Below are 140,007 nucleotides of genomic sequence, written 5' to 3' on the forward strand. Positions count from 1 at the left end.
GCTGATCTGGACTGGGCGAGATGGGCCAGACACGCCCTGGAGCCCTCCCGCAGTCCCTCCCTGGCCTCTAAAATATTTCTTCTAGTTAATTTTCTTTCAATGTGCACAAATTCGTGCACCAGGCCTCTAGTTATCTCATAAGAAGCCTTGGAGCTTCCACTGAGATACTTTGCTCTGTGGGAAGCCAGACACTATGTAAAAAGTCTATCTATTCTGAGACTAACTACCATGCTATTAGGAAGCCCAAGCCAGCTGCATTGAGAGAGAAGAAAACAAGAAAGAGAGAGAGAAGCCCTGCTAACTTCTACTTATTCAGTCATTTCAGCTTAGGTATTAGACAAGTGAGTGATGAAACCATCTTAGATATCCAGCCCAGTTGAGCTTTTAGAGGACTCCATCTGATTGCAACCATATTAGAGATTCTGTGGGGGAACCACCCAACAGAGCCAGCCCATTCTACCCACAGAACCATCAAAAATAATAAGTTATTGTTTTAAGCCACTTAATATTTGGTTGGTTGGTTATACTGCAATAGGTAACCAGTCTTTTCTGAGTGAAAGGAGAGAATTACAAGAAGAGGAAGATGGCCTCTAATGTCAGATATATATATATTTTTAATATACTTTATTGATTTTTTACAGAGAGGAAGAGAGAGGGATAGAGAGTTAGAAACATCAATGAGAGAGAAACATCGATCAGCTGCCTCTTGCACACCCTCCACTGGGGATGTGCCCACAACCAAGGTACATGCCCTTGACCGGAATCGAACCTGGGACCCTTGAGTCCGCAAGCCAACGCTCTATCCACTGAGCCAAACCAGTTTCAGCTAATGTCAGATATTATAAAGGGATCATGAAGGGTGAGAAAAAGCCATTGTATTTCTCAGTTGAGAAGCCACTATTGTCCTTCAAACATTGCAGTTTCAATTGAACGGTGGGAACAGAAGGCAAATTGGAAGTGTTCACAGGGCAAGTAAGTGGTAGGAAATAGATACAATGGTAGATTGGCAATTTTTCTTTCTTTCTTTTTTGAATAGTTTAACATTCACTGATGATCCTTGCTTGAATTAGTTTATTTCATTGGAGATTGCAAAATGGTGATTTTTCTATTAGTCCTTCTACATTTATTAGCTGACGGTCTTCTGTAAAGAAGAGTATCCCCTTGTCAATTGGGGCTGAACCTAATTTCTTCCTAAAATGGGCAGGCTAAATGCTTCATTCTTTCTCTTTAATAACCAATTTCCTGACAAAAAAAAAAAAAAGTCAGCATCATAGTATTTCCATTGGTGGCAAATGAGTTTTTTCTCCTTTCTCTCTCTGAGTATCATTATGGACTCATGTGTGGACCTATGTATCACCTTTATTCAATGTGTTACAATCAATTACAGACTAAATTAGTCTTTAAAGAAACAATGGGGGGTAGGGATAAAGACGTGATCAGAAAATTCCTGGAAGAATACAGTAGTTAAAGAAACACACACACATTTATCCTTGTTAGTAATAAAAAAAATGAAAACCAAAACTATATAAAAGAGAAAAAAAACCTATAAAACATCCAATTCTGCTACTGGATATATAACCCAAAGAAAGTCTCACACAGGTCCCATGAAAGGGGTCTTTGGAGATAGTCACAGCAGTGTTGTTTTGGTTATGGGGAGTTGGAGATAATTTGGGTACCTATAATTGAAGAAGTCAAAATGTGGTGGATGCCCAAAGTAATCTATAGATTCAATGCAATCTCCATTAAATTACTAACGGCATAGCCCCAGCTGATTTGGCTCAGTGGATGGGGCATCGGCCTGCGGACTGAAGGGTCCTGGATTTGATTCCAGTTGGCACATGCCCAGGTTGCAGGCTTGATCCCTGGTGCAGGGTGTGCAGGAGGCCGCCAGTCAATAATTCTCTCTCATCATTGATGTTTCTGTCTCTTCTGTGTTTAATAAAAATACATTAAACAACAACAACAACAACAAAAACTAACTGCATATTTCACAGACCTAGAGCAAACTCTCCAAAAATTTATATGGAATAAAAAAAGACCTCAAATAGCCACAGCAATCCTGAGAAAGAAGAACAAAGTTGGAGGGATCACAATACCAAATATTAAGCTATATTACAAACCCACTTTTCTCAAAACTGCCTGGTACTGGCACAAGAATAGACATATAGACCAATGGAACAGAACAGAGAACCCAGAAATCGACCCAAGCCATTATGCTCAGTTAATATTTGACAAAGGAGGCAAGAGCATACAATGGGGTCAAAATAGTCTCTTTAATAAATGGTGTTGGGAAAATTGGACAGATACATACAAAAAATGAAACTAGTCCACCAATACACAAAATTAAACTCAAAATGGATAAAAAACTTAGGCACAAGACGGGAAACCATAAAAATCTTAGAACCCATAGACAGCAAAATATCAGACATATCTCATAGCAATATGTTTATTGATACATCTCCTAGGACAATGGAAATTAAGGAGAAAATAAACAAATGGGACTACATCAAAATAAAAGGCTTCTGCACAGCAAAAGAAGCCATCAACAAAACAACAAGAGAGCAAACTGAATAGGAGAACATATTTGCCAATGTTACATCCAATAAGGGTTTAATCTCCAAAATTTATAGAGAACTCATACAGCTTAATAAAAGGAAGATAAATGGTCTCATTATAAAATGGGCAAAGGACCTGAATAGACACTTTTGAAAGTGGACATAGAGAAGGCCAAGAGATATATGAAAAAAAATGCTCAAAATCACTAATCATTGGAGAAATGCAAATCAAAACAACAATGAGGTACCATCTCACACCTGTCAGAATGGCTATCATCAACAAATGACAAGTGCTGGTGAGGATATGGAGAAAAAGGAACCCTTGTGCACTGCTGGTGGGAATGTAGACTGGCGCAGCCCCTGTGGAAAACAGTATGGAGTTTCCTTAAAAATTTAAAAATGGAACTCCCATTTGACCCAGTAATCCTAGTGATCTAGTAATATATCCCAAGAAATCAGCATCACCAATCAGAAAGGACATATGCACCTCTATGTTCATAGCAGCACAATTTACCATAGCTAAGATTTAGAAACAGCCTAAGTGCCCATCAGCAAATGAATGGATTAAAAAACTGTGCTACATCTACATAATGGAATACTACGCTGCTATAAAAAAGAAGGAACTCTTACCATTCGCAACAGCATGGATGGACCTGGAGAGCATTATGCTAAAGGGATAAGCCAGTCAGAGAAATATAAATATCACATGATCTCACTCATTTGTGGAATGTAATGAACAACATAAACTGATGAACAAAAATAGATCCAGAGACATACTAGTAGAAGCACTGAACAGACTGTCAAACCTCACAGGGAAGGCAGGGGAGGGTAAGGAAGGGGGTGTAAGAGATCAACCAAAGGACTTGTATGCATGCATATAAGCATAACCAATGGACACAGACAATAGGGGGGTTAGGGCCAGTGCTGGGGGGTGGGAGAGGGTTGGGAAAGGTCAATGGGGTGGGGGGGGGGGGAAGGAGACTTTCAACAATAAAGAATTTAAATAAAAAATAATGTGGTGGCCCTGGCTGATTTGGCTCAGTGGATAGAGCGTCGGCCTGCGGACTGAAGGGTCCCAGGTTTGATTCTGGTCAAGAGCATGTACCTTGGTTGCGGGCACATTCCCAATAGGGAGTGTGCAGGAGGCAGTTGATCGATGTTTCTCTCTCATTGATGTTTCTAACTCTCTATCCCTCTCCCTTCCTCTCTGTAAAAAATCAATAAAGTATATTAAAAAAACAACATTGACCTAGTAATCCTATTTTTAGAATAGAAACTGGTGTTAATTAGCATTATAACAGTGAGAAAAACCGCCAGCATGTGTTCTTTTGCCCTCATCCATACCCTACAATATACATTGACAGTTGTTTCAGGGAAGTCTCAGAGGTGTTTCACAGGTACTTGTGATGTCCTTGTGAACAAGTGTAGACATGTGGTTTTTGTGGTTAAATTCATCTTCTGCTCTAGCCCCTTCCATTTGGCCCTATTTCCACTGCCTTTGCTGAGCATGGTTACGGCTGTCATTGAGTTCTACTTTATCTGGAGTTCTTCAGTTGCTAAGGCTGCAGGGTGTTATTCTGTGGCATAGCAGAGACTTGCTCTTTTTTTGGTTTTACATCATAACTATTTGAAGTCTATCATCTTTTTACAATTTTCCAGGAAATAACTGTTTCAGTATTTTCTTTTTTTTTTAATTTTTAAAATTAATTTGGGAGAGAGAGCTGAAGCAAAGGGAGTTGGGGGTAGAGAATCACCAATTTGTTGTTCCACCCATTTATGAATTTACTGGTTGATTTTCTGACCAGGGATCGAAACTGCAACCTTGGCGAATCAGGACTACACTCTAACCAACTGAGCTTACTTGGCCAGGGCTTCAGTATTTCCTTATACTCTCTCTTCTCTACTCCCACCCCAACAAATTGCAAACCAAGCTGGAATGCAAACACATGAGCTTGAAAATGAAATGAGAAATGGAAATCAAAACCACAATGTGATACCACTTCACACCCATTAGGTTTGCTAATATAAAAAAAGAAAAAGAAGTTGATGAGGATGTGGAGAAATTGAAACCCTTGTGATTGATGATAGGAATGGAAAATGGTGCATCCACTATGGAAAATTGGTGGTTCCTCAAAAAGTTAAGCACAAAATTACCATATGATACAGCAATTCCACTTGTTGGTGGAATTCAAAAGAATTGAAAGCAGGGACTCAAAAAGATACCAATGTTCATAGCAGTATTATTCACAATAACTAAAAGGTGGAAACAACATAAAAGTCCATTGATGGAGGGATGGATGGATAAACAAAGTGTGGTATATACATACAATGGAATGTTATTCAGCTTTAAAAAGGAATGAAATTCAAACACATGGTTAAATCATGAAAACATTACCCTAGGTGAAGTAAAACAGACAACTATTGTATGATTCCATTTGTATGAGTTACCTATAATAGGCAAATACATAGAGATGGAAAGTGGAATAGAGGTACCAGGGGATGGGGGGGGGGGGGGCGGAGAATGAGAGTTATTTAATAGGTACACAGTTTTTGTCTGGGATGATGAAAAAGTTCTGGAAATGAATGGTGGTGATGGTTGAATAACATTGTAAATGTGGTTGCTATGAAGTCAATTGTGTGTCCCGTCCCCTCCCCCCACTCACATGTTTAAGTCCTTCCCCCTAATGTGACATTTGGAGATGAAGTCTTTGGAAAATAATTAGGTTTTGAGGTCATGAAGTTGGGGGCCTCAAGATGAGATTAGTAGTCTTATAAGAAGAGAAACCATAGAGTTTGCTCTCTTCCCTCCCTATCATGTGAGCACACAGAATTCCACCATTTACAAGCCAGGAAGAGACCTCTCACCAGAAACCAAATATCTTGGCACCTTGATCTTGAATTTCAGGCCTCCAGAACTGTGAGAAAATAAATTTCTGTTGTTTCAGCCAGCAGCCTATGGTATTTTGTTATGGCAGCCTGAGCTAAGGACAGTAGTTAATGCCACTGAATTGCATACTTGCAAATGGTTAAAATGGTTAAATTGTGTTATGTATATTTTAGCCACAATTAGAATGGAAACAAAATGTGAAATGGGCAATTCTGCTATCTTGCCTCTCCTTTGCAAAACTCTGGATGCCAATCTTAGAAGGACATCAGTAACTGTGCTAGTATACTAGTGACTCTAGTCCAATTCCCTCAGCTCTTCTGCCTTACATGGATGAGGAGAGTGAGGGTCATAGAAATGAACTGATTGAACTAGGATCCTCGTTCTCTGTTCCTCATCCTGTAATTCCCTATCTTTAGGGATGGTACCACTGTCACCCAGTTGCCTGAGTCCAGAATCTTTGTTATCCTCGATTCTCGCTCATTGTCCTCAACAGCTACATGTCTTGGTGATTCTACCACCTTCATATTTCTCTATTCCTACTATCTTTGCGTCAGTTTGGGTCCCTTTCATCCCTTGCCTAATAGCTTTTTAACCAATTTTATTGCTTCTCTTCTTGTTCCCCTCCAATCCATTTTCTGCACCGCAGCCAGAGTCTTCCCAAAATCCAATCTGATCATGTCATTCTCTCCCTAAACCCTGTAACAGCTTCCTTTAGTTTCTGGTGGTAAGTTCAAATGTCTCAACATGGCATTCAAGACTTTTCATGGTCATCTGGTCTCCTCTCAACTCTCCACTCTGATCTCTCCACTCATTGCCCAGGCTATATACTTAAGCCCGACTGAACGTGTGGTGTCCTGAACACACCATGCCCATCTCTCTTCCTGACCCTGCTGGATGGTAAGAATTTTCAGAGCTAACGGTAACAGCCCACATGGATATGGTCCATTCTTTCTTTTGTCCCCCTTAATTGGCAAGATGAGGTGGCTCTCTCCTTTTTTTTTCTTCCTGTCCTGCAAGGCAGCTTCAGATGGATCCTTTGGTTACTGAATACAATTGCTTGCTTGCCCCTTTTCTTCTAGGGCTGGTGGGCAAGGCATCTGACTAAATTAGAGTTGTTCAGAGCTGAAACTGGGGTTTGAGCTTTGGGGTGGAAATAGAGCTGATTTTGTTCAATGCTGCTGAGAGCTATCAAAGAAGATAAAAATGCCACAGTCTATGGGCATTCTACAGTGGGCACTGGGACCGAAGCCCCGAGTAGTAATATGATGTTACCTGCCTCTTCTGTGACCAGAAAGTCAAGAATGGGATTCAGGAACTATTAAGTTCCTTGACCAATAATAATAATATTAAAGTCTTCCCAGCCCACTGTCTCCCAACCTGCTCTACCTGGTAAACTCTTATTCATCCTTAAGTTCTTATCTTCTAAGAATCTATCTCACCATCCTCCTCCAAGGAGATTTGCGAAGTCTTTGAATGCTTGGACTATATATCTTCATCATTGTATCTCCCACTGCGTAGCATTGCTGCTGACCCTATGAGTGAAAGATCACCCACCTAGTTAAGTGTCAGGGTGGACTTGGAAATGTTTGTTGCTAAAGATTCATCTACACGTCTCTCTCATGGGTCAGCCTACTACTGTAGCACTTTGCCTTGTCCATTTGTAGCTCACTCTCTCTCTCTGCTCAGTCCCCAGCTGGTGGCTGCATGTAGGGAAAGGCTGAGGATAATACTTTATTGAAATGATCTAGTCAGCAGTTTAGCTGCACCCTCACCCACGTGGCTGTACTTACAGGCACTCCTAGCACATGGCTGAGTTTTTGTTTTGTTTTTGTGTGTGTGTGTGTTGTTGTTTTTTTTCTCCTCTCCTCTATGGCTTTGATTTGAGAGTCAGAGAAACACGAAAAGGAAATGGGTTCAGTGACCAACATCGCATCCAAGAGCAGGAGGCTGCCAAGGGGGCCATGAATCTGCAGAATTCTCTCGGAGGAAAACTGTCAGCACAGCTCCAAAGGCTTTCCTCACCTCACGGCCTCTCCCTGCTGGAGAGCAGGCCCAGCCGGGCTGGATGGTTTCCTGGAAGTCTTTACAAGGGCGTTTAAAGTTAAGAAAAAGGGAAGAGAAAGTCAGAGAATGGGGCGAGGGGCCAGGGCTGAGCCACGCTGGCTTATGTTCATAATTCAGGATGGTTTCTAGCCTGGGAGAAGGCAAGGCATCTCCCCTCGGCCGGTTCTGCCTCGGCTCTCCTCTCTGGGTCCGCAGGGACGGACTGATTCTGAGACGGAGCCTACGAAGGGAAGAGAGTTTCGCTCCTAAGTGTGTGAAAGGGAAAAACTTGGAGGAAACAGTCCAGAGACGGAGAGGAGACGGTGCCTACGGGGTGGGGAAGAGGAGGAGGAGGGAGGCCAAGGGGGCACAATCGTGGAGTGGGAGGCCGGCGAGCGGGGGTGGGGGGGGCCGGCGAACAGCAACCACCCGCCGCCCCAAACCCGGCAAACTCGCGGCGCGGACCCCGGCGTCGGGTCAGCAGGGCCGCGGAGCCCCAGGCAGAGCCCGGCCGGGGTCGCCCGACGCCTGGCTCGGGAGGCCCGCGGCCGCGCCCCGGGGGAGGAGCGGCCGCGAGAGGCGGCTCTCGGGCCGGCGGACCCCAGCTCCCCCGCCTCCGCCCGCGGCCGAGAACACCCCTCGGCCCCGCCGGCCCGGCCCGGGAGCCGCCGCCGCGGAGCACGCCGCCCATTGGCGCGGCGGCGCGGCGTCCCCGCCCCCTCCGTGTCCCCGCCCCCTCCTCCGCCGCCGCTTCCCGGCTCCGCCTCCTCCCCCTCCGGGAGCCGCCTCCGTCGCCGCCGCCGCCGTCGCTGCCGCCGCCGGCCGGGGCCCAGCCAGCGCCCGCCGCGCCGGAGTCGAGTCGCAGCCGCCGGAGCCGCTGCCCGCGGCCCCGCCATGAGCGGAAGCGCCGCCGCCGCGGTCGCCGCCACCTCAGCAGCCGCGGCCGCCGCGCACTTCCAGCCTCAGTCGTCGTCTCCCAGGCCGGGCCCCGCGGAGCTCGGGCCCCCGCGCCGCCCGCGCCCCCCGCCGCCGCCGCCGCCGCCCCGGCCCGAGCCCGCCGCCGCCGGCCGCCTCAGCCCTCCGGGCCACGGGCCTCTGCGGGCGGGCGCCCAGGGTGGCGGCGCCTGCGGCCGAGCGCTGGGAGCAGGTACGGGTCCAGGGGCGGGCCGGGCGGGGAGGGGTGTGGGCTGGCCCCGGGGTGGGGGGCCCACAGGCGGCGGTCCCGCCGGGCGGCCCCGCGGGGTGGGCGGAGCGCGGTCCGGGTCAGCTTTGTCCGGCCCCCGAGCCCAGTGAGCCGTGTCCCCGCCGCGCGGCTCACAAAGCGTCCCCCGGCGGCCGGGCAGCCCCCTCCCCCTGGCGGCCGGGCCGGACTCTCCGGGTCTCCGCTAGGCGGGGGAGGAAACTGAGGCTCGCCGCGGGAAGCGACTTGCCCAAGGTCACGTCGCTGCTGGGTGTCGGTCCTGGCTGGGACCAGGGCCACCCTGGGCGGCGCGGGCCGTGACGGGGAGAGGGGTGGGGGGCGGGAAGAGGAAGAGCCCCCCGCTCCCGAGAACGGAGGGAGATGGGTCCGGCGGAGGGGGCCCTGGCCCCTGTCCCCAGGCACGCCCACCCCGCGCTTTGGGGCTGGCTGAGGAGAATGGGGCTTTTGCGGGGTGGGAGCGGGCCGCAGGGGCCGCCCTGGGGGCTTGGCGGTGCCCTGGGGAGCGGGGCTGGGGAGCCGCGGAGGAAGAGGCTCGGTGGTGGGTGTGCTGGGGGCGGGGGGAGGGCTTCTCGAGTGCGTGGGTCAGCGCTCGGAAACTTCTCGTGGGGACCGTTTGGTCTCTGCCAGGCCACCTTCCCACCACTGCCCGGACTGAGCCGACCCAGCTGGAACGACCGGGAAGGAGGTGTGCCTCCCTTTGTGGGGACTCCCGTAAGGTGTCTTTTCCACTAAATGGCCCGAGTTCCGTTCATGCCCCTAGCCGTGCCTATATGGCCTCCGTAAAGGCATTTCTGACACAGAAGGCGAACGAGTCCGTGTCCCCCCCCCCCCCCCCCCCCCCCGCCCCCGTGTGATCTGAATTGTCAAACTTGCAGAACCCCCAGGGAAAGAGTCACTCCCAGGCCTGAAGGGGAAAGGAAGCTGGGAGGATTGGACCAGTCACCGGCTTGCCCGGCCTGTAGTAACGCAGGACCATGTCTGGCATGGGAGTCCCATTTTTCCTTGGGTTGGTGATTAGTTGGGTTGTTTTTACTATGGGTGCATCTTGGAAAGGGAAGGAGAAGACTTGGAGTTCTGGAGGAAAGGGGGAGAGAGCGAACGTGCTACGTGTTGAAGGCAATGAAAAAGCGTCCCGAGGAGCTAGAAAAGAGTAGCTGTAGCATGGGGGGAAAGGAGAGGGGCTTTAGTCATTGTGGGGGAGGGGAGGTGAAAGGGTGGATAAAGGGAGGGGACAGTGTCTAGTCTAGAGAAAAAGATTGGGATGTTTCAAAGAGGGAACCGAATGTGATGAGTTTGAAAGCTGTCTGTTAGAGGTGAGTGGTATCCTACGAGGTTGAGTAATAGGCATTTCATTTCTTTAAGTAAAGACAGTTCTAGTACTTTCACATAAAAGTTTTAGCTTTCACACACCCCACCTCCATTCTCTCTCCTGTTCTAAGGCTGCGGGCCCAGAGTAGTGTCTTGGAAGTAAGGCTTGACAAAAGAGAGGAGGGAAGACTAATAAGCAAATGCATTAATTAGGGCCCTTTGTCCAAGATGATGCCTTGTTTAAGTCCGCTGTTTTCTTGCTGCCCTCCTGTACCTCAGCTTTCCAGCTGTGGGGGCTGTTGGGAAGAACTGCCCGATTCAGACAAGATGAGTTGGATTTTTCTAAAAAAAAAAATGTGAGAAACACATATTTGGCAGATATATATAAAAGCATGAAAATTTATTTATCAAAGACTTGCAATCAGGGAAATGCAAATAGAAACAACAGTGAGATGCCATATTACAGCCATCAGATTGGCAAAACTTAAATGCTGTGATAATAAAGTGTTAGTAAGGTTGTGGGGAAATCAACTTTTAATACTGCTAGTGGGAATGTAAATGGGTTCAACCACCTTGGAGAGTAATATAGTGAAGTTTAGTTGAAGGAAGGCAAAGGTACCTATTTACTCAAAGTGTCCATTTCATTTCTGGTATATACTCTAAGAAGTCCTTGCACACTTGTCCAAGGAAATAAGTACAAAAGAAGTACAAGAATACCCATTGCAGCTTAACTATCCACCAACAGGCGAACGCATAAATTGTTAGATTGTCCCACACAATTATAGCATTGTGAAAAAGAAACTATAGCCACATACATTAAAATGGTTGAATCTCACAAACTTAACATCAGGTGGGGGAGCAAGTAACAAAATTGTTAGAGAATATTTCCATTTGCATAAAATCTGAAAATATGCAAAATCATATTGTTTGTGGCTACTGTGTACTACATAGTAAAATTATAAAAACATACATGGTATGCACCGAGAGGTCTCTGGTTCAATTCCTGGTCATTGTACATGCCTGGGTTGTGGGCTCGATCCCTGGTGAGAGAGTGTGGGAGGTGGCCCATCAATGTTTCACTCTCATTGATGTTTCTGTCTCACTCTCTAAAAATCAATAAAATATTTTTTTAAAATGCATGGTAATTAACACCAAATTCAGAGTAGTGATTATTTCTGGGAAGAAAAGATGATGAATGGGATTGGAGGGGGTACACAGAGAGCTTTATACTGTAATGTTCTATTATTTTAAAAAATCTAAATCAGATAATTGCAAATTCAGATTTGCTTATCTTGGGTGTAGGGTATAGAGGTATTCATTGTATTATTTTAAATATTTTAAGGTGTTGGAAATATTTCTCACATGCAAAAAGTGTTCTTGTTTATAGAGCACATGGATTTTTGTCCCATATTAATGAAACTAGCCACAGGCTCTATTCCTGTACAGCCTATTAGACATGCAGGCAGGTGATTCTTTTCTCACCCGCTTCTGACCTGTAAAGCCAAGTTTTGTGATGGATGCCTTTTATTTTGGGATTGCTGATAGGTGTGGAGGATTTCCCAGTGGTTCTAAACTTTCTAGTGTAGCTAGGTCAGCAGTTTGAGCTTTATCAAAATATAAATGCTCCAGGACATTTTGACTTATCAGATGTAGGGGGGGGTCCCGGGAATCTAATGCCCACTAAAAATTGAGATCCACTGCCTTATGCTCCTGATTCTGGGTTGTACTCCATCTCAGCTTTGCCCCTGTCTAGCTCCCTCCTCCTGCATGACTGGGACTAATTTGGATCCATGTGATACTTAGCTCTTTTGTAGGGCATAAAATAAGGATAGGGATGGAAACCATTGAGTGTTAAACCTTTCATAATCCAGTTTGTCTTTTCCTCTTATTTTCATGCAGGTAGCTGAGGGGCCCACTACCCACTATTTAGCAGGTTTTACAAACTTTAACCAATGTGTCACAATATGTGGTTTTATAGTTAGGATAGGAGAAGCCAAAAAGGGTCTAACAGAAGGAAAACTAGTAGATTTGGTGAAAGTATCATTCAGATCCCAAAGGTAAAGTGTATGTCCTCATGCCTTTCTCTGCAGGTGGCAGTGATGGTTTGAGTGGTTTATTATCTGACTTGCAGCTGAATTTCAGCTATTTGAACCTATAGTCAAAGATTAGGGGCTTTAGGAAACAACTGATTATCCCTCAAGATGGAAGTTTCCTTCCTCCCAAATTTGCTAGTTTTCCTTCTCTGCTAGACCCATTTGCTCTAGTCCTAATATGTTTAGGAATTAATTTCTTTAACAAATGTGAGGATTTCTGGTAATGAAATCTGGGAAATGCCTATTTGTCTTTGATGAGGTTCTTTTTTCTGAAAATCTACTTTGGAGGTGCAGTGTTGCCCCAGGTACACTTTTGCAGGGCTGCTGTGCAGGGTTTTATGGATTGTGCCGAGCACAAGGGCACCTGTTTTGAGTGGAAATCCATTCTATGCTCCACTTACCAATATGAAGACCTCGTATGCAACTGTGTCCCCTCAGAGAGGAAATGTCCTTTTCTAATTCTCACAAACTGCTTTATGATGTAGTATGGCCTGTAGTTTTGGAACTATTGGTCCAACTGTAACTAATTGTGCCATCCATACTCATCGTGGGCTCTGTAAAGAGAGCTGGTTGGTGTGGGCCTGGGGCTCCAAGAGTTTTCTTTGTGTGAACTTTTCATCACCATGCTCAGTTGAACCAAAGAGTTTAGTTTAACATTGTAAAATTTGTTATGGGGCTGGAGAAATAGTACAGAATAAATTATTTAGAAAATACTATAATGTATGGCAAGACAGAATGAGAGAGAAATCGTTAAAGAGACAAAGCATCTGGTAAGTGAAGGAAAGTAGTTATGCACCACATTTGCTCTTGCATTCTTACAGTGCTCACTTTGAGGAGGAAATACAATTTTATTTTCCTCTTCCTATTCCCCCCTACATAGCATTTCTGAATTTAAGACCTGAGGCTTTTTAGCCAATTTAAAAAATATTTACCCATTTGTATTTTCCATTAAGTGGTTGTTTATACGTCCTGCTGCCTCATTTTTTTTCTTGGAAAGAGAGAGAAGGGGGGAGTGCTGAACCAAGGACAAGACTGGACTTTCTACTGCTTTTCAAATAATAGCAGTGTGTTTTTCAGAACAGTTGTCATGCAAGAGTGCTGTTCTGCAGGCTCAAGGGAGAGGTACATTTGAAGTGGTTTCTGTTATCTTTTTTATTATTTTAAAACATGATTGAGGGTGATTGATTGAGAGTTCCTTTGTGGTTTTGCTGCTATTTTGAAGGAAATTTTTAAAGAAAATGTATGTAAATAAAACAAAAAAGGCTTAAAATAGTCTTATCCTCACACAAGGAGAATAAACAGTTCTCACCTATAGGCCGTATCTAAAGCAGTTTCAGTTTTTTGTTTTTTTTCCTGTTCTGCTTAAATGAATATTAGTGCTATTCTAGCAACTACTTAGAATAGTTAATTGGAGTGATGTTGGGCAGGTGAGGAGGAGAATGATGGGATTATACTAGGGTTTCTCATATTCCCTCCAGTCATTATATGGAAAGCTTCATCTGCTTTTGTGGGGGAAAATGGGGGGTGGGGGTGGGGGAAAAGGGAGAGATTGTGAGTTTTGATATATATAACCATTTGACCTTGAAAGAAAATAAAAAGAGGGAAGAAGTGGTAAGAGGAAGATATATATACATGGAAGAGAGAGTAGCAAGTAATTAAGCAGAAGATGTTTTGTAGTGCTTTAGGGATGTTCCTTGAGTTGAAAGTTGCCTGTCTGTATCAGTTCTGCTTCAGCACTTTTGATTTCACCTTCTGCAGATGGTGCTCACTGGTCTTCAGTCGAAACCGGTTTTATCAAAAGCTAGAAAGTGAGCAGTTTTGAAAACTAGACTGGAAGTAGTAGGATAGGCTAAGTAAAACAAATTTCATAATCACGTTTGCAAATAGAAGTTGGGACTGTCATAATTAACAAACAAGTATTTTTTATAACTTTGTCTTCCTATGTAGATTTTTGTTGTCACCTTAATACATATTTGAGTACCTACTGTATAGCAGTACTACCAATACTAACTACTGATTCACTGGAGTGATGGCCTTCATTGTCAGAGACTCAGAGACTTCACTACCTGAGTTCCTCAGAACAGTATAGAGCTGTGCCTTTTCTCCCTTTTAAAAAAATATGTTTTTACTGATTTAACAGAGAGGAAGGGAGAGGGAGAGAATCATCAATCAGCTGCCTCCTGCATGCCCTCTCCTGGGGATCGAGCCCACAACCCGGGCATGTGCCCTGACCGGAATCCAACTACGATCTCCTGGTTCATGGGTTGACACTCAGTCACTGAGCCACACCAGCTGGGCTTCTCCCTTTTTAAATGCTTCCTTCTGCTCCTTGGCCTTCTGGTCTTGGTGGTGATCTACCCATCTGTCAGGACAGGCCCCATCCCCTGTTTCCCCCATGGGCGGGGTTCAGAAACTTGACAGAATCTCTTGGCTGGACACCCAACAAATAAAACCCCTCAAACAATATTGAGTCAGACCCAAGGGCCACCATAGTGGTTCCAGCTCCCCTTCCTTCATTGCTGCCTGTGTTGCCACCACCCACCCTTTGCTGTGGAGCCTGGAAGGCGCCCCCCTCACCCCCAATCATACAAAGAGGCTTTGTGCTCTGAGGATGTTCTAAAGGCAAGATCATTGTAATTATAATTCCCTAAGCACAACCAAGTAATGGGGGCAGGCAGGGTAAAGATGGTATCCAAGTACTTGTTGGTAGGGAGAAGTCAGGCGGGGATTAAAAATCATCTGGAGGCAGTACCAAAATGGATAATGGAGTGTTGTTGGTAATGCTGATGGGAACGTGTCTAAGTGAATACATTTCAGGTTTTTAAAGTCTAATACTTGCAAATTTAAAAAAGCACAAGACAGCTGGAACTTATTTTTTTCTTTTCTTTTTTAGTCTAAATTATACAGTTACTTTAAAAGTACATTAGAAGAAGGTGTGTAGAAGTCCCAATCTACTTTGCTTTATGATTCTGTTGCCAGAATGATTGATTGCTCAAGAAAACCACATAAATAACTTGCTTATTATCCAAGGGTGCTCTTACTAATCTGTGTGTTTGTGTGTTTTAAGTTTCTAAAAATAAGCACTAACTGACATATTTGGGAAGCTGATTTTCCTCTACTACCACCAGCAAAAAATCAATCTGGGGATGTAAACTCTTATATCAATCATCCTATGTCATGATGTGCTTCTAAGTTCTCTTGGTATTCTTTAAGTGAACATTTTTTTTTCTTACTGTGTTAAAATTGACTATTACTATATTACTCTTACTAGTGTCTCAAACTTTTTTTTTTTTTTAAAGAAACGCACCAAATAATTGACTGCAGTTAGGATATTGGACTCCAGTACCCCTTACTCAAGGTGAAGGGAAAGGGGTCCTTTTTGTTGTAATTAGCACTGACATCTGTGGTGAGTGAAGCAGCCAGGTAGAGAATGTGTACTCCATGGAAACCTACAGCTACTGTGAGTTGGCCTTTCTTCTAATTACTTGTTGGAATTAGAATCATGCTACATGGTAAAAATAAAGTTGGAACTTTATTTTTACCATGTAGCATGATTTTGAGGAAATCTACTCTTTTTATTGACAAGTAAAACTGTATATATTTAAAGTGATTATATGTATGTGTGTGTGTGTGTGTATATGTGTGTATATACACATATATATATATACACACACTGAGTAGCCAGATTATTATGATCTCTGAACGCATAATAATCTGGCCACTCAGTGTATATCCTATATAATAAAAGGCTAATATGCAAATTGTCCCCTCTACCAGAAGTTCGACCAGCAGGCAGGCCAGCCAACCGCCCATGTCCCCTCCCCCTGGCCAGGCTGGCCTGACCCCACCCATGCACGAATTCATGCACCGGGCCTCATATATATATGTATATGTATATGTATATGTATATGTATATGTATATGTATATGTATATGTACTGAGTGGCCAGGTTATTATGCGTTCAGAGATCATAATAATCTGGCCACTCAGTGTATATACACATTGTGAAATGATGTTAATACATCCATCACCTCACATAGTTACCTTTTTTTTTTTTTTTTTGGTTAGAATGCTTAAGATCTATTCTCTTATAGCAAATTTCAAGTATACTAGACAGTATTAACTGCAGTCACCGTGCTATACATTAGATCCCCAGAACTTATTCATCTTATAACTGAAGGTTTGTGCCCTTTGATCAACATGTCCTCATTTCCCCCATTCTCCAGCCCCTGGTAACCACCATTCTACTATTTCTATGAGTTTTACTTTTTAAATAAAAAAAATATATATTTTTTCAGATTCCACATTTAAGTGGGGTCATACAGTATTTGTCTTTCTATTTTCCTTAGCATTATGTCCTCCAATTTCATCCATGTTGTTGCAAATGGCAAGATTTTCTTATTTCTCCTGGCTGAATAATATTTCATTGTATGTATGTACCACATCTTTATTCATTAATCTGTCAGATACTTAGGTGTTTACCTGTCTTAGTTATTATGAATAATCCTGCTATGAACATGGGAGTTCAGATATCTTGAGAAAATCTACCTTAAATTTATCTTAACATGATACTCCTGGATCGTCCATTATAAAGACATCGCCCAAGTAATCCTTTGAAAAGACTACCAATTTGACAGCTAAATTTTATGAGGTTTAAAAATATACAAGAATCAGCTTTAGAAATTGACCTGGCCAGTTTTTAATATTTTTCATTTATTAGAGCAAGTTGACCTATCATGAATAAATTGTTATATGAAAAAAATACACAAGGATTCATTTTTACCTACTTTAAATAAAAAGTAAAGTTGATCCCCACCCTCACTGTTTTAGGCAAGTATATTGATCAATAGAGACTTATATTTTAGCTTAATAATAAACTGTTATTTGGCTACTTCATTTGCTTCATCTATAATATATATTTCCTTTGGGGATTAACCTCTGACTCTTTTTACTTCACTGCTCTCTGGTGGCCACTAAATGATAAAACATTGAGTGCCTACTATGTACCATACACAGTGAGGATTTCAGGTATGATTTACATATGCAACAGTTCAGTGAGAGATTCTGACAGTGTGTTAGCAGAGCAAATGCATTTTGGGGTCTGTTAACCCTTCATTGGAGGACAGAGAATGTCACAATTGCATTAATAGTGATATGATTTAACTTTGATAATTAACATCGCTAAAGCACAGATCTAATCAGCTCAAAAATTATGTGGCTGTCTTCTAAGTATTTTTCAGACCTTATTTTTTAGAGAGGGGGAGGAAGGGAGAAGAGGGAAGAGAGAGAGAGAGAGAAACATTAATTTGTTGTTCCACTTATTTATGCATTCATGTTGATTCTTGTATGTGCCCTGATGGGATTGAACCCGAAACCTTGGCATATGAGGATGATGCTCCAAACTGAGATATCTGGCCAGGGCCATAATTATTATTATTATCATCATCCTCACCCAAGGATAAGTCTTTATTGATTTTTAGAGAGAAAAAGAAAGAAAGAAACAGAGAAACAGAAACATCATTGTGATAGAGAAACATCGACCGATTGCCTCTGGAAGGTGCCTCCAATCGGGGATCAAACCCAAAACCTAGATAAGTGCCTTGACTGGAATTTGAACCCAAAACCTTTTGGTATATGGGATGACATTCCAACCAACTGAACCACCTAGCCAGGGCAAATATGTCAATACAGTAGGTCCTCGGGTTACGTGGGAGATTCATTCCTAGGGCACGATGTAATGCGATTTTCGCCGTAAGTGGGAACCCATCTACATAAGCACCTACGTCACTCACATGGAGCATATATGTAGCAGTAATGAAATGAAACAGTAAAAAAAAATTAAAAGAATAACAATTCCTGACCTTTACTTGTGGTAAATAAATAATCTTATATAATAAAGAGGGAATATGCTAATTTGTCCTTACGGGGTCTGAGTCACGACCAGTCAAAGGTGCGTGCGCACAGGAGCTGGGGGGCGGGGGTGGGGACTTGCACCTCCAGGACGTGAGGCTGCCGCTGGGGGGGTGGTCCCCCAGCGGAAGTGCACGCAGGCCCACGGTGCCACCCGGCCCAGAGGGGGGCATCAGGATAGGAGCGGGGCCTCCGCGGAGAACTCTCAGCACTCCTGAGCTGGGGTCTGAAGGCGCAGAGAGGAAGGGAGAGTGCATAGGCAGTTAGGTGGTTTAGGCCAGGAGGGGAGCACAGATAGGAAGTTAGGGGAATCAGACCAGGAGGGGAGAGCAGATAGGCAGTTAGGGAGATCAAACAAGGAGGGGAGAGCAGTTAGAACCATCAGGTTGGCAGGGGAGCAGTTAGGGGCATCAGGCAGGCAGGCAGGTGAGCGCTTAGGAGCCAGTGGTTCTGGATAATGAGAGGGACCCCAGATTGGAGAAGGTGCAGACCAGGCTGAGGGACCGCCCCCCCCCATGCATAAATTTCATGCACTGAGCCACTAGTAAAAAACATAAAGCACATATATACATACGTCGAAATGACGGAACTTTTTTTTATTTTTAATAAATAAATGGGAGATGGCGAGTAACCACGAAACAATGTACGTCGAGTCTGAGGTAACCTGAGGACTGCCTGTAATAGTGGTCATTTATTCTGTGCTTGTTCTAGGTGCTTTATCTGGATTAATTCATTTAATTTTCACCACAATACTCTTTGATGCCATCATTATCCTTATTGTGCAGATGAAGAAACTGGAGCACAGAGAGGTTAAATAACTTGCTAGAGATGATGCAGTTAAGAGTGTTATCTGGGATATGAACCCAAGCCGTCTTGTTCCAGAATGTGTATTTTTAACCATCATGCTTTACTACATCTCACTTTAGATAGTCCAAGCAAAATTAGCCATTAATTTTGGTAACAAAAGATTGAAAATAAATAGTGATCACTGTTTTAGCCACTGAAGAGGATTTCTGTCTTTAGTGTACCTTTGCTCTTCCTGATATTTATTTCTGATATTTATTTTCCTTTTTTTAAGTTCTGAATTATTTTATTAGGATTACTTAATTGATTTTTAAAAAGTCATTCATTACTTTTTCACAAAGGGAGTAGGAGTACCTGTATTGTTGTTTGTTTTTTTTTTTAAATATATTTTATTGATTTTTTTACAGAAAGGAAGGGAGAGGGATAGAGAGCTAGAAACATCGACCAGCTGCCTCCTGCACACCCCCTACCGGGGATGTGCCCGCAACCAATGTACATGTCCTTGACCGGAATTGAACCTGGGACCTTTCAGTCCGCAGACCGACGCTCTATCCACTGAGCCAAACCGGTTTCGGCAAGTACCTGTATTGTTTACTTCAGATCAGGCATATTTAAATTCCTTCTTAGAAAATCTCCTATGTACTATGATTCTGAACTTAACTGAGTGCTTGTTTGAGTACTTACACAGAGACAGAACTTTTCAAGAAAAAATTTGACCCTACCTAGAGGAACTTCTGAATCCCACCTTCTTGTGGATATGGGTACTTCCCCACCCCTCCAAAATCAGCATACGAGTGGATGTTAGACTTCTTTTTGGCCTTAATTTCCACACTAAACTGATTTGTCACAAGCTAAAGCATAAATGTATTCGTAGCATAGAATATGAACATTTCAGGCTTCAGTTGGAGAACATGGAGTTGGGTTGATGCTGTCTGAAACAGTGAATCATTTGAGGAAATAATACAGTATAGTAGTTCCCAAATGAACTACTTCAAAATTGATCGGAATTCTCTATCTTTAAATAGCCTAAAGTTGGAATCATGAGATTGAGTATATTTTCTCATAAGCAATTATAAATGGTGTTTCTAATATTATTTCATCTATATTATGGGCTTCATAGGCATTGGTGGGCCATCCATTTAGAAAATGTTCTATGGCAAAATGGGATGCTAAGGTCAAAACAGTATTTATAGACTTTTGGAACATAGCCTGTCTTTGAGTCAAGTCTGCCAATTCAATCTTTTTCTCCTATTTTGCTTATGGATACCTAGAAAGGAAAAACGAATGCTCTGTTTTTTCAAATTACTAAGCAATATGGAATTAATTCATAGGAAGGATATATTCTTTTTATTCAGGTGGGATAAAAACTGGTTAATTTAGATAATTGAGGAATTTTGGCCCATGTATTTGTTTTGAGTTTGTTTAGGAACCTTAGCCTTGGAACATATCTAGAGTTATAATATATTTTGGGGCTCTAATGGGAGACATTATTGTTAACTGTTTTTCCTTTATATCAAGAATATGAATCATAATCTTTTGTGATCTAATGATTTAATGTTTCTGTTAAAAAGTATGTGTGCATATATTGTTGAAAACAAATTATTACTATTGCATGATATTTTTTAGCTTTAACTTTATATAAATGCTAACATTGTGTGCTTACAAAAATTAACCCAAAACACCAATAAAGGCAACAAATCAAAAGATTTGCCTTATTAAAATTAATTTGTGTGCAACTCATGAAGTAAATTTCTATGTTGAAATCCAAGCTAAAGTCAGAATTTGATTCTAGAAGGTATAGATAATATTGTACATAATTGTGAGTCTAACTTTTTTTTTTTAACATTTAAAAAAATTGACTTTATAGAGAGAGGAAGGGACTGGGAGAGAGAAAGAGATACATCAATGTGAGATATCAGTTGTCTTTCATATGCAGCCTGATGAAACCCAAACTTGCAACCTGGAGATGACGCTCCAACCAACTGAGCCACACTGGCCAGGGCTGAGTCTAACTTTTTGGTAGAACAAAATCTTTTAAAAAAGTGAACTGTCTCAATTGACAAGTGCTTTTAATATAAACAATTCTATGAAGTAAGGATAGAAATCAAATGAGTTTTACCTTACCAAAATCTTTTGTTTCCTTTCAAAATAAAATTGTTTGCTGAAATAGTTATATTATTTTTCCTGATGCTATGTTATTAAAAACCCAGGGCCCAAATTTAAGGCTTGATTAAAGTACTCTTTGTTTCTATGGAAGAAAAGTTACCAAATTGAAAAGGGACTTTGATTCCAACATTGTTTTAGGAAAGGAGAGGCAAGTCAAATTGGGTATGGGACCCTTAGACTAGACCGTCCTACTTCCTGGGTCAGGAAAGCTCAGAGACAGGGGGGCTGTGTTGCTTTGGGGCAGGATGTAAGCCTGGTAGCAACTAGAAGTGAAACTGGAAGTGCCTTAAAAAGCAGATCGTTGTATGAGGCTAAGTCAGGCTGGATTGAGCAGTGATACTGTATGGTTCTCAGGCACAAATGTGTATGCTGTTCCCATGGCAGATTTCCTGAGAAAGTCAACATGTTTGCAGTTGACTCAGGACAGACCTGAGACTTTGTGGAGGAAAATAAGAGAAGAGCAAAAGGGAGAGGCAGAGGCAGGCGCCTTAGGTTGCTGGTTTTGAAAGAAAATTTTTGAGCCTTTGAGGGAAGGAACAGGAAGTTAAAGGTGGAATTCTGGTGGCATTTTTCCATCCCTACAAGCTGTGTGGAGGCTGAGGCTACAGCATGGAAGTGGAGGGTAGATACACTTGTAGGTGTTGGTAAAGGTATTCTTGAACAAAAGGTATATCCCGCAGTTTGTTTTAAAATGATGGTGATTGCCTGAGGGAAAGGGGCGGGGGAGGGGAGGTGGAAGAGGGCAAAGGGGTGATAAATAGGGGTGGAAAGAGACTTGACTTTGGTGGTGAGTGCATGATGCAATGTGAAGATGATGTGTTAAGGAGTTGTGTACTTGAAACCTATATGGTTTTATTAACCAACTAGAGGCCTGGTGCACAAATTTGTGCACGGGTGGGGCCCCTTGGGGTGGCCTGCAGGGATCAGGCCCCAGTTTGCGCCCCCAGCCTCACAGCCTCAGCCCACGGCCCGCAGCCCTGCCTGGCCACCCTGCCGTGGCCTGGTGCCGCCCCCTCATATGCTCTACCATCCCGCCACAGTCTTGCTCTCATTGGAGCCCATCGGGGCCAGCAGCGCCTCCACTGCCGCCCGCCAGAGCCACGTCACCGACGCCTGCCATGTTCCATGCTGCCCCCTGGTGGTCAGTGCACGTCATAGCAAGCAGTTGGACAACTGCTGAGGGGACAATTTGCATATTAGGATTTTATTATATACTAGAGGCCCGGTGCACGAAATTCGTGCACGGAGGGGGGTTGTCCCTCAGCCCAGCCTGTACCCTCTCCAATCTGGGACCCCTCGAGGGATGTCCACCGGGATCGGGCCTAAACGGGCAGTCGGACATCCCTCTCACAATCCAGGACTGCTGGCTCCCAACTGCTTGCCTGCCTGCCTTCCTGATTGCCCCTAACCGCTTCTGCCTGCAAGCCTGATCACCCCCTAACCACTCTGCTGCCAGCCTGTTTGCCCCCAACTTCCCTCCTCTGCCGGCCTGGTCACCCCGAACTGCCCTTTCCTGCAGGGTTGATCACCTCCAACTGCCCTCTTGCAGGCCTGGTCCTTCTCAACTGCCCTCCCTTGCAGGCCGGGTGCCTCCCAACTGCCCTCTCCTGCTGGCCATCTTGTGGTGGCCATCTTGTGTCCACATGGGGCAGGATCTTTGACCACATGCGGGCAGCTATATTGTGTGTTGCAGTGATGATCAATCTGCATAGTACTCTTTTATTAGATAGGATAGAGGCCTGGTACAGGGGAGGGGGCCAGCTGGTTTGCCCTGAAGGGCGTCCCGGATCAGGTGGGGATTCCTTGGGGCATGGGGCAGCCTGAGCGAGGGGCCTGTGGTGGTTTGCAGGTGGGCCACGCCCCCTGGCAACGCAAGCGGAGGCCCTGGTATCTGGAATTTATTTTCCTTCTACAATTGAAACTTTGTAGCCTGGAGCGGAGCCAAGCCTGGGGCTCCCTCGGAGGCCCGTAGCCATTTGTGTTGGGGTTATAATTGAAACTTTGTTGCCTTAAGCAGGTGGGCCCGGCCAGGGTGTGCCGAAAGCTTTGCTTCCCCTGTTGCCGGCGGCAACCCTGGCCTGCTCTCTCAAGCTCCATTCTGCTGCCATTTGTTTGAATTTGTTTACCTTCAATAGTTGAAACTTTGTAGCTTGAGTGGAGGCTTAGGCCTGGCAAGGGCAGGCAGAAAGCTTGGCTTCCTCTGTTACCTAGGAAACCTTCCTCTCTGTGGCTGTAGCCATCTTGGTTTGGGTTAATTTGCATACTTGCTATGATTGGATGGTGGGCGTGGCTTGTGGGTGTGTTGGAGGTATGGTCAATTTGCATATTTGTCTATTATTAAATAGGACTAGAGGCCCGGTGCATGAAATTCGTGCACGGGAGTGAGGTGTCCCTCAGCCCACCCTGCACCCTCTCCAATCTGGGACCCCTTGAGGGATGTCCCACCAGGATCGGGCCTAAACGGGCAGTTGGACATCCCTCTCACAATCCAGGACTGCTGGCTCCCAACTGCTCGTCTGCCTGCCTTCCTGATTGCCCCTAACCGCTTCTGCCTGCCAGCCTGATCACCCCCTAATCACTCCCCTGCCAGCCTGATTGATGCCTAACTGCTCTCCTGCTAGCCTGTTTGCCCCTAACTGCCCTCCCCTGCAGGCCTGGTCCCCCCTAACTGCTCTCCTCTGCAGGCCTGGGTCCCCCGCAACTGCCCTTTCCTGCAGGCCCGGTCGCCCCCAACTTCCCTCCTCTGCTGGCCTGGTCACCCCTAACTGCCCTCCCCTGCAGGCTTGATCACCCCCAACTGCCCTCCCTTGCAAGCCTGGTCCCCCCCCCCCGCAACTGCCCTCCCCTGCTGGTCTGATTGCCCACAACTGCCCTCCCCTGCTGGCCATCATGTGGTGGCCATCTTGTGTCCACATGGGGGCAGCCATCTTGTGTGTTGAAGTGATGGTCAATTTGCATATTACTCTTTTATTATATAGGATAGTGTCACCCCAATAAATTAAAATAAATAAATAAAATGATGGGTCCCCACTACAATATTAGCGATACAAACAAAAGTTAGCTAGTTGTATGTAATTTTATTATACCTGGGGTTAAAATTGAAATTTACTTACTTTAAAAGAAAAATGAGAACTTATGATATAATATTGACATCTAAGAGCAGTAAATTTCCAGGGTGGTTTAATGGTAGTTATGTGTTATCTGTCAGGCACAAAAGATGACACTACATGCTCTGCCCAATGAGGGCATGAAGTGCTGATGTTTCCCACAGGAGTGATAGATTCAAATTCAAAGAGATTAAAAACCACTGGTCTTTCTGCTGGCCTCCTCTCTTCCCAGCCCCAGAAACCACTCATAGATACTGTGTGTGGATGGGTGTGGGTAATATGGATTGGGGTTACGTTTATGGCTCTGAGGTTGACCATTGCTGCTCACACTTTAATTTACATATGCATCACCTGGGGATCTTGTTAAAATGCAGATTTCTAGTAAGGGCACTGCACTAGTGTTGGTGGAGTAGTAGCACACATAATAGGTTTCAGGGCTGGTTAAAAGGAAGATTACAGGGCCTCACTTTCTGAGCTTTTGTTTCACTTCACTGGGATGGGGCCTGATATTTTGTATTTTAAACAAATTCCTAGGTGCTGCTAATGCACTGGGGGGGGGGGGGGGGAAAGGCATATTTTGAGAGCCACTGGGATACAGTATAAAATAATCCTGAGGAGAATCAAACCATCCGTCTTGGCTTCTTAAGCATTATTTTATAACAGCTGCAAATGGTGAAAGAACGTTTGCAGAAAGTAATAGAGTAATTAATGCTGTTCCTGTTAAGCAAATAATACTTCATATTGGTAAAACAATTCTATGTGTTTTATTTTGGTGAGTATGTGTCTCTTTCTAGAAGAAAATAAACGCTAAACCCCACCAAAATGATAATAAAAATTATTACTTCTGGAAAAAGAACCAGGATTATAGAGGGTGAGATTTTAGTTTTCTATGTAAAGTTTTAATTTTTAATGCAGAGATTGTACTTGTATTTATGTAATTAAGTTTATTAAAAAGTATAAAATCTGTGCCAGTTATCTTTCATGTACTTCTCCAGATGTATCTTCCACCCCTTTCTACCTGGCTTTCTGCCCCAGGGAAAGTGCTCCCAGGTCCTCTGACTTCTTGTGTTCAGCATTAACCTTTTGCACTCGGATGTCGAGTGTGACTCGTCACGGTTAGCATTAGAATAAAGGAATCGAGAAAAAAGCAAGCGAGTGCAAAGGGTTAAGAGGAGATTGAAGGGAAGGAGGAGAATAAGGCCAGAATATTTATCACCTTTCCCCTCGGGAGCCTGCGATTCTATTACCTAGGTTCTGGTAATCTCTGTCTCCTGTCATTTTGGGGGGCCACAGTGATAGTTGTTCTGCTGTTGCTATTCCTAGTTTCTCTTCCATCCTCTGCAGTTATCTTGTAGACCTCACTTCTCAAATTTGTAATTATTTCTTTTATAAATAACCTCCCTTCATATTATATTCTAACTAGAGGCCTGGTGCACAAAATTCATGCACAGGGGCGGGGGGGGGGTTGTTCCCCTCAGCCCCGCCTGCGCCCTCTTGAAATTCAGGACCCCTTGGGTAGGGTCCCTAGGCCTGGCCAGTGATCCGGGCCTATAGGGGATTTCCTTCCCCTGGCTGCCGGCAGCTGGCTCCGCCCCCGCCGCTGCCACTGCTTGCCATCTGTGCACACTGTGCCCCTTCCCCCCTGCCACTGGTCGCCTTCCTCTGCGGGTGACAGGTGTGGGGTACAATCGCTTGGCTGGCCTGGGCCTCCCTCTTTGGGGAGATCGATCACCCAGCAGAAGGAGGCCCCGCCCACCCGGCCAGGGCTCAGCAATCAATCGCTGCGCAGAGGGTAGCCTGGGCCTCCCTCTTTGGGGCGATCGATCGGGGAGCTCCCCCATCGATTGCCCCGCAGAGGGTGGCCTGAGCTTCCCTCCCTCTGCGGGGCAATCATGAAGCGATGGCAGGGCCCCCCGACCAATCACACTGAGCCATGCCGGCTGGGCCTGCCTCATTCTTAATACTAGCTGTGCGGTATTCCATTTTATTTGATATGGACTTACCACAATTTAACCAATTCCTTATATATTTAACATGACATTTTAAATCATACACTAAATTCCCATTAGTACTTAGATCTGTTTCTATACCCTCTTCTGTTCTATTGATCTGTCTGTGTTTTGGCACCAACATTACATGTTTTACTTATTGTAGTTTTATACAGATAAATGCTTATTTTGAAAAAGACTTGGCTTTCATTACATACTACTTTTTTCTCTTCTAAAATATTTAAAAAGTTTTTGTCAGGATTACAAAAAAATCCCATTGATACAGTGATTGGAAATGCATTAGATTTATTAAGTTGATCTCTTCTCACTGAGTCTTTTCATGTATCAACCTGATTTCTTTCTACTTAACTCTTTTTATGTACCATAGTATTTGCCTTAGTGAAGTTTTGTGATTTAATTCACATTTGTCAGTTCAATAGTATTTTACATTCTTCTTGCTTTTGACAATGGGATTCTTTTTTTGTTATACTTTTTGAATTTTGCCCATGTTAGAAAAAACTGTTGATTTTTATATATTTATTTACACACCTGCTTATTTCCTGAGCTTTGTAATTTTAATAATTTTTCGTAGTTTTTTGTGGGTATTCCAATTGGACAACTTTATTATTGACAAATTTTGCTAATTTAGACTCCTTTTTAGTATTTTTCTCTGTGTTTGTTTTTCTTTTAATTTCATTGGCTAGAAAATAACATTCAGAAAAAATGTCATGTACTCAACTTTAGTCTAAGGAGGCTGCCTCAGGTACACTTCACTATTTGTTTTGGGGTTGACTCTGGGTCTGAAAACAAGTTAAAGAAGTATTTTTATTTATTAAGCATTTCCTTAGAAAGGATAAGTTTGTCAAATGCCTTTAAACAGTTACTTACCTTTAGAGATTATTTGTTTTGACCTGTTTATGTGCTGAATTATATTAATTAATTTTCAGTATGGAATTATCCCTAAATTTCTGGAAGAAACCTCATAGCTGGATTGATTTGTTAGTATTTAGGGCTTTATTATATATTCACAAAAGAGAAGACCTGTAATTTTACTTTATTTTGCCATCCTTGATAACAGGATCTTGGTATCATGGAAAAATAATCTTTTTGGGAGGAGGGACAGTAAAATTAATCCTTTTTCAACTTTAAAAAAATGTATGAGTTCATTGTATTATTTTACTTTTTAAAATTCTATCTATAAATATAACTTTATAATCTTAATCATCTGTATTTTTAAAAAATGTCTTTTTAGAGAAGAAGGGAGAAAGAGAGACAGAGAGAGAGAGAGAGAGAGAGAGAGAGAGAGAGAGAGAGAGAAAGAAACAGAAACATCGATCTGCTGCCTCCCGCACGCACCCTGACCAGGGATTTGAACCGCAACCTGGGCGTGTTCCCTGATCTGGAATTGAATGGTGCACAGGACAGACACTCGACCAACTGAGCCATGCTGTGGCCAGGGCTGTATATTTTGTTTTAATTTTATTAAATTAAATTCTGTTTCTGCCAATTCATCTGTAAAATAGATCAAGTGAAATAAGCTGATGTATGTGGATACTACATAGTAAGCAATCAAATGATGGTTAGTAGAATTTTTTTGTTGTTACTATAATTTAAAAAAAAGATTGTCTCTTATTCTTGGATTTATTATTTCTCTATTTTTTGTATACTGATTCAGGAATTTCTTTTCTCATCTTTATTAAATTCTTTCTGTATGCCTTAAATTTAAAAATTCCTATATAGTCATTACAAAAATACACGTTGCAAAAAATTCAAACATTACAGAAAATAAAAGTCCCTTTATTTGAATTCTTAAGAGATCAGTGAGAACAGGTTGGTATGTGTATAAATTTATAAAAAGTAGGCTCATACTATATTATATATTGTTTTCAAACTTGCATTTTTCCACTTTATATCTTGGATCGCTTTCCAAGCCAGTATTTACAGAGTTATTCTTTTTAAAAACCTTTATTTGAGATATGATATACATATAGAATCATGCACATCTTATAACTTTGCAGCTCAGAGAATCATCACAATGTAAACATATAATGTAATCAACAGTTCAATTAAGAAACATACTACAAGTGCCTCAGAAGCCTCTCATTGTGATCCCTACCCCATTCTTCTTAAAAATTTAACAACTTTATTGAGATATAACTCACATTTCATACAATTCACTCGTATAAAGTGTGCAGTTCAATGACTTTTAGTATTTTGGTATATTCAGTTGTGCAACCATCACAACTGTCTAATTTTAGAATCTTTTCATCACCCGAAAAGAAACCCTGTACCCATTGGAAGTCACTCATTTTCTCCCATCTCAACTCTAGGCAACAATAATTTAATTTCTGTTATTACAGCTTTACCTATTCTGGACCGTTTATATAAGTAGAATCATATAATATACAGTCTTTTACAACTGGCTTCTTTTACTTAGCATAATGTTTCCAGGTTCATCTATGTTAAAACACATATTAGTATTTCATTCATTTTTGTGGTCAAATAATATTCATTGTATGGATATACCATATTTTATTTATCCATCCATCAGTTAATGGATGCACCCACTATTGGACTATTATGAATAATAATATGAACTTTTGTGTATTCGATTTTGCATGGACTTATGTTTACATTTCTCTTAGATGCGCGCACACGCGCGCGCGCACACACACACACACATACACACACACACGTGACATTATTGAGGAATTGCCAAACTTTTCCAAGGTGGTTGTATTATTTTATTTTCCATTTCCACCAGCAATATAAGACACTCCTAATTTCTTCACATTCTCATTAATACTTGTTGTTACCTATCTTTTTTATTATAGCCATTCTACTTGGGGTGCATTGATAGTTCATTGTAGTTTTGATTTGCATTTCCCTAAAGGCTAATGATATTGAGCATCTTTTCATGTATTACTAGTGGCCTGGTGCACGAAATTCGTGCACGGGGGGGGGTGTCCCTCAGCCCAGCCTACACCCTCTCTAATCTGGGACCCCTGTGGGATCGGGCCTAAATGGGCAGTCAGACATCCCTCTTGCAATCCAGGACCGCTGGCTCCTAACTGCTCACCTGCCTGCCTGCCTGATCGCCCCTAACCACTCTGCCTGCGGCCTGATCGCCCCTAACCGCCTCTGCCTTGGCCCCGCCACCATGGCTTTGTCCGGAAGGATGTCTGGGAGGTCTCCCGGTCTAATTAGCATATTACCCTTTTATTAGTATAGATTCGTCCATGTAGATTTTAAAAATACTTAAAGTTTCTCTAATTGTTAGAAGCAGAACTAAGTAGTATCTTTTGTGTCCTCATAAGTTGTAGACATACATTTGAGTACATCTATATTCATTTTCTTTACTTTTTTCTTTGTAAATATAATCTGGAGTTTTATTTACTTATGTTATTATTAATTTTTTGTTGTTGTTAATCCTTACTCAAGGATATTTTTTCCATTGATTCTCAGAGAAAGTGGAAGGGAGGCAGGGAAGGAGGGAGGTAGGGAGGGAGAGAGAGAGAAACATTGATGTGTGAGACCCACAGCGATCAGTTGCCTCTCACACATGCCCCAACAGCGGAAACAGGGATCAAACCTGCAACCCAGGTACGTGCCCTTGACCAGGAATCGAACCCAAGACCCTGAGGTCCTCAGGCCAACACTACAAGCATTGAGCCACACTGGTCAGGGCTACTTATGTTATTTTCATAGATTACATATTTTATTTTGAGGATGATTTTTTTTAATGTCATGCAGTTATGTAGCCAGATTTATAAGAGTTATGTAGATTTATTTGTATTTCTAATTGTTTTGCTGTTGTCTTTCGTTTTTAGTTATACTAGTATAATAAATGTAAATCAATTCATTGGGTGAGCATTGCGCTTTCCAGGACATGTATTACAGATTCTGTATAGGAGTATTACTGGTCCAAAGTCTGTGTGCCTGAGGCTTTGAAAGGCCAAAACTCAAAACATCAGGGTATGATTGAGAAGGCACCAACCCAGAAGATAGGAGTCCTAGTAGTTCCTCATATCCAGCTTAAGAAAGTTCAGAATTCAGGCTTCTTTTATGTCAAGGGTAGGGAAAACGGGAGGAGCTGTTTTTGTAAAAACTCTAGCCCAAGCAGAATTCCTCTAATATTAGCATATCTAAAGCAGAAGCTATTATTAGCTTGAAGGCCAGGGGGGAAAAACAGGCTTGAAAAAGAGAGACTGAGCATTTCACTATTACAGGAGTACAAGAGTAGATGATCTATATGACTGATAAACCTGACTCAAACATTTCAAAGGTATGATTAAGGTTTGCATTTTATTGACATAATCCAGGGCTTGGTTTGCTTTTAACTCATCAGGAGTTTCAAGGTAGTATTTTCTGTCAGTTACCCTTCCAGGGAGACTAGCCGGAGGTAGGGAGTCTGCAGGGAAAAACGATGTAGTCTGTTTCTTGGTGATCAGAGAGATGAATAGGAAAACCAGATGGTCAGACTGAAGAGCATGGTTCCATCACTTGGGAGAAGCACTTAATTCTAGAACAATTTACCTACTTGTCTTTGTTCAAATATAATAGGTACAAATCTTCACATATATCACTGTTCCCTCCATGACTCCTTCTCTGAGTTATTATAATAATTTTTTTGTTCAGTGTACTTTGCTTTACCCAAAAGTCAAACAGTTTATATTGAACAGTGAGCGGAAATACTCCTTGAGGAGTCTATAGGGGATGACTCATAAGATGATATTATTGTGAGTTTTCCAAGGCCTAGGGGCTAGTATTCCAATTTCATGGGCCCAGAAACTGGGCTTTTTTTGTATAACTATGGGGGATCAGACTTTCACTATCTAAAAAACAGAAGACTTGTATCCAAACTGAAAGTATCAGCTTAATAATTTATAATGTGAAATGGCCTTTTTAATGACTTACATGCCACAAATAAATATGAGTGTCTACTGTGTAACAGGCTTACTGGGTATACAGTAGTAACAAAACAGATAAAACCTCTGTTCTTATGAAGCTTATATTCTGGTGATGTGAGATAGCCAATAATTAATAAATATATAATATGTCATAAGGATGATAAATGCTAAGATAAATAGAGTAGGGTAAGGCAAGATAAGCAAAGAATGAAAGGAGTCAGTTCTATTTAAAACCATTGGTCAGCCCTAGCTGGTTTGGCTCAGTGGATTGAGCGTCAGCCTGAGGACTGAAGGGTCCTGGGTTTGATTCCGTTCAAGGGCACATGCCTGGGTTGCGGCCCGATCCCCAGTAGGGGGTGTGCAGGAGGTAGCCGATCTCTCATCGTTGATGTTTCTGTCTCTCCCTCTCCCTTCCTCTCTGAAATCAATAAAAATGTATTTAAAATAAATAAAACCATTGGTCAAAGAAGACCTCTTTGCTGTGGTGATGATTGAGCTGAGACCTGAAGGATTATGCAAGTGCAGAAGCCTGGGCAGAAGTGTGCTTACTGTATTCAGGGAGCCGGAGGGGATCTGGAGTAGCTAGAGAGAGTATAGTGGCAGGAAGTAGGATGGTGAACTTCTAGGCAGTTAGAAACACTTTCTTCTTTACTTTTGAGATGAGATCACTGAGTAGAGGAGTGATGATAACCATTCCCACAGCAGGATAACTGTGGCTGTAGGAGGATAAGGATTGAAATAAGAAAAGTGGTTTACGAAATTGTTCTGGTAGTGGAAGAGATGAGGTGAGAAGAAACAGGTCAGAAGCCAAGACAGAAACAGGCTTCTTGGTGTACAGTCAGCCCCCCATCAGTCCTCATCAACTTGAACCTTTCGACTTCCTGAGACTGCTCTTGCCAAGATCATCAATGACAGTGAATTACCAAACCAAGGGATATTCAGACCACATCTCACTGCTATGTCTTACCAGAATTCTCTTTCTTGAATCCCTATCTCTTGGCTTTTATAATCTCACTAGAAGCCCGGTGCACGAAATTCGTGCACGGTGGGGGGTTGTCCCTCAGCTCAGCCTGTACCCTCTCCAATCTGGGACTCCTGGAGGGATGTCCGACTGCCCGTTTAGGCCCGATCCTGGTGGGACCGGGCCTAAACGGGCAGTCGGACATCCCTCTCACAATCCAGGACTGCTGGCTCCCAACTGCTTGCCTGCCTGCCTTCCTGATTGCCCCTAACTACTTCTGCCTGCCAGCCTGATCACCCCTTAATCACTCCGCTGCCAGCCTGGTTGATGCTTAACTGCTCCCCTGCCAGCCTGTTTGCCCCCAACTTCCCTCCTCTGCCAGCCTGGTCACCCCTAACTGCCCTCTCCTGCAGGGTTGATCACCTCCAACTGCCCTCCCTTGCAAGGCTGGTCCCTCTCAACTGCCCTCCCTTGCAGGCCGGGTGCCTCCCAACTGCCCTCTCCTGCTGGCCATCTTGTAGTGGCCATCTTGTGTCCACATGGGGGCAGGATCTTTGACCACATGGGGGCAGCTATATTTTGTGTTGCAGTGATGATCAATCTGTATAGTACTCTTTTATTAGATAGGATAGAGGCCTGGAACAGGGGTGGGGGCCAGCTGGTTTGCCCTGAAGGGTGTCCCGGATCAGGGTGGGGTTCCCTTGGGGCGTGGGGCGGCCTGAGCGAGGGGCCTGTGGTGGTTTGCAGGTGGGCCACACCCCCTGGCAACCCAAGCGGAGGCCCTGGTATCTGGAATTTATTTTCCTTCTACAATTGAAACTTTGTAGCCTGGAGTGGAGCCAAGCCTGCTGCTCCCTCCGGGGCGGCAGCCATTTCTGTGGCAGTTAATTCACCTTCTACAATTGAAACTTTGTAGCCTTAAGCGGGTGAGCCCGGCCAGGGTGTGCGGAAAGCTTTGCTTCCCCTGTTGTCGGCGGCAACCCTGGCCTGCTCTCTCAAGCTCCATTCTGCCGCCATTTGTTTGAATTTGTTTACCTTCTATAATTGAAACTTTGTAGCTTGAGTGGAGGCTTAGGCCTGCAACGGCTATGGAAAGCTTGGCTTGCTCTGTTACCTGGGAAACCTTGCTCTCTGTGGCTGTAGCCATCTTGGATGGGGTTAATTTGCATACTTGCCCTGATTGGCTGGTGGGCGTGGCTTATGTAGCAGAGTGATGGTTAATTTGCATATTACCATTTTATTAGAGAGGATAATCCTGGTTTTCCTCTCACTTTTGTGTGTATTTTTTGTTTATTAGCCCCATACCCCAAATCACTACAGGTTTGAGTTGCTCAGGGCTTGGTTCTGTACCCCTGTCTCTTTCTTGGTATCATTTGTTCCCAAGGATTTTTAAATACATTTATATGCTGAGAATTCCCAATTTCATATTTTACAGGGAGCTCATATTTACATGTCAAAAATGAAAATGTTTATCCAGCCAAAACTGGGGATAACTGTGTCCTGTTCACTCTCTCTCCCTAATTTTTCCCAGCAGATAATGACATCCTGTTGCTTAATCTAGTTTCTGGGAGTCATTTTTTTGGCACCTGTGTTTTTCTCCCATACCCTTCTCCCCCACATCCTTCACCAAGTCCTTTTCAACTCAGCTCCAAACTGTATCTTGTATTCTTCCATTCCATTTTATTCCATTGGAGCCATCTCATCTATCCTCCTAAACTACTACTCTGTCCTTTCAACTGGTCCTCACACTTCTCTGGCTTCCCTCCAGTTTTCTCTGCACAGCAGTGAGAGCTTTTAAAAGAATGGGTTGCATGGCTGCTTAAAACCATTCATTGGCTTCCTGTTGCACTTGAACTTACCTAGTTTTTCCTTTCCCTCCCATAAGCTGTTTTCACTGCATAGGCTACTCACTGCCCTTTGAGTGCTCAGCTCCTTCTCATCCATTAGCTCTCAACTTTTCTCTGAGGCTACCCTATCTAAAGGAAGTTCGACCTCTCTGCTCTCTCATTGCACCCTGTTTTTTTCCTTTGTAGCACTTACCACAGTTCACAATTACTCATTCATGGATTTACATATGTGGCCCAGACACTTGTCCCTCTAGGTCTAGAAAGACAGATGAGTCTATTCTTTGCCAGAAAAATTTGGTCTTGGTTGTAACTGATCACAAAGAAAGTGCAGTCAGAAGAGGCTGCAAATAATTTTTCACTTTGTCTTGGGTGAGTTCCCAGAAGCTCATTCTCTTTTGATCTTTCTTCTTTTCTTTTTTTTTATCCCTTTCTATTCTGATATTCTTCCTTTTGCCCAAAACTGGGAAGATCTTTGACAGCTTATGTTCAAGCCTAGGTTTACTTGTTCCTGGCTCCATTCAGTAAGATAGTTTTTAATCATCATATTATTCAAAACTGAACATTATTTACAGGACACACCAAGACCTCTCTCTTATTTGGCCATCTTGCCTAATATAACTTTGATGTTATCTAATTTTGATGTTATCCAGCGTACCTCCTTCCGACAAAGAGATTGGCATTGGTAAGAACAGAGGAAATGAAAGGGACTGGGGTCTTCCTGTCCTGCCCTCCCTTTGTTTTAAATTGTCTTCTATACTAGACTGTAAGCAGCATTAGGCAATAATGTGTTTCCTGTGTTCATCATCATGATTTACCTGGCGCTTCTATAGTGCTTGGCACTTAGTAGCTGCTCAGTACATACGCATGGAATGGAATTGGAGCACAAGCAGGTAGCTCATCTGACAATTTCATCTAAGTCAGGGTTGGGGAACCTTTTTTCTGCCAAAGGCCAGTGGGATATTTATAACATCATTCTCAGGCCATACAAAATTATCAATTTAAAAATTAGTCTGCTATATTTGGTCAAACATTTAACTTACCCCTAATCCTTGGCAGGGCCAGACCAAATTATTTCGTGGGCCTTATGTGGCCCGTGGGCCAGACATTCCCCACCCCAGATCTAAGTGACGGCAGGGGGTGAGCTTGATGGAAAAATCTCTTCCTCTCAGCAGTAAATGTTTCTAGTATCCAGACTATTTGTTTGTATTCTCTCCTTTCCCCGCAACTGTCTCCTTTCTGGGTAGAGTTAGACATGAATAAAGTTTGGGCTCAGAAACTTTCTCATTGCTGATTACCATCTATAGGTTGCTCTTTGCTTCTTTATATGGACTCATGCAACAGATTAAGCCCAATAAGTGTCCTGGGCCTAGGAAAAGCCTGTTTCCTACCACTGTGTTTTGATTTACTGGTACTTCACTCTCTGGATCAGGGGTCCTCAAACTTTTTAAACAGGGGGCCAGTTCACTGTCCCTCAGACCGTTGGAGGGCCAGACTATAGTTTAAAAAAAACTATGAACAAATTCCTATGCACACTGCACATATCTTATTTTGAAGTAAAAAAACAAAACAGCAAAAACACCCGCATGTGGCCTGCGGGCCGTAGTTTGAGGACGCCTGCTCTGGCTCAACCCATTTCTGGGGTGGTGTGCCGCAGACACTTGCACACACACATACTCTATTGTCACTCCATTTATTCCAATATGTATGTGTATATAATAGCTTTACTAAACCAATTTATCTAGATAAAAGTTCTTTTTATACCGGCCTCTGAATTTCTTGTTTAGTTGCTAAATTTGGATTAGATTAGTTTCTTCCTTCTTATGGTCACTTACTCTAGGGAAGTAAACCATCAGTTTTGCAAATTGAAAACAAGTTGTTTGCTAGACATGGAGTTGTGAAGAAGGTGTGTGGATAATTAACTGTGTTTATTTCAAACAATTATGCTGTGCCTATAAATGGGAGAATTGGAATTCCAGTATATTTATTGGTCATTACTGTTTTTAATCTTCAATAGCATCTTGTAGTCAGTTGATCATGATTTTAAGAAACCACAAGAAAAATATTATTTTAAATTGCATTTGTGGTCTCTGATTGGAAGCACTGATTTTGGCCCTGAGTATAGTTTTCAGAATGGATTTAATACTCTGCCTTTTAATATCTAAAAAAAAACAAAAAAAGAAATGGCTTTTAAAAAAATTTGCGTTAAGTTCAAAATTTTACCCTAAAGTGTTGGATATCAATAGCCTAAAAATACACAGGTGTAAAACAGAGCATTTGTGCTGATATTCCAATCACTATGGAGAATCTTGTGTTCAGATTTTCTGACTAAATATTCCTTTCTCTATTTTTCTTTTTGGAAAACTGTTAAAATTCATTCTTAGCATTGCACATGGTAGTAGAAGATGAATCTGAAAGTAAAAATTTCCAAAATTCACAAACCTCTAAAGTGAACAGTATTTAGTGGTGATAGAAGGGAAGGAGGATTTCTGTGTAAGCAACACACAGTATTTTTAGTTAATGTTTTATGTGGTCTGTATATGATGGAGTATGTGTTCATACACCACACACACACACAACGCACACACTCTCTCTCTCTCCTCTTTCTCTCATGCATCCAGTATGTAAAATATAAAGGAATTCTTCTTTTTTTTGAAAACACTAAAAAAAGCTCTGTTATCAAAGCTTATAAAACTTTGTGATCAAAGCTTATAAAGCTATGACAATGGATTTATCCTCAAAATACTAAATACTCAAAGTACCAAAATGAGGGCAATTCCCCATCACTGATGTTTGACAGAGAGGTTTTCTTTTGGACAAGTAAAAAGATTTAATAACTTAACACAGGTTAATAAATTTAACCCTAAGAGATGGTAGTACTAAACTAGATAAAGTAATTTCATGCCCTGACCGGTTTGGCTCAGTGGATAGAGCGTCGGCCTGCGGACTGAAGGGTCCTGGGTTCGATTCTGGTCAAGGGCATGTACCTTGGTTGCCGGCACATCCCCAGTAGGGGGTGTGCAGGAGGCAGATGATCGATGTTTCTAACTCTCTATCCCTCTCCCTTCCTCTCTGTAAAAAATCAATAAAATATATATTTTTTTAAAAAAGTAATTTCAGGGACCGTTTTTGCTAGTTCATGGATGCTGGAAGGCCCTTGATTTTACGGACTTCCCCATCTTTTCTCTACCCTTCCCCCTATCTTTTTAGTCTGTGGCCATGGAACACAATCTTGCTTTCTTATCTTTTTTTTTTTTTTAAATCCTCAACACAAGAATATGTTTATTGATTTTAGAGAGAGGAAGGGAAATGGAAAGAGAGAAACATCGATGTGAAAGAGAAACATCGATTGGTTGCTTCTCGTACGTGTCCCAACTGGGACTGAACCCACAACCTGGGTATATGCCCTGACCAGGAATGGGACCTGAAACCTTTTGGTATATGGCAGTGGTTCTCAACCTTTCTAATGCCGCGACTCTTTAATACAGTTCCTCATGTTGTGGTGACCCCCAATCATAAAATTATTTTCGTTGCTACTTCATAACTGTAATTTTGCTACTGTTATGAATAGTAATGTAAATATCTGTGTTTTCCAATGGTCTTAGGCGACCCTGCTAGCGGTTCTCAACCTGTGGGTGTTGACCCACAGGTTGAGAACTGCTGCTGTAGAGCCTAAGACCATCGGAAAACACAGATATTTACATTACAATTCATCTTTTATCAGCTTGTCTCTTATCTATACTAATAAAAGCCTACATGGTCCTTGCGCCCTCATGTGACGCCCTCATGTCATCACAAGATGGCCAGCAGGGGAGGGCAGTTGTGGGCGAGATCAGGCCAGCAGGGGAGGGCAGTTGGGGGCAGTTGGGGGCAACCAGGCTGGCAGGGGAGGGCAGTTGGGGGCAACCAGGCTGGCAGGGGAGGGCAGTTGGGGGCGATCAGGCCGGCAGGGGAGGGCATTTGGGGGCAATCAGGCCTGCAGGGGAGCAGTTAGGCATCAATCAGGCCAGTAGGGGAGAGGTTAGGGGGCAATCAGGCTGGCAGGCAGAAGCGGTTAGGGGCAATCAGGCAGGCAGGCAGGCAGGCGAGCGGTTAGGAGCCAGCATTCCTGGATTGTGAGATGTCTGACTGCTGGTCAGACTTTCCTGAGTGGTTCCAGATTGGAGAGGGTGCAGGCTGGGCTGAGGGACCCCCCCCCTCCCATGCACCAATTTCATGCACTGGACCTCTAGTCTATATATATAAAACCCTAATATGCAAGTAGACCGAACAGCAGAACAACCGAACAACTGCTCATTATGATGTGCGTTGACCACTAGTGGGCGCATGTGGAACATGGTGGGTGTCAGTAGCAGGTGGCAGAGCGCGGAACATGGTGGGCATCGGCCGCGGCGGGATGGTGGAACAGGTGAGCCGGGGCACCAGACCAAGGCGGGCCACTGGTTACTGTCATTGGGGCGAGCCTCTGGTAATTACTGAAAATTCTTTGCTCCCTTGTGCTGTGGTCCCGCCGGGCACTCGCACCTGCTGCTGGCTCCGGCCCCGCTTGCACCCACTGCCGGTGCCTGGTGCCAATCCCGATTACTCGGCACCGTCAATGGGTGTGAGCGGCAGCTGCTGGCCCCGATTGCCCCTCAGGGCTTCTCCACATCCCCCTGTTCTTGAGGAGCGATCGGGCTGAGCAGCTGCCTCTCGCAACCGCTGCCAGCAACAGCCCCACTTGCACCCACTGCCAGGGCCAACCCCGTTCGCACGCGCAGCTAGTGTTAGAGCTGCTGGTGCCCGGCGCCGGTCCTGATTGCTTGGCGCCATCAGCGGGTGCAAGCAGCGGCTGTTGGCCCCAATCGCCCCTGAGGGCTTTTCCACCTCTCCCTGCTCCTGAGGGGTGATCAGGGCAGCAGCCGCAACTCGCACCTGCTGAAGGCGCTAGCCCCACTCACACCCACTGCTGACGCCAGCTCCAATCGCTCCGCGCCATCAGCGCATAGGAGTGGCAGTGGCGGGAGCAGGGCTGCTGGCAGACAGGAGACTGGAGGCTGCGCTTGGAGGGGCCGGGCAGGGGCGCGGAGGATGGGCCAAGATCTGCCCCTGTGCCCACCGCAGCCTTATGGCCCACAGTTTCTTTCAAGGTGCACGAATTCGTGCACTGGGCCCCTAGTTGTATGATAATCTTTCAGGAAGTGAGTGTTAATGTAAGTAGTACAAAAAGCATTTGGACTAGAAACTAGCAGTTCTGGCTATTAATATCTTTTCTGCCACTATATAACCCTGTGATCTTGGACAGGTCATTTAATCTTCCTGTGCTTTACTTATCTCAAAAAATAGAGAGGTTGAACTTGCACTAAGATTCTTATATCTTACTAGAGGCCTGATGCACGAAAATTTGTGCAAGAGTAGGCCTTCCTTCCCCCGTATGCCGGCACCAGCTTCCCTCTGGCACCCAGGACCCAGGCTTTCCTCGGGCCACCGGCAGGCACCTGGGACCCAGTCTTCCTTCCTCCGGCTGCCGGCAGGCACCTGGACCCAGGCTACTTTCCTCCGACCGCCAGCAGGCACCCAGGACCCACGCGGCCTCCCTCCGGCCGCTGGCAGGCACCCAGAATCCAGGCTTCACTCCAGCCCCTGCTTCGTCCCGAAGGACGTCCGATCTACTTAACATATTACCCTTTTATTATAGAGTATTCTAAAGCACATCCACCATTAAATAGGTCAGTACAGTGGTCAACACAACCCAGTGTGTTGGTCTAAAGACCTGATGCAATGTAGGATATAGCAATTCTAGGGCATTTGAGGTAGCCAGGAACAGAGAAGCAGTGGGCATTCATTATACTCAGTGAGTCCAGTAGGCTAAAATCTGAATTACAGGAAGAAGCTAAGAGAAACCCTCAGCCCAAGCGGGGAGGCAATTTCACTGGCAAAGTCAGAGCCTAGATCATTGATGAGAAAAACCAAGAACCTGGCATTCAGCAGCAAGCACTAGAGTTTGATAATTAACGTTAATGATGATTATCTGTCATGAAAATTTTTAGATTAGTTATACAGCAGATGAATGCATATTTTGGAATAATATCAGTAAATATGGTTGAAATAAAAATTGTTTGTTAGATTAGCTCTTATCAAGAAAATTTTATCCAGCAGCAGTCCGGCCCACTAGCAAGACCAAACCTCACTGCTTTTTATTTCGTTTGTGGTTTTGCATAGGCTGAAAATTTTGTCGTTGGTTTAAGCATTGACCTCCGCGAAGAGGACCCCACTTTTTTTTTTCTTTTCAAAATGGCAGCCTCCACCTGCACACAAGGGTTAAGATATATGCTGGGCTATGCTGCGAGAGAGGAAGCATTTCAGTGCCTCCAGTTATAGACCTTATGTTATCAGGGGGATAAGAGATGCCTTCAGAGAAAATAAGAATGTAAATGATCCTGTAGAAATTTAGGATAATGAATAAAGCCAAAAGAGACCTGGGAATGATTCATTGGCAGGTCCACATTGGCCAACTGTGTTTAACTGACAAGTTAATCCTTTAGAATCAAGAGAAGCCCAAGACCAAAGAACCACCTGCAACTGTGGACCATCTTCAGCATCCATTCTGTGCTTGGGATGGGGGCTCCCAACAGACCATGAGTGGCCTCTTGAATCAGCTTAAAATAATAGCCTCTTGCTCAGCTTGCCCTGTAGTAACTGATAAACTGAGTGAGGTTTCCATTCTTTTGCAGCCATAATGAAAAGGGGTGGCTGTCTCACTTTGGTTCAAAGTGTTAGAATTAAGAGCTGGAGTTCACTCAAAATACTGCTATTATTGTGTCTCCTCTCCACCCACCCCTCTTTAGTAGCCCATCACCACTTGTATAGAGCATCTCCAGACTTTTTTCTTGATCCTTTCTTTCAAGAAAGAGAGAGAGAGAGGGGAGGAAGAAGGAGAGGGAGAGGGAGAAATGTCATCCAGGTGGAGCTTCTATTCCTACTGATGCTAGAAAAATTAAAAATTAGTGTCCTAAGTTTTCTGTGATCTGGTCAAATGGCAATTTATGAAAGAAAATAAAGATTAAGGAAAACAAGTGCAGTTGTAAACTGACTTATTTGCTCCTTAGCTTCCTTGTATTGGAGATAGTTGAGAGTTGAGTCCTTTGTATAGTTGTACTTATTATTAAAGAAACAAAATCTTTATTTTTCAAAATACTAGAAGCCCGTTGCACAAAGTTTCATGCAATAGACTTTCACCTGGCTGCCAGCACCAGTTTTCCGCCAGCACCAGTTTTCCTCTGGCCACCCACCGATCGGAGCGCTTCCCGCCAGCGCGATCGGCTACCCCGAGAGGAACTCCGATCGGGAGGCGCTCCGATCGGCGGGTGGCCAGAGGAAAACTGCTGCTGGCGGAAAACTGGTGCCGGCAGCCACGCAATCGGCCACCCCGAGTTCCACCACCAGAGTCTTCCGCCGGCCCCATGGGTCCTTCCGCAGCATCGGCCTAAAGGAGCGGGGGGCGGGGACTCGCGAGTCCCCGCCCCCCGCTCCTACCGCCGACCAATCGGCCACCCTGAGTCCCGCCCCCCGCGCCTCCAGCCGGCCCAATCGTGGGCGTAGCGGAGTGATGCAATTTGCATATTACCTTTTTATTATGTAGGATATTTTTATTGATTTTAGAGAGAAGGGAAGAGGGAGAGGAAGAGATAGAAACATCCATGATAAGAGAGAATCATTCATTGGCTGCCTCCTGCACACACCCTACTGGGAATCAAGCCCGCAACCCAGGCATGTGTCCTGACGCTGGATTCGAACCAGTGACTTGTTGCATGGGATGATGCTCAACCACTGAACCACACCGCCTGGCAGAAACAAAAGCTTAATTGAGATAAAGTACAATACTGCATTGCAGTTATTCTGTGAATTTATTTCTGCATACATATGAGGATTGAATACTGACAAATTTGATTTTTCACATTTGTAATTAATGAGGTTTGGTTGGATACAACACAAAGTTTTTGTTAAGTACTATAAATATGTAATCTTGGAAATCTGCTATCTAGTTGTATGATTTAAAATTAATGTATAATTGATACTTTTATTATACATAAAGTATTTTCTCACATTTTAAAAATACCTTATTTTTAAATATTAAAATAATATCAGTATTTAAATATTAAAATAATATCAGTATTTGTGCAGTACTGATGTGTCAAATGTTTTCTGGGATTTAAAAATATGAAATCTATACACAGTGTTTATAACATTGTAGGCACAATTTTAATACTTGTTCTGGAAAAGTTCAAACATATACAGATGTAGAGAAACTAGAATAATGAACTCCTATGTGCCCATCACCCAGGTTCAACAATTACCAGATTATGACAGTTTTATTTCTTCTACATTTTCACCATACCTACCTTGGATTTTTAAAAGTTGATTTTAGACAGTGAGAGGAAGGGAGAAGGATAGAGAGAAATATCGGTGAGAGAGAAACATCATTGATCGACTGCCTCCTCACACCCCCTACTAGGGATTGAGCCCGCAACCTGGGCATGTGCCCTAACTGGGAATCGAACTGCGATCTCCTGTTTCCTGGGTTGATGCCCAACCACTGAGCCATACCTGCCGGGCCTACCTTGGATTATTTTTTAAACAATTCCCTCCATACCTACCTTGGATTATTTTAAAAAACAATTCCCAATTTTGGGCAGCCATGACACTGTCTTGCCACCTGGTGGCAGCATGTCATAGTTTGAAAGTTATTAAGTCCTTGGAGACTGTAATTAAAAATAAAGGAATGGATCTGATTCCAGAGGGAAGGCAGGGGAGGGTGGGTGGGTGGGAAGAGATCAACCAAAGAACTTGTATGCATATATGCTTAACCCAGGGACACAAATTATAGGGTGGTGAAGGCCTGGAGAGGGAGTGGAGCAGGCTAGAAGAGGCCAATGGGGAGAAAAGGGGAGCATATGTAATACTTTCAACAATAAAGATTTTTTTTTTAATAAAGGAACGGAAATGGGGAGTTATTGCTTAATAGTTATAGGGTTTCTGTTTGGGGTAATGATAAAGTTTTAGAAAATAGATAGTAGTGATGGTTGCACAACACCTACACTAATAAAAGAGTAAGATGCAAAATGACCGTACCTTCGTGACGCCCAACAGCCAATTAGGAGTGAGTATGCAAATTAACCCAACACAGATGGTGGGTTAATTTGCATATGCAGGTGTTCCGCACTGCCCCAGCTGCTCCGGGCATCTGGGCAGTGTGGGAAGGCGGAAAGGCAGCTCCGGACCGGAGCGAAAAGGCGGCTCTGGCCAGAGCGAAGGTGGTGCCAGCAGCCAGGGGAAGGAAGGCCCATTCTTGCACGAATCTTTGTGCATTGGGCCTCTAGTTGTGAATATAATTAATGTCACTGAATTATACATTTAAAAATGGATAAAATGGTAAATTTTATGTGCTGTATATTTTACCACAATAAACAAATACTAAAAAAAGGACAACATCATAACAGTGTATGATAGCATATAAATACATGAGAAGATTCAGTAGTATGGTTCTTGTGAAAAGAACTAATATTAATTTTCATACTATCTTTTTGGGGTAGAGAAAAACCTAGATCAGCTTTTAAGTCAGTGAGCTTCCAAAATTACTTTGAACAGCAAAACCATCCTATATAATAAAAGGGTAATCTGCAAATACTGAACAGCAGAACAACTGAACAACCAATCAAAGTGTTAATATGCTAATGATATGCTAAGGCTGCTCAACTGCTCACTATGACATGCACTGACCACCAGGGGGCAGATGCCCTGACAGGTAGGTTAGCTTGCTGCTGGGGTCTGGCCGATCGGGACTGAGGGAGATGGGCCGAACATGCCCTGGAGCCCTCCTGTGGTCCTTCCCCAGCCCGATTGTGCACCATTAGGGTCCCTAAGCCTGGCCTGCACCCTCTCGCAATCTGGGACCCCTCGGGGATGTCAGAGAGCCGGTTTCAGCCTGATCCCGCAGGCCACTCCCCTTGGGAGGGCAACAGACGCAGGGCTCATGCTGGCGAGCACTGCTGTGGCAGCGCAAGCCTCTCCCAGTTGGGACCGATTGGGCGTGAGTCCGCGGCAGGCACAGTGGGGGTGGGATGAGCGGGAGCAGCAGGTAGGAGCTGCAGGCGGCTTTGGACTGCAGGCTTCAGCCCGATCCCTGCAGGCCACCCAGAGGGACCCCACCTGTGCACAAATTCATGCACCGGGCCTCTAATGGTAAATAAAACATTAAATTGGAACTCTTTGTAAGGGTCTAGAAAGCTTCTTCCATCTAGTTTAGTAAACTCCACTGCTTCCACCCAATTGTAGGGCCCCTACATGTTTTAAACCATGGGTCCTCAAACTTTTTAAACAGGGGGCCAGTTCACTGTCCCTCAGACCGTTGGAGGGCCGGACTATAGTTTTAAAAAAACTATGAACAAATTCCTATGCACACTACACATATCTTATTTTGAAGTAAAAAAACAAAACGGCAAAAACACCCGCATATGGCCCGCGGGCCGTAGTTTGAGGACGCCTGTTTTAAACTATGGCAAATCCAGACACCAAAAAGCCATCATTCATCAGTAACAGAAAAGATCCAGGTACCAGTGGATGTTATATAACTGGTTTATCGTTCAGGTCTTTTTCAATCTGAGATAATCATATACTCAGAACTTTTTTGAGGGGAAGCGAGGATGTAGGGGCACTTTCTAGAGAACATTGCAAATTATAAGAAAACATGCGTAGTGTTCTAGATGCTCTGAGTTCAGAGCTGGAAGTGATCTTACATTATTTTGTCTTTCATTTTAAAGATGCGGAAACTGAGTTCCAGAGACATTGGTTTGAACAATGCCACACAGCTAGTCAGTCAGTGGTAGGGGCTGTGCATTTTGTACTATACTATGGCTACTTAATAGCAAAGATGTATCAAAAAAGAAAATGGCTCTCTGCGTATGTCTAGGGACAGGAATAGAATTCATTTTGCTTTTTTCCCTCTCTCTTGTTCTTTTACCTGATAATTGTGAGGTTCAGTTATTAAAACTAACTTTTGAAGACCAGAAAACTCAATCAACTAGAATATACAATTCTTCTGAGAAGTCTGCTTAAAAAGGTTTTGTTGTATTTGCAAATTGATCATTTCAATTTGCATTTGCACTTGCATAATACTTTGATATGATTTATTACAATGAACACAAATCTAGTAGTTGGCAGGGAGATGGTTTGGGGGTCGTAGATCACTGACTTTGGCCTACAGACCTATTCTGCCTATGCTCTGCCATTAACTTTCTGTATGTCCCAGGGAAAGTCACTTTCTCTTAGTGGACCTCAGTTGTATGCTCATTGTAAACAGGTGGAGATAAACTTGATGAGTTTAAGGGTTCCTGTCAGCACTGCCAACCAGAGCTGTTGAGCTTATGTAGGCTTCAGTATCGCAATGAAGAATCACCCTTTTCCATGTGTTTAAGTAAAAAGAATTCACCATGTAAGTTGTAGCTTCTGCTCTGAAGCAGCTCTTGGTCTAGAAGAAGCAAAGCATTGTGTGATGTGATGTGCAGAGAGCTATCTCAGTATGGAGGAAGAGGGCCTAAATCATGCTGTTTAGTCACAGTGATGAGACTCTGGAGTCAACATTTCTAGCCAGACTCAATTACAAGAGCTTAGTCTAATTTGATGTATACTTACACTTAATAAACAGTCAGTTTTTAGATTTCATTTTTATTTTAATACAAAGAAAAAATTGTTTCCAGACCATTTCCTTATCTCAAATTCAGGATTGACTATTGGATTTTGCAGTGTAATTGTCTCTGGGAACATGACAAATAGTGTCTCTGCTTTACATCACTACTTTGCCCCTCTGGACCAAAATCACTCACTGATATTCTTTGCAGTTGCTGTTTCAATCGTGACCTCTTTATGTTCCCTAGTTTTAAACTTTGGGCTCTATACCCTGACTTTAGTCCTCACTTCTATTCTCTTCCCTCAATTCCACACATTTTTCTGACTCTTCCCAGGATATTCTCTCTCTTTTTCCTTATAGTACTTCTGATCTAGTTTGTTTCTTTGGTCCCAGCATCTTCTGCTTCCTCAAGTGTAACCATTTTTTAATGTATATTGGGGACTCCTTTAGTACACAGTTGAAGTTTATAGACCCCTTTGGAGGAGAACACTTTTAATTGCATAAAATAAAATACATGAGATTACAAAGGAAACCAATTATACTGGAATGTAGTTATCAAACTATTAAAAACTAATTTGTGATAAAAGATATTTGCATCTTTATTAATGCATTAAATAAAACATTTTAGCAGTGGGTCCAATAGTTGTTGTAAATTCATAGTAGTGTTAAGTGTAAATGATATTTCATTATGTCTACAGCAACTATCCTATCTAATAAAGAGGGAATATGCTAATTGTCCCACCCTCAAAGATGGCGGCACCCACAGCCAATTAAGGAGGGAATATGCTAGTTGACTGAAAGATGGTGGCGCTCACAGCCACAAGATGGCGGTCCCGGCCACTCTGCTTGCCTGCCTCTGGAATCCCCCAATCCCCTCAGCCCCCCAGGGCTGGCCCGAGGCGCAGGCAAGCCTTGGATGGCGGCTGCCCAGCCACCCGAGGCTCAGGTAACCAGGGCCGGCTGAGGCTTGCGCTGCCATCAGTGGCAGCAGCAGAGGTGTGATGGGGCATCACCTTCCCCTGATCACCTCCCACCCCTGAGGGCTCCCGGACTGTGAGAGGGCCAGGCCAGGCTGAGGGACACCCCCCTCCAGTGCATGAATTTTCATGCACCGGGCCTCTAGTATTATATGAAAATATATACTTTTTTATTAGTCACAAAGCCACAGTCACTGTCAGTACAACACCTGTAAACACTGTCATTTAATGTAATATGTTTGGCTGCCCTCTACTAGATTCTTTCAAGTTTCAAAAATTGACCCCTTTGTTCTAGTATAGAAGGTTTCTTCTTTTGTGGCTGGGTACTTCATTCTCTGATTAGCTTATCCAAAGCTGCCTTAAAATCTGTATTTCATTCTTCAGAAGTCCAGTTTGAGCTCTCTGTCTATACCCTTTGTCTTATGGGGCCGGGACTGCTGGAGAGAGAGGCAGGTGTTTGTGTGCATTCATTCACTTCTAGGATGCTTATGCTGCATGTTTTCCAGCAAAGGGCTTAGTGGCAAAGGAATGAGTTCTGATATTCAGGGCAAAAGGTCAAAGAGAGACCTTGCTCATTTTTACATTGGGTTGAATTTTTTCTTACTGTTGAGGCTTTTTAAAAAAATGTTTTTATAATTTTCTTACTGATTTGAGAGAGAGACTGAGAAAAAGAGAGAGAGAGAGATTGAAACATTGATGTAGATCAAACCTGCAACCCAGGCATGTGCCCTGACCAGGAATTGAGAGAAAGAGAGAGACTGACCGACTAAGAGAAACATTGATGTAGCTCAAACCTGCAACCCAGGCATATGCCCTGACCAGGAATTGAACTACTACCCCTTGGTGTATGGGATGATGCTCCAACCAACTGAGCCACACTGGCCAGGGTTTACTATTGAGTATTAAGAGTTTTTTGAATACTTTCAGATACCAGTCCTTCCTTTATCAGATACGCATTTTGCAAATATTTTCAGTTGGTCTGTGGCTTTGTCTTTTCGTTTTCTTAACAGTGTCTTTCACAGAGCAGAAGTTTTAAATTTTAATGGAGTCCATTTTATCATTTTTTTTCTTTTACGGATTATGCTTTTTAAAAAAATATATTTTATTGATTTTTTACAGAGAAGAAGGAAGAGGGATAGAGAGAAACATTGATCAGCTGCCTCCTGCACATTCCCCATGCAACCAAGGTACATGCCCTTGACCAGAATCCAACCTGGGACCCTTCAGTCTGCAGGCCGACGCTCTATCCACTGAGCTAAACCAGTTAGGGCTGGATTATGCTTTTTATGTTGCATCTGAAAACTCATTGTCACCTTTACTGGTTTGGCTCAGTGGATAAAGCATTGGCCTGAGGACTAAAGGGTCTCAGATATATATATATATAAAAGTAAAAACTCACTGTCAAGACTGAGGTAATTTAGATTTCTTCTGTGGTATCTTTCAAAAGTTTTGCAGTTTTGTGTTTTACATTTAGGCCTATGATCAATAGATTTTTATTGATTTCAGAGAGAAGAAGGGAGAGGGAGCGAGAGAGAGAGAAACATCAATGATGAGAGAGAATCATTGATTGACTGCCTCCTGCATGCCCCCTACTGGGGAATCAGCCAGCAACTGGATATGTGCTCTGACTGGGAATCAAACTGTGACCTCCTGGTTCATAGGTTGACAATCACTGGGCCACAGGTCTATGATCTATTTTGAATTAATTCTTGTGAAAGGTGTAAGGTCAGTGTCTAGGTTCTTTTATTGTTGCTTTTTTTTTTTAATGTGGATGTCTTTTCATTTATTTATAATAGTCTCAGAAGTTTCTAAATTGCTAAATAATAAAATTATCATTTTTATAGCTTTCATGGAGTCTTAAGTTTTTGGCGATGGTCCCAAGTAATGTTCTCCCCCACAGTCATTAGGTGGTATTATGTAAACTGTTTCCAACACTATTTCATCTTTCTTAAACTGTGTCCAATAGAAACACACATAACATACTATGTTAAATGCAAGGATTTTGTGTAAGAATAAAATAATGTCTGTTTTGGTACCTCTTGGTAGGTATCTAATGCATACTTACAATCATCAATTCTTTTTACCAGTATAACTTCAGTATTACATACATAATACTAGATTAATAGGAGACTGAATGAAAGTATAATTTTTACTAACTCCTTGAAACACATCTACCATATTTTTGACATAATAGTTTATTCTGTGATTTGATTTGTCCTGGTACCCCAAAAGATTTCAATATTTGAGGACGTTATTACATATCCTTTTTTCTAAATCATGTTTTGGAATATGTTATATGATGTTAACTGATTCCAGTACTAGAGGGAACTCTGTGGTTTTTATTATTCTTATCCATATTGTACGTTTTTGGCAACTGTACCTCCTCCCCACCCCATCCTTCCCACAATTGTTATCCAGTGGCAGTGCTTATTAATAAGGTTATTTCTGAAAAATAGAAATTGATAATAAATGTTAAATGTTTTTTTCAGCATCTTTTGATGTGACCAAACTTTTAAAAATTCTGTGTGTTTTTTTCCCTAGTACTTTGTTGATAAATTTTTTTTTTATTGAGGTTAAGGAATCAGGCTTTTCTTAGGTAAATATGAGTAGACTAGTGACCCGGTGCACAAAAATCGTCCACATTAAAAGGGAATTAATTCGCCCTAACCAGTTTGGCTCAGTGGATAGAGCATCGGCCTGCGGACTGAAGGGTCCCAGGTTCGATTCCGGTCAAGGGCATGTACCTTGGTTGCGGGCACATCCCCAGTGGGGGTGTGCAGGAGGCAGCTCATCGATGTTTCTCTTTCATCGATGTTTCTAACTTTCTATCCCTCTCCCTTCTTCTCTGTAAAAAAGCAATAAAATATATTATTTAAAAAAATAAATAAATAAAGGGAATTAATTAGAGGAAATATTTTAATATTGCTATATGCCCTTTCTCTATAATAGAAGTGTCAGAGATGAAAGAAAATTAGTAAAATGTATATGAAAATCTTCCTCCTGTCAGAATCTGGGGTGTGCTACAGGAACCAGAGTCAAGTCCCTGCCCACCCACATGCGCCTCAAAATTTCTCGAGACCCAGACCTGGCCAGCCCCACTCCCAATGGTCTAGATCCAGACCCAGCCGGCCGCACCCCTGTCAAGCCCTGCCGGGTGGGGGGGTGCGGCCTCAGGTTGCCTGGCCCGGCGCTGTGGTGGGGCATGCACCTTGAGGTCCCCTGGTTCAGGCCAGGGGGCGTGGCCTGAGGTCCCCCATCAAGCCCCGCCAGGCGCGGGGCGCAGCCTCAGGTCTCCCGGCGCCAGGGCAGGGTGTGCGGCCTGAGGTCGCCAGGGCAGGGGGCGCGCCTTGAGGTCCCCATCAAGCCCCACATGGCAGGGAGCGTGGCCTGAGGTCCCCCAGCCTAGCGCTGGGGTGGGGGGCATGGCCTGAGGTCCCCCAGCCTGGCACTGGGACGGGGGCGGCCTGATGTCCCCTGTCAAGTCCCACCAGGCGGGGGGCGCAATCTCAAGTCCCCTGCCCCCGCCCAGTGCCATGCAGCCTCAAATCCCTGCTGATGGCTCGTTAAAGCTCATTATGGGAACACGGCCTCCACTATGGGCGAAGCCATCTTGTGTTACAGGATCCTCGTCTCTGCTGTGGGCACAGCCATCTTGTGTTACAAAATCCCTGCCTCCGCTGTGGGCGCAGCCAGCGTGTTATGGCATGATGGTCAATTTGCATATTCCTGCTTTATTAGATAGGATTATGGTGACACTTTATTACATATGCTGTTATTTTTGCTATATATATATACTTATGCTACAATTTTATATAGTATTCTTATTCCTGTGTTTGAGATTAATTTGTTTTCTTATTTTAGTCCTTTTTATATTTTATAATCAATGTCATGCAAAGTGAGTTGGGAGACAACACCTTATACTGGGTAGATTAGGAACAGTCACTGTCACTGGGATTATAGTATCTGTACATTTAAATAAATTAACTGGTAAGCCTATATAGTAAGGAGTTTTTATCCTTTGAAGTTTAAAAAATAACTTTCTCATTTTTTCTGCTATTGTCAATTTAATTATTTTCTCATTTTCTTTTTATGAATGCATGAGTAATACATGATAGAAATCAACCTTTAAAAAAGTCTAAAAGTAATTTCAATAAGTATGAAATAAACATTTTTAGTATTAAGAAATGTGTCAAAGTTTAGTTTGCAGCATTCATTCTCAATGGCATATTTAATAATTGGACATCTGAATTGATGGCATCATAAATTTTACAAAATATGGTATTTGTCACTGTACTGTCCATAGGCATGGCAGTAGGGTGTCCTAAGGTTCATCTAAATATTTACACATTCAGACTGGTAACACCATAGGTCTCACTTGGCACCACTTTATTCAGAAGGGCACAAGATAGAAACTATAACTTGTCAGTAAGACAGTAGATCTTTGACCTACCATTTTTCTGTATGGTATGAGGTAGGAGCCAAAACTTTTTTCAAATGACTAATCAGTTCCAATCATTTCTTGAAAAATCATTTGTTTTCCTGTTGGTTAGAAATGTCACTGTTATCATAGAGCAGTTATTATTAAGATATAGTTCTTCAAGTGAACAAATGGTTGAACATATAAATAATATATACTTTTAAAGTAGTAAAATCTATTTAAAATCATATGATTGTGTATTGTATTATTGATATGCTGAGAATTTGTAGGGTCATTTTTTTTCTTTTTCTAAGTATGTATAGTGTGAAAAGGAGTATACTTTTTTTCCTAAAAAGACATTTGCCTTAGGTGTATTTACTTTGAAAGCTAACCACTCTGTATAGTAGAACGTGTTGAATTAGGAGTTTGAATAACAGGGTTTTAGTCTTAGACCTGCCACTTCACTGACTGCTACTTTGTGCAATCAGCCTCTCTGAGTTTTGTTTTGCTGAGTTAAACTACACTAATAATCCTTATCCCGAGTGTTGTTGAGGATTAGATGGGATAATGGATTTAAAAGCACTTTTACTTGGGAAAGCAGTTTAAATGTTAGAAATTATCCATCTTAACTTTTCCTCCCTTTCTCTTGTAGGTAGTGTTGGTGCTTCTTTTCAGTGCCAGTCCATCCATCACGACCACATTTGTCATGATGACAGTGACAAGGTGAGGTCCATGTTGGTGTTTACCATGGTGAAAATGCATGCTGCCCTTATATGCTGGATCCACTTGATTAACGCTGGACATAGGCCAAGGGAGTTTGAAATGCAGAGGGCCTTGCTGATTTGTGTGTCCAATTATTAAACTGCTCCAGAAAACTTGAGGATAAAACTGTCAGCCGGACTCTTGGCAAGCCCTCCATATCCTTACACCTGTCTCTCTCCCTGTCACCATGCTTCCTCTTTTCTTGCACAGCCTGAATGGATTATCTTAATACATGAACAAGTGCTCCAAAGCTGATAACTTTCTCAGCAATTTGTGTCTGTTTCCAATTTGAAATAGCTTAGACATTCCAATTAGGTTCATTTTTGTAGTTGATTGTGTTAGATTATAATTTCTTCTCATACTGACTTTGTTTGTTTGTGGGTTGTTGTTGGGTTTTTTTTGGGGGGGGTGGGCGGGAGAGGGCTCTGTTTCCAAAGCTCGACTTAAATGTTGAGGATTGAGAATGGAAAAACAAACAAAAATACCTGGTGGTTTTGTTTCATTTTGGTATTTTGCTTCTGTTCTTTTTATCTCTAAGAAACTTGATCTTTTGGGGGCTTTTCAATACCCATCAGCACCCTTGATGGCCTAACTCTTGCAGTAGATATTAATGTGGGCTTTGTGTTTGGAACATCTGGCTGCTGATGTTTGATGGGCCTAATCTCAGTCTTTTCCATCATCAGTTTCTAATGGCTTCCCTCCCATTTCCTGTGTTCTGTATGCAGGAATGTATCACTCTCTGTAGCTTCTCCAGGCATACCAATCCAGGTGATCTTTTTTCTCTGCTGTTTTAATCAAGATCCTCCTCCCTCATCCTGTTGGAGCTCAAACACGAAGTTGGTTGATCACCGGGATTTTCCAAATAGCTTTCTTTGTTCTGTGTTGATCTCTCTATCTTTGTGAGCTTTGCTCAGACATTTCATTCTGTTTACAAAGAGAGTGGTATGTTTTTAACATTCCAGAATCTCTTTTATTATTACAGTAATCCAGAGGCATGGGTTTAACTTTTAACTTCTTTTACAAGCAAGCCACTGAAAGAATCTTCTAGACTCTGTATAGTTGGCTCCATAAATTTCTGTATACCACATATTTTAGAAATAAGCATTTGAAAATAAAAGTGATGATAGAGGGAAAAGGCAAAATCACTTTAGGTCAGTAATATCACAATATTTCGGGGTTAAATTCTCTTTCCCTTACTAAGTATAATATGCCTCTATCCATTTGTTGATTTACAGTGGGAAAGCCAAATTCTGTCTCCTGGTTTAGTCTGGAGATGAGGTTTCTGTTCACCTCTGCCAGATACTTACTACTTTAAAAAGATTTCCCTCCTAATTTCTGAATCTTTGTATGACTGATTTTATGCTTTTAAATATATTTTTATTGCTCTTTTAGAGAGAGAGGAAGGGAGAAAGATGGAGAGATGGAATCACCGCTGAGATTGATGCCTCCATGATGCCACCCACTGGGGATCGGGCCCACAATCTGGGCATATGCCCTGACCTGGAATCGAACCAGTGACCTCTTGGTTAATGGGCCAATGTTCAAGCATTGAGCTATACCAGCCAGGCTGATTTTGTGCTTTTAAAAGATGGGATTTTTCCTGAAATACATGGGGAAGGAGAAGAAAAGTTTAAGGGATTTTGTCAATCAGTAGATCAAAGAACTTTCAGAGATGCTCTCCTCTCTTTCTTGCTTACCGTGTGTATACTTGGGAAATGGATTAGGATCTCGTGACTATACTTATAATTTTTTCAACTGATTCAGTCAGTAAATAATATGTATTGATTGGCACTTAGGTAATGCATCATGATACTAAACAAACATTCCTGTTTTTCTCATGAGTGTACAGTCTTAACTGGGGGAGGCAGTCAACAAAACAAATGTAATAGATAAATTATATAGTATGTAACAATGAACACAGTGGATTAAAGAAAATGTAGAGCAGAATAAGTGGGATGAAGATTACTAGGAGTTGCCCTAGCTGATTTGGCTCAGTGGATAGAGTGTCGGCCTGCCGACTCAAATGTCTTGGGTTCGATTCTGGTCAAGGGCACATGCCTGGGTTGCAGCTCAATCCCCAGTAGGGGGTGTGCAGGAGGCAGCCGATCAATGATTCTCTCTCATCATTGATGTTTTTATCTCTCTCCCTTCCTCTCTGAAGTTAATAAAAATATATTTTTTAAAAAAAAGACTACCAGGAGGTGGATGGTCAGTTGCTTTGAATAGGATCATCAGGCATCATTCTGGGGAGTAGAGTGGTAGATAGCATGTTTAAAACAGCTTCTGACATTTCTTTGTATAACAAATGGGTATTCGATTTGCAAAAACAAGTATGAACCTGCCTGATATATATGGCTTGGAAGTGTGCGTTTTCTCTCTCTTTCTCCTCTTATCTCCCTCTGTCCCCCTATCCCCTCCCTTCTCCCTTCTTCCTCATGTTCCCTCCCTCTCAGAATTAAAGGGTTTATAGAGCACAGCTAATCCAACTCTGTGGGAGAAATGACTTGTTCAGGAGTCACCCAACAGTGCTGGGGTTAGACCAGATCTTCTATCCCGATACAAGTCAGGTAAAATAATTCCTTAGCTATTCTGAACACATTGTCAAAACACATATTGATGCTTTGCTTATTGACCTCACTTAACTTTCAGGCATGGCTCATTTCTCAGATTTGGGAATAAAAAGTGATTTTTCTTAAAAGTTGACTCAGTTTTAACTAATCCATGTGTGATTGGGGGTGGAACCAGGAGTCAGGCAAGAAGAAAAACGGCCAGTTCATTTTTTGGGTCTTTCTTGTACAGCCTTGGAAGTGGTGGCAAGTCCCCAAATTTTATGGCTTGGCCTGTTTTCCAACTTACGTTTCTCTGCTGATGTACATTGGCTTGTAGCCTATAGTGCTGGTCTCAATTGACCATTTAAGTTTAATAGTAAAAGACTGGTTAATGATTACAATACATCGAAATACCTTCACAAGGAAAGGAGAATGTTTTGTGGACCATTGTGTGTGTGTGTGTGTGTTTGTTTTAAAGTTATTAGTTTTTAAAATCAGTACTTTTTAATGGAAACAACTTGACCAAAAATCTGTTACAGAATTTTGAGACCCATTAAAACAAAGTTTAATGAGAAACCTGCTTTGGTCAACACTGTAACTTTCTATTATACTACTTAGGTAAAAGACCTAAGAATTGCCCATAATCTATTTCTGGTGTTATATTTGCTGATACTTTAGAATTGGATAATTCTATTAATGTTTTTTTTCTGAATGGGAACTTCTGTTTCTTTTTCATTTTAAGGGGAGGAATCATCTGTTTACATATTAAAAACAGTGGGAGGGGGTTTTGTCGGTATAACCCTAAATAGATTAGGACAGATAAGCAATGAGTAACTTTGTGTGTAAGCTAGTTTCTGTTAAGCCAAATTCTGTTATATTAAAGTCTATGTGCTACATATAAAATATTGTAGTTACATCAATATTGAGTAAATTTGTTGGTATGTCAAATTTTTGTTTACAAGCACTGACGTAGTTTAAAAAACCTAAAGTGAGGCTTAAATAGTATTGAGCATTGTCTTGCTACAGTTATTTGTATCTGGATTCTAGGAAAAATAAATGATACTGGAAGTTGAAAAAAACAACACATTGATACTAATTAGCAGTCACTCCCCAGCTCCTGACAATCACTGATCTTTCTGTCACTATAGATTTGCCTATTCTGCACATTCTATATAATAAAAGGGTAATATGCAAATTGACCGGTGGAACAACCGGTCACTATGACGTGCACTGACCACTAGGGGGCAGACGCTCAACAGGGGGAGTGCTGTTCTGCCAGAAGCTGGTTGACAGCTGATGAGCACAGCGGCAGTGGCGGGAGCCTCTCCTACCTCATGGTAGCACTAAGGATGTCCAACTGCGGGCCTAAGCTGGCAGTCGGACATCCTCCGAGGGCTCCAGACTGCGAAAGGGCGCAGGCCGGGCTGAGGGACCTCTCACTCCCCCCCAGTGCATGAATGTCATGCACCGGGCCTCTAGTTTCATATAAATGGAATCACACAATATGTGGCCATTTATGTCTGGCTTCTCTCACTTAGCATGATGATTTCAGGGCTCATTTGTGTTGTAGCATAAATCAGTACTCCATTCCTTTTTATGGGTAAATAATATTTCACTGTAGGGACCTAACACATTTTGTTTATTTATTCACTAGTTAATGGATATTTGTTTATTTTCCAATGTACCTGCACCATTTTGCATTCCAGAAAATGTGCCAACACTTTTTGATTGTCTTTTAAATTATAGCCATTATAGTGAGTGTGAAGTGGCATCTCATTGTGGTTTTAATTTGCATTTCTCTAGTGACTAATGAGATCTACCAGGATTCTCTAGAGGAGGTCCATTTCTCATCAAACGTGGGGGAGGTTACAAGATAATCACGTGGTCTGATCCACTTAGAGAACATTCTCATGTTTCTTGCATCTCAAGCATTTTAAATTCTCTCTCATTACCATGTCCCTTTCAGCAATGCTTTTTCATTTTTCTGCCCAAAGTGAAGAAGCTAGTTGTGCTTCTCTGTTTCTTAATCAGGGCTTATACCATTAATTATTTTCTTGAAGCCCTTGTATTATATAAGTACAGCCCATGTTCACTGGCTTTTCAGATCATATTTTCCTTTATGATAATGGATTTTGTAAAACTATACTAGCAGAGTGTTATTCACACTCAGATTAAGTTTATGGAGCAATTTAGAGTGAGAGTCATAGCAACTAGAATTTCTCTTACAATGTGCCTTGTTCACCAGAACAGAGTGAGCAAGAGGACTTTGAGATCTCTGCTTCAAAGGTACATGTTAAGGAGGTTCATGCCTCAGAGTCAGCTCTTTCCCATTTACCGTGCTCAGACATGGAACATATATGATGCATAGTGTATGTTTTATTTGCACCCTAGCCACTCCATTTCTGGTGTGGTATAAGTCTCTTACTTTTTTCTTTCTAAGTAGGTTTATCCTGGGCATCTGGTTTATTCACTCATCCCTCTTGAACTACTTCCTGGATGATGACTTTTCACCCTGTCTGCTTTAGCTTCTTCCCACCTTCACTGTCTTAAGAGTTCTTCCTCCATCATCCCCTCTGCCATGGTGCAGTGCTTGGCATCTCTCACCTGCACAGTGGGCGGACACTCTCTTATCCCAAAGCCTATATAGCTATATTATGGAAGATTTTCAGTGAGTTTGGGTGCACTTTTACAACTATAACTGGCAGCTGCTAATAATTAACCTTTTCATTCTGTAAGGATAACAGGGGTGAAAGTGTTTATGCTGCTTGTTTCACATTAGAGTCAAATTTGGTCATACTTGTAGATTCAGCATAGCCTGAATAGTGCTAAACCAATACACCTTTCCTCGGAGTAGATTAATCTTATTACATTCTTTTAACTGGTTTTGGTAGAAGTAGGGGAACTTTTAGGGAAGGTGGATGAGCAGAGCTTGCTTCAGGAAATTTTGAAATTTTTTGTGTCCTTGTTCCTCTCTTTTACTACCCACTCTGTTTCTGTCCCCCATTTCTCCTTGGGAATTTACCTATTGATAAAAACATTAGAAATATCACTGTGGCAAAGTATTTACATATCTTTAATGAAACTATTGAGCTCTTGCCATGTGCTAGACCCCTTGCCAGAGTCAGTGAGGCTTAGTCTATAGCTTCAAGGAATTTACTGTCTAATGGGCAAAAGAGTCAAGTAAATGTATATTTGCAAAGTTGGGAGGATTAATGTTAATTTAGAACAGAGTAGAGGCTACTAACTCAGCAGTGGTGGTTGAGATTGGAATGAGGTTGCAGTCAGGAGACTTGGCAGTGGATATGATGGTAGCACAACCCCTTTTCTGATAGTATTAACAGTGGGAAACTGCCTCCTTATCATAGAGGTCGCAGACTTCTAGCAGGAAGCCATTCTCTACCCAGCACTTTCTTTGGGAGGGCAGGGCCCAAAAGTGTGTAGCTTTTCTTTTCCTGATCTTTTTCCTTCATGTGCATGTTTCTTCAGCATCTGGACAAGTGCTTCTTTTATCTTCAGCTTTTCAATCATGCCTTTCAACATGTTAAACTAGGAGATGCCCCTCCTTCCTTTGTTTGTTTCTTCTATCAGCCAACATTCTCCCAATATATGTCAGTAATATACAAAGGAGAAATGGGACCTGCCCCAGAGGAGCTTATTAGAGTTTAAGAGGGGGAAATAGACATTTAAAAAATACTGTCAGGTGTTGTGATACAAGTGTGTAGATTAGGATAAGAAACCTATAGCCTCTGATCATTTCTTTTGTATAAAGGTCCTTCAAATCAGCGGTCGCCAACCTTTTGGACCTCGCGGACCACTGTTTGGCAACTGCTGCTTCAAATAACTATTATTTAGATACTAGAGGCCTGGTACACGAAGTGCACGGGTGGGATGTGGCTGATAGGGGTGGGGGGTGGGGGTGATCGAGGGCGGGGCTGGCCGGGAGGAGGGGCTGCAGGTGGTTGGCTGGCCCCGCCCCCTGGCTGAACTCCCAGTCAAGGGGAGAATTTGCATATTAGCCTTTTATTATATAGGATTATATAGGATTCTTTGATATCTAGAAATGAAAAAAATTGAGCACAAAATCAAATTTTATATTTACTGTTTGGCAGACTATTACTTAGGTAAAATTTGTGTGTAAGTATTGCTTATAAAGTGTATTTGAAAACATTTCCAGCAGTAGTACCCTTCAAATTGACAAGATTGTGAGATAGTTTTCTAGAAGCAGATTGTGAGTTTCAGAATGAGGAAAAGACAGAAAATCCATAACTATTCAAGAAATTTAATTCCAAGTTCAGTTGACTAACCAGCAAATTCTACCAAACATTTAAAGAAAGCATAACAACAATCTTACAGAAACTCTTACAGGGAGTAGAAAGAGAGAACACTCCCTGATTTCATTTTCTGAGGCTAGCATAACCTTTGTAACAAAACTTCTTTATCTTTAGCTTTTGACATTACAAAAATATAAAATAACAGCTCATCTCATTCAAGGACACACATATAAAAATCCTGAACAAAATATTGGCAAACCAAATCCAACAATATATAAGACATGTTTTGATATCAGAGAGGAAAGGAGAGAGAGGGACAAACATCAATGATGAGAAAGAATGATTGATTGGCTGCCTCCTGCAATACCCAGAGGGTAGAGCCCGCAACCCAGGCCTGTGTCCTGACCTGGAATTGAACCCATGACTTCCTGGTTCATTGGTTGACACTCAACCATTGAGCCACACTGGCCAGGCAACATTTTTTTTTAAATTAGAAATGTAAAGTTAGTTTAACGCCCAAAAACCAATCATTGTAATTCACACATTAACAGAAAAATCATATAATTAGCTCATAGATACAAAAAATTGATAAAATTAAACATCCATATATGATAAACTTTAAACAAAATAGAAATAAAAGAGAACTCCATTTGCTAAAGAGGTTACAAAAAACCTACTGTAAAAATACTTAAATGTGGAATGTTGAAAGTTTTCCTGTTTTGAAATTAGAAATGCCTACTCTCACTGTATCTGTTTAGCACTGTACCAGAGATCCTAGCCAGTGCAGTAAATCAAGACCAAAAAAGAAAAAGAAAAAAAGGAAATGTGTTGGGAAGAAAGATATTGAACAGTCATTATTTTCTGCCAACAGGATTGTATGTATAGAAAATTCAAAAGAATACAGATAAACTATTAGAATTAATAATCTATAATAATAAAAGCATAATATGCTAATTAGACCGGACAGCCGAATGACTTTCCAGACGTCCTTCTGGATGAAGCTGCTGTGGTGGGGGCTGAGGCAGAGGTCGTTAGGGGTGATCAGGCAGGCAGGCGAGCAGTTAGGGGCGATCAGGCAGGCAGGTGAGTGGTTAGGGGCAATCAGGCAGGCAGGCAGAGTGGTTAGGGGCGGTCAGACAGGCAGGCAGGCAAGAGGTTAGGAGCCAGCGGTCCCGGATTGCAAGAGGGGTGTCTGACTGCCGGTTTAGGCCCAATCAGGCCTAAACCGGCAGTTGGACATACCCCAAGGGGTCCCAAATTGCAAGAGGGTGCAGGCCGGGCTGAGGGACCTGCCCCCCTCCCCTGCACAAATTTCGTGCACCGGGGCTCTAGTTATATATAAAACCTAGAATAAAGCTAAGAACAAAAATGTGCAAGACCTCTACAAAAAATTGTGAAGCATTAAGGAAAAAAATTAGTGACTCAGACAATATAAGGATGCATCTTGCTCATAGATAGAAGATTCAATATTGTAAAGATATCAGCAATCCTTATATCATCTCTAGATCCAGTGCAGCCCAATCAAAATATCAGGTGTTATCGACATGTATTAGAATGGTAGGACACCAGAGTTGACAACCCCAGTAACCAGATATATTTAAAAGAACTTCAGTATTTTCCTATTTGGTAAGCATTGTTTTAGTATGCAGGTTTCCTCCATTATCTTAAAATAGAGCATTCCTATGAAACCATTCATAAGCTGAAATGGCATAAAGTGCACATCTTGCTAACAAATGTGCAAAATAAATCAAGATAAAGCACATATACTCAGATACAGTTCAGAGCAATGGCAGCTTGCTGAGTGTAGCTGCCCATGAAGGAGCTCGGTGGTGAACTCTTTCTGCACAGCAAAACAAATGCTGATCTCCTATTTTTGCTAAATCCTCTTCAGATTCCTGTTAGCTAGCAAAAACAGGCACTAATGTAGTTCTTCCCTAAAAGTGAAGTGGTACAAAGCAGGCTTTTGAAATGTGGGGGATACCTGTATTTTTATTTTAGACGTGAGGGGACATAAATGACTTGGGTACCTCAGGGAGAAGTTTTTAGTAGTCATTCACAGTTTTCACATCTGTTGTGAAAACCAATTTTAAAGGGCAGTCTTGGAGTCAAAATTCTTAAGAAGTTCTTCTCACAAGCAACTATTCCTACAAGTGCTGTGCTGTCTTCTAGCTACATGTGACTATTTAAACTGATCTGGTCATTTCATTAGTTGCACTAGCCCCCTTTTAAATGCTCAGTAGCCATATGTAGCTGTGGCCACTTTTTGGATAGTGCAGATGTCAAACATTTCCATCACTGCAGAAAATATTAGTCACCTCTAACAAGACTTCCCATTTTTTTTATCAGGCACAAATAAAATTATAGGTGAACTGGAGTTGAACAAATGCTCTGGTATAATTGGCCCACCTTAAACTTATCTTTGGGTATTTATTAGCAGGGCACCAGATTTTTTGGTTAAGAAAATCAATTAGAGAAGAAAATGCAGTACAAATTTCAAACTATCCAACCTTTAGGGAAGGGAGCATCGTTTACAACTAGGCAGACTTCTTGGGTTAAGCCTTAAGAGCACAGATAGCTAAGATCTTAACCATTTGAGAAGGGTTCTCAAGGAATTTGCCTCACAAAGATAAACTCAACTGTTAGGAACCCTGGAGGACTGTAGTAGATTTTTGCTGCAGAGATTCAGCACTTGAGGAATCTGACTCTTATGATTGGACAACTCTCAAATGGTAATTTCCCTCCCCTTTCCCAGTATTTTCCCCCCTTTTTCCTTCTCAACACACAGCCAATATCCCAGTATACAGGAAAAACTGTTTCAGGATGGTATTGTGTAAGGAAGCTTGTGTAGCTGAGATTCTGGTGGAAGTTCTGTAATGCCAGGTCAATCCATAGCAGCAGAGGAGTTGTGAGGAATTCAGATGTTAGAAATGGATTGCATTGAGTGTAAAAGTGTGGCTGAGATTTATGACTCTTTACCGTGAAATGGAAAATAAAAATGTAAAAAATTGGGTGTAATCATCTCCAAATTGGCTGCTTTGTTAGATTGGCAGAGAGGTAGAATCAACTATGTAACTGGGTTATATAATGGTGGTTGGGGCTAGGGGAGGGGTTGTGTTCATAGGGGCCCTTGTCTCATTATGGCTTTTCTTTGTCCAAGAATTGTAAAAACCTTTGATATTATTGCTGGAGTTTTGAGTCAGCAGTTGCTAAGCACCTGCTGTTGTGTTTCAGGCTGTAGGTTTGGACCTTGGGGTGGTTACAGAGTCAAAACAGTCCCAGTGCTGAGCCTGATATGGGAGACAGATACATACAAATAATTACCATATTCATACATAGAGGTTCAGAGGGTCCTGGAACATCATTTTAGTCTGATTCCCTAATCTTCTACCAGAAGCAGCCTGAGACCTAAACTGGGAAGGAGACTTGTTTAAATAATGCCAAAAAAACTAAGAACCCGTTTTTTGTTTGTTTTGTTCCCTCCTCCCCCCATTAGACCACTGTAAAATATGATCTCTATCCTTGAAGACATCATCTAATTCCTATCTGCTTAAAACCCACTTTTTCCATAATGGTTCCTTGACTGCCATACTTTTCTCCGATACCACTTAACTACTTTTCCTTGTATTTATTGTGCTTTTTCTGGAAGGTCATACTTCCTCTTTTAGATCTTGAACATGATCAGGTCACCAAGCCGGCTTCAGCCTTCTTACCTCTAATTTCCCATTCTCAGCAAGGTCTGAATAACTGTCACTTTTTAATTAAGCCTTACAGTCAGGTAAGTGGGGTTCGAAAATGCTTGCTCCTTTGTGAGACACCTTGCTTCTACATCAATAAAAATTCCTCAGGCCACATGAATATGTATTGTGAATTTGAGTGAGGTCAGTCACTGTTTGACTACTGAGTTTTGGAGGTGGGAGGCAGGGACCAACAGCAACTATTTAGGGAGTGTACGAATTGAGAAGCGAGGGAGGTGGGCCGAGACGGGGCCGCGGGGGCGGGGCTGCGCAGGAGCGCGGTTGCGCAGGGGCGTGGTGCGCGGTCTGTTGCCGGAACTAGTCTGAGTCGCCCGCAGCCCCGCCCCCTCCCCCTCGGGGTGGAAACAAAGGGGGCTCGTGCTGAGCTGAGGGGGAAAGAGGCGGAGCGTCTGTTTGTCGGTCTTGCGAGCTCCCTGGCCCGCTAGGTTTGTTCTCAAGAGGGGGCGGGGCAGGGGTGATCGAGAACCCAGAAGGGGGAGGTCCGTGTGCTGGGCGTCACGCGGCCTAGTGCGAGGGGGGCGTCGCCTGCGCGCGCAGCAGAGAGTAGTGCGCCGGCGCTCGGGGAGCTGGTCCTCGAGCCCTGCGGTGGGGTGCAGCGGGCGGGGCAGCAGCCGGACGGTTAGGGCGCGGGGGTGGAGAGCATGGAGCCCCCGAGGCGTTAGCTGACTGTCAGCTCCGGGCGTGCAGCTGTCGTTTCCTGGCACGCCCCATCCGTGTAATGGTACCGAGAGGAAGGAAGCGCCGTGACAGCGCCTTGGTCGGAGCCCGGGTTCCGGGGGTGAGGAGGCCCGGGGACAAGGGAGCTGGCGAGCTGGCCACTGGCTGGGCGAGAGGTCACAATAGGAGGCGGCGGGCCCGCTGGGGGCCGCGGGAGCAACCCCGCAGGGCGGAGCCTTCCCTCGCAGGTACTGGGAGAGGCGGCCGTTGGTTCCCGCGCGAGGGCGGGACGGCCCTCAGGCCGTTGGGAGGCTTCGGGCTGCGGCCGGTGGAGGTGTGGTTGTCCGGTGTTCGCAGGGGTGCGGCCGGCCAGCGTGCTTTGTTTCCCAGGCGGTGGCGAGGAGTGGGCCCAGCCAGCAGGAGCCCAGCCAGCTGCCCCTGGCAGATGGCCTCGCTCTCTGGCTACCTCCCTGTTTGCCAAGGCGCAGGTGAAATGATGTCACCCAGGAGAACGTGGAACCAGTCGGAAGGGACCTTTCTCGCGTCCTTCTGCCACAGCGGGTTTCTGGACAGGCTGTGTTTTGTTCTCAGGGGATGAAAGTTCTTCCTTTCAGGGCTGAAGAATGAGAGAGGTTGGTTTTGAACCGAGAGTTTTTCAGATTATTGAGGGCTAAAAAATAAAGTTTACATTTTCGTGTGTAAGACTTGAAAGGGACCTCGCTTTTTCTTTGTGCTGCAGAAATGATGTATACCGTTACTCAGTAGAAGTTAGATATGTTAATTCTTCCATCATAAATAGAAACATGAATACTTAACTTGTAACTATTGCTAAAATCATATGAATGGCATTTTTTTCTTAAGGAGACGCACTTAATGTAGGAAAATTTAAGTATATGTCTTTTAGAGTCTATTTGGACTTGATTGCAGTATGGTGAACACATTTATCACAAAATCCCTTTAAATAGCAAGCAGCCCTGGTAACTAGGCTTAATTTTTTTTTTAATCCATTCACACAGTTTTTGTGAAAACAATAAGGATCTAGGGACAGTTGGAATCAAGGTAAAATGATTCCTGTTTTGGAGAACGGTGGCAGTGAAGCTGGGACGTACTTGCAATTAAAAGATGAAATTAATAACTGGATTTTCCCCTTTCTCCAGTTTTTGCTGGCTTAATAAACTCACTAGCATAATATCTTTCATTTTTTGAAAACCTATTAAACCTTCAATCTATTTATTGTAGGGCTTTGATTAAGTTGATTTTTATCATTTTCTGTAATGCCTATTTCTAAGAGAATTTGTGGCTTTTAGAATCTGTAGTTGAATCAGTTTTGCCAACAGACTAGCCATGTGGGCCTTGGGTCTTCATCTGTAAAATATGAGAGTTTATTTTAAATGATTTTTGTGGTGTATCTACTTTTGATATCTTTTGTGATTCTAGAAGGTAGTTTGTGATTCTGTATTTGTTGAAATTTACCCATTTGTTTTTAAAACTAAATTAAGTTGGCAAGTGTTAATCTGAATAAAAATTGGGAATTGACTAGAGTAGCCTGAGTTTTGATGAAGGGTGGACAGAGCATGTTAGATATAACTAAGTGATAGCATCATAATGTAGAGTGTAGTTCTGTTGTCTCTCTGCCAACAGCTCTGGGTCAGACTTTTAGTAACATTTTATTTGTGCTCACTTTTAACTTTTTTCCAAGGCCATGGGTGGGAAGCATGGCTAAAAAATCCTTAGGTAAAAATCTCCAAAATGATTGATGAGCATGGAAAGATTATTGATCAAGATTATCTTTGTCTTCTATTTCCAGTCTATTCTATATATTCCTCTCTGTTTGTGCTGCCCCAGTTTTGTTTAGGCCACCACCATTATGTAATTCATTTTGCTGGAAAGATAGTTCTTGATTAGTCCTGTGATTGTTCTGTAGTGTCTGGGTCTACTTACTGATTTTCTGGTTGTTTTCCTATTGCCTCTGTTCATTTTCACTTCTGTGCTACTTCGGATAATTCATGGCTTGCTTTATTTAAGAGTGTACAGATTGTAAGTACACATTTGAACCCAATAGGTCTAGTTCATTCAGCAAATGTTAAGTTCCTGGAATATGTGATATTGTCTATCTGGAGGAGATAAAGCAAACATACAATAAATTAGTGAGAAATTTGAGCAAATAGATGAAGAGGGGCCATGTATACAGTCACACACACACACACACACACACACAGATAGATATCTTTTCATGCTCCTTTTTTTAAGGATTTAAACACTTTACTTTCTCCCTCTATTTGAATACTTTCCTCTAACCCCTTTTGTTAGGGGGCCCTATTATCTTCACTTATAATTTCTGTTGAATTGCTTCACTAGACTGAATTTCTTTGAGGGCAAGGACTGTTTCTTTTTTCCAGTTGTATTCACAGCATCTAACACATGGTAGATATGCAATAAATATTTGAATTAATATGATTTTTATTTAATAATCATAAAGAGCTTAGTCACACTTCATCTTTTCAAATACACACACAATTTTTGTATTGATTTGGACTAGTCATGGTCTGGACTTTTTCCAAATCCATGTAATTCTTAGAGCTAAATCTTTAAGAGATAGCAGTCTACTAAGAGGTTACCAACCCAAGTAAAATTATTTTAGACACATTTCCTTGAGGGGAGAATAATCTTTGTACAGGCAAATCTGGATTTGTGGGAGGGAAGGAAAGAAACAATTTATTAAAAGAATGTGTAACTCTTATTTTTTCCTAATCTTTATGTCCACCTTCTCAATACATGTAATGTGCCTGCCTTCCCCCCTCCTTATTAACTTATGGGACTGTGGAGTGGGAGAAAGGGTAGAGTGGAGCCTTCCTGCTACTTTCACCAATCCTGGCTCTGCTCTACTTCCAGAATGACATAGACCCTTATCTCAAGAATGGGAATAGTAGTTTGTTTTTAAAAAGGATTGCCCCAGTGCTGGACAGCAATGATTCCCTCCCACCACCCACTCTGTAGGTAGTACCAGTCCTTAAATGATTTAATGACTGCGTAATAATCCACAAAGCACGGATACCATACTCTTATTTAGCAAATAACTTATATGTTAAACATTTAGGTTACTTCTAGTTCCCTTTTAAATTGTTGATACTAATGTGCTGTGATGAACATGTTTTACATATGGTTTTTTCTATGTTTTGGAGTATAACCTGAGAATTTATCAGAGGAAAATTACTGATTCAGACTTTTGAATTGTTAATAAAATCTACCTGATAACTTTCCAGGTGATTAACATTTGCCACCCTGGAAACAGTGAGACTATTTGGATAATTTGAATTTGACCTCTGCATTTTTAGATCCCCACACCTGGACCTTACAGAGTAAGTAAGGGACTTGGAGTCAACACTAAAAAAGACTCTTCATCTTTTGTTTTGTTTTTCCCTTCTTCTATTAGGCTATGATTTGAGTGCTGCTGACTAGTTGGTATTATAGCAACAGTGAACAATTTTTTTTCCTCTAGAGATTTAATGTGGCTATTTTGGAGAAGGCTGTTAGGGCTTTGAGCAATTTATTGTGTAGAAAGCACATTACTTAATACACCTGCACATCCTGTGTCTCACCTTTATGAGAAAAATGTAAATGAATGAAGAAGCAAGCTGTATTCACAAGCTATTTTGGAGGAAGCAAGTTCTGGCACAATATCTGGACCTAACTTCTAAGTTATTTTTAGCACAATAACTGATGATAATTACTACACCCTTCAAGACAAAGGTTAAATTCTTGATTATATTATGGTTACCAAGACAGGGAAAGGCCACATTAAACAAAAGATAAACAAAAGATGTCTTAAAATAGTAATGTGTTGGTGCTCAAAAGGTTAAATTATTTTAAATAACTTTGTTTTGTGAAGCATTGCTTTTCTCAGTTATGCTGGGTGGATTAGTCATACAATTATCTATCTATATATAAAAGCCTAATATGCAAATTGTCCCCTTGGGAGTTCAACTGGGAGTTCAATTTCTCACTATGATGTGCACTGACCACCAGGGGGTGGCGCGGAGCAAAGGGAGGCCCTAGCCGGTAGCTGGAAGGCCCCAATAGGCTCTGATTACTGGCCAGGCCTAGGGACCCTACCTGTGCACAAATTTCATGCACCGGACCTCTCGTATTTAAACAAACATTAAATATGAGAAGTGTGTGAGTTGCAGGTTTAATCCCATCTCAGGGATGTTGTTCTCTTGGCATGAATTTTTAAATATAAGTTGCATTCTGGAGAAGGTTGAAGTTATCATGTCTTTGTATTGTTCAACACTTGCATGTTAGAGAAAAATAGAATTGTATCAATTTTCAGATATAGTATAACCTCAATAGTTTTTACTGAGGGAGAATTAGAGCAGTAATGGAAAATTTATGTCAGAAACAATGTAGAAAGAAACAAATATATTTAAAAACACTTAATTATAGCACTAGCTGGTTTGGCTCAGCAGATAGAACATCAGTCTGCTGACTACTGAAGGGTCCTGGGTTCCATTTCAGTCAAGGGCACGAACCTCAGTTGCAAGCTCAATCCCGGCCTAGGTGGGGCATGTGCAGGAGGCAACCAATGGATGTCTCTCTCACATAGTTGTGTGTGTGTGTGTCTCTCTCTCTCTCTCTCTCTCTCTCTCTCTCTCTCTCTCTCTCTTCTTTTCCCTTCCACTCTCTCTAAAAAATCAATGGGAAAAGTATCCTTGGGTGAGTATTAATCCCCAAAAAACCAAAACAATATAGCTTTAACAGGCCTTGGGGAATAATTGTTAGTTACTAATCCAACTACATTATAAAGAAGAGTGCTACTTTTAAAATTCTTAAACTACAGGGTGGTTTTGTGGGCTCAGTATGAATCTTAGAGGGGATAGGCTTGCATTTAAATTTTAGCTCTTAGTATTTATGTGTGGCTTTAAGCAAATCAACTAATCCTGACTTGCAGTGTGTAAAAGATCAGAGTCCAGTTCATTTGAAGTTAGTTATTACAAGATTAAGATTTTTAAAACTGCTTATTGCTTTAAGATGTCTTAATTTATATCTTTCATAATCAAATTAATATAGTTAAAATTTCAGAGAAATAACTTGCTTTGAGTGTGGTACAACAATTTATATAGATATAGATATAGATATAGATATAGATATAGATATAGATATAGATTAGATATAGATATATAGTGTTAGTTTCCTATTGTATAATAAATTACCACACATTTAGTAGCTTAAAACACAAATCTGTTATTTTACAGTTTCCCTGGATCAGGAGTCCTAGTATGGGTTAGCTGTGGGGCTCTCTGTTTAAGGTCTTATCTGAGGGGAGCTGTGATTTCATCAGAGACTCGATGTCCTTTTCCATGCTTTCTGGTTGTTGGCATAACATGGTTCTTGTGATTTTTCTTTCTAGCTGCCTGGTGACCCCTCTCAGCTCCTGACCTATCAGGTCTCTTTCTCATGGCCCTCGTAATGTGCGTTCTCACAACATAGCAGCTTATTTCTATGGGTTTGACAGCAGAATCTCTTCAGGAAGAGTTCTGTTCCTCTTTTGAAGGCTTTCTTTGATTAAGTCAGGCCTACCCAGGATAATCTACCCTTTGTGATTGATTAAATGAAACCAGCCGACTTGGAATTTTAATTATATCTGAAAATCCCTTCATCTCTGTGAAGGAGTTTGTATAATTTAGGTCATGTGATTTAACCTACTCATGGGAATAAAATTCACTGTATTTACAGTCCTAACCATACACCAGGGAGGGAGGGATCATACTATGTGCACCAGAGGTGGGAGTCTTGGAGGCCATCTTAGAATTCTAACTGCTCCCCAACACACACACGATTGTGCCTGATTTTATCTTATCCAGTGGGAGCATCTGTTTTGGTTTTTTTCAAACCCATCTATAATTTTTGTCCCAGATCTGTATTAACTATAGGAATTGAATATAGTTTTTCTCCATTGTATTGTTTGTCCTCCCTTTTTATAGACAAACTAGAGGCCCAGTGCACGGATTTGTACACCAGTGGGGTCCCTTGGCCTGGCCCGCGCCCTCTCCCAATCTGGGACCACTCGGGGGATGTCGGAGAGCCAGTTTTGGACCGATCCCCACAGGCCAGGCCAAGGGACCCCACTGGTGCACAAATCTGTGCACTGGGCCTTTAGTATCCATATAAGATCTTTGGTTAATCTCTTCCCGCTCTCCCCCCTCCTGCCTTCCCTCTGAGATTCATCAGTCTGTTCCATGTTTCGATGCCTGTGGCTTCTGCTCCTGCGTTGAGCGTCTGCCCCCTGGTGGTCAGTGCATGTCATAGCTACCAGTCAGCTGGTCGCTTAGGCTTTTATATATATAGACTAGAGGCCAGTTGCATGAAGATTTGCGCAATAGGCCTTTCTTTCCCTGGCTGCCAGCACCAGTTTTCCTCCAGCACCTGGGACCCAGGCCTTCGCTCCGGCCAGAGCCTTCAGTCTTCACTCCATCTGGAGCGCCGTTCCTGTAGCTCCCTCCGCCCCCCGCCCACCTCCTCATAACAGGCGTCCCACCCCACCTGGCCACTCCACGCCTGCATGCGTGCTGCCCAGAGGCCCAGAGCGGCTGGGGGGCGGGGCCACCGCCATCTTTGTTGGGTTAATTTGCATACTCCTGATTGTCTGGTGGGCATTGCGAAATGATGGTCAATTTGCATATTTCTCTTTTATTTTTGTAGATAGAGCTTCTGACCAAAAGATATTGCTGGTAGGAGAGGACTGTGCTTCAAAATTATTAACTGTGGCCCTAGTGGCCAGGGTTTGCCCGTTTCAGTTTTCAAAGGAACAAGAATTAAGGAAAGGAAACCTGATTCTCTGATTCTGTTTTCGCAGCCAGCTACTTGTAGGAGCAGTTTGTAAGAGTGCTATTCATACTTTAGGTATGATAGTTGAAGGCAGATGTCCTTATTAAAGTAACTCTTCAAAGGTACTTACTTTGTAGATTATAAGCTTAAGAAGATTGCCAAAAGAATATGAAACTGACATAAAGGAACTGACTGTTTTTGAGAAGAGAATTGCTGAAGTGGTAAAAAGAATGCCTTAGATTGAGGAGTCGGGAATTCGAAATACATTTTCTTCTATTAAATTAATTCTTATTCTTACCCTCAAATAAACCAAGCTCCTACTTGTGTTCTAATTTTTTCCTGTATTATGGCATTTAAAACATTATCCTGTAGTTGGCTACTTGCATCCTTTTTTTTTAACTAGAATAAGCTTTTTGAGGATGGGATTCATTTTTTATCTTTCTTCCTAACATAACTCTGCTTACAGGAGGCAGCCAGTAACTGTTTCTTGATTCAGCAATTCGTACTTCATCATAGTGGTAAAGGATATTAGCACATTCAGGTTTGTAGTGCAGAGATAAGCTTTAAATTTATGTTTAAAACATTTTGTGTAGCAATGCTAATGAATTCTAAAGTTACTGCCTGCAAGTGTTTTGCTTTTACTCCTACAAAGATCTTTGGAAGTAATTTTACTCTTAATCAACAAGCATGGTTATCTATTTACCAGGCTGATAGCAAACCAGAAACAAAAATTTATAAAAGAACCAAGTAAGTTGATTATAGCCGGATTATTAATAGCTAGCAAGCCACTTCATGATCTGTTTCTGCCTTGCTCTATAGCTGCTTCCTTACTGACCAGCCATACTGAACATTTTGTAGTTTCCTGACTGTCGATTGCTAGTTATCCTTTCATAGCACCTGGTACCTACATTATCAGAGAAAGTTGATACTCTTTATATTGTACAGTGATTTGCTTTATTTTCATAGCATACACTTCTTGAGGTAAACCATGCCTCTTTTTGGTTTATTGCCTGACACAGAATAGATACTTATGTAAGGGAATGAATGAGGCAGTGAAGAAGCTCTAAAAACACATGGTCTGCCCTGACCGGTTTGGCTCAGTGGATAGAGCATCCATCTGCAGACTCAAGGGTCCCAGGTTTGATTCCGGTCAAGGGCATGTACCTTGGTTGCAGGCACATGCCCAGTGGGGAGTGTGCAGGAGGCAGCTGATCCATGTTTCTCTCTCATCGATGTTTCTAATTCTCTATCCCTCTCCCTTCCTCTCTGTAAAAAATCAATAAAATATATTAAAAAAAATTTTTTTAAATAAAAATAAAAATAAAAACACATGGTCTTCAGTGTAGGGTCAGTCAGGTCCACAAACCCTCACCCCTAAGGGGGGAGGAAGTTCACAGCACAGTGGAACAGGTGATACTCATGATGTTCATGATTTATAATGCTACAGATTAAGTATATTTACATATGAGTTTGAGAGGAATAACCTGAAATCCAGTCATGAATTTAAAACATGGAGTCATTTACTTTGGGGCTTATGATCTGGCCTTGTATTCCTTAGGAAAGTTGCTAGGTTTGTGTTGAATAGAGGTGAGATTACCATGATCTTGTTTTTTATGCTTATGATCTCTATAGAAGTTTTGCCACAAATGTTGTGTAATTATTTGTCTTCTTTTGCACAGTCATTCGGAAGTTTAAAAAATAAAATGAGAAAATATATTGATCTTAGTTCAGGTGGACACGTATCTTTCAGTACATAAGATATGTAATTTTTTACCTCAGTTTTTCTTAGCATAAAGTCTTGTCTGTATCCTTTAGGATTTCAGAAAAGATATCAATAGAAATCATATGGGAAAAATAGGAAGGAGTCTGTGTTCTTGAGCAGTGCTGTTTTGCCTTAAAAGTTTTTGTAAGAGAAATCTATTGCCAGAGGCAACCTTTGCTGACCTTAGCATTTGCTTTGATGTTTAAGGTTAATTTTTAATTTTTTCCAGTCTCTGCTAAATCAGATACCTAGAAAATCCAGACTATCCTTCATTGGCATGATTCTCCACATTGGTGCAGCTAGCCATGAACTATCCTTTTCTTCTCCCTCTTTTTCCCAGATATCTCCCGGGGCCAATTCAGCACCTCTACCTGGCCATCCTAACAAGGTGATTTGTGAAAGGGTGAGACTTCAGAGCCTGTTCCCTCTCCTCCCAAGTGATCAGAACACTACCGTTCAAGAGGATGCTCACTTCAAAGCTTTCTTCCAGGTTCTTATATATTTACCCTTTCCCTACATAGGGCTGAAAATCACAGATAACATTCTAGGTTGTTTCTAGGAAGGCTTGAAATAAAATTCTCAGTGTCTTCCCTCTTCTTATTTCTGTTCTATGTGGGAATAAGTATTCTTCTTAGAGGACTTCTTTAATATAAAATTTTCAGCCTGCTTTTCTGAAGAATGTCTTCTCTTGAGCTGCTGTTTATTATTTGACCATTTATATTCTTATTTTTTTACCTTTTGGTCTTAATCACTTGTCCTAATAGGCCAAATTCTGTAGGCTAGTAGAAAATATGACAGAATATGTGAAATTGTGTAGGCAAGGGAAAATGGAAGCATATAATATTTTTTTAAAGCTGTCACTAATTTGCTTAGTGCTCAGAGTTATATAGTAATGCATATTTCAGAGAGAAAACATTGTTATATGCCATCAGTGAGTTTTGATACCTGTGGGTAAAATGTGATTTAAAATTTTGTTACATATTAAGTGAAAATGAGATGTGAATGGATTGAAATCATTATGTTATTAATAAATTACTAATGTATGCTCATCCTCCTACCTAATAAAAGAGTAATATGCTAATTGACCGTACCTTCGCTACACCCACAGCCAATCAGGGTGCTATGCAAATTAACCCAGCAAAGATGGCGGCCCCCACGCGCTGCCCCGCCCCCATCACTGAGGGACCCGGGCGGCGGCGCTGCCCCCATCACGGATGGCGGCGCCGGGGTCCAAGCCCCGACCCTGAAAGAAGGCAGAAGGCGGTGGCCAGAGCCAAGGCCTGGGTCCCCGGTGCAGGAGGAAAACTGGTGCCGGTAGCCAGGTGAAGGAAGGTCTATTGCACGAATCTTCGTGCAACGGGCCTCTAGTGTGTATATATATATATATATATGCTCATTAACTACTAAACTTTTAATCCATTAATCCATAGGTACCACAAAGGAAACTCAGTTACAGAATTGCTTCTTGGTTGCTAAGGTTTTGCCCATGTTACGTATTTGTACATGTGCATATAAACCTACTGAGGTAGTGAGAGTTGCTAATAAGGCTAGAAGTTTTACATAGAGCCAGCTCATTTTCTTTTTGTGTGGAAGTGACAGGTTGCAGCTTGGGACTAGTTTTGAAAGAGGAATGTGTGACACATTAAATTTAAGATGTTGAATTTCTGAGGCTAGCTGTGTAGGTCCGTGGTCGGCAAACTGCGGCTCGCGAGCCACATGCAGCTCTTTGGCCCCTTGAGTGTGGCTCTTCCACAAAATACCACGGCCTGGGCGAGTCTGTTTTGAAGAAGTAGCATTAGAAGAAGTTTAAGTTTAAAAATTTTGCTCTCAAAAGAAATTTCAATTGTTGTACTGTTGATATTTGGCTCTGTTGACTAATGAGTTTGCCGACCACTAGTATAGGTGCTTCAGGATTCTTTAATCTGATATTCCTTGTTGGAATTTGTGCCAGGTTCTTTGCTTTGCATGTATTACCTCATTTTGTTTTTAACCCTCATAATAAACTAATCATGGATGGTTTTTCTAGATGAAAAAATAGGCTTGGAAAAGCACACCAAGATGCCCAATTACATAGCTAGTTATAGGCAGAGCAGAGATTCAAATCCAACTTTTTCTGTTTCTTATCTACTATATTTGCCCATTTACTGCCCGTTAGATATCAATAAGTATTTCTTTAAACACAATGCAGTACATGTTAAGAGATATAGTTTTCTGTATTGAATTGAATGGCATATTGAATGCCATTTTTGATGTGTCATTAGCCTGTAATATCTTGATATTTAGTAGTAGACCAATAAGGGAAAAGTGACTTATACCTTCGCCTCTGCCACCAAAAAAAACAGTTATGTGATGTTTTCTATGTTCTTTATATTTTGAGTCATCTTCAGGCTTTAACTCAACATTAACTTTAATTTAAACTCAGAGAAATGCCAACTGCAATAGATTTACACCCATGTTTTGAAAATAAAACAGGACTTAGAGCTGATTCAATTTGGGTGTTGCAAAAAAGGTGAAAGATATTGTTATTTTTAGTCCTAATTTAACTTACATCTTATTTTTCTCTTATTTGAGAACAAGGCACTCAGTGACTTTGTCCCCAAAGGAGACTGACTCGGAGATTTTCTTTGCCCATTTATTGCCCTCCCACTGTTCTTCATGAAGCAAAGGAGTATATCCTTCTCACATCTCCTTTGAGATACTGTCAGATACCTTCAACTAATTTATACCAAAATTAGGTGTGGTTTTTTAGTTCTGATTATTCTGCTCATCCTTATAAAACTTGGTTGTCACGTAAAAAAGAGACCCTACTCAGCTATGTCCTGTCCTCAGAAAGTTTAATGTATTCATGTTTTCTTACTCTTGCCTTTTCCCCCAAGTTCCTTCCCTCCCAACTCTTTCTACCTTTCCTTTTCTTTGGAATACTTTGTTTTAAACAGGTTCACCTACCTCTTCTTTTTTTTTTTTCTTAAAGCACCTCTACTTCCTTATCTTAGCTGAAACTAGTATCTTTTCTAGGACATCATTTTCCCTGCAGCCTTCTCTGGGGAAAAAGAAATTACTGATTTTTCCCATTCCAAGCATGGGTTTGGGTATGTGGTTAATAATTGAAATGGTAACAGAGGAGAAGGAAAGTGTTGATATTCTCCTGGATCTAGGTTTCCAACCCCAGTTTTTGAACAAAAAGCTCATCTTGTTTTTGATCTCTTTTTGTCATTCATCTTCACAGTTTTATCAGTTTTGTCACTGTCCTTGTTAGCTTTTTTACTTGCTTGCTTTATATTGTATTACTTCTAGTAAATATCTTTCTAATTTTGCATGCTTTTCTAATTTTTAAAATTATGAAATATTTTATATATGCAAGCTATAAAGTATATGGTAAACACATGTATAATTAAAAAAAAATACACAACACCATCCAGCTTAGAACTCAACTGTTACCAATATTTTTGAAGTCTCCATGTGATCTTGCATGTTATATCCATCTGCTGTCCCATATCTGTGCCTTGGGCAAACCTCTGCTGAATTTTGTGTTAAGTATCCCTTTGCTTTTCTATATGGCCTTACCACATACAGTATCCCTCAATACTATATACTATTTAGTTTCCAAATTTAATATAAATGGTATCATGTTGTATATTTTTGTCATTTTGAGATTCACCCATATTGATGCATGTGGCTGTGTTGATGAATTAGTTTCCTTCTTTTAGTATTCCATTTATTATACGACTATACTATAGTTTATCCCTTCTCTTTTTGATGAATATTTGGATAGTTTCCAGTTTTTTACTATTATTACAAGTAATGCTGCCATGAATATGCTTGTATGTTTCCTGATGTACATTTAGTTGGTATGTTAATTTTTCTGTAAAAGGGATAACTTTGTATTTATTGCTCAGGGTTTTCTTACAAAAGTGGTGCATTTCCTTCTCTATAAAAAATAAGCTGTATTTAAAATTAAAATCAAAGTGTCTCATAATTAGAAAAATATTTTTAAATTGATGTATAATTGATATACAGTAAAACTTACCCTTTTAGTGCAGAGGTCTGTGAATTATAACAAACTAGAGGCCCAGTGCATGGATTTGTGCACTGGTTGGGGGCATGGCCTGTGGGGATCGGCCCGCTGTGGGTACACTGCTCATCCCACTCAGCTGAGCAGCACTCCCACTGTGAGAGTGCACTGACCACCAGGGGGTAGCTCCTGCATTGAGTGTCTGCTGCCTGGTGGTCAGTGCACATTATAGTGCACTGGTCATCCTGGTCGTTCCGCTGTTCGGTCGCTGGGCTTTTATATATATGCACTAGAAGCCCAGTGCATGATTAAATCATGCACGTGTAGGGTCCCCTAGGCCTAACCTGCCATCCAGGCCATATCCACTGCCCTGCAAAGCCTAGCACGCTCTGCGGACACTGCTAGCAGCCTGCTCCCCGCTTTTGATGGCAGGGGGTCCGCTGGTGCTGGAGCGGACATACAGCTCCCTGCTTTCGATCGCGGGGGAGCTGGCTGTCCACTGGTGCACCAGGCCTTTCGAAAGCCTCCAGCTGGCAGAGGCTTTCGAAAGGCCTGGTGCCGGAGCGGACAGACAGCCAGCTCCCCCGCTTTCGCTCCCCGCTTTTGATGGTCCGCAGCAGGACGTGGGCTCGCTGCCCCAGAGGCCCCTTCTGTGCCGCAGCACAGCCATGGCGCAGATGCTGAGCTTGCGCCGCCAGCCCAATCAGCCACCCCGAGTCCCGCCCCCTGCACCTCCTGCTGGCCCAATCGTGGGCGTAGCGGAGTGATGGTAATTTATGTAGGATGCTTATGGATTGTAGAACCACCACAATCAAGATGTAGAATAGTTTCATCACCCCCAAAAATTTCATTTCTTTGTTATCAATCCCTTACAGTTTTACAAATTAACAGTTTCTGTATTACCATCCAGTTTAACAATTGCGATTGAAGATAGTATGCTTTTATGAAATAATCAGGTACATTGTGGAAATTTTATGTTTGGCACAGTCCTTAATTTCAGAGATGTGTGTGTATTTTAATGACAGCTATGTAATTACTTTTTTGTAAAGTTACTAAAGTTAACTAGGTGATTGAAATTTTGACAATTTATACATACAAAGAAATAAATTATCCTATCTAATAAAGAGGGAATATGCTAATTGACCATCACACCCTTTACAAGATGGCGGCACCCAGTCCCCTCAGCCCTGCCTCATCCAGCCTCAGTCCCCCAGTCCCCTCAGCCCCGCCTCATCCAGCTGGAGTCCCCCAGTCCCTTCAACCCCACAGGGGAAAGCAGTTAGGGGCGATCTGGCCAGCAGGGGAGCAGTTAGGCGTCAATCAGGCCAGCAGGGGAGCGGTTAGGGGGTGATCAGCCTGGCAGGCAGAGTGATTAGGGGCAATCAGGTAGGCAGGCAGGTGAGTGGTTAGGAGCCAGCAATCCTGGATTGTGAGAGGGATGGGCCTAAACTGGCAGTCAGACATCCCCCGAGGGGTCCCAGATTGGAGAGGGTGCAGGCTGGGCTGAGGGACACCACCGGGCCTCTAGTTGACTTAATAAAAATCCAGCCAAAATATTAAAAATTTTTGATTTTAGAATTTTACAGAGTTATCCTTAAATTCATAAGGAAGATTATCAAAGAAACTAGAGGCCCGGTGCATGAATTCATGCACGGGTGGGGTTTGGCTGGCCTGCCCTGATGGGGGGGCCCATCAGGCCAGGAAGGTGGGGGGTGGGCAGTTGGCCCTGCCCCCGATCGGGGTGTTGAGGGCCTATTGGGGGCCAGGCCAGCCAGGCTTATCAGGGCCCGGATCACGCTGGTTGGCTGCGGCAGTGCACGTCACAGACACTGGTCGTTCCGGTTGTTCCACCATTCCAATTGCTGGGCTTTTATATAGAGAGATAGCTTCACATTGGTGCAATTTTAACTGTTGTTAAATACAGTGGATATTTTTTAGCCCTGATTTTACATGACACCTCAGTCGAATTTTTGTAACTCCTATTCAACTGGCTTCCACCACCATATTGCACGCTCCTCTCACCAACTAATTACTTGGAGTTTTTCAAGGTTTAGTATGGGCCTCTGTTTCACTATATAAACTGTTTTTGGCGACTTTGTTCATGCCTGCAGCTTCATTAACCTACCATCTATCTATATAATAAAAACTTAAATTTATATTTCTAGTCTATGAGTTTTAGCTGTCAGCAGTACAGTTCCACATTGTTATCTCAGAGGAATCTCTTGATTTCAGGTTGTTCTTAATATTGTTTCTGTTTTCATTGGTTTATGCTTGTGCTTTATTTTTTATTTTATTGGTCTATGTTCACAGCTTGAAATTATAGTTACAGATTCATGGTGTATAAAATAATAGTGCTTCAGTGGAACTACATATAGTTGAACCTTGAACAACATGTGGGTTAGGGGTACCAACTCCAACACAGTCAAAAATTCTCCTGTAAATTTTGACTCCTCAAAAACTTAACCCTTTGCACTCGCTTTTTTCTCGATTCCTTTATTCTACTCGGGATTTAATTTTTTAAATACCCCAGATTTTACAAAGCGCGACAGTAGAATAAAAAACTGGAGTTTCTTTTCATACAAACTTATTTATTTGGATTTTTTTATATTTCAAATTATTGATACATTCAAAGAGTAATTTTAATCTCGACATCCGAGTGCAAAAGGTTAAGTTGTCCCTCAGTATCTCCAAGGAATTGGTTCTAAAATCGCTGCACATACCAAAATCCATAGGTGGTAACATCTCTGTATAAAATGGCATAGATCAGTGCACACAGTCAGCTCTTTGCATCTGCGGACTTCCAATCATATATCAAAAGCAGTAGAGGTGTTTGTTCTAAAAAAGTCTGGTGTAAGTGTACTCACACAGTTTTAAACCTGTGTTGTCCAAGGGTCAACTGCTTTTTCATCCATAGCTGGGAATCTATGTATGTGGAGGGCTTGAAGTTATACGCAGTGGGTCAGCGCCCCTATCCCCTGAGTTCAAGGGTCAGCTACATATATATGTAAGTGTATATATATGTGTGTGTGGGTGTGTGTATTTTAAATGTGTTGGGTTTTTTTTCATAGCATTTAGCGTTTAATAATCTCTGATTAGCTCTTTTGGAATCATGGAATGCATTCTGTCTCCAGAGTTGTTTTCATTTTTTGTTGTTGTTAATCCAAGGATGTTTTTTTCCATTGATTTATTTTTATTTTATTTTATTTTTTTAAGAAAGAATGGAAGGGGGAAGGGAGGGGTAGAGTGAGAGAGACGAGACAGAGAGAGACACATCAGTATGTGAGAGAGATATTGATTGGTTGCCTCTGTGCACTCAACTGGGGCCAGGGATTGAACCTGCAACCCAGGTATGTGCCCTTGACTGGGAATTGAACTTACGACCCTCTGGTGCTTGGGTCGGTGCTCTAACCATTTAGCAATATAGGCCAAGGCTGTTTTCACTTTTAACGATGATTTGGTATTAATAGAGGTATAGCCCTAGCCGGTTTGGCTCAGTGGATAGAGCGTTGGCCTGTGGACTGAAGGATCCTGAGTTCGATTCCAGTCAAGGGCACATGCCCTGGTTGCGGGCTCGATACCCAATATGGGGTGTGCAGGAGGCAGCCAATGATTAGTTCTCTTTCATCATCCATATTTCTATTTCTCTCTCCCTCTCCCTTCCTCTCTGAAGTCAATAAAAATATATTTTAAAAAGAAGAGGTATAATCCTATACTCATTTTATCAGGTATAAAAACTAGCTAGCTAGTTTTTTTCTGTCCTTCCTCACGTTCTTCCTTCATCCCTCTCTTCCCTCCCTTGATCCCTAAACCTGCACCTGAATTCTCTACTGTAATATCGCTGTAGTACTCTACCAGTATAGACCATCAATAGCAAATATTACCTGCGATCATGTTAGAAATGCAAATTATTGGGCCCCAATTCAAATTTTCTGAATCAGATTGGGGAGTGGGCCCAACAGTCTGGCATTTTTTTGACCCATAAAAGTTTAAGAACCACTGGCTTAGGTCAGCAATTTTCAACTATTTCATCTCATGGCACACATAAACTAGTTATTAAAATTCTGTGGCACAAATATATATATATTTGCCAATATGACAGAAAATAGGTATAATTTTTATTCATTCATACCAGATAGCTATTGTGTTGGTTGTTGTCTTTTTTGGGGGAAGTTCTAGCAGGGGAGCTACTCGTATACCCTTGATCGAAGACCGGTCCTCTCCTCTGGGGGGAAGGTTGTCCTCTTCAGAGGAACATGCATCTTTGGGAGGGACACACATGGATCGGTGAAGGAGTAGGGGGAAACCCGTGTAACCAGTCAAATCAGCTGAATCAACCCTGGTGATCAGTGGGTGACATGTCACAGCCAGATTGTCCTCACATCTGGCTGTTGTCATTTTTTAATTTGACAATCTAAAGGAAAAGAGGTCAGGTATTGCACCTTTTAAAAATTCTAGTGCCACACTAGTTGAAAATTGCTGGCTTAGGTAAGTGGGAGTATCCCTTTAGATTCTGCTTTGCTTTTACTTCTGTCAAGAATCCTTTTGATAGCCTAGTTCTGGACCAGTTTTATATTAATTTCTAAGTTTAGAGGTTCATAGATAACAATGGGCAGTGAAAAATTTGAACCCCAAACTTGGTGTGACGAGCTAACCTGTGGTTTGAATTCTTACAGGAGTAATACTTCTTCCAATTACCAATCCAAACTGAGTAGACATCTCTGTTGTTATTGACTCTCTATACCAGTGAGCTGACTTTTTCTAGTCTTTTGTTGCAAGTATTGGAAAGTTTGGCTGTGCAGGGGTCTCAGTGATAAGACCTTGTCTTCTGTCCTCCCTGGGAGCATCAAAAAACAAACCTGGTTGTCAGTTATACTCTTTCTTTCTGGTCCTTAGTAATTTCCTCTTTTTTTCTGAGTTCAGTGCATTTAAAAAGTATTTTTTGTTGTGTTTAAACCATTATTTCTAGATTTTTATATTGGGATTTTCACATTTAGTCCATGATTTTGTCACAACAAAAGTTTTTATATCATATCAAAGTTTACAATATTGCTATTCTCTTTTAATTTATATATTGATTGATTTTGAGAGAGAGAGAGAGAGAGACATCGATTTGTTGTTTCACTTATTTATGCATTCATTGGTTGATTCTTGTATGTGCCCTAACCGGGCATTGAACCCACAACCTTGGTGTAACGGGACAACATTCTAACCAACTCAGCTAGCTGACTAGGGCTGTTTATTTTATAACTATAATAGTGATATTTCATGCCTTGTCCTCAGTTAATTATAATAATTGAAAACCATTAGACATCCTTTATAGTATTAGGAATTTATACTTACAATAGGGTAATATGCAAATTGGTCAGGACGCTGTCACTTAACAACCGAACAGCAGGAGGGCGGGGCAGCGAGCTACCTGCGGCTGAGAGCTACAGGAGGGCGGGGCAGTGAGCTACATGCCACAGAGAGCTATGAGCGGTGGTGGGTGGAGTGGCCAGCAGAGGCAAGCGGCAGTGAGCTACTCGCACAGGGATTCGTGCACAGGGCCACTAGTATCAACAGTATATAGTTGTTGCAGAACCAAGTAGCATGTTTGGCACATGGAGGAGGAGATGCAGTTTTCAAACTATTCAACTCAAAGAATGCTTTAGGTGACAGAATGGTATGGATTTGTTTTTCCTAGACACTTGGATTGCCTTTTATGTTTCTTTTGGCAAGAGATCCATGTGCTTACATTTTATTAAGAACTTCAAAGTTCTTACTGTTTTTGTTATCCACATTATTTAGGGCATTTATCTCAGACTTCTTGTTGTAATTTGGAATTATTACTCTTTGGACCTGCCATCATCCTGTAATTTCTTTTCACTTCTACTGTTTATTGGATCCTTTATCTATACTAATAAAAGGGCAATATGCTAATTAGACCAGATAGACTGGACGTACTCCGGATGTCCTTCCTGACAAAGGTGGGGCCCAGGTAAAGCTGCCCAGGGTCACAGGTGCCTGCCCGGGCAAAGCCACCCGGGTGCCTGTGGCTGGCCAGAGGGAGGGAAGCCCAGGTCCCAGGTGCCTGTGGCTGGCCAGAGAGAGGGAAGCCCAGGTCCCAGTTGCCTGCGGCCGGCCAGAGGAGGGAAGCCTGGGTCCCAGGTGCAGGGGCTGAGGCAGAGGCAGTTAGGGGCGACCAGGCAGGCAGTTGAGCGGTTAGGAGCCAGCAGTCCCGGATTGTGAGAGGGTTGGGCCTAAACCAGCAGTCGGATATCCCCCAAGGGGTTCCGGATTGTGAGAGGGTGCAGGCCGGGCTGAGGGACCGCCCCTCTTCTCCCCCCCACACACAAATTTCGTGCACCGGGCCTCTAGTTTGTATATATTTCCTCATGTGAAAGAGAGGAGCTTGCTCACACACATAAAATCAAGTAAATTCCTCTGAACAGATATGTGAGAAGCAACTTGTTTTTCTTTTAATTAAATCTTTATTGTTGAAAGTATTACAGATGTCCTCCTTTTCCCCTGTTGACCCCTTCCAACCCTCCCCCCGCCCCCAAGGCCTTCACCACCTTATTGTCTGTGTCCATGAGTTATGCCAGTGGTCGGCAAACCGCGGCTTGCGAGCCACATGCGGCTCTTTGGCCCCTTGAGTGTTCTAACACCACTTCTTCAATATAGACTTGCCCAGGCCGAAAACCGACTTCTGCGCATGGGCCACAAAGTTTCAATCGCACTGTACGTGCGAGCCCGTATGTAGTATTTTGTGGAAGAACCACACTCAAGGGGCCAAAGAGCCACATGTGGCTCTCGAGCCGCAGTTTGCCGACCACTGGGTTATGCATATATGCGTGCAAGTTCTTTGGTTGATCTCTTCCCACCCACCCATCCTCCCCTGCCTTCCTTCTTGAGATTTCACAGTCTGATTCATGCTTCTGACTCTAGATCTATTTTGTTCATCAGTTTATTTTGTTCATTAGATACCACATATGAGTGAGATCTTATGATACTTGTCTTTCTCTGACTGGCTTATTTCGCTTAGCATAATACTCTCCAGGTCCCTCCAACAACTTTCTTTTTTAAATCCTCACTCGAGGATAACTTCTTCATTGATTCTAAAGAGAGAGGAAGGGAGAGAGGGAGAGAAACATTGATTGGTTGCCTTTCATAGGCACCCCAATCGGGGAATGAACCCACAACCTGGGTATGTATCCTAACTAGGAATTGAACCTGAGCCCTGGGGATGACACTAGAACCAATTGAGCCACACAGGCCATGGGGTGAGAAGCAACTTTGAATCTGGCAAGGTGATTGTTTTTGCCTTCACACTAGATTAATAGTTTGATTGGAGTATAAAACTCTATATTATTTTTCCCTCAGAGCATTTTTAGCTTTTGTTTTCTGTGGGAAGTCTAATGCTAATCTAATTCTTGTTTCTTTGTAGGTTACTCCCTCTTTCCTTTGTTGGAAACTGAGGATTTTTTGTAAAGTATTGCTCATTCTTAAAAAAGAAAAAAATTGTTGCTCATTCTGACATTTTTTTAAAATCAAAATATCTAAATTCCAATGGTTATTTTTAATTTTTAAGATTATCAGAACATAACTGATGTTCTTACTAAAATCAAGGGGTAAAAACAAATATACTTGTAATAGCACTATTAAATCTAGGGAGAAAAGGTTAGTGTGGCAAAAGTTATAAAGAGTACATGGTTCTGAAAACTGTTTTGTTTTAGTTACAATGACAAATTTGAAATAATATTCTTAAATATAGAAGGAAAATTATGTGGTTTTTGGAAATACCTCTTAAAATAATTTGGAATGATCAGAAATAACCACTTACCAGTTTGCTTCTTTTCTATTAGTTTAGTCAGTTCTGTTTTATGTTATCTCTTAAAATCTAACGTTGTAGTAAGTAGGACCATATACTTAACTGATTTTTTTGCTAGCAGCAGGTACCAATTATTTTACAATCAAAAGTGCTGTATTACCCAAATAATTAGAACTTGCCAGGAGTAGATCAAGTTAGGAGAGGTTCTTTTAGGAACACAGCCTTAATCGAACTCTGAATTCATTTGTAATTTTGACATTTGTGGTGAGGCTCAAGTGGGAAATTGAGTTGTGTGGGGAGAGTTAATTCAATGAAGTGATTCATACCAATTTTATAGCTAGTAAGCAATGCTATGATTCTTGAAACTATGTGCCAGCATATAACATGTAAGTTTTGAATCATCCATTCCCATGATCTACCTGAAACTCCATGTCTTTCCAAAAATGCTGTAATATTCTAGTTAAGAAGTGATAATCTAGATCAGCGATTTTTCATCGTTTTTCATCTCATGACACACAGAATCTACTTACTGAAATTCTGTGGCACACCAAAAAATACATATTTTGCTGATCTAATTTAAAAAAGGTATAATTTTGATTTATTTCCACTGGACAGCTATTGTTGTATTGGCTGTTGTCATTTTTTAAATTTGACAATCTAAAGGAAAAAAAGGTCAGTGCCCTGACTAAATATTCAGGTAATGCATGTTTGAAAAAATTATTGCAGCACACTGGTTGAAAATCGCCAATTTAGGTCTGTTGACTATTTCTTTATATCTGTTTCATATAACCCTTATTTTATCCAGGTAACTTTTATTAAAGAAAATAAATGTAATGGCCTTAAATACAGAAATAAGGGTGCTGAGGAGTATGGTTTAGAATAAAGTCAAGGGCCTACTTAAATTATACCCCCTCCTAAATTGATCTCTCAGCTAAGAATTGATTCCTAAAAGAGCAACTTTAACTGATGGGAGAGCATAATGGAATTTCTCAGTTGAATGGGGATTTTAAAGAGATGGTTAAATACCATACAATTGCTTATTACCCTATTGTGTACCTTATATGTTGTTATTTGATGAAATTTATTATTAGTTTTAAGAAACAGAGTTTGCTTTTCATTTGATATTACTTACTGTTTATCTCTCTTCTCCTCTGTCCCCCAGAATCTTTTTCTTTAAAGGTATTTAATTTGGGTTAATGGTGTATTTTTTCCCTCCTTTACACGTTAGGGTAAATATATTTAAATATCTATGCATACACAGTAATTTAAAATCCTTAAAAGGTCTTATTCGGATGATTGATTTTTGTTGCATTGGCAGAGTGAAGATAGTCCAAGTCCCAAGAGACAGCGCCTCTCTCATTCAGTCTTTGATTATACATCAGCATCACCAGCTCCCTCACCACCAATGCGACCATGGGAGATGACATCAAATAGGCAGCCCCCTTCAGTTCGACCAAGTCAACATCACTTCTCAGGGGAACGATGCAACACACCTGCACGCAACAGAAGAAGGTTAGTTGATTACAATTTATTTCTTAAATTTTCTTCCATTGGTAGATTTGTGTGGTTTTCTGTACGCATTTTATAAACACATCAACACGTATGTACTTGTACACTCAAACATGAAAAATGATATTATAAGTTTAGACTTCTACATTAGATTGTGAGAATTCATTTAGCGTGTGGTCAACAGAAAAAGAAATTGAGAGAGGCTAAAGTGATTTATCTAAAATCAATTCATACCATTATATATTAATTCAATTACCTTATGGTTGAAGACTTTTTTCAGGCCAGCCTATAATCCTGAATATGGAAAAATGCATTTTATCTTTCACAATAAGAAGAGGGTTAAGGAGATCCTAGAAATGAGGTACCTTTTCTCTACTCTAATGCTATTTCTTCTGTTTCTTCCAAGGCAATTGGGAGTGTAATTAGCTTTTTTATAAAAGTGTGGAGACTCTGTATGAAGAGTGATTGACGTTTAGTTTAACTCTCAGTCCTCTGTCCTCTCTTTCATGGGACTTGGCCTTTGCCTTTCCTTTCTAGGGGCATACATTTCTTCCTGAGCTTCTTCCTCTTTGGTTGTTGTCTAAGATCATACGTTTCTTCTTCCAGTGAAATAGTGCATCTTTAGGGTGGGACAACTGTTTGCATGTTCCATTTGTTGATAACCTAAGAAATATTGTTAAATCTTTAGTTGGAAGACTTTGTGGATAGAATGTTTGTATCTCTTCAAAAAAAAAGCCTAGGAGTGCAATTGCTAGGTCATAGGAAATGCTCTGGACTAGAAAGGGCGTGTTAGAAGTGTCTGTTTCCACATGGTAGTAGAAGTGAGCTATGGGTTCTCAAATTAAAGAAAAGTATCATGCTCTACATTCATGGTAATACAAAGGAGGGATGGGGGGAGCACATATCTAGAAAACCAGCTACCCAATAAGCCTATATTCTACCTGGCGCAATGTGTTACTCTCCTTAGTCCATTCTCCCTTTAATACTTCATTGTAGGCTAGCTATAATCTTAGCTGCCAGATTTTCTTACAGAAGCAGGCTGTGCAAACAGATGCAATATTCAACAATAGTCTAGCATAACTTCAGCTACAAAGATGAGCACATAGAAAGGAAATTGCTAAACATTTGAGGAAAACCCAACAAAGAAAGAAGAGCACTAAACTCAATAAAACCAAGAACTTGAAGAAACAGAACAAACAAAATAGACTTCGAATAAGTGGAATATGAAAGAGATGCAAAAGCAGATTGATTTTATAAAAATCAGCTAAAATTCTTATTGATAAAATTAAAAACTCAATAAATGGGCAGAAAAAGTATCTTCATTTCTGGAATATCAAGTGGAGGAATCTTCCCAGAATGTAGTGTAAAAGGGCAAAATGGAAATTGTGGGAATAAAGGTTTTTATATAGCCCTAGCTGGTGTGGCTCCGTTGGTTGGAGTGTTGTGCCATGCACCAAAGGGTGTCAGGTTCGATTCCTAGTCAGAGCCACATACCTGGGTTTCGGGTTTGATCCCCAAGTCAGGATGTGTATCAGAGGCAACTACTAATCTCTCCCTCTCCCGCTCCCTCTCTCTACCCCCTACTCCCTACCCCCTACCCCTCCTTTCTCCTTCCTCCCTCTGTCTAAAATCAATAAGCATATACTTGGGTGAGTATTGAAAAACATTCAAGATAAATTATTAGAAGAATAGGACTAGAATGTATAACTTCCACACAATGAAACAAATAAACAGCATACATAGAAAACTCAGTCCAACAGAAGGCAGGAGGGAACAGCTTTGCACTATTTACAAGTGATAAACCTAAAACAAAATGACAAAGTAAGTTCTATCACCAGTGTAAAGTCAACTGAAAGAAATACTTGTCCATCTTCTCATTTCTAAATTTTTCTCATAGTTCTTTCTAAATGTTCTATCACAAAAACACACGGAGATTTAATGAGAGGCAATACAGGAAAGATAGGAACTAAAATCATAAAGGGACGTAACATGTCAGAATGAGGACTTGCATCTTAATTTGTGTTTAGTTTGAGAGTTATTGAAATTATTTTAGAGTAGGGAAGTGAGAGTAAGAGCAACAGAATAAAACAATCTAAAAGGGGGCTCTTAGTGTATGGGCAGGTTGAGATTTTTATCAGGAGATCAGTGATGTGAGCATATAGAATATTCAAGAATATATAGAATATAAAGCTTTCACATCTTAACATCAAATAAAGACTTTAAAATGATGCTATCTCATAATTTAATTGAAAATGTTTTTCATCTTTTTTTGTGATACATAAAACAGTCCTTTAAAATACTTTTGTAGGTAGCACCCATCTAGTTGCTATATGGGATACTTGCTGCTGTATTCATGAATTACTTAATTAAAGCCAATTAGTTCTTCAAATCCTATATAATAAAAGGCTAATATGCAAATTGTCCCCTGGACTGGGAGTTCAACCAGGGGGTGGGGCCAGCCCGCCAACTGCCCACGGCCCCTCCCCCCAGCCGGATCTCACCCATGCATGAATTTGTGCACTGGGCCTCTAGAAAGTAAATAAAATAAAATACTCGTACAGATATAAAGATAAGTTATGTGCAAATACATGAGTTAGTATGCACAGATAAAATTTCTTATGTTCTCTTAGAGACTAGAAACAGTGGCATGATTCCCATGTAGCAGTGAGCACACCTGGTTTCAAAGTATCAGCCACTCTGCAATTAAAGATTCCAAGGCTCTTTGGAGACCTGGTTAATTCTAGAACCGGTGTAGGGAAAATATGAGATAAATCGCAGCATATTGTGGTGTCAGATATTAAGGAAGTGCTCAAAAGGGTAAGGACATAGTGAAAGGGCGCAGGAACTGAACTTGAAAGTGCTCCCATTGGGTAAAGTTGAAAAAATTTGAACAACAAAATAAAACAGTAGTGTATATTATAACCAAAATAATAAAATATCCATGAGCCCATGATTATAAATAACAGTAAACAAATATATGGGAAATATGTGACAGCTCTTCCTTAAAGAATTCCAATTAATACATGTATAAGAAATAAGGGGACTAGAAAATCACTATTAGAATATCATAATGATTGTTGACCATTCATTCATGCATGCTAAAATTATTGACAAACTTTCAGTAGAAGCAGATTAGTAATTATGAAGGAAGAATGCTTTTGTAGGGGGTGTTGGGGCAGACACCAAGTTAGCCAAGAGGTCAATGATATATAAATATATACCAATGATACATACTGATGTACTGTGCTCCTTACTGTGATATATTGAAAGAGCATGTCACCTCTGGATCCTGTCCAGTAATGCATAACCTCAAGCAGATCATGAGAAAACATCAGACAAACCCAAGTTGAGGGACATTCTAAAGAGTAAATGTCTATGCCTTCAGAGGTTTCAAGGTCATGAAAGATAAAGACTGAGAAAATGTAACAGATTAGAGAAATTAAGTTGGGAAACATGACAACTATATGCAAAAATAAGATCCTGCATTGGATTTCAAAACAGTGATCAGGGGCCATTGGTGGAAAAACTGATAAAATCTCAGTACATCTTGTTCATTAATTGATGGTGTGATAATGAGGTTTATTTCTTTTGATAATTTTTCTAAGCTAATGGAAGGTATTAGATGAAGGAATGCTGGTTGAGGGTTTTGCAAAAACTATATTAAAATTATCTCAGAAACAACATTTTAAAAATGAGTTTAAGGTGGATGGCATCTTAAATTCAATGAAGTACAATATATAGGTTTTCAAGGAAAAATGCAAAAAAAAAGATATGCTAGTAATAAAAATGGAAGAAGCATTTCATGTAGCAGTAACCTGGGGCTGTGGTCGGCAAACTGCGGCTCGCGAGCCACATGCGGCTCTTTGGCCCCTTGAGTGTGGCTCTTCCACAAAATACCACGGCCTGGGCGAGTTTATTTTGAAGAAGTGGCGTTAGAAGAAGTTTAAGTTTAAAAAATTTGGCTCTCAAAAGAAATTTCAATCGTTGTACTGTTGATATTTGTCTCTGTTGACTAATGAGTTTGCCGACCACTGACCTGGGGGATGGTATCAAGAGCACTGTTGAGGAGTTAATGCCACAAAGGAGTGTTCCTTGTTTTCTCTAAGATTGAGCAGTTGGGAGTGAGAGAAAACAAATTTAGAGGTGCAAAGTGGAACAATTGAGAGAAAGGTGACGTGACATCAATAAAGATTGCTGAGGTGGCTGTGCAGCTATGTCTATGAGGGGGTTATTGAGCCTCTGTTACCAATACTATTGAGTACATTATAATGAGACCTGCTGCTTTTTCAAATTGCATTGGTACTGAGCCATTGTAAAAAGCAGTTGAGATAAATTGTGGAATTGTAGGAAAATAGAAAATTAAAGTCTAGTCAAAATACTTGTTAAATCTGTGTTAAACTATGTAGATGACTAGTGCATGGAGAGTAAAAGTGATTTCCTTCAGTAATCAGATTCTAACTGAAAATCCTGTGTATTAATGGAATATTTATACTGACACTATCTCTCAGTCATTTCCATTCTCAGCATTTACTCAATTCTGTTATATTTGTAGTTGTCAACAAATGTTCTTTAGTTATTTCATGAATTTTCTACTTATTTTAAAAATTGTCATTTTGGGCATATAGGAAATATATCTTTCTGTATATTTTAGACAAAAGTTAGGTAAAAGTTCCCATTAGGCATATGTGAAATGAATACTGACAAGGGTATATGCAGATTAAATTTTGTTCTATAACGCTTAGAAAATAAAGGGAGAAAAATAATAGGTTAAAACAATATGAAATTGCTGATATTTGATAATTTTTGTTTATAAACAAGCAATTTCATGCAATTAAAAAAGTGACAGTAGTTAGCTATTGATTTATACTTTCAGAGTTGAATACCAATTTTATTTTCATTATTTTTAAAATATATACATTGTAATGTATATGTAATAAGCTGATGGTTGCCAGAGGGGGAGTAAAATAGAGGGCAAAAAAGGTAAAGGAGAATAAGAAATACAAATTTCCAGTTTTAAAATCAGATCACAGGAATGTAATGTATGGCAACAGGGAATATAGTCAAGAGTATTGTGATAGCTTTGTAACATTGTCCAATGGTTACTATAAACTTACAGTAATAATTTCTTTAAGTGTTTAAATGTTGAATAACTTGTGCACCTGAAATAAGATAACATTGTATATTAACTATATTTTAATTTAAAAACATATTTTATTTACATTGTAAGTTTTTATAGGTGATGGGGAACTATAGCAATTATTTAATACTCAAGCTTACCATAGCATAAATTACTGATGGATTTTAAAAAGAGGCAATACAGAATCCTGATATATCACATAATTAAACATTATAATGACCTTTTTTATATTTGCTGTTAACAGTCCTCCTGTCAGACGCCAGAGAGGAAGAAGGGATCGACTGTCTCGACATAATTCCATTAGTCAGGATGAAAATTATCACCATCTCCCTTATGCACAGCAGCAAGCAATAGAGGAACCTCGAGCCTTCCACCCTCCGAATGTATCCCCCCGTCTGTTACACCCTGCTGCTCATCCACCCCAGCAGAATGCAGTAATGGTTGACATACATGATCAGGTATCCTATATAATAAGAGAGGAATATGCTAACTAACTGTTAGGCCCTGGGGTAGCGAGCGGAAAGCTACAGGAAGGGGCAGGGCAGCAAGCTATGAGTGGGGAGGGGAAAGGGGGAGCTACAGGAGGGCGGGGCAGCGGATGTAGAGCTATAGGAGGGCGGCAGCGACCTACTGGTGCACGGATTCATACACACGGCTACTAGTAATGACAGAATGTCCAAGAAATACAGATGCTAAAAGTTGGTGGCAGTTTATTGAGGTTATTTGTATTTTATTGTAAATTTCTTTTAGTTTTATCTAAAAGGAAACAGTTTTACCTAATAAGCAATCTTAGACAAGTTCATTATCCATAATAATAAAAGTATAATATGCTAATTAGATTGGACGTCCTTCCAGACAACCTTCCGGATGAAGCTGGGGCTTCAAGGGAAGCCCGGGTCCCGGGCACCTGCCGGTGGCGGGAGGGAAGCCCAGGTCCTGGGTGCCTGCCGGTGGCCAGAAGGAAGCCCAGGTCCTGGGTGTCGGAGGGAAGCCTGGCTCTTGGATGTCAGAGGGAAGCCAGTGCCGGCAGCTGGGGAAAGGAAGGCCTACTCTTGCATGAACTTTGTGCATCGGGCCTCTAGTCTATATATATAAAAGCCAAAGCGACCATTCAACAGGTCGACCAGTAGCTATGATGCACACTGACCACCAGGGGGCAGACGCTCAATGCAGGAGCTGCCCCCTGGTGGTCAGTGTGCTCCCACAGCGGGAGCCCTGCTCAGTTGACCAATGGGCACCAGATGCAGGGCTCATGGCTGGTGAGCCTACCTGCCTCCTGCCATGGTCCGATCCCTGCAGGCTACACCAAGGGACCCCACCAGTTCCCGAATCTGTGCACTGGGCCTCTAGTTTCTTATAAGGATTGAAATGTAAATTCCACACAGCTTCCCTTGGAAGAAAGTTGTACTTTTTAAAAAATTAGGATCAAAATGCTTTGAAAAATTGATAAAATTGTGAGCTTGGTTAAGAAACAAAGGACAAATACAAAGAAGAATAGGAATAATTAAAAGACATATATCTACACATGGGAAACATTCAAAGAATTTTGTCCAGTTGTAAAATGAAAATAGCACCTATTTCATAAGGGATGTTGGGAGAATTAAGAGTTAATCCATTTTGAGCACTTCAACTAGTAGAAGTATATTGTATTCAAGTATAAGTGCTCAAGTATATTACTTCATTACTAACTGATAATGAAATTCTATATATAACCCGGGGGGGGGGGGAGGAGAGACAAAAAACAACTTAAAGGAAATTCAAAAATTGACTCAAGAATAATAGGAAAATTGGAATTACCACAGTAGTGTGAAGGCTAATTAGAGATTACCATTAAAAAGGCACAGTGACCAGATGGCTTCACAGCTGTTTTCTCTAACCTTCAAGAAATACTTATTTTAATAATATTTAAATGATTCCAGGCTTTTTTATTTTTAAGGTAATATTTGTAATGATTTTATGAAGCCAGCATAATTCTAATACTAAAAGCAAGTAAAAGTGGGAATCCCCTCAAAAAATAGAAAGAACCCTCAAATACATAGGATTTTCTCAACATACATTTAGAAAACACAGTCTACCAATGTATCAAAAGAATAATAACCTATGACCAAATAAGATTTATTCCCAAGTAAGAGAGGATCATTTAATATGAAAGTACATTACATCAACAAATAAGAGAAGGAAAACCAGACATGATTATATCAAAAGATGCTGAAAAGTCAGTTAAGTAGTAATAAAAACTGATAGTCGGCTCATTGACTGAAGGGTCACAGGTTCGATTCTGGTCAAGGGCATGTACCTCTTACCTTGTACCTCAGTTGCAGGCTCAATCCTCGGCCCTCTCTCTCTCTCTCGTCTCCCTCCCTCCACTCTCTAAAAATCAGTGGAAAAAAATATCCTCAGGTGAGGATTAAAACAACAACAAAAATTTAATAAAAACTAGAATAAAATAAAATAAGGAAATTACTTAAGTAAAACTTAACAGCAAGTATCCTAATTGGTGAGAGACAAATCGACAACTACAGAGATACTTTATTCTGTCCATTTTTATTTAATGCTATAGTAGAAGTTCTACCAAATGTAGTAAGATAATGTAGTAATTAATGGATATAAAAAATTGAAAGAAATAATTGTATCTTTCTCACTTTTTGATATGGTGCCTAAATACAAACTAAATGTACAGAAAGTAGGAACTTACATTGATCAACTGATGAGTAGATAAAATATGTTGTATCCATACAATGAGTATTATTAAAAAAATAAAGTACTAATTCATACTATACCATAGGTTAATGTTGAAAACATTCTAAGTAAAAGAAGCCAGTCATGGAAGGCCACAGATTGTAGAGTCCATGTCCATTTATATGAAACTAGTGGCACGAAATTCATGCGGGGGGCGGGGGTTGCTGAGGGAGAGGGGGCCCCTCAGCCCGGCCTGCACCCTCTAATCTAGGACCCCTTGGGGGATGTCTGACTGACGGTTTAGGCCCGATCCCACAGGCAGTCGGACATCTCTCGCAATCCGGGACCGCTGGCTCTTAATCGCTCACCTGCCTGCCTGTCTGATCGCCCCTAACCACTCTACCTGCTGGCCTGATCACCCCCAACTGCCCCCTCCTACCGGCCTGCTCGCCCCCAACTGCCCCCTCCTACTGGCCTGATCGCCCCCAACTGCCCCCCACTGCTGGCCTGTTCACCCCCAACTGCCCCCTCCCGCCAGCCTGCTCTCTTTCAATTGCCCCCCCCCCCGCCAGTCTGATCACCTCCAACTGCCCTCCCCTCCTGGCCTGATCACCCCTAACCGCCCCTGCCTTGGCCCTGCCATGATGGCTTTGTCCGGACAGATGTTCGGGAAGGTCTCCCGGAAGGTCTCCCAGTTTAATTAGCATATTACCCTTTTATTAGTATAGATTAGTGGCTCAGTGCACAAAATTGTGCACGGGGGGGGGGGCAGTTCCCTCTTCCCGGCCTGCACCCTCTCCATTCTGGGACCCCTCAGGGGACCCCTGTGGGATCAAGCCTAAACCAGCAGTCGGACATCTCTCTCGCAATCCGTGACCGCTGGCTCCTAAGTGCTCACCTGCCTGCCGGCCTATCGCCCCAACTGCCCCCCCTTCCAGTCTGATCACCCCTAACCACCCTCCCTGCCCGGCCTGCTCGCCCCCAACTGACCCTCCTCTCCTGGCTTGATCGCCCCTAACTGCCTCTGTCTTGGCCCCACCACCATGGCTTTGTCCAGAAGGCTGTCCGGAAGGTCTCCTGGTCTAATTAGCATATTACCCTTTTATTAGTATAGATGTCTGGAATAGGCAATTCATAGAAATGAAAAGCAGGAATAAACAGTGATTGCTTATCATTAGTAGAAAAGTACAATAAATAATTTCTTCATACAATGGAATATAATATTACAAGAAATTAATCAGAATTCTGCCAGGAATGTGAGCAATATCTGCAAGAAATTGAGCAAGAGAAGCAAAATTGAGGCAGTGTTATGTCCCATGTTGTAAAGCATGACAATTAAATATAGGTATGTTGGACTATATATGAACACAAAGAAAAATATGAAGAAGTATATACTGGACTTAGGTTGTATGTACTAAAGTGAAGGGAATGAGAAGGTGGTTAAGGATGAAATCAAAGAAAAGGAAAAAGACCACATTTCAGAAAAGATGAGATCTCATTTAAGACAAATTATGTGTTGGGTGTATATATTGAGAAGTGAAATAATTATATATGTAAATATTAGAACAACCTAAGATGTCGAAAATCTAAACAGACCAATAGCTGTGGCAGGAATCTATATGTATAAAAGACTAATATGCTAAGTGTCTGACTGTTCGACTGGTAGCTATGATGCGCCATGACCATCGGGGCTGACACTCAACGCGTAGGTATGGAAACATGGAAAAGACTGATGAATCTCACGGGGGAAGGGTATCGGGGCCTGCAGGGTCAGGCTGAATCCATGCACCAAGCCTCCGACATTTCCCGAGGAGCCCGGATTGCGAGCGGGTGCAGGCAAGGCTGAGGGACCCCACTAGCGCATGAATTCATGCACCAGGCCTCTAGTTAAAGAAATAATAAAACATCTGTCTTTAGAAATTACATCTGAATTGTCTAATTTCTAAAGAGCCAGCCAATAATATATTACGTTCCAATTTAAAATATTCCAGATCATAGTAAAAGAAGGCTTCCAAGTATATTTAATGAAGCTTGCATAACCTTAATAATTGAAACCTCGTAGACAATACAACAAAATTAATCAACTAGTTTCCCTTTTGAATACAGATGCAGATGTTTTAAATAATAAATTGTAGCTAGTGATCCAAAAGAATTAGAATTATTGAAAGAATTAATGTTAGCGTTTATTCTGGAAATGCAGGATAAGTTCAACATTAGGAAGTCTTTCAAGGTGATTAATTCCAATATAACAAAAAAATATTTTGTTAATAAATGCAAAAAATATAAAATGTAGCCATCATCCTATATAATAAAAGCCTAATATGCTAAGTGTCCGGTCATCCATTCAACCAATCAAAGCATAATCCTACATAATAAAAAGGTAATATGTAAATTACCATCACTCCGCTATACCCACGATTGGGCCAGCAGGAGGCACAGGGGGTGGGACTCGGGGTGGCCTGGGCGGTGATTGGGCCGGTAGGACGCTGAGCCAATGGCTGTGCTGCGGCACAGAAGGGGCCTCTGGGGCAGCGAGCCGGGCGTTTAGAGGCCCCGGCTGGCACAGGCGGGCGGGCAGCGCGGCTCCCGGGGGAGGAGTCTGGCTGCAGTTGGGCCGCAGGAGCGCGCGGCGGTGTCCGCAGAGGGCGCGGGTTTCTACGCAGCCCGAGCCGGCCGAGGGAGGGCTCATGAGGGAGCCAGAAGGCAGAGGAGGTGGCAGCGGCCCCAGCCTTCCTGGGCGGGAGGCGAAGGCAAGACCCTGGCCTGGGCTCCGGCCACGGGGAGGACCACACCCCCGCCACGCCTCGCCCTAGGGGCCCAGGGACTTCGGAGCTGCCGGCCACACCGGGTCTGACCAGTGGACAGACAGCCTACACATGCATGATTTAATCATGTACAGTGCCTCTAGTATGCTAATGACATGCTAAGGCTGGCTATGCCGTGTACTGATGACCAGGGGGGCAAACAGTTGACCGGTCAATTAGTTTTTATGATGTGCACTGACCATCAGGGGGCAGACGCTTCAACCAGTAGGTTAGCTTGCTGCTGGGGTCCAGCCGATTGGGGACTGAGTGAGACAGGGCCGGATATACCGTGGAGCCCTCCCGTTGGTCCCTTGGCCCCCCCACCCCCAGCTGGCCAACCTCCTGCGTCTCTCCCTGGCCCTGATCGTGCACCAGTGGGGTCCCCTCAGCCTGGCCTGCACCCTCTCGCAATCCGGGACCCCTCGGGGGATGTCAGAAAGCCTGTTTTGGCCCGATCCCACCCACAGGCCAGGCCAAGGGACCCCCACTGGTGCATGAATTCGTGCACCAGGCCTCTATTAGAAAATATTACAATAATTAATAAATAATAAAAGAATAAACTTTCGCTTACAACTATAAACTTACTTTTTGTAGGAAAACTACAAAAACTACACTTAAACTGCATTCAGATTAAATAGAAGATAGTGATAGAAAAAAATTTTTTTTTTAAAAAAAATGGAACATTTTTTTCTTTATTGTTGAAAGTATTATAGATGTCCCCTGTTTGTTTCCCATTGACACCCTGCACCAGGCCTTCACCACTCTATTGTCTGTGTCCATATCTATAATAATAAAAGTGTAATATGCTAATTAGACCAGACAGCCAGGTGACCTTCCGGACAAAGCCTCGGCTGCCAGGGCCGAGCCCCTTGCACGAATTTCGTGCATTGGGCCCTCTAGTATGCATATAAGTTCCCTTGTTTTCATTAAAGCATTTAGCAAAAGATAAAACATAGGCTGGTGGGGATTTTTTTTTTTTTTACACATGACAAGCAATAGGTGCTTATTTCATTTTTTTAAATTTAAATTTTATTTTTTATTGAATTTATTGAGGTGACATTGATTCACAAAATCATACAGGTTTCACATGTACAACTCAATAAAACATCACCTGCACACTGCATTGTATGCCTACCACCCAGGGCAATACGTTATCCTTTTACCCAGTAATACCTTTGAAACAAATAAAAGCTAATAATATGTAAGGATATATATACCGTATTCAATGACATTTTTTACAACTAGAGGCCCAGTCGTGCACTGTAGGGTCCCTAACAGCTGCCGGCCAGGTACTCCCTCCCGGCTGCCTGCCACCACCGCTGGCTGGGGCCTGCCTCCCTTCCCCGGGAGGCCCGCCCCCCTGTTGAACTCCCTGAAGAACTCTGGTCGAGGGGACAATTTGCATACTACGCTTTTATTATATAGGGTAGGATTATATTGGTATTGGCAAAAGAGTGAAAAGTAGAATGACCATTAGTATAGGAATGATAGGATTGTGTTAAGTGAGTTTACTTGAAATATCTGGCTAGTATCAAAAAGAGTGATTGCATTTAACTCTGAAGAGATATTTAGAATATTAGTTGAAAAATAAGTTGCAGGGTAATATCTCATTTCTATTAAAAGAACCAACATGACAACAATTTGTGGGTAATCATGCTTGTATATGTTTGTATGCTTATGGAGAAAGATGCAGAGGATATGTTATTAACATTGTCATAAGACAGGTAGTATGAGAATAAGACTGACCAAAAGAGAAGGAAATTATTAACTTTTTAAAAATACTATTCTTCATTGTTTCACTAGTTGCAATTAAACAAAAAATTTTTTCCTGTTGGATGTGGCCAGGTATTAGAAGATGGAAGCAGTCATTTCCCCAAATTTTCTCTTTAGAAAAGTTTTCAGCAGTCTAAAAGAGTTAATATAGCATTTCATTTTTTTTCCTGGACTTTTCATGATAGCTTTTTGGGAGAAGAGTTTAGTCCCAGTTCTGTGGGCATCATAAACTGCTTTTGAAACAGACAGCTTTTCTATCCAGTGACAAATAATAGTTTAGTTGAAACTGTTGGAGAAGTACATTATGAAAATCTGTTTCCCTGAGGAGAATCAATCAATGACCAGGTTTTGATTTTTAATAGTTGATGTTTTATTCAAACAGTTAAAATTCTAACATTTTGCTATTTTTCCTAATAGCTCCATCAGGGCACCGTCCCTGTTTCTTATACAGTAACAACAGTGGCACCACATGGGATTCCGCTCTGCACAGGCCAGCACATCCCTGCATGCAGTACACAACAGGTCCCAGGATGCTCTGTGGTTTTCAGTGGACAGCACCTCCCTGTCTGTAGTGTGCCTCCTCCAGTAAGTCTGTGCACTCCCTCTTTAGAATGGCTAAGTCTGTAATATAAGAAAACAAAATCTAAGAGACTGCCTTCTGTAGCTTTTCACGCCCAACTAGAAAAGCAGTAGCTATCAATAGCTTTGTTATAGTAACAGTTTAATAAGTTAGCTTTAAAATTTGGTATGTTTTTACATTAATTAAATTATACATATTTGGATATCCCGAAGGTCAAAGCATGTTCCTTCATATATCAGCACAGTTTATAATTAAATCTTAATTTAGGTTGGCCTTGGATTAACATAGGATATCAGACTAGTTAGTAATAAAGTCTAGTTAGTGATCAGCAGTAATAGTCTCAGCACTTACTGGGTTTTGACAGGTACTTTGAATGCTTGGTCTTTTTATTCCTCACTATAAGAAGCCTGTGATAAAAATGGTATCTCCTATTTTCTATTTTTGGGTGTTTTTTTTTTTAATTTAATAAATCTTTATTGTTCAGATTATTACAATTGTTTCTCCTTTTTCCCCCCCATATCTCCCACCACCCGGTTCCCACGCCCCCTCTGCCCTTACCTCCCCCCCGCTGTCCTTATCCATAGGTGTATGATTTTTGTCCAGTCTCTTCCCGTACCCCCCACACAGACACCCCTTTCCCCCTGAGAATTATCAATCCACTCCCATTCTATGCCTCTGATTCTATTATGTTCACCAGTTTATTCTGTTCCTCAGATTTTTAATTCATTGGACTTTTAGATTCACTTGTTGATAGATATGTATTTGTTGTTCATAATTTTTATCTTTACTTTTTTCTTCTTTTTCCTCTTTTTAAAGAATACCTTTCAGCATTTCATATAATACTAGTTTGGTGGTGATGAACTCCTTTAGATTTTTCTTATCTGTGAAGCTCTTTATCTGACCTTCATTTCTGAATGATAACTTTGCTGGGTAGAGTAGTCTTGGTTTTAGGTTCTTGCTATTCATCACTTTGAATATTTCTTGCCACTCCCGTCTGGCCTGCATAGTTTCTGTTGAGAAATCAGCTGATAATCGTATGGGTGCTCCCTTGTAGGTAACTAACTGTTTTTCTCTTGCTGCTTGTAAGATTCTCTCTTTGTCTTTTGCCCTTGGCATTTTAATTATGATGTGTCTTGGTGTGGTCCTCTTTGGATTCCTTTTGTTTGGGGTTCTGTGTGCTTCCTAGACTTGTAAGTCTATTTCTTTCATCAGGTGGGGGAAGTTTTCGGTCATTATTTCTTCAAATAGGTTTTCAGCGTCTTGCTCTCTCTCTTCTTCTGGCACCCCTATAATTCTGATGTTGGTACGCTTAAAGTTGTCCCAGAGGCTTCTTACACTTTCTTCAACTTTCTGAATTCTCTTCTCTTCTTGCTTCTCTGGAGGAGTGTCCTTTGCCTCTTTGTATTCCAAATCTTTGACTTGATTCTTGCGTTCCTCTAGTCTGCTGTTGGGTGTCTGTATAATATTTTTTATTTCAGTCAATGTATGTTTAATTTCTAGTTGGTCCTTTTTCATATCTTCGAGGGTCTTATTAAATTTATCGGCCTTTTCCATGAAATTCTTGAAAAACCTTATAACCGTGGTTTTGAACTCTATGTCCATTCGTTTGTTCTCCTCCATTTCTTTTGTTTGGGATCTGTTTCCTTGCCTCCTCATTTTTACTGCTTCCCTGAGTTGGTTGGGTAGCTTTGTGTACTAGGTGTCCTATTGGTTCAACGGGTCAGCCTCCCAGTTACCTGAGGTGGACACTCTTGGTGTACCCCTTTGTGGACTGTGTGTACAGCCTTGTTGTAGTTAAGTCTTGATTGATGTTGGTGTCACTGGGAGGAATTGACCTCCAGGCCAATTGGCTGTGAGGGCCCACTGTGTCTATAACGGAAGAATTGCTATGCTGGAGACACGTTTATGGGGCAGGACTTGTTCCAGTAGGGCTTTGGTACTCACTGAGTCTGCCTCTTGAATGTGTCCCTTATGAGAGTGGTTGAAATCTGGTGTCGTCTCACACCGACCACTAGATACACTAGTGTCTGGATCTCCAATGGGGTGCAGATCAGCTACTGTCTGAGGCCCCTCAGCAGGAGCTACAGCAAGAACTAGTTTTCTCCTCTTTGCTTGGGCGGTTTTGGAGCAGTCTGACTGGAGCTGCAGTTAATTTGGTTAAGCTGCCACAGAACAGGCCATTTATATGCAAAAGCCGCTGTGTGGAGCCTGGGCGGGTTTGTAGAATGTGGGGGGCAGGGTCTCAGGGCGTCACTAGGCTAGGGCATGGCAAACGGTGATGGCTGCCATCAGCCGTCTCTGCCTTTCCGCGTTTCCAAGTCCCCATGTCCCGCACTCCAGCGCAGGAAACAATGATTGCTGGGCGCACCTCTGCAAAAATGTCACTCTCACTTTCCGACCCGATGGCCGAGAGTCCAGCTTCTCCCTGTAGGCGTCTGGGTCCCCCGCGTGTCCCCAGAAACTGGATTTCAGAGTGATCAGGAGCTTGTCTCCCTTCGGGTTGAAGAAAAGCCGCGTGCCTAGTTGCCCACCACCAGCCTGATTCGCCGCCTCCGTACCTCAGCTTTTCAGCGTTTGTGCTCCTTTCTCTTCTTAGTTGTAAATCTTCCACTCAGCCAGCTTTCCCGTGGTTCTGGGTGGTAGACGTTTTGTCTTTTAGTTGTATTTTTGAAATTGTTGTGCGAGGCGGCAGTTTAGTTGTTTAACTTTGCTGCCATCTTTTGATTCGGTATCCCCTATTTTCTAGATGATGAAATGAAAATGACTTGCTTAATAGAGACAGTTAGTATGAGAGAACAGAGATTTCCACCCACTTCTTTATGCCTCTTAAACTTAAACTTTATCTTTTAATCTACCAACCCCCATCCCCACCCCCACCCCAAGTCCAGCCTCCTTATTTCACAAATGAGATTGCTGAAATCCAAGGGATTTGAATGACCCATAGGGTCAATTATGTTTTCAAAGTAAAGTACTTCACTAAATCTATTAATATAACCCTAAACCTTTGTTTGAATGTGAGATTAAAAGGAACACCTATATACAAATACCAAACCACTTTAACATTAATTTACCCAATCTTGTTTCTCAACCATGGAACCAGTGTGCTAAGTCAGCAGACTTAAAATATTGAGAGACCTTAAATCACTTAGTTGTGAATTGGGCTCCTGTAAATAAAAAAATCTCAGAAATGAAAAATTTCCAAAGAGAGCTTCTTGGAAAGCAGTATCTGCTGCATCTTAAACAAAGAAGAGAGAGATACCTCTGCTCTTCTCCCATTTCATACTTGTTAATAAGACTAAAGTAAAAGTTGGGTGTTTTGACTGATTTGTAAGAACTGTATAAAATACAGAATAATTACCAGTTACCAGTATTTTACTAATAGAGATAAACATACACTATTGTTTCATTGTTAATATAGGTTATTAAAACATTTTGGGCGACATGGCAATAACCTTTCTATCTCACTGTATAGAGTTGTTTTTTTTTAATTATGTGTTTTGATACCTTTAACAAAAAAATAATTTCTTTTACAGATGCTGCAAGCCTGTTCAGTTCAGCACTTACCAGTACCATATGCTGCATTCCCACCCCTTATTTCTAGTGATCCATTTCTTTTACATCCTCCTCACCTTTCTCCTCATCATCATCCTCATTTGCCACCACCAGGCCAGTTTGTCCCTTTCCAAACACAGCAGTCACGATCGGTAGGTATTTCTACTTTTATGTCTTTAATATTCACAGAATGTTTAGACCTAAAAGGTAGATTAATTTAGTAGATGTAAATTGTAACCATTTAAAAATTATAACTTGGGCATTCTTCTGGTTCTTTTTTTCTTTTCTTTATTGATTAAGGTATTACATATGTGTCCTTAAGCCCCTCCTGCCCCCCTGCCCCCATTCATGCCCTCACCCCCCCTGGTGTCTGTATCCATTGGTTATGCTTATATGCATACATGCAAGTCCTTTGGTTGATCTCTCCCCCTTACCATTCTTCTGGTTCTTAAACGAATTAAGGACTTCAAAGACATACAAATTCATATAGATAAATGAAGCGAGAATTACCTTGGTTTCTTAAATTTTTCTAGGTATTTTTATGTATTTCTAAAATGGAAAGTGAAAATATTATAAAGTGGTTTATACTTGTTAGGATAATATTTACTTATGCAAATAAAGTAACCCTCTGAGCCTCAATTGGTTTTATTGGAAGCTTGTTTTTCTATTGTGTTCTCACAAAAAGGTGGATGAGATAGTCTGTTAACACAATTATACCCTGGGACTGGAATATAGTTGAGAGGCATGTTATTTTAGGGTCTGAAGGAGGTAAGTACTGTATAAGTGGAAGGAAGGGCACAGGAAGAAGGCCCACTTGTGTTTTGGACAGGCCAAGTTGAACATCTGAATCATCGTGCATTAAGAAAATAGGAAAGAGAACATATGGAAATGATTAGAGTGGAAGATTTTAGCCTTGTGAAAGGAACTGCAGCATTATTCCTAATGGCCAACAAATAGAAACAGTGCAAATGTCTATCAAGTGATAATGAATAAGCAAATATGGTGTATCTATACAGAGGATTAATTCAACCAAAAAAAAGGAGTGCTGTATGATACACAAACTATAAGATGGATAAACCTTGAAAACATTATGCTAAATGAAAGAAGCCAGATACCAGGGCCACAATATTACGTGATTCTGTATATATGAAATGTCCAGAATAGGAAAACCTATAGAAATGAAGGAAGATTAATGGTTGTCCAGAACCTTGGGGAGGATTGAAGAGAAATGGGTAGTAGACCTGACTACTAATGGGCACGGGTTGTTTTGGGGTTTTTTTTGGCGGGGGGGAAGGGGGAGGAATGTTCTGGAATTAGTTTGTGGTGAATATACAAAAATGACTTGTACTCCCCCTTACTTATGGTAAATTTTTAGTATGTGAATTATATCTCAGCTCTTTTTTTTAATCCCACATGCTATTGCTTTACATATACTATGTGTTACTTGTACATTGTCTCAGTGTTTACAACACACTTTTGAAATAGGCTACGGGTGTGTCAGTTCTATAGGTCTATGACAATATTGAAGTTCCGATTAAGTAATTTATACACTGAGTGACCAGAGTATTATGATATCTGAACGCATAATAATCTGGCCACTCAGTGTATATCCTATATAATAAGAGGCTAATATGCAAATTGTCCCTTCGACCAGCAGGCAGGCCAGCCAACCGCCCACGTCCCCTTCCCCTGGCCAGGCTGGCCGGACCCCACCCATGCACGAATTCATGCATCGGGCCTCTAATGTATATATGTGTGTGTGTGTGTGTGTGTACACACACACACACACACACACACACACACACTGAGTGGCCAGATTATTATGCATTCAGAGATCATAATAATCTGGCCACTCAGTGTAGAAGTCACATTGATTAGTGACAATGCCAAGAATCTAATGCCAAAGCCCATAAGCTTTCTACTGCAGCATAATGCCTACTATATCTTATGTCATTTAGCTCTGGTTTTGATTTATAAATAGATATACACCATGTTCAATTTCATGTTAAGGGTTAAGTGTCTGAAAATCCTGTGAGTAGTAGGTCATTGTATCCTATGTGTTGTAATTTTAGCCATGCAATTGGCTTACTACATGACTTTTTGCCTTCTCTTAAGAGAAGATTGAAATAGTAAAATAAATGTATCTTTTAATTGATATGTCTAGTCAATTAAATGGAAATGCTTAATGACGTATTTCAAAAACTTATTGAAATTCAGTTAAAGGCAGGAAGATTTTACTATGTCTGTATGTCACATGTATGAATTTAGGTTCATGTGAATATCAAGAAATGTATGACTTTAAAAATATTGTGTGTGTGTGTGATTTTTATTATTATACCACAGTATCTAAACACTGGAAGTACATTAGTGTTTGGGTTTTTTTCCCCCCTCAGCCTCTGCAAAGGATAGAAAATGAAGTGGAACTCTTAGGAGAACATCTTCCAGTAGGAGGTTTTACTTACCCTTCCTCAGCCCATCCCCCAACATTACCTCCATCAGCTCCTTTGCAGTTCTTAACACATGATCCTTTGCATCAAGAGGTGTCCTTTGGAGTCGTAAGTTTTCATTCAGTGTTATTATTTGCTTTGATAACTTGTTTTGAGTTATTTCAATGTAACTCTACATATTTAGAATTTTGAATGTATTGTTGAAATCATTGGTGTTGGGAAAGTGTATTTAGAAATATACATGTTTTAAACTAGTCATTGCATCTATGTGAACATTTAAGAAATATTAAATACCACTTGAATAGTAAAGAACTTTATAGGTTGTTGTTTTTTTAAGAGACTTTGACATTAAATAAAAGGTAGAATGATCTTAAATTGTCTAAACATTTTTTCTCCTACAGCCTTATCCTCCATTTATGCCCCGGAGGCTCACAGGACGAAGTAGATACCGATCCCAGCAGCCAATACCACCTCCCCCTTATCATCCCAGCTTACTACCATATGTGTTGTAAGTTCTTTCTTATTTTGATGAGTTCTAAATTTGGCTTCTTGAGATTCTCTTTCTTTTATGAGGATCTTCTATGTGATGTATAATTTAGAGTGTTAAATATTTGTATTTAATGTTAGTGGTTGGGTATGGGGCTATTTAAGGGTGAAAGAGAAGAGTCAATGACAAAGGAGAAGTGGGGGAAGAAGAAATTTTGAGCCATAAAATAGGTTTACCAAATCTAAAGGTAGGAAAGTTAAAATTTTTGCTACTTTCACAATTGGCATCACTTGCCATCTTCTTTGATTATCCAGCTTTTGATGCTGCTGTTTCTCTCAGTGGAAGAGAGAAAGAGAAGTTATGTCTATTCCTTATAAATACTCTGTTAGAGGTCCTGGCTGGTTAGAGCATCGTCCCAGTACCCCAAGGTTGCAGGTTAGATCCCTGGTCAGGGCACGTAAAAGAAGCAACCAATAAATGTATAAGTGAATGGATCAACAATTCCATGTTTTTTAATTAAAAAAAAAAAGAAAGGAAAATAAATACTCGGTTAGAATTACGTTTGTAGCAGAAGCACTCATGGGTTAAATATATCTTTAGTTCTCTCTCATGTAATGAAGTCCAGAAGTAGGCAATTCAGATATGATTTTTTCCCCCTAATATATTTTATTGATATTTTACAGAGAGGAAGGGAGAGGGAGAGAGAGTTAGAAACATCGATGAGAAACATCAATCAGCTGCCACCTGCGCACCCCCTACTGGGGATGTGCCCGCAACCAAGGTACATGCCCTTGACCAGAATCGAACCTGGGACCCTTGAGTCCGCAGGCCGACGCTCTATCCACTGAGCCAAACTGGTTAGGGCCAGATATGATTTGTTTAGCCCCATAACTCTGAGGAAGGGTTCTGCCATCCTATGGCTTCCTCTAAAATGGCTCCTCAGGTTCCAGCTATTAAGTCAGCATTCTAGCCAGTAAAAATGAAAGTGGATCTCTGCCTACCTGCCTCCTCTCAGGAATACTTCCTAGAAGATCCATGTATTACTCCTGCCAAATCCCATGGGCCAAAATGTAGTCTTATGTCTATAATTACCTGCTAGGAAAGCTAGGAAATGTTGTCTTTAAGGTCATGTGCCTATTTTATACTATTTTGATCATTGTAGCTCTATTGCAAGTCTTAAATCAGATAGGATAAGTCTCCCAACTTAGTTCTAAAATGATTTAAAGTCTTTTGTGTGAGCCATATAAATTTTTAAATCAAATTAGTTTCTACTTGAAAAAAGGCTTGCTGAGGAGATCAGTTGGGGAGAAAATTGACATCTTAATATTGACTCGTCTAGTCAGTTAACTTACACAGTATATCTCTCTATTCTTTTTAAGTTTATCCTTACAGTATTTTTGCAGTTTTTATTGTGTAGGTCTTGCATATGTTTTGTTGAATTCATTCCAAATATTTTATGTGATTTTATGCTATTGTGAATGATATTTTTTTAAGTGTCAGTTTTTGTTTATTGTTAGTGAAGGCAGTTTTTTTAAAGGGTTGCCACTGATTAACCCCAGCCATTTGTCCCTATAGCACTGGTTTTGTTTTTCCTGTTCATGGAAGTAATGTAGTAATGTATCAATGCTAGTGTTGGTTATTTTCACTGCAGATCAATGCTTCCAGTGCCACCTGCAGTAGGCCCAACTTTCAGCTTTGAATTGGATGTGGAAGATGGAGAAGTAGAAAATTACGAGGTGAGTAGGTGAACTTGAATTAAGTTGGGGAATATTGTGTGCATAAAAAGTACCGTAATACTCAACTCATTCATCTAATTAAACATTATTAAGTGAATCCTTTGTACATTTCAAGATATAAATATGTTTGAAAAAAGTGTTCAGCATCCTTAAGGATATTTTGTCATGTACCACACAGCTCTGATAAAGAGACAGACTTTTGGTACTCTCTTAGAGTTACATACAACTCCTATGAGAGAATGTAAATGAGAAAACAGTGAATTATAAATTGATGTTCTCAAAGATTTTGTGGAAGCCAGAAGTGTTTGAATTGATTCTTGAAGGATGGGAAGACTTTTTCGTGCATAAGGTTGAAGCAGGAAAGTGCTGGATATTCTTGAGGAATTGCATATAGTCTGTGGCTAACGTGAGATTTGATTGGAAAGCTTAACTGGTTGTCCTTGAGTGTCCTGCTAGAGAATGGACAGAATTTTGAATATTATGGGATGAAGGAGCTGCTACATTTTTTGGTGCTAATGGATCTATACTTTTATGAGTCAAAACTCTGCTAGTAGCATGAAGGAATAATATAGATGGGAGAGGTTAAGAAGTTGGTGGTGGGGAAACCTATTTAATAGGTCAGGCAATAAATTATAAAACCATGCAAGTTCCGAACTATAGGAACTGCAAATAGAAAAGAGTACATCTTCAGAGACTTTTTTAACATTTGAACCAACAGGAGTAGAGTTAGGGGTGTGAGTGGGAGGGTTGCAAAAGAAGATGCTCTACAAAAACTGTAGTAACTCACAAAGAAGGCAGAAGATGACAGTAGGTCAAGTAGATGACATAATCTAATTTAGATGATGTTGATGTTATAGTATTTGAAGTTAGGAATAGGAGGTGCAGTTTAGGGGTTGAAAGGCAAATTCGGATTTGGGTATGTTGAATGTGAGTGACTGTATGTATGACTTGGTTTTGATACTGCCAGCTATCTTTCTCACCCCAGCCTCACTTAGTTTCTATTTATACAGTATGAATACAGATGCTCCTTGGCTTATGATGGGGTTACGTCCTGATAAATCCATTGTAAGTTGAAAATATCATAAATTGAAATGCATTTAACCTACTGAACATCATAGCTTAGCCTACCTGGTTTCTAATGAATGCATGTCGCTTTTGCACCATTGTGAAGTGGAAAAATCGTAAGCCAAACCATCGTTAATTGGGACATCTGTGCTGGAACACTTTTTTTTTTTTTTAGGTGAACTGAACCTGGGGAGAGGGAGGAGAGATCTCACACACAAACAATCTTAAATCATCTTTGTTTTATTTTTTAAATGCATGTGGAAGAGATCAGGCCAAATGCTATATTCTTCTGTAGTTTTCAGAATGCCATTATACCACTTTCTACATATATAATCACATTGCAGTGTCCTTTGGCTTTCATTCCCAGATTCTTAAGAAAGGGGCTGTAATAATTTCCTGATTTTGTTTCTAGAACACTCTTTATGTTAGTTTTGTACAGAGCGGTAAGGAAAGGAGTTGGTTCTCTTTTTAGGTATTCTTTTAGGTACTGAAATTGAGTCTTCTTTCATGCAACTGAAAGGACAGCTTTTCGTTAAACAAATTATATACATATACCAATGGAAAAACAGTGATACTATCCCAGTGTAGGGAAAATATTTTGTATTTAGCATTGGAATCCTTTCTGGACTGTATTTTGGATTGAATATGTTTGATCTTCTGCAAAGTCATGCTTTAATTCAATCAAGAAAATCTTGCTTGCTTTTCTGGTTTTATCTCAATAGTGTGCACACCTACAACACTCCCTAGTCCAGAGTACTCATCATTTTTTAGTCTACCCTATACATCTTGCCTATGTGCTTTTACTCCCCTTGATCCTTCTGCCCAATTATTTTCCCCCCTTCCTCTACATTTTGAAACTACTTCTATGAAAGACATTTCTAGTCCATTATCAGATCTAAATGTCCCTCTCCCTCCTTTTTGTTCTTATAAAACCATATGTAATAATCATGTCGTGCCTTCAGTTATCTTGCCTCTGGATCATATAAATTTGTTGAGGGCTTGGTTATCATTACATTCTCCTTTCAATAAGGGCTTAATGAACATATTTTATTGAATATAATTGTCATATTTGTGTTAGTTGACCTAAGTGTCCTATTATACAGGAGAGGTATAATAAATATAGATAAGCTATATCATAAATTTTATATGCTAATTGTAATCAGCACCAATTTAACAACTTACTAGTCTAGCATTTAGAAGGACTTAGGGGCATTCATGTTCACAAAGGGGAAGCAATTTCAGGTGACCCAATTCTCCAAATGAAGCTGTACCAAAATCAGTGTCGTGGTGTCATTATATTAAAACAGCCATCACAGCATTAGTTATTGAGATTTTTTTTTTTGAGAAATTATTTGTTCATCTCATCTGTCATCATTTCTTTGTTACCCATTCTGTTAACCCTGTGGCAGCCTTTAAAGGGGGAAAGCAGCACACAAAGGGCTGCCTGATTTTAGAATAAAGCAAATGAATAATTAGAGCCATTGAAAACTGGGAGAAAGGAGGTACTTGTATAAAACCAGTAAGCATAATCGCTGCAATACATTGAAACATCAGTTATGCTAAAATTCATGAATTCATAGTGATACTTAAAAAAACACACTCAGTGGTCTTATTCATCCTGCACTTTATATATGATTTATACTAACTGAATGCAATTTGGTATGGGGCAGTTGTTCAGTATAGAAGTATTTCATCTAATAAATGAAGAAAGAATGATAGAATTAAAATACTACCATTTTGCCATCTTTAATGAATAAATGGACCTAGGCAATGTTCCATCAGTGGCTCCTAACATAACAATTAGGTGTGGTGAGCTATGATTGAAATACTCAAATCCACCAATTTATAGGAAATACAGGGGACAAGAAAACTCAAGTCAGGGTGGGGTGGTTCAGTCAACAAAATTCAGACTGAGAATTTCTACAGGCCATTGACCTGTTTTCTTCAATAAATACAAAATTTTAAAAAGATACTTGAGACAATATCAAGCAATGGGAATAGATGGATTTATTTGGATTATGATTTGAATAAACTATTTTTAAAAGTGTTTTGAAAGGAATTGAAACAGACATTTGACAAAGAATTATAAGGTGTGATGATGATGATGATGATGTGATTTATTCCCTTTTAAAAAAATCTTTCCTTTTTTAGGGTGGTGGTGTTCAACTTGGGGATAGTTTTATCCCCAAGAGGATATTTAGCAACATATGGAGACATTTTTTATTGTTACAACTGGGTGGGCGGGTGTTACTGGCATTTAGCAGAGATGCTGCTAAACATCCTACAGTGCACTGAACAGCCCCCCACAATAAAAGTTTATCTAGCCCAAAATGTCAAAAGTGCTGAAGTTGACAGACTGTTTTAAAGATACATACAAAACTGTTAATGAAATAACCATGTTTTAGTTTTGTTTGAAAAGTATCTGGTATTTAGAAGTAGACAGTAATAGGTGAAATAAAATTAGCCATGGATTGTTGAGCCTGAGTAATGGGAATATGGAATTTCATTATACTGTACCTCTTCTTTAGTATGTATTTAAATTTTTCCACAATAAAAGTAGTTTTTTTAAAAATTACTGCAATAGAAAAATTTAAAGCAAGTTAAAATATATTTCCTTTTCCATCAACAGGCCCTTTTAAACCTGGCAGAGAGACTAGGAGAAGCTAAGCCACGAGGACTGACTAAAGCAGATATTGAACAACTTCCTTCTTATCGGTTCAATCCTAACAACCACCAGTCAGAACAGACTTTGTAAGTACATTTTTCTGACATCACTCTGTTAAATTTTCTTTTCTACCTTTATGAAATAAAAGCCTGAGAGCCATAGATAACTTGATAAAGTAACCTTTATTTCATAATCTTGGCCTATGTTATCTAGTTAGGTAGCAGCTAGTCACATGGGGCTGCTTAAATTAAATAAAATTGAAAGTTAAATTTCTTAGTAACACTAGCTAGTGATGCTGTATTGAAAGATTTAGAACATTTCTGTCACTTCAGAAAATTTTATTCGACAGTGCTGTTCTGGAATTTTAGGTTGCCCAAAAATTTTATGATCTCTGATTCAAACTGCAATATTTTATATATGATTAAAGTCTCATACATGTAAAGTTCGAAGTTTTTACTTAAAGATTCTGCTTATTATAGTATCTTCTTTATAGAAATTCTACTGAGATATAATTCACATTTATAGTGATTCTTAGTATATTCAGCCTTTTGCAACCATCTTCATAAGCAAATTTATACCATTTTCATCACCTCAAAAAGAAACTCGTTACCCATTAGCAGCCATTCCCCGTATCTTTCCAATCCTCTTCACCCTGGCACAAACTTTTTTTTTTTTTTTTAAGCTCTATAGAGGTGCCTATTCTGGACATTTCACATAAATGGGCTCATATAATATATGGTCTTTTTAATCTGGCTTCTTTCACTTAGCTTGTGTTCAGGGTTCATCGTGTCATAACTTATATCAGTATTTCATTCCTGTTTATGACCAAGTAATATTTGATTGTATGGATACACTAGATATTGTTTGTCCTTTCCTCAATTGATGAACATTTGGGTTGTTTCCACATTTTGTCTAATATTAATAACTAGAGGCCCGGTGCACAAAATTCATTCACGGGGGCCGGGGGGGGTGTCCCTCAGCCCAGCCTGCACCCTCTCCAATCTGGGACTACTGGCTCCCAACTGCTCGCCTGCCTGCCTTCCTGATTGCCCCTAACTGCTTCTGCCTGCCAGCCTGATCACCCCCTAACCACTCCCCTGCCAGCCTGATTGATGTCTAACTGCTCCCCTGCCAGCCTGTTTGCCCCCAACTTCCCTTCTCTGCTGGCCTGGTCACCCCTAACTGCCCTCCCCTGCAGGCCTGGTCCCTCCCAACTGCCCTCCCCTGCTGGCCATCTTGTGGCGGCCATCTTGTGTCCACATGGGGGCAGAATCTTTGACCACATGGGGGCAGCCATCTTGTGTGTTGGAGTGATGGTCAATCTGCATATTACTCTCTTATTAGGTAGGATAGAGGCCTGGTGCATGGGTGGGGGCCAGCTGGTTTGCCCAGAAGGGTGTTCCGGATCAGGGTGGGGGTTCCCTTGGGGCTTGGGGCGGCCTGGGCGAGGGGCCTGTGGTGGTTTGCAGGCCGACCACGCTCCCTGGTGACCCAAGCAGAGGCCCTGATATCTGGGATTTATTTATCTTCTACAATTGAAACTTTGTAGCCTTAAGTGGAGGCCTGGGTGTGCGGAAAGCTTGGCTTCCTCCATCACCGGGGAAACCCAAGCCTCCCTTCTGCTCTCTCCGTGGCCGTAGCCATCTTGGCTGGGTTAATTTGTATACTCGCTCCTGATTGGCTTGTGTGCATGGCTTGTGGGTATAGCAGAGTGATGGTTAATTTGCATATTACTTTTTTATTTGATAGGATACTGCTGTGAACATTTATGTACAGATTTCCCTTGCTCCAAAAGTAGAGCATTTCATAAACCAAAATGACATGAAGTGAAGAAGCAGTTACCATTAATTTATATGGAAAAATTTTTGAGCATTCATAGCTCCAAAAAATAACCTATCAAATTATACCAAAAAACATAAAACATAAAGTAACATTAACATACAGTAAAAGCAAGAATGATATGATAAATACACAGTTTATATAAAGTAGAAATAATATATGTACAGTGTAGTTTAACTTATCAGAATTGGGAAAATTGAGAGCACATTGGAACTGGCTGAGAGGTGGTGGTGATGGCGTGTTGGCTGAGTTATCAGGGAGGGGAGATAGGAGGTACAGGAGAGGAAGAAGGTCATCTGTTAACATGCAATTGTTGTCTGACTTCATCATGGGAGGCAGGTCACCACCATCTACACCTCTGTGCCATTTACCTATCTATTTTTGTTTCTTGTGTTTTCAGTATCTCAAACCATTGCCTACTTGGAAGTCATGAAGATTGACTCCTGTGCTTTCTTCTAAGATTTTACAATTTTTGGCTTTTACGTTTAGGCCTTTGCTCCATTTCTGAGTTAATTTTTGTGTATTGTGTGAGGTAGTAGTCCAACTTTTTTTTTTTTTTTTTTTTTTTTTTTGCATAAGACTATCCAGTTCTAGCACCCCTTTGTTGACTATCATAGTACTTTTTTAGTATTAACACATTGCAAATGGATCACAAGAATTGTCATGTTTTCTGTTCTAAGGCTTGTGGCCAATCACAAGAATACTTGAAAAAAATATTAGCTTATAAGAACATGTAATAAATAACTTCAAAATGCAATGGGTATTTAATTTTAAAGCGTGCCATTGACATTTATGTAAAATATTTTTTGTACTCGTTCAATAGAAACTTATCTGGCCACTGGGTAAATCTAGCAATGAAACTACTGGTCTGCAGTGTGTTAAGACTAGCTTGGGCCCTAGCCAGTTTGACTCAATGGATAGAGGATTGGACTGTATACTGGAGGGTCCTAGTTCGATTCTGGTCAAGGGCACATGCCCAGGTTGTGGGCTCAATCCCCAGTGTGGGGCGTGCAGGAGGCAGCTAATCAATGATGCTCTGTCATCATTGATGTTTCTCTCTCTCTCTCCCTCTCTCCCTTTCTGAAATCAATAAAAATTTAAAAAAAAAAAAAAAAAGACTAGCTTGGACGTTAAACCAGAGATTTCCTGATGATCTCTCAGTAAAGAAAAGTACTTTTACTACATGTGCTAATATCATGATTTTTTGTGTGTGTGTCTTAAAATTTAAATGACATTTTGATAAGGAAGATGGTAAGTGGTTTTTTGGGGGGGCTTCGGTAGTCATAACAAAACAGAAAACCACTTGGTTTTATGGTTAAATTACCTTTTTCCTTTTTTTAGGTGTGTAGTATGCATGTGTGATTTTGAGTCAAGGCAGCTACTTAGAGTTTTACCCTGTAACCACGAGTTCCATGCCAAGTGTGTCGACAAATGGCTTAAGGTAAAGTGATGGCATCTGAGAAGAGAATAACATTGAATTTTCTTTTTATTGAGCATAGTTTCATGAAGAGTAAGTCCATCATTGGTGGAGGGTGGGTAAGGAGGTAAGATATTTGAGTAATATATTTCAAACACAGCTTTCAATATGATTTCTAAAAATGAAGAGAAAAGGCCAGCAAAAATGAACTATAATCATCATCATGGGAGTGATTTTGTAAAACCTGAAAAGTGGTTATCTGTCTTTCATAATGAGTACTAGAGGCCCAGTACATGACATTCGTGCACTGGGAGGGGGGGGTGTCCCTCAGCCCGGCCTGCGCCCTCTTGCAGTGCAGGACCCCTTGGGGGATGTCTGCCTGCCGACCTAGGCCCAATCCCCCCTTGCAGTCTGGGGCTCTCACAGTCCGGACCCCTCACTCTTTACCACCCACCTGCAGTGGCGGGAGGCTCCAGCCAACGCTGCTGCACTCACCAGCCTTCTGGCTGAGCGGCGCTCCTACGTTGAGCATCTGCCTCTGGTGGTCAGTGCGCATTGTAGTAACCGGTCATTCCGCCATTTGGTCAGTTTGCATATTAGGGTTTTATTATATAAGGATGTCCTAACTTTCTCATGGTATGTAGGGGTAAGGCCTGGGTTCATTAGGCCAGTTTCCTGTGTTTAGAAGGGGACCTCACTGGAGCTCCTTTGTCAGAGATTTACATGGGAACAAACCTCTAGTGCTTTTAATTCTGACCCTTTTTTTCTTTTGTAGATACTAAAAAATTTTTTTAAGTCCAAAGGACACAAATTAGTTAACTTTATGTTGTGTGGGAATTTTTTAGAATATTCTCATTAGGAGATAATAATATTGGGTTAGATAACTTCCCAGTTTGGTGAGGAAGACAGATGAGCACAGATTAAGGGTACCCAGTTTAGCCCAAACTGAATCCTGAAGGTGAAGAGTCTGAACTTTTAGAAAAATAAAGCATTAAATACGCTCAACCCTGACATGTGAGAAGAGAGAATAATCAGAAAACCACAGGTTCCATGTGGCTGATAACTAGTGTATGCTAGTGGCAAGAGAAGAGACAGATGTTCAGAAATGTAACCAGTGACCAGCTTATTGTGAAGTCACTGTGAAGTGGAGGGAGTTTGGGCTTGATATCTTGAAAGTGATGTGGAAGAGATATGAGTGAGATTGTATGTTAGAAAGATCACTGGCCATTGTTTAGAGAATGAACTACAAGGAATAATTTCTGAAAGGCAGGAAGATGGAATAAGGATGTTCTGAGCCATACATAGCACAAATAGTGGCAATTAAATGAAAAGAAAAGGACTGATTTGAAAGCTATTATAATAAAGAAATGAGAGTATTTGATGAATAATGGATTATAGAAAGAGAGCAGGTGATGCCTATGTTGATGGCTTTAGCAACTCAGCAAATGGTGGTGTCATTTGTTGAGATGGAGTTTTTTAAGCCAGTTAATTAAATTTGTCTGAACTGGTGATGGATAATGTTGTCTATATGGTGAAGGTAGACCCTTTAAAAAAATTAATCAAAAATAAAACCAAAAAAATCAATCATAGGTTATTAGTTTTTTTAGATTTAATGGGGTATTTTTTAAAAGACATATTAAATTATTGCTTTGTACCCTCTTCAAAGAACAAAGAATGTAGAAACTATATGGGAAGTAAAAAGAGTTCCATTGCTTTTAATATGTTTCATTGTGTAAGTCACAATTCAGACAAGTTTTCTCTTTTGTGTTTTAGGCAAATCGTACTTGCCCAATTTGTCGAGCTGATGCTTCAGAAGTGCATCGGGATTCAGAATGACCAACCTAAGAGCACAAATTTAATTTGGGTGTTCCTCATCACATGTATATACGGACTATCCATTGAACTTAATCTGTGTGGCTTCCAGCCCTCCCTTTACCAAAAGGGTCAATGGACCTTTCTTTGCACTGTGTGACTTAATCAACTATAAAAGCTTACAATTAGTCTTCATAATTATGGGATTGTTATACTAACCGTGTGATTGGAACTCCAAAGACTTTTTCTTTAGCTTAATTTTGTGTGTGCACTAACATTCCCTGGTTTTTGTGTGATCATTCCGAGTGTTGCTGCAAGATTACAGTGGACGTGATCTTTTAGCATGTGCTTTTATAAAAAGTGGTAGCTCCAGATGATATAGCAATCTACCTTATATAGAGCCTTCAGAAACTGTGAGTGGAAATGAATGCAACGTATGACTGTTGGTGATAAATGTATCTCTGTGTGTGAGAGAGAGTGTGTAACTACTTGTGTGCAGGCATGGTAGCTAATGTGTGTATGAGATCTATATACCAGCATGTACCAAGAATGTGTGTGTAGTTTTAATTATGCTGCAATGTATAATCTGGTGTGTTATTTAAACAGCACTAGTACTGTACACTGGTTTTTTTTCCCCTTGTGTTTGCTGTTGCACACTGATTGCTAAGGGTGCATCAATTACAAGCATTGAATACTCCATCCCCTTCCCTCCCGATGAATGGAATGAGAAAAGCCGCCTTCCTTTGCTTCAGGCAGCTGTCACCTTTTCTTCATTGGTGGTCCAAGTGGGTCACTTAAGAAAAAAAAGTGTAACAGATCTCACTCCATGAACCTGATTTTTTTATTCTGTTCTGAAAACTTTTTAAATCTCCAATTTGCTGTTTCCAAAAAGAAGGTGCAATATCATACATCATCAGTTAGCAATATTAGCATTTCAATCAATGATTTGAATGTTGATACTTGTTTTTTCCTTTACATTTCCAGTAAGCTTCTTAAGGAAGTACTTGTGATTTTTTTTTTTTAATGTTTAGATTGTAGTCTATTCTGAAGATATTTGAGTAATATATTTCTAAGAATACCACTGGTCCCATGAAGTCTCACTTCCTTGACTTCCAACAGAACAAAATCTGTTAGCTAACTCAGCTTGATTTCTGGTATATGTTCTTTGTTCAAGCTCCCATGGGCAACTAAGTTGTTTTAAGAAAACTGTATTTCTGTTTGAGTTAATTCACCTGCCAAGCTCCAACTCTGAAAGTTGTCTAGTTCTTCTCTCAGTAAATGTGCTTCTCATCAAAACCCTCGATTCCAGGATGGATCAAGTGCTGTGACAGCTCTAGTTCCTTAGACCTGATGTGCTTTGATGTTTTATTGCTTTTTTTTTTTTGAATGAGAAAAATATTATAACAGGTGTCCAAAATACTTGCAGTACAATGAAGATATGATTTTTGTATAAAAAATAATGCTGTAAAACAGGAATTGACCTTCATTTAGTTGATCTGAAATATTTTCATACATAGCTGTGTGGTTTTTTTTAATAGATTTATTGAGCATAATGCAGATTGTTTAAATTCAGTTTTCCAGCAGTGTTTAGATTCCTCTCTCATTCTTTGTGTGCTCAACATTGCCTGCCTCTTCCCTGCGGTTGATGTCATTGCTTTGCAGTAGCACAAGCTGTGTAGTTCCAGTCAGGATTGTGATGATTTGCTGCCAGCCTCACTCAGCTTTCAGTTGGCTCTGTGTTGGTCTTCTACTCAAACAGTGTTAACTACTTTTACTGCCATGCTACTTGCCTTCCCTTGAAATCTCTATAAGCTCATCACAGCTTAGAGTTCAGTAAAGTCAATTTACACAGAAGCACAATTTTGCCCTTTTCCAAACACTGTTGCCTCTAGTCATACAAATAGAATTTTGCATACTTTGTTTGCCCTTAAATTTGTCAGTGCATCATAAATACATCTAAACAGTGATAACATGCACATGTTACTTTTAAATCATTAGGAATCCCCCACCTATTCCTGATGAATAAAAAGTTTGTTAAAGACCAAAATTATTGGCATAATAATCAGCTACATTACAAATCACGTAGAGTTTAATCTTTATTTTTTTTAATTAAAAAAATCATGTTTAAAATGGCAAAAGCCCATCTTATACATAGACTCTTTTATATAGCTGCAAAAAATTTTTTATCTGTACAGATCTAATGTAACACTACTACACTCAGTATTCATTTTATTGAAGCATGCAAGTAAAGCACTTTTTCTAATTTATATAGATACCTAATTAACAAGGCACATTGTACTAATGACTAGGAAAAGTAGCTCTTTCTTCCCTCTGACGATGAATTCTTGTCATAATATCCCTTTTCCAGTAAGTTTTTGAGAGGCAGTTGGCAATTTAGGAGGCAGCAGGGTCTATTGATAAAATTCTGAATTGTTGGCTCTTGTGACTGATCTCTCTTTGGGAATGTCTTTTCTTTGCATGGGCCTCTTAGAGATGTGTGCAGACTTGCTTATTAAGTGGTTAGTACATATTAGGAGTATACATGCATGTGCTCTGAACCAGCTCAGACTAGCCAAAATGAGCAGCTTTGTGGCTAGCAAAAGAGAAAGAGCAGTTGATTTGTTCCAGCTGTTGTCACCTTGGGTGATGCACCAGATAGCAGGCAAATGTTGGTTTGTTGCCTTCTTCCTCTTTCCTCCTAAAACAATATTGGCTTTACCATCTTAACTCTGCTTTGGGGTTTTGTTTTGGGGTTTTTTGTCTTTGACATGAATTATCATCTTTGATTTTTTTTTCTTTTTTTCCGCCAGCCTCCCCCATCTTACCCCCCAAAACAGAACAAAACAAAAAATAAGTCAAGGCCTCCAGGTATTGAGATCTCATTAGGATTTTCTGTCCTGATTTTTCTTTTTCTTTTTTAAGCAAAATTTTAAAAATGTGGAAGCATATTTAGATTTTATACACTCTCTCAAATGTGATTTGTTAAAGATTCTTAAATTTGGGCCTCTTAAATATTTTGAATGAGATCTATAATTCACTTGTGCGAATATTTTTCATATATGTCTTTAGGCCTTCATTAGGAACCTATTTTCCCCCTGTTGTACATTGGGTTACCTCATTTTGCTGTTTGTTTCAGATTATGAAAGCTTACAGGGGTGTTTTTGGAATCATTTGCTGAGTCATTTCCTCAAATCATATTCCATTGTATCAGTTAACATAGTTTTAAATGTATGTATTATAAATATCTGTAACCAAATCATTTGAAGGCTTGATAAATTTTTAACAAAATTTGTACATTTTTTATGAAAGTTACTAGTAATGCTTTACTAAGTAGTGCAATGAATTTTTATTTTTAATCCCTGTGCCCAATTTTGGAGTTGAGAGGGTTGTTGGTAATAAATGTATGATGTACACTTAACATATTTTGTTGTGTTATGTTACTGTGTGGGAAGGGTGGGGGTTGTGTGTGCTTGAGGGAGGGGGTTGGGGATTCCAGCAAGAAGAGCTGTTGAGCTACTAGCAGCTAGATTTAATTTTTAGACTAATTCCAATTTTGTTTCTGCATTTGTGTAAACATCTTTGAAACACAAAGCAACTAGTATTTTAACATGTGGTACATCCTATATAATAAAAGGCTAATGTGCAAATTGTCCCCTTGACTGGGAGTAGGGCCAGCTGGGGCAGGGCCAGCTGGCCAACTGCCATGGCCCCTCCTCCCAGCCGGCCTAGCCCGATAGGTCCCCATCGAGGTGAGCTGGCTGGATCCCACGTGTGCATGAATTCGTGCACCGGGACTCTGGTGATTATATAAAAAGGCCAAAAAGATAGCCAAGTTAGCCACATTTGTGGCATAAGCTTATTGAACAGAGAAGTATAAGTAGGTAACGATTTCTTTCTATATATGTTAACTGTAAGATGCAGGAAATAAGATTACAATAGACAATTGGGGATATTTCATTATATTAGTGACAGCTTACATCCAACTTACTGTCAGCATAATAATGGAAAGAGAAGCTGCTGCTTGTCATTTTCCATACGTGTTTGTGTGATTCCTTCCCTTTGACTAAAAAAGGAAGAAAATAAAAGCAACCTACTTATATACAGTATATGCTGACTGTGTTACTTAAGAAGGAAAGTAGAAGCAAAATACAAGAAAAATTGAGGCCAAATAATAGATTCCAACATTATTTTGTCTTTCAGGAAACAGTCATTCTTTGGCGTAAGAGAAGGGAATGCCCTCTGACTGGTCCCAGTACTCAGTTGACAGAAGCATTCAGAAAAGTGACCAAGGCCTGACTGTTTCCCTCATTTTTCCAGCATATTTGAAGGAGTGTTTGTGTTGGACCTTGAATGTCTTAAGAAACCCAAAACTTGTGCTGTCTTATGGCAATGGTATTTACTGCTCAGTTAAATACCCATGCATGCTGCCACATCCCCTACCCCAGTGGTCGGCAAACTCATTAGTCAACAGAGCCCAATATCAACAGTACAACGATTGAAATTTCTTTTGAGAGCCAAATTTTTTAAACTTCTTCTAACGCCACTTCTTCAAAATAGACTTGCCCAGGCTGTGGTATTTTGTGGAAGAGCCACACTCAAGGGGCCAAAGAGCCTCATGTGGCTCGCGAGCTGCAGTTTGCCGACCACAGCCCCACCCATAGTAAGGCTGGGAGCCCATGCAGCTGGCTCTGACAACAGGCCTGGAAGCACAGGCCATGTGGGGAACATGGAAAAGCCACATCCTTTCCTTGCTGTGGTGATGCAGCCCTGGGTCCCAAGTCACTTACCTGGAAAGGAGCTGTTCTGGAAAGGCACTAGACTCTCAGAGGTCCTTAAGATGTGAAAGGTGAGCTCTTAGGACTTAGCTTTGCCAATTTATTTGTCCATTTTATAAGTTTTCCATCTTACTATGGTTTGATTGTACTAAACCTTAAACACCAAATGTGCCAATTAAACATCACTGGCTACAATTATTTCTCTTTTTTTTAATTTAATCTTTATTGTTCAGATTATTACAATTGTTTCTCCTTTTTCCCCCCATAGCTCCCCTTCACCCTGTTCCCACCCCACCCTCTGCCCTTACCTCCCTCCCACTGTCCTCATCCATAGGTGTACGATTTTTGTCCAGTCTCTTCCTGCACTCCCCATACCCCTTTCCCCCTGAGAATTATCAGTCCACTCCCTTTCTATGCCCCTGATTCTATTATATTCACCAGTTTATTCTGTTCCTCAGATTTTTAATTCACTTGATTTTTAGGTTCACTTGTTGATAGATATGTATTTGTTGTTCATAATTTTTATCTTTACTTTTTTCTTCTTCCTCTTCTTAAAGAATACCTTTCAGCATTTCATATAATACTGGTTTGGCGGTGATGAACTCCTTTAGATTTTTCTTATCTCTGAAGCTCTTTATCTGCCCTTCAATTCTGAATGATAGCTTTGCTGGGTAGAGTAATCTTGGTGGTAGGTTCTTGCTATTCATCACTTTGAATATTTCTTGCCACTCCCGTCTGGCCTGCATAGTTTCTGTTGAGAAATCAGCTGACAATCCTATGGGTGCTCCCTTGTAGGTAACTAACTGTTTTTCTCTTGCTGCTTTTAATATTCTCTCTTTGTCTTTTGCTCTTGGCATTTTAATTATGATGTGTCTTGGTGTGGTCCTCTTTGGATTCCTTTTGTTTGGGGTTCTGTGCACTTCCTGGACTTGTAAGTCTATTTCTTTCACCAGGTGGGGGAAGTTTTCAGTCATTATTTCTTCAAATAGGTTTTCAGTATCTTGCTCTCTCTCTTCTTCTGGCACCCCCATAATTCTGATGTTGGTATGCTTGGAGTTGTCCCAGAGGCTTCTTACACTATCTTCAACTTTTTGGTTCTTTTTTCTTTTTGCTTTTCCGGTTGAGTGTTTTTTGCTTCTTTGTATTTCAAATCTTTGACTTGATTTTTGCGTTCCTCTAGTCTGCTGTTGGGTGTCTGTATAATATTTTTTATTTCAGTCAGTGTATGTTTAATTTCTAGTTGGTCCTTTTTCATATCCTCAAGGGTCTTATTAAATTTATCGGCCTTTTCCATGAAATTCTTGAAAAACCTTATAACCGTGGTTTTGAATTCTATATCCAGTCGTTTCCTCCATTTCTTTCATTTGTGATCTGCTTCTTTGTCTCCGCATTTTCGCTGCTTCCCTGAGTTGGTAGGGTAGCTTTGTATGCTACGTTTCCTATATGGCCCAGTGGGACGGCCTCCCCAGTTACCTGAGGTGGACAATCTTGATGAACCATTTTGTTGACTGTGTGTACAGCCTTATTGTAGATAAGTCTTGATTGTTGTTGGTATCACTGGGAGGAATTGACCTCCAGGCCAATTTGCTGTATCAGCTGTGTCTACGCCGGGAGACCTTCTGTGCTGGAGACAGCCTTATAGGACCAGACTTGCAAAATTGCAAAAGCCTCTGTGCTCAGCTTTGATGGGGCGGAGTCTCAGGGCTGAGCAGACAGTCTTGGCTTCCCGTCAGCCCTGCCCTTGCACACGTGCCTCCGGACCTCTGCCTTCCGCGGCTCCCCTGAGTTTCCGCCTGACAGTTCAGATTCCCCCCGTAAGAGCGTGGGTCCCCAGGGGCTCACATGGAACTGGGGTTCAGTGCAGTCGGAACGGGGGTTCAGTGCAGTCAGGAGCTTCCGACTCCCTTCTGCTAGGGAGAGCCAGCGGCAACCTCCGCACTCTTCTCTGCGCGCACTTGTGTGCGTGCACGCACGCCTCCAGACCCCTGCCTGCCTCAGCTCCCCTGAGTCTCCGAGTCTCCTTGTGCCTTTCTCTTTACCTGATAGTCCAGACTCCCCCCGAATGAGCCTGGGTCCATGGGGTTTCGCCCGGATCTGGGGTTCAGTGCAGTCGGAACTGGGGTTCAGTGCAGTTGGGGGCTTCCTTCCCCCTACCGCCAGAGAAAGCCAGCCAAGCACTCAGCCGCCCTTCCTCTCTGCGCACGTGTCTCCGTACCTCAGCCCTTTGCAGCTCCTCTGATTCTCCGTGAGCTTTTCTCTTTCCTTCTAGTTGTAGAATTTCCACTCAGCCAGCTTTCCTGTGGTTCTGGATGATGTCCGATCTGTCTTTTAGTTGTAGTTTTGAAATTGTTGTGCGAGGCAGCAGTTTAGGTGCTTACCTATGCCGCCATCTTGGTTTCTCTCCCCCATTATTTCTTTCTTTTTTTTTTTTAATATATTTTATTGATTTTTTTACAGAGAGGAAGAGAGAGGGATAGAGAGTTAGAAACATCGATGAGAGAGAAACATCTATCAGCTGCCTCTTGCACACCCCCTACTGGGGATGTGCCCGCAACCCAGGTACATGCCCTTGACCGGAATCGAACCTGGGACCCTTGAGTCCGCAGGCCAACGCTCTATCCACTGAGCCAAACCAGTTTCGGACTCATTATTTCTTAATAGCTCACAAGATCTGATTGCACCGGAGAATAAAATTCTTGTAAATATTTGTGTTCAGCTCACTACCAAGTGTTTCAGATCTCTTGTACTTCAGACTAATGAGCTTTATAGATGATGCTGCCCAATCCTATATAATAAAAGGCCAGGAACCATAAGCGGAATGACCGGAACGACTGCTCGACCAATCGCCATGAGGTGCATTGACCACCTTTTGGTCCCTCCCCTTCTCCACCTCCCCCGCCCGCAGGCAAATGGGGAACCACAGGGAAGCAGGTGGGTGGCGGTGGGGCAGGACTGGGGACTGCCAAGCGGGCTGAACGGCTGACCTCTTGGGCCCTCCCCCTAGACCGCAGGCTCCAATGGATCAGTGATGGTGAGCAGGGGAACTGAGGTAGGTGGTGGGAGGACCGAGCTGGCTGTCAGGCCGTTTGGATCCCCAGCTCATCCCTGGCTGCTTGGGGGCTCAGGCCAGTGGGAAAGTGGGCGCCGGCGACTTCACCTCCATCCGCGTGCACTGGGCCGGTCACTGATGGAACGAGCTGCCCACTTGGGGCTGCTCACGCGGGCACCACCTTAGCCGCTGCTGTTGGGGCTTGTGGCACTGACAGAAGCTACGGGGCGTGCCTGTGACCTACCCGGCCTGGCAGTGGAGGCGGTGTTGGGCCTGGGGACTGGCGAATGGGCAGAAGATGGCCCGGATTGCAGGCTAGGCCTACGGACCCTACCCACATGATTTGGTGCGCTGGGCCTCTAGTAAAAGTATAATTAACCACAATGAGTTCAAAGTTCATTTCTGTTCCCCACAAACTAAGTGCAAAACCAAGGGGTTGGTTTTCCCTGGAGGCTCAGGATCTGTCCCATGTCTCTCATGGATGATCATTAGCTTGTAGACACATAACTCCAATCTCTTCTTCTTTCTACACGTGGTCCTTCACATCTCTGTGTCTATCGTCTTCAACTGAGTGGAACAGTGACCTACATACAGGTCTGCTATAGGGTTACCTTAGAAAAAGCCAGAATTGTCCTATCTCAGCAAATCATTTGAATCTGTTCCAACAAATGAACTCAACTCTCCAGAATTTCTTACCATAAAGCATGACCAAAATAATTTTGACCTGAAAAATGTTAAAGGGACTCATTGCTTTATCTTCAGCTGATTTTTTTTAAATTACTTTATTGATTAAGGTATCACATATTTGTCATCAACCCCCCCCTCCATTCCCACCCCAAACCCCCCCACACGCATGCCCCCATCCCCCTGTTGTCCGTGATCACTGGTTAGGCTCATATGCAAGCACACAAGTCCTTTGGTTGATCTATCTCCCTTGTCCCCACCCTCCACTACCTTCCCTCTGAGGTCTGACAGTCTGATCAATGCTGTTCTTGTTCTTCAGTCTATGTTGTTCATCTTTTCCCCTAGATGAGTGAGCTCATGTGATACTAGGAATACACTTATAGGAACCGAAAATGAGACAAGCAATAATGGTTATGCTGAGAGGCAAATGAATCAGTCTATAGTGAGTTTCTTTCTGGGCCAACAGTTCTTTTGAGTCCCGATTTCTATGTCCAACAGTTGTTTATGTGTACATAACAGCAATGATATTTCAGTTCTGGATGATGGACAAATGGTGGTAATGCAGGTCCGACCCTCTCTGGTTTGGTCCTGGGCAAACTGCAGTGACGCACATCTGCTGACTGCTAGTATGGCAAGGCATGGTCAGCGTCTTCCATCTCTGGACTGCTTCTCTTCTGACTTCATGGCTGGAGTACTCCTGTCAATTCCTCTCTGTTGCAGGAATCCACATGGTCTCGGAGTTGTTTCCTAAAATATCCAAACATATTCTCGACCAAAAGTTAGTAAAGGAATATTTTCCATAAATTTGACTTGCGATCCTTTTTCATTTTTTTGCCCAAACGATTTTCCTTTGGCTTGTTTTGACACCATGTATGTTTTACCTGGGTGTCTTGCTGTTAGCATTACAAATGAAAGTTAATTTTCTAAAGTAAAAATTTTCTAGCTGTAATTATTTACAGGCTATTTTTCCTTACATGATATTCTTCTACTATCCCCCCTTTTTTGGTTTAAATATTGGGAGGCTTTTGGAAATTTTATGCTGTAGTCTTGATAGCTTTTAAATTTTACTTTTTTGCACTAAAATGTGACTGCTTTAGGTTCATTATATGTTACGCAATTTTACCATGAGATGAACTACCAATAATCCATAAACACAAAGTAAATTAGTGGTTGACTGGAGCTGAGGGGTAGGAGGGTTGGGGTGACAGCTCAGGAGTGGGGGGTTTTCTTTGGAGGATAATGATAACGTTCTGAAATGGTGGTGAACTTACTGAAAGCTTTAAATATACTGGCTTTGAATATAGTGGGTGAGTTGTATGGTATATGAATTACTTCTTAAAGCTGTTTTTTAAAAAAAACAAAAAACATGGCATATACCCACCAGAATGTCATAATTAAAAAGATTAACACCTTTCCGTGCTACCCTGAGTGGGACCCAGACAGCCTTGTTCTCGATGCCCACGTAACTTAAAGGGAAACTTCCACAATGTCTGGAGCCCCGATGTCCTGCAAATGAAGGATGAGGATGTCCTCAAATTCCTTGCAGCAGGAACCCACTTATGTGGCACCAAACCTTGACTTCCAAATAGAACAGTCCGTCTACAAAAGGAAGAAGAGAATCTGGGAGGAGCTTCTGCTGGCAGCTTCTGCCATTGTTGCCACTGAAAACCCAGCTGATGCCAAAGCCGTATCGTCCAGCGAGCTGTGCTGAAGTTTCCTGGAGCCACTGCTATTGCTGGACACTTCACTCCCAGACCTTCATCAACCAGATCCAGGCAGCCCTCCAGGAGGCGAGACTCCTGGTGGTTACTGCTCCCACGGCTGCCCACCAGCCTCACAGAGGCGTCTTGTGCCAACCTGCCTACCCCTGCTCTGTGCATCACAGACTCTCCTCTGCACTCTGTGGACATCGCCATCCCTTGCAGCAACAAGGGGGCTCACCCAGGGGTCTGAGGTGACCCAGGAAGTTCTGTGCACGTGTGGCACCATCTCCCCTGAGCAGCCATGGGAGGTCATGCCTGATGTCTGCTTCGACAGGGACCCGGAAGAGATTGAAAAGGGAGAGCAGGCCGCTGCTGAAAAGGCCGTGACCAAGGAGGCATCTCAGGGTGAATGGACTGCTCCCGAGCTCACTACTGCTCAGCTGAGGTTGCAGGCTGGCCTGGAGGCGCAGGTGCCCGCTGTGCCTGTCCAGTTTCCTGCTGAAGCCTGGAGTGCTCAGCCGCCACTGAAGACTGGGCTGCAGCCCCCACTGCTCAGGCCACTGCATGGGTGGGAACAACCACTGAGTGGTCCTAAGCTGTTCTTCCACAGACTCTTAAACAGAATGGAAATAAGATTGTCGAAAAATAAAGTTTCTTAAAAAAAAAAAAAACCCATTGGGCATGGCTCAGTGGTTGAGCATTGACCTATGAACCAGGAGATCATGGTTTGATTCTAGTCAGGGCACATGCCCGGGTTGTGGGCTCGATCCCCAGTGGGGGGTGTGCAGGAGACAGCCAATCAATGATTCTCTCTCATCATTGATGTTTCTCTCCTCCCTTCCTCTCTGAAATCAATAAAAAATAAAATTTAAAAAAATGATTAATAATACCATGTGTTGGTGAGGATATGAAGCAACTGGAGTTCTCAGACCCTTGATGGGAATATAATTTGGAGCCACCAACTTAGAAACGTGCTAGACATTATCTACTAAAGTTAAGCATCCCTGTAACCCAGTAATTCCTAGGTACATACCCAACAGAAATGTATGCACCTAAAGGCATGTACGATATAGCCCCAACTGGAACCAACCCAAAGTTTTATCAACTATTAAGTTGATAAATTACAGTTACATTTTACAGTGGTGTTTTATACAGCAAAGAGAAGGAACTAAACTCCCCAAAGCAACATGGGCAAATCTCAACAAATATATTGAATAAGACACAAAAGATTATTCCATGCTGATTATTCTAATTATAGGAAGTTCAAAAACAAGTAAAATGGGCCTATGTTATGTGATGGCATGGTAGTGTGTTATATGGTAGTGATTACCCTTGGCAGGAACTAGAGTAACTGAAAGGAGCAGAGGGACAAGGGGGCATCTCAGCTGTCAGTCATTTTCTATTGACCTATATGCTTCATTATACAAGTGGTTCCGTTTGAGAAGTGCATTGTGCTCTATACTTATACTCCATGACCCATTTGAAAGAACTACAGCTATGCAAAATATGAATCTTTGTCATCTTAAGTGAGCCATACCAGGTACATCGATATCCCCAACGTTGCATTGCACAAAACCTAAGCAAACTTCCTAAATCAAACACATCCCTCATCCGAAAATATATTTTAAACTTGTTTTTTAAGTTAGAGTGAGAGCAGCAATACTTTTTCTAGAAAATTGCCTTCATGCTGCTAACAGGTAAGTATTTATGCATGCCATCCACACCAGGGGGCACTGTTGTACAAAACCAAGTTTCAAATAAAAGCCTTTGATGTACAGGTGGATTGATGGGGATTATAAACGTCCAAAATGTGCTTTAATGTTTTTACTTGCAGAAAGTGTACATACGGAAGCCTGTTTCTCAGAACAGTACAGGATCACTACAGCTCAGAGACTCATTCCTCCCTGCGCAATGTTGTATTTATTCCTTACTGAGTGGGACTTCTAACAGTTTAAGTGGTTTTTGAATGTTTAAACTGTTTTCTCCTCCCTCCCTCCCTCCCTCTCTCCCTTCCTCCCTCCCTCCCTCCTCCCTCCCTCCCTGCTCTCTCTTTCTTTCATTCCTGTTCTAAAATGCAACCGCCTGCTCTGGTTGGTGTGGCTCAGTTGGTTGAGCATCGTTGCATGCATGGTTCAATTCCCAGTCAAGGCACATACCCAGGTTGTGGGTTCGATCCCCGGTGCATATGGGAGGCAACTGATCTGTGTTTCTCTCCCTCCAGCTCCCTCTCTCTAAAAACCAATAAAATGTTTAAAAATAAATAAAATGCAACTTCATTTAGCTTTAAAATGAAGTTCCCTCAATATTGATCAAGACCGATTCTTGCATCTGAGCTTGACCCTCAAGCCTCTTCCTCATACACACAGGTGCAGTGAGACTGGAGCTACTGTATCTGCCAAGACCTGCCCTACCAGCCACACGTTTACCAGTGGCTTCCTAAATGTCTAGTTGAATGACATGTTCCAGCCTTTGTCTTGCTGGACTTCTCTGTGGTATGTGACACTGCTCATTTTCCTTCATTTCTGAAAGCTGTGTGCCTTTGGGTTTCCTGGTTGCTCTTCTCATTCCATCTCCTTGCTTCTCCCGGAGTTGTTTCTCTCACCTGCCTTGACTTTTTCTTTGTTTGACTTGCCCCTTTAATATCAGGGCTCTCTGGGACTGGTTCCTCCGCCTCCCGTTTTTCCATTCTGCACCCTCTCGCTGGAGTGACGGCATCCTCTCCAAGGGAGGATCAGTTCTCATGACTCACAGATGCTTATCAGCAGTCCCAACTTCCCAGAGCTGCTGCCCGGTGTTCCCAGCTTCCTGCTGAAAGTTTCCTCCTGAATTTCCCCTCCTGAACATTCTACAGGCACTCAGGCTCAATAGCTCCAAGTATGAACTCATCAAATTCCTCCCAAACTTGCTACTTCTCCTGTATTCTCTATTTCCATTGCTGGCCCCACTATGCCCTCAAACTGCCCAGCCAGGAATAGGGAAGTCATCCTCAATCCATCCATCTAATGCCTCCTCTACGTCTACTCAGTTGTCCCTTTGTCTCCCATTTCTCCACAGCCCTAGTTCAGGTTCCATCATCTGCCTTTTCAAGGTCATGCTTCCAGCTTTGCCTCACCCCCACTCCATCCTCATATTCAAACCTCTCCACGGCCTCCACAGTGAGTCATTCACAATGCAAATCTCACTGGCTCCCTTCACTACCCATCCCACCCCTAGTCCCAAACTTTGAAATGGCTTTCCGTTGCCTACAGGACAAAATGCAGTCTTCCTAGCATGTCCCCTCTCCAACAAAAGCCTCCGTAGTCTGCTCCTGATTGTGGCGCCTGCCTCAACCTTGGCTCAAGGACTTGTGTTTTACCCTCCAGCAGCACCACCTGCTTACAGTTCCCAGACACACTGTGCTCTTTATTTTCTCACGCAGACACCTCTGCCTGGAAGGCCTCTTCCTCCCCTCCTCTCTCTTCGCTCATGGTTCAACTCAGGTACCACCTCTTGCAGGAAATCATTCTGATCTCTGTAAGCCACGTCAGACACTCCACCCCTCCTCCAGTAACAACTGGGCTAAGCCATTTCCCTTCCCCAGTGTGTTATCAGCACTTGTTCTCATGGGTTTTCCACTGGCCTGTGGTGTCTTGACCAGCCCTGACGCATGTCTTTACCTTTAGCACAGAGCCTGACACTTGGCAGGGGTTCAAGAAATGTTTCTGTTGTTTTTGTTGCTAATCTCACCTGAGGATATTTTTTTCCATTGATTTTTAGAGAGAGTAGAAGGGAGAGGAAGAGACAGGAAGAGAAACATCCATGTGAGAGAGACACATCAATTGATCCTCCCGCACGCGCCCCAACCAGGGTGGGGGATCTAGTCTACAACTGACCCTTGACCGGAATTGAACCCGAGATCCTTCAGTCCTCGGGCTGATGTTCTATCCACTGAGCCAAACCAGTTAGGGCAAAGAAATGTTTCTTGAGTGAGGGAATGGAGAATGACTCCCCGGTGGGAATGGTTAGGTGGCTGGTGGGAATAATCAGCCGAGGAATGAGTCTTGCAGGAGGAGCAGATTTTGACAAAAGTGACGATGGGAGAGGGGGAGCGTGTGAAAGATGAGGACCAGGCCTTCAGACACCTGACGGTGCACACGCAGGGCAGATGTCTGATAGGCAATAATTGCATGACTAGGTCTGGAGCTCCAGAGACAAGCCTGGGCCATTGGGTGTTAGAAACATTCATCATGTCAGCTAAGACGATCTTTCCCTAAATACTGGAGTTCTCAACCAACTTTTTTTTGTTTAAAAAAAATTTTTTTTTAATTTATTGATTTGAGAGAGAGAGAGAGAAGGAGAAACATACATTCATTGGTTGATTCTTACATGTGCCCTGACTGGGAATCACACCCACAATCTTAGCATATGGGATGACCATCTAACCAAATGAGCTGCCCAGCCAGGGTTCAATCGACTTTTGGTTTGTTTGTTTTATCCCAAGGCAACTCCTCCAATGATCTGGTCTTAGCTGCTGCTCTATAATGACCCGAGCCTCTCAGGCACCTCAGACCTCAGTCCGCCCACACCTGCACTTGAACTCCTCCCAAGGTGTCTCAGCCTCTGGTATCCTCAGGTTTGGTCAATGGCTCCATCATCAGCAAAACCACTCAGACTGACCAAGTCAAACAAGTCTCCCGATGCCCTCCACTTCCTCACCCTACCTCCCGTTTAGTCACCAAGTCACAATTTTACCTCCTACTTTCTCTGCTCTGCCCCTTCTCTCTGCCTTCTCCCCCCCCCCCCCCCATTACCCTGCGTTAGGCTCTCTTCCTTTCTCTCTTAATTACTAATCTATTGAATCATACTTATTGCTTTTTCTTTTTTAAAATATATTTTTTTATTGATTTCAGAGAGGAAGGGAGCAGGAGAGAGAGATAGAAACATCAATGATGAGAGAGAATCATTGATCGACAGCCTCCTGCACACCCCCCAATGGGGTCAAGCCCGAAACCTGGGCATGTGCTATGATCAGAAATCGAACCATGACCTCCTGGTTCATAGGTTGACACTCAACTACTGAGCCATGCCAGCTGGGCACTTATTGCTTCTTCTGATAGTTTTTTTAAATAGAAAATTGAGGTCTTGCTGGATAGATAAAAAGGAGGGGCAAATAGTCTTTGCAAAAGTGATTTTTAATAACAGGATAATAATCCATTGTGTGGGTTATCAAAATTCACGTAAACGTTTCTCTACTATTGACCATTTAGATTGCTCCATCTGGTCTGTGAGAATCCTTGATGATCCAATTATTTTTCCCTTTGAATCCCTCCATATGGCAAATCTTGACATGTCATTGCTTTGCTGGAGGCCCTCGTGCCTCCCCAGCACCTCGATAGAATCCAGGGTCCTTAGCATGGTTCCCAGGATCCTCTTGGACTTCCCTGCATTTCAAGCCTTATTTCTTATTTCTCAAGTTTGCACTTTACACCCTACAAATGGAAACTAGGATTCCCCTACACACACTCCATGGTGCTTCATGCTCCAAGTTCTCTCCTCTCAGGAAGCCCTCCACTCCCATCTCTAATACAGTGCTTTCTACGGAACAATGCTACCACCTCAGATTATGTATTTTCTCCATCACTGACTGTAAGTTGGTTTTTAAAAAATATATCTTTATTGTTGAAAGGATTACAGATGTCCCCTTTTTTTCCCCATTAACACCCCACACACACACTTTCCCCCGCCACCAGGCCTTCACCTGTCTGTGTCCCCGGGTTATGCATATATGCATGTAAATTCTTTGGTTAATCTCTCCCCACCCTCACTCCACCCCCCACCCCGCCCTCCCTCTGAGATTTGACAGTCTGTTCCGTGCTTCTATATCTCTGGATCTATTTTGTTCATCAGTTTATTTTGTTCATTAGATTCCACATATGAATGAGATTATGTGGTACTTGTCTTTCTCTGACTTATTTTGCTTAGCATAATACTCTCCAGGTCCCTCCATGCTGTGTCAAAGAGTAAGAGATCCTTCTTTTTTTATAGCTGCTAATATTCCATTGTGTAAATGTACCACAGCTTTTCTATCCACTCATCTGCTGATGGGCACTTGGGCTGTTTCCAAATCTTAGTTATTGTAAATTGTGCTGCTATGAACATAGGGGTACATATATTCTTTCTGATTGGTGTTTCTAGTTTTTTGGGATATATTCCTAAAAGTGGGATCATTGGATCAAATGGCAGTTCCGTTCTTAATTTTTTGAGGAAACGCCATACTGTTCTCCACAGTGGCTGCACCAGTCTGCATTCCCACCAGCAGTGCACAAGGGTTCCCTTTTTCTCCACATCCTTACCAGCACTTGTAAAAGACAGCCATGAATGAATGAATGAATGAATGAATGAATGAATGATTGGAAGCTACCAAAAAACAAGCTTTACCTCCCTCTTCTCTTTCATTTAAACACAGGACTCTGACTAGTTGGGTGGGACTGCAGCTAGCAATTCCTCCCTCTGCTGCAGGAGAACTGCCAGCACCAGACGCTTCTTTTCCCCGGCTGCCAAGCCCAGGAGTGGGGGGACTGGGAGCAGGACTGTGGTTAGGACCTCCATTAGTGGGACACGGGCACCTTGAAAGGAGTCCTGTCTGTCCCTGGTGAGGCGTGCTCAGACCTCACTGCTTCCTCAGTCCTCCCTGACTGAGCGCAGCTCCCAGACCCTCACCTACCTGCCTCCTTGTTCAAGCTTCCTATGCCTCCTCCTTCATCCCCCACCCACTGATCTTCAGTGGTTGGTTCACTTTCCAGTGGGGAAACTGAGGCACACTAGAACAAGGGCATTTACCCAAGGTCAACCAGGGGCTAGAGGCAAAACCAGGGCTGGGACCCAGATTCCTAGCAGCTGGTACCAAGTTCTTTCCATGAGTGGCTCATGCAAGGGGACCTTTTCTTCCTTCCCCCTCCCCCAACCAGCAATGCACCTACTTGCACTTCAGCAAGTAAATGGGGCCGGGGTGGGGGGAAAGGGGACGGGAACAGGGCTGTTTTGTTTGTTTTGGGCTTTAAAAAAAATATATTTTTTTATTGATTTTAGAGAGGAGGGGAGAGGAAGAGAGAGAGAGAAACATCAACGATGAGAGAGAATCATTGATCCACTGCCTCTGCATCCCCACACGGGACCGAGTCTGCAACCCCGGGCATGTGCCCTGACCGGGAATTGGACCATGATCTGGCTCACACTGACAGTTCGACACTCAACCGCTGAGCCACGCCAGCAGGGCTAGGCGTTGTTTTGTTTTACAGCACTGGGTTCCTACGAAGAATGGAACCCACATTCACTCCTGCCACACACCCTGCCAACCCCACTCTTTCCTCCTCTGGCCCTGTGCCAGCCTCCGCAGGACCTGGAGGCTCTGCCACGGGGCAGCGATCTCCCCACACGGCCCACGTCTCCTGATCCACACGGCAGCGGGGCGCTAGGGGAGTCTTCCTGGTGCAGCAGACACGGTGATGGAGCCCTGGGCCCACAGCCTGGCAGTCCCCAGAGGGGGGCCGTCCAGGGCGGCCCCAGGGCAGACAGCTGCCAGCACCGCCTCTCCCCTCTGGCCCACAGCCCTTCCTCTTCACTCCTGCCCACACCCTGCCCACCCCCGGGACCGACTTAGAGAAATGGGGTGGCTCCAGAGTCAACATGTCCTTGACACATGGCCAGTCTTCTTAATGAAACAGGGAAACCGCAAAGTTCAAGTGGCTGTTTAGAACGGAGCTTTGGCTCAGACACTCAGTGATCAAATAGCAGCGGACCTTCCTGGGGGAGTTGGTCAATAGGCGGGGCAGCTCCCGGCAGGTGTTGGGTGTGAGGGACAGACGGGAAGGAGCCAGCTGATGGCCGAGTGAGAGACACCTAAGGAAGGAACAGGTGTCTCCAGGCCGCTGCCGGTTCAGCTCTGACGTGTGTGCTGAGATCTGTGTGCTGAGCTGGGGTGTACCGTGTGTTGGAGACGGGGGCGGGGGGTGGCAGCCCTGGCCTTCCTCTCCTCTAGGTCTCCAGGGCCCTCCTCCCATCCTTCTCCCGGGCTCCATCCTGTTCTAAGTTGGCCCAGGGCAGCACACAGCAACAAAGGGCGTTGTGTCTTCTGAAAAGGATGTTGAAATGGAACTCCACAAATCGAGTGTTTTCAGCACCTGCCCTTGGCTGGCTGGGACTCTGTGTTCTTAGCCTTTCTGTGGGCCATCAGCTCACTCCTCAGGCAGGACGGTGAGGCGACAGACAGTGGATGCGTCGCAGAATGATGCTTCTAATGCATCAAACAAGCACACAGGCGTTAGAGGAGACCAGTCATGTGGAAATACAGTTATCGAAATACAAACACGTTTATGATATGGGAAACAAATGCTACTTTATCAATGCATTAAATGCCAAGATCTAGCAGTAGGCCTAATAACGGCTGTGATTTTTTAAAATATTTTTTTTATTTCAGAGGGGAAGGGAGAGGGAAAGATAGAAACATTAATGATGAGAGAGAATCAATGATCGGCAGCCTCCTGCACGCCCCCTACTGGGGAATGAGCCCGGAACCCAGGCATGTGCCCTGACCAGGAATGGGAACGTGACCTCCTGGTTCATAGGTTGATGCTTAATCACTGAGTCACACTGGCCCATCACGACTGTGATTTTGAAAAAGGGATGAATGTAAGTGAAATTTCAAGACCTCTGCAACAACTGTAACCAAGTGACAGGTTCTCTAATACAGGATGCTTCGTGGCCTACATTCTTAATGGAAGGAATATCTAAATGGTAGTTAGAGGTTAGTACAAATCATTACTACATTTACAGACACTCTCAGTTCTATCTGTGGGCCCCCAAGTCAAGACTCCTGCCTCTACTGGGTAGTGCTGGCCTGGGCCCCACAGCCAATCCCCCCCCCCCCCCGCATCCCTGCCCCCCCCCCCCAATCCCTTCATCTCCCCTCCCGCGCTCCCTCTCCCCAGTCCTTTGGCCTCTCCTAGGTGCTATTGCCACAGCACTGAGGGCTGACATTTTCAGAGTAAGATTGACTTGGCAAGACACTGGGACTGTCTATAACTCCCCCCGCCGCCCCCCCCCCCCCCCCCTCTACCGTGACCCAGCTGGGAGACAAGCAGTGTCAGACTCCAAACCCAGGCCCATCGGCATCCACCAGGCCGGGGACTCTCCCAGAATAGCCCCTGCCTCCCTCCGCTCCAGAAAGGGTTCTTGCACAAAAGAGCAGCCAGCTGGGCCTGTGATCCGGGAACTTCCCGAAGCGGCCAGTGTGGGGAGGAAGGAGGCAGCAGAGCGCTCCCTGGCCTTCCTGTCTGTTCCTCAAGGGCTCTGCCTGGGGCTCCCCCACACGAGGGCCTTCGAACATCATTTGGCAAAGATGTAATGGAGCCTTCCCCATCACAGGCGCTGCTAACACTGGAGAAAAGGATCCAACCCGAAACCTCCCCCTGCCGAGGCCAGACGCTGGCTTCTGTTTATGGTCTCTGTGTCCTTTGAACAGCAATCAGAAAGCCTCTTCGATCAGATACAGGGGAAATAAAGGTCACACTATCTCCTGCCCACATACCTCCGAGGCGGAGCCAACGCTGACCCACAAAAGGCAGATGTCTGCTTCTGCTTTTTTACAACGAATTTAAAAACCTGACCATAAGACAGACCTCTTTCTGGATGGCTCATCTGGCCCCCAGCCCACACCCTGGTCACCCTGCACCAGACCTCTAAGGGAGTCAAGGCAGGCAGCCTCAGGTACTTCATTCATTCATTCATTCATTCATTCTTCGCCCATTCACCAAATGCTTGTTGAATGCATAGGTATGTGTTTGACCTGGCACTGTGTATGTGGATGAAACCCATCTCAGCTTACAATCCTTGTATTCCTTTTTTATTTTATTTTATTAGTATTTATTTTATGCCCTAAGTTTTTTGTTTCTTCTGGGATATCTTTTTCCTTCTGTGTAACCTCCTCTTCTGGTTTAGGAACAATCTGCTCCTTTTCAGTAAGGGTCATCTCAGTATGGCGGGAGAGCTCGTGCATGGGTTAGTCCACCCACGAGCTCGGTAAGTTCTTCGCCACATCTTGGGAGCTTTGCTCCCCTGGATGTGCTCAATGGCCAGAGAATCGGCAGCTAAACCCTTAAGTTAAAAATAAATAAATAAATAAATAAATAAATAAATAAATAAATAAATGGAAAAGAAAAATAAACGCTTAAGTTCAGCACTACTTTCTGCAATTTTTAAGCATGGGCAGCACTCATAATGTCACTGACCCTGTGTCCAGCCCACTGTTTGGCCTGGGCACACTTACCAGCTCCACATTGTAACAATGGAACGGCACACATTGTCTATAAAATAATGTCCTTAGATACTTGAGGCTTTTCGGACACGCATACCCGTGATGGCCTGGGCAGTTTCACTGGTGTTCTTAAAGTGAACACGAAGAGTTTGCACATGCGGCTCTTTGGCCCCTTGAGTGTGGCTCTTCCACAAAATACCACGGCCTGGGCGAGTCTATTTTGAAGAAGTGGCGTTAGAAGAAGTTTAAGTTTAAAAAAATTTGGCTCTCAAAAGAAATTTCAATCGTTGATATTTGGCTCTGTTGACTAATGAGTTTGCCAACCACTGAGTTAACACATTCATCACCTCATATAGTTACCTCTTTTTTGTGTGTGAGGCCACTTAAGTTCTACTCTTTTAGCAAGTTTCAATTATATAATACTAGAGGCCCGGTGCATGAAATTCATGCACGGGTAAGGTCCCTAGGCCTGGCTGGTGATCATGGCCAATCGGGGCCTTTCGGCTGCCGACCAGGGCCTTTCTTCATTCTGCACCGCACCCTGGTGGTCAGTGCACGTCATAGCGAGCAATTGAATTCCTGAGGGAGCACTTTGCATATTAGCCTTTTATATATATATAGATAGTGTTTTCAATATAATCACCATTAGATTCTCAGACCTTATTCATTTTACCACTGAAAGTTTGTACTACTCTGTTTTTATGAGTTTGACCTTTTTTTTTTTAGATTCTACATAGTTATCACATTCAGTATTTGCCTTTTTCTGTCTGGCTTATTTTACTTAGCGTAATACCCTCCAGGCTCATTCATGATGTCACAAACGGCAGAATTTTTTTCTCTTTTAAGGCTGAATAGTATATGGCACATTTTCTTTATCCATTCATCCACTGACAGACACTTAGGCTGTTCTGATACCTTGGCTATTGTGAATAATGCTGCAATAAACAAGGGAGTACAGATATCACTTTGAGACAGTCATTTCATTGCCTTTGGCTATCTACCCAGAAGTGAGATTGCTGGATCATATGGGAGTTCTATTTTTACTTTCTTGAACCTCCATGCTATTTGGGGATGTACAAATTTACATTCCCACTAACAGTGTATAAGGGTTCCCTTTTCTCCACATCCTCACCAGCATTTGTTATCTCTTGTCTTTTTGAGAATAGCCGTTATAACAGGTATGAGGCGATATCTCATTGTGGGTTTGATTTGCATTTCCCTGATGATTAGTGATGTTGAACATATCTTCATGTACTTGTTGGCCATCTATATGTCTTCTTTGGACAAATGTCTATTCAGGTTCTTTGCTCATTAAAAATATATGTATTTATTTATTTATTATTGAATTTATTGGGGTGACACTGGTTAATAAAATTATGTAGGCTTCAGGGGTACAATTATATAATGCATCATCTGTATATTGTATTGTGTGCTCACCACCCCAAGTCAAGTCTCCTACCATCACCATTTATCCCCTCGACTGTCTTCCACCTCCCTCGCCCCCCTACTTGGCCCATTTTTAAAATTGGGTTATTTGTATTTTTTGTACTGAGTTGTACTTCCTTGTATATTTTGGGTATTAACTCCTTACCAGATGTCTGGTTTAAAAATATTTCCTCCTTTTCCGTAGGCTGCCTTTCCATTTTGTTGGTGGTTTCCTTTCCTGTGCAGAAGCTTTTTGGCTTGATGTAGTCCCACTTGTTTATTTTTGCTTTTGTTACTTTTGCTTTTGGTGTCAAATCAAAAAAAATCATTGTTGAGACCAATGTCAAGAAACTTACCCCCTAGGTTGTCTTCTACAAGTTTTATAGTTTCAGGTCAAGTCTGTAATTCATTTTGAGTTGATTTGGGGTATGTTATAAGGTAGTGATCCTATTTAATTCTTTTGCATGTGGCTGTCCAGTTTTCCCAATACCATTTATTGAAGAGACTGACCATTCCCCATTGCATTCTTAGAACCTTTGTCAAAAACCAATTGATTATATATGTGTGGGTTTGCTTTTTTAAAAAAAATTCTTGAGGTGACGTTGGTGATTTCAGGTATATAATTCTACAATATGTGTGAGTTTATTTCTGAGCACTCTATTTTGTTCCATGTGTTTATATATCTGTTTTTATGTTGATGTCATGCTGTTTTGATTACCATAGCTTTGTAATATAGTTTGAAATCAGAAAGTCTGGTGCCTCCTGCTTTGTTTTTCCTCAAGATTGCCTTGGCTATTTGGGGTTTTTGTTTGTCTCATACAAATTTTAGGATTTTGTATTTATTTCTGTGAATTTTGTATTTATTTCTGTGAATAGGAATTGCATTGAATATATATATATGGCATTGGGTGACCCATTTAGAAACTGCTTCTTTGGTATAGTGCTATGGGACTCATGGATGCAGGCCCCTTGGCTATCAGAACTAGGTGGTTTGGGGCCTGTCCTTCACATGACAGCCTTGGAAGTTGGGGTGCTATATATATGGTCCAAACTCTTTGCTCCTCACAGGTAGTGAAATCACCCCCATTTTTAAATGAGGAAATAGAAAACCAGGTTGTGGAAGTGAATTGTTCAAGGTCACATAACTTGCTAGGTGTAATGATCCTTCTTCCTAACCTAGAGCTTTCATTTGGGAAAAAAATTAACTAAATGTGTGGTTTATAGGAAAAAATTAACTGCAGGTGTGAATTTTAGAAAAAAATTAACTATACATGTGGATTTTAGAAGACGAGGCAAATTGACTATCAAGTTACTACTCTGACTCACACCCAGAAAACAAATATGCCCACAATGGTTTATGTAGTAAAGATAATATTTTTACATAATCTTTACTGTAGGAGGTGTCAGGGCTATCCAAACATTACACCCCAGAGCAGCGGTCGCCAACCTTTCGGACCTCACAGACCACCCGTGGTCCACGGACCCCGATTGGCGACCGCTGCTCCAGAGTCCACAGATGCCTGAAATTGAAAAATAGAAGCTCACAAAATGAGGTGGTTTTTTAAAGTCACACATACAATGAGCAAGAAGTCTGATTTTTTTTTTTTTTGTTAGGGTTGGTTTACCCATTTCACCCAGTGTTTAATGTATTCATTCATTTAGCTAATGTTCCCTAAACATCCCTTCAGGACCTTACTCCAGTGAAGGAGTCAGGAATGTAAAAAGTAAGATCAATGTAAGACAGAGTGAACTCACTGGAAGAGGCACCCGTCAAGAATTATGACGCACTGACTGTTACTGAGTGTTCTGGTTATTGTCTCTCAGCATCTAATAGGTACAATACGAATTGTTCTGATCATTTCACCTTCCCTTATGGTAATGGGCATACTATGCTGCTGGCTGGTTGGTTTCTGATCTGTGGAGTAACTATCCCTGCTAACAGCACCTGGGGGGGGGGGGGGGGGGGCCTGTTCCTCAGGATGACTGACTGTTTTTATGCCTCAGAAACATCACAGGGTCTGAACCAAAAGAGAGTTTCTCAAGGACGGCAATGAGGATCTCCACCTGTGGAGCCTGCTGACTAGATTGCTCTGACCATTTTTGTTCTGCTGGTAATGGTAGGCTCCCTTAATGTAGGAGTGACCCGGCTGGCTTCTAGCATGGTAGAAGCCCCATGCCATCTCCAGGGCTACAAATGGGATAAATCAAGAGCTGAGCAAGGTCAGGGAGGCAGTTCTAGAAAACTGGGCAGCAATAGATCATTTGCTGTTGCAGCATAACCATGGTTGTGAGGGATTTAAAGGAATGTGCCGTTTTAATCTTTCTGACAAGTCTCAGTTGATAGAGAACATATCCAAGATCCTGCATTTGGTGTACTCCATCCCTGGGAACTGCTTTCAAGGCAGAAGCAGATACCGTCCAGCAGGATGAGACTTTTCATCTAAAACAAATCTCATAGCTATGAGATGATAGAATAGCAGTGGGGAAATGTTAGGGGCAAAAATAGAATACTGGGGAATCACTATGGTTATGGGAAATATTAATCATGCTCTGTTAACCATGATTGCCTTGTGTTGGTTAAAGAAAGGACATTCTGACCTGGATGGGAGTTGTATGCCCCCAGGACCTGGGAGTCAACCTGGGACCTGGGAGTCAACTTTGGACCTAGAAATTAAGAACTGCCTATCAATCCTTAGCTGGTTTGGCTCAGTGGATAGAACGTCAGACTGCAGACTGAAAGGTCCCGGGTTCGATTCCAGTCAAGGGCACATGCCTGGGTTGCAGGCTCCATCCCCAGTAGGGGGCGTGCAGGAGGCAGTCAATCAATGATTCTCATCATTAATGTTTCTCTCTCTCTCTCTACCTCTCCCTTCCTCTCTGAATTCAATAAAAATATATTAAAAATAAAAAAGAACTGTCTATCATCATGGAAAGATTAGCAACTTTGTTGCCCAAACAATGGAGTCCCATCCCAGGCTCCTACTTCACCATGCTTGTAATTCCTACTTCCCATGTAATCCGTGTCCTACCTTATATAAGCAGCTGGCTTATGGGGGGCTGAAGAGCAGAATTTTGTGGATGACCAACTGCTCTCTCATACTGCTGACAGTATTGGAATAAACACTCATATATGATTCAAAAAAAAATTATGACACAAAATAGTAATATTGGGGGGAAAAGAATTATGATAGCACCCCAAACATTGCATTTTATTGCACTTGGGTATCAACCTGTTATGCATGTACTAGAGGCCCGGTGCACAAAATTTATGCACTGGGTGGGGGAGATCCCTCAGCCCGGCCTGTGCCCTCTCACAGTCTGGGAGCCCTTAGGGGACGT

The 140,007-nt window shown here is 41.9% G+C and overlaps 1 protein-coding gene and 1 pseudogene across 9 annotated transcripts; both read left to right on the forward strand.

Moving 5' to 3' along the window:
• Positions 1-8,303: 8,303 nt before the first annotated feature.
• On the forward strand, positions 8,304-118,153 carry RNF38 (ring finger protein 38). Of its 8 annotated transcripts, XM_079791267.1 has the most exons (13): positions 8,304-8,632; positions 51,489-51,559; positions 71,758-71,907; positions 84,558-84,751; positions 90,130-90,343; positions 97,559-97,726; positions 101,255-101,425; positions 103,667-103,828; positions 104,122-104,228; positions 105,859-105,943; positions 109,638-109,759; positions 112,854-112,953; positions 114,703-118,153. In XM_079791267.1, the coding sequence occupies exons 1-13, from the start codon at positions 8,380-8,382 to the stop codon at positions 114,763-114,765; spliced, it is 1,860 nt and encodes a 619-aa protein (XP_079647393.1). In that variant the 5' UTR covers positions 8,304-8,379; the 3' UTR covers positions 114,766-118,153. The 8 variants fall into 8 exon arrangements, with proteins under 8 accessions (XP_079647393.1, XP_079647394.1, XP_079647398.1 ...); XM_079791268.1 differs by lacking the exon at positions 71,758-71,907; XM_079791273.1 differs by lacking the exons at positions 8,304-8,632; positions 51,489-51,559 and adding an exon at positions 62,962-63,078.
• LOC307111080 (LYR motif-containing protein 4-like) lies at positions 40,051-40,496 on the forward strand (annotated as a pseudogene). The gene has a single exon. The product of its transcript is annotated as an LYR motif-containing protein 4-like (transcript).
• Positions 118,154-140,007: the final 21,854 nt, after the last annotated feature.

Source organism: Cnephaeus nilssonii, assembly GCF_951640355.1.
Source record: "Cnephaeus nilssonii genome assembly, chromosome: 14".
NCBI lineage: Eukaryota > Metazoa > Chordata > Mammalia > Chiroptera > Vespertilionidae > Cnephaeus > Cnephaeus nilssonii.

Coding starts and splice junctions, on each gene's coding strand:
- RNF38 (XM_079791267.1), top strand. CDS start 8,380: ATGAGCGGAAGCGCCGCCGCCGCGGTCGCCGCCACCTCAGCAGCCGCG. Junction 51,560..71,757: donor GTCATGATGACAGTGACAAG/GTGAGGTCCATG, acceptor TCTTTTTCCCAG/ATATCTCCCGGGGCCAATTC. Junction 105,944..109,637: donor GAGAAGTAGAAAATTACGAG/GTGAGTAGGTGA, acceptor TTCCATCAACAG/GCCCTTTTAAACCTGGCAGA.